General features: G+C 53.8%; 13 protein-coding genes and 1 long non-coding RNA gene across 29 annotated transcripts in view; 8 read left to right on the top strand and 6 right to left on the bottom strand.

Annotated features, from left to right (window-relative positions):
* LOC132652940 (uncharacterized) overlaps positions 1-5,528 on the bottom strand; it is a 7,975-nt gene extending 2,447 nt beyond the window's left edge. The window contains exons 1-2 of the long non-coding RNA XR_009590488.1: positions 5,365-5,528; positions 4,272-4,337 (exon numbers count right to left, since the gene is read on the bottom strand). This is a non-coding gene — a long non-coding RNA (uncharacterized LOC132652940). The remainder of the gene's footprint in view (positions 1-4,271; positions 4,338-5,364) is intronic.
* On the top strand, positions 83-4,384 carry Izumo1 (izumo sperm-oocyte fusion 1). Its single transcript, XM_021640395.2, has 9 exons — positions 83-374; positions 892-966; positions 1,682-1,768; positions 2,157-2,177; positions 2,455-2,535; positions 2,618-2,718; positions 3,050-3,203; positions 3,515-3,719; positions 4,201-4,384. The coding sequence occupies exons 1-9, from the start codon at positions 140-142 to the stop codon at positions 4,382-4,384; spliced, it is 1,143 nt and encodes a 380-aa protein (XP_021496070.1). The 5' UTR covers positions 83-139.
* Positions 4,619-16,513, top strand: Rasip1 (Ras interacting protein 1). The gene is made up of 12 exons (XM_021640394.2): positions 4,619-4,768; positions 4,922-5,062; positions 5,527-6,188; positions 7,493-7,848; positions 9,687-10,340; positions 12,048-12,085; positions 12,246-12,397; positions 12,492-12,607; positions 13,607-13,850; positions 13,989-14,161; positions 15,275-15,422; positions 16,107-16,513. Exons 2-12 carry the CDS (start codon positions 4,926-4,928, stop codon positions 16,304-16,306), a joined length of 2,880 nt encoding a protein of 959 aa, XP_021496069.1. The 5' UTR covers positions 4,619-4,768; positions 4,922-4,925; the 3' UTR covers positions 16,307-16,513.
* Positions 16,514-18,196: 1,683 nt separating this feature from the next.
* Positions 18,197-23,306, top strand: Mamstr (MEF2 activating motif and SAP domain containing transcriptional regulator). Of its 2 annotated transcripts, none has more exons than XM_021640403.2 (9): positions 18,197-18,254; positions 19,176-19,214; positions 19,668-19,807; positions 20,088-20,272; positions 20,584-20,671; positions 20,832-21,026; positions 21,906-22,154; positions 22,247-22,301; positions 22,430-23,306. In XM_021640403.2, exons 1-9 carry the CDS (start codon positions 18,197-18,199, stop codon positions 22,711-22,713), a joined length of 1,293 nt encoding a protein of 430 aa, XP_021496078.1. In that variant the 3' UTR covers positions 22,714-23,306. The 2 variants fall into 2 exon arrangements, with proteins under 2 accessions (XP_021496078.1, XP_060235038.1); XM_060379055.1 differs by having other exon boundaries at positions 20,832-21,039; positions 21,970-22,154.
* Positions 23,307-25,973: 2,667 nt separating this feature from the next.
* On the bottom strand, positions 25,974-41,870 carry LOC110550494 (galactoside alpha-(1,2)-fucosyltransferase 2). Of its 6 annotated transcripts, none has more exons than XR_009590477.1 (3): positions 41,750-41,870; positions 41,093-41,256; positions 39,756-40,326 (listed from the first exon to the last, which is right to left on the bottom strand). XR_009590477.1 is itself a non-coding variant. In XM_021640406.2 (2 exons), exon 2 carries the CDS (start codon positions 29,456-29,458, stop codon positions 28,433-28,435), a length of 1,026 nt encoding a protein of 341 aa, XP_021496081.1. In that variant the 5' UTR covers positions 29,459-29,460; positions 41,750-41,858; the 3' UTR covers positions 25,974-28,432. The 6 variants fall into 6 exon arrangements, 2 of the variants coding, with proteins under 2 accessions (XP_021496081.1, XP_060235049.1); XR_009590483.1 differs by having other exon boundaries at positions 39,756-40,273; XM_021640406.2 differs by lacking the exons at positions 39,756-40,326; positions 41,093-41,256 and adding an exon at positions 25,974-29,460 and having other exon boundaries at positions 41,750-41,858.
* A 9,594-nt stretch (positions 41,871-51,464) lies between these two features.
* LOC110550459 (galactoside 2-alpha-L-fucosyltransferase Sec1) lies at positions 51,465-53,661 on the bottom strand. Its single transcript, XM_060379039.1, has one exon. The coding sequence runs from the start codon at positions 53,496-53,498 to the stop codon at positions 52,659-52,661; it is 840 nt and encodes a 279-aa protein (XP_060235022.1). The 5' UTR covers positions 53,499-53,661; the 3' UTR covers positions 51,465-52,658.
* A 6,127-nt stretch (positions 53,662-59,788) lies between these two features.
* Positions 59,789-66,814, top strand: Ntn5 (netrin 5). Of its 2 annotated transcripts, XM_060388084.1 has the most exons (6): positions 59,789-60,441; positions 63,695-63,883; positions 64,059-64,208; positions 64,512-64,565; positions 64,911-64,991; positions 66,321-66,814. In XM_060388084.1, exons 1-6 carry the CDS (start codon positions 59,817-59,819, stop codon positions 66,719-66,721), a joined length of 1,500 nt encoding a protein of 499 aa, XP_060244067.1. In that variant the 5' UTR covers positions 59,789-59,816; the 3' UTR covers positions 66,722-66,814. The 2 variants fall into 2 exon arrangements, with proteins under 2 accessions (XP_060244067.1, XP_060244109.1); XM_060388126.1 differs by lacking the exon at positions 63,695-63,883.
* Positions 66,815-70,306: 3,492 nt separating this feature from the next.
* Ca11 (carbonic anhydrase 11) lies at positions 70,307-75,863 on the top strand. The gene is made up of 9 exons (XM_021640425.2): positions 70,307-70,834; positions 70,921-70,995; positions 71,730-71,872; positions 73,757-73,942; positions 74,139-74,234; positions 74,354-74,426; positions 74,732-74,886; positions 74,970-75,135; positions 75,743-75,863. The coding sequence occupies exons 1-9, from the start codon at positions 70,768-70,770 to the stop codon at positions 75,766-75,768; spliced, it is 987 nt and encodes a 328-aa protein (XP_021496100.1). The 5' UTR covers positions 70,307-70,767; the 3' UTR covers positions 75,769-75,863.
* Positions 75,864-76,481: 618 nt separating this feature from the next.
* On the top strand, positions 76,482-81,101 carry Dbp (D-box binding PAR bZIP transcription factor). 3 transcript variants are annotated; one of them, XM_021640416.2, is made up of 4 exons: positions 76,482-76,995; positions 77,752-78,162; positions 79,389-79,600; positions 80,731-81,101. In XM_021640416.2, the coding sequence occupies exons 1-4, from the start codon at positions 76,857-76,859 to the stop codon at positions 80,944-80,946; spliced, it is 978 nt and encodes a 325-aa protein (XP_021496091.1). In that variant the 5' UTR covers positions 76,482-76,856; the 3' UTR covers positions 80,947-81,101. The 3 variants fall into 3 exon arrangements, with proteins under 3 accessions (XP_021496091.1, XP_060235005.1, XP_060235008.1); XM_060379022.1 differs by lacking the exons at positions 76,482-76,995; positions 77,752-78,162 and adding an exon at positions 78,313-78,840; XM_060379025.1 differs by lacking the exons at positions 76,482-76,995; positions 77,752-78,162 and adding an exon at positions 78,879-79,074.
* A 237-nt stretch (positions 81,102-81,338) lies between these two features.
* On the bottom strand, positions 81,339-88,654 carry Sphk2 (sphingosine kinase 2). 6 transcript variants are annotated; one of them, XM_021640409.2, is made up of 7 exons: positions 88,412-88,654; positions 87,736-87,800; positions 84,313-84,778; positions 83,516-83,665; positions 83,318-83,412; positions 83,120-83,235; positions 81,339-82,848 (listed from the first exon to the last, which is right to left on the bottom strand). In XM_021640409.2, exons 3-7 carry the CDS (start codon positions 84,716-84,718, stop codon positions 81,762-81,764), a joined length of 1,854 nt encoding a protein of 617 aa, XP_021496084.1. In that variant the 5' UTR covers positions 84,719-84,778; positions 87,736-87,800; positions 88,412-88,654; the 3' UTR covers positions 81,339-81,761. The 6 variants fall into 6 exon arrangements, with proteins under 6 accessions (XP_021496084.1, XP_021496087.1, XP_060234987.1 ...); XM_021640412.2 differs by lacking the exon at positions 87,736-87,800; XM_060379004.1 differs by lacking the exon at positions 88,412-88,654 and having other exon boundaries at positions 87,736-87,824.
* A 44-nt stretch (positions 88,655-88,698) lies between these two features.
* On the top strand, positions 88,699-91,553 carry Rpl18 (ribosomal protein L18). The gene is made up of 7 exons (XM_021640419.2): positions 88,699-88,828; positions 89,934-90,020; positions 90,236-90,343; positions 90,582-90,680; positions 90,945-91,068; positions 91,160-91,229; positions 91,439-91,553. Exons 1-7 carry the CDS (start codon positions 88,826-88,828, stop codon positions 91,512-91,514), a joined length of 567 nt encoding a protein of 188 aa, XP_021496094.1. The 5' UTR covers positions 88,699-88,825; the 3' UTR covers positions 91,515-91,553.
* Positions 91,554-91,878: 325 nt separating this feature from the next.
* On the top strand, positions 91,879-99,438 carry Fam83e (family with sequence similarity 83 member E). The gene is made up of 5 exons (XM_021640371.2): positions 91,879-93,241; positions 93,926-94,093; positions 94,310-94,434; positions 97,062-97,506; positions 99,052-99,438. The coding sequence occupies exons 1-5, from the start codon at positions 92,771-92,773 to the stop codon at positions 99,280-99,282; spliced, it is 1,440 nt and encodes a 479-aa protein (XP_021496046.1). The 5' UTR covers positions 91,879-92,770; the 3' UTR covers positions 99,283-99,438.
* On the bottom strand, positions 95,532-96,239 carry Spaca4 (sperm acrosome associated 4). The gene has a single exon (XM_021640374.2). It carries the CDS (start codon positions 95,999-96,001, stop codon positions 95,618-95,620), a length of 384 nt encoding a protein of 127 aa, XP_021496049.1. The 5' UTR covers positions 96,002-96,239; the 3' UTR covers positions 95,532-95,617.
* Positions 99,439-100,103: 665 nt separating the features above from the next.
* On the bottom strand, positions 100,104-128,506 carry Sult2b1 (sulfotransferase family 2B member 1). 2 transcript variants are annotated; one of them, XM_021640373.2, is made up of 7 exons: positions 128,284-128,506; positions 111,190-111,332; positions 106,867-107,075; positions 105,699-105,825; positions 105,309-105,403; positions 101,349-101,529; positions 100,104-100,317 (listed from the first exon to the last, which is right to left on the bottom strand). In XM_021640373.2, exons 1-7 carry the CDS (start codon positions 128,343-128,345, stop codon positions 100,118-100,120), a joined length of 1,017 nt encoding a protein of 338 aa, XP_021496048.1. In that variant the 5' UTR covers positions 128,346-128,506; the 3' UTR covers positions 100,104-100,117. The 2 variants fall into 2 exon arrangements, with proteins under 2 accessions (XP_021496048.1, XP_060234958.1); XM_060378975.1 differs by lacking the exon at positions 128,284-128,506 and adding an exon at positions 111,765-111,936.
* Positions 128,507-132,683: the final 4,177 nt, after the last annotated feature.

The raw sequence follows: 132,683 nt of genomic DNA, 5'->3' as shown, positions 1-132,683 counted from the left end.
AATTTCTCAAAGACCCTCAGATTGAGCTTTGGAATCGTCTAAGACTGTTTTTGGCTTCTGTTTAGCGCCCTCCCACTGTCCTCGGTTTGGGGTGCGAGGAGCCTCTGGCGGTGCTGGCCAGCTGTGCGCTCTGGCCTCCATGGGGCCACGTTTTACACTCTTGCTGGCGGCTCTGGCCGACTGCCTGTGTCCAGCGAGGCCCTGCATCATATGTGACCCGTTTGTGGTAGCTGCGCTAAGGACATTGGAGCAGAGTTACCTGCCTAGCCACCTGGCACCCGAGCATCACGAAAACGTCATGAAGAGGGTAGAGGAGGCGGTGAAGGACTTCAAGGACCTGCCTTTGGATCAGGATAGCTATGTGGGGGCCGTGGGTAAGGAGGGCAAGCCAGGATTCAGACCTTGGGGACCTGGGAGAGGAAGGGCTGGGGCCAGAAGTCCCCGTCTAGGGGTGACAGGGGCTGCACGTAGGCACTCCTGAGTTTAAGAATAAAAAAGTGGCTGAGTGTGCTAGTCCATGCCCTCATTCCCAGCCCTCGAGAGGCAGAGACAGCCTGGTCTAGAGAGTTCCAGGAGAGCCAGAGATACATACCGAGTCTCTACAACAATAGTGACAACAACAATGCCAACACACACACACACACACACACACACACACACACACACACACACAGAGAATGAAAAAGTCTTAGGATTCAGAATCATGGAGTCCCTCCCCATAACTCACAAATATTGGTTCTAGCAAGTTTGTGTGATAAAACTACAAGTCCCAGTCTTCAACAGGTCTCTCTTTGCCTGGTCGCCTCATGGGTATTGTAGTTTCTCTGAGATGGCAAGTCAGTGAGCTAGAAAAGCTGAACTCTCAGGTCTGTACCTGCCCTCCACACACAGATGAGGACACACTGGAACAGGCGTCCTGGAGTTTTCTGAAGGATCTGAAACGTATCACGGACAGCGATGTAAAAGGTAAATGCACCCAAGGATGCCGACAGACCCTCAGAGAGCCCATGGCTGGTGATGCTTAGAGCAGATGTTCAGACTCTTGTCTGCGTGAGTGCCTTCTAGCTTGGCCACTTCTTAGCTTGGGGCCTGGGGCCTGGAAGCTTCCTCAGCCCCCGTGTCAAGATCATGATCGTCTTCCTTGCTCAGTGGCTATGAGGATTAAGTGAATTAACACATGTGCATTTTTTGCCCTGTGTTCAGTGCTTGACCTTCCCTGAAGGGCTAGAATGTGGAATGCCAGCCCAGACAGGTGGGGTAGGCCTGTGCTGAGGCTGAAACAGGAGAATTGCCTAACCTAGAGTTCCAGAACAATTTGGGCAACATAATGACATCCTGTCTAAGCAAATTAGCAAGGTGGAGCTGGTTGTGGCAGGCACGCCTTTAATCCTGGCACTTGGGGAGGCTGTCAGATCTCCGAGTTTGAGCCCAGCTTGGTCTACACAGCAAGTTCAAAGCCTGCCAAGACTTCATGGTGAGACTCAGGAGAGATGCAAAATTAGGGGTTGGGATGTTGGTGCATGCTTGAAGATGGAGGCAGAAGGATCAAGTGTTCAAGGTCACCCTCGGGTGCGTGGCGAATCTGAGGCCACTGGTAGTAGTACCTGTGGCCTTTGGAGTGCAAATCCTGGTGGCTCATGCCTGTTTGGGGAGCACCTTTCCTGGCTCTGCTTCCTCCTAGGAGAGCTCTTTGTGAAGGAATTATTCTGGATGCTTCGTCTGCAAAAGGACATCTTTGCCACCCTTGCTACACGTTTCCAAAAAGAAGGTCAGGGAAGTTGCAAGTCCAGGACCCCGGCCATTGGGTTCCTTAGCCCCTCCTCCAGTCATGCCTTCAAGAACACCTCCCCCGGACCCTTCCCTACCTGCCTAAAAACTCCTGAACCCCCTACCTCTCCGTTCAGCATTTGCTCTGGGGCTTGGTAGCAAAGCTTGTGATCCCAGCACTTGGGAGGCTGAGGCAGGAGGATTGCAACTCTGAGGTCACCTTGAGCTTAATGCTGAGATGCCTCGTAGTGATAGATTCCTGTAATCATAGGGCTTGATGGATGAAGGCAAGAGATAAAATGTTCAAGTGTATATGAGACTCCTTTCTAAAAGCAAAAATGACTCTGATTTTCTTTCTTTTCCTCCCTCCTTTCTCCCTTCGGAGGCAGTTTATTGTCCCAACCAATGTGGTGAGTCCAATATGCATAATGTATTCCTATGCCCCGGGAGCCTCCCTGCTGTGATGGGGGATTTCTACTCTCCTCCATCCGCTCTCTCCCTGGACCTGGAGCACGCTCTCCAGCTTGGACTTCTTAGGTGGTGGGTGGGGTTGCTGCACTCCTTCGGTGGGGGCACTAACACGGTAGACACTTGGAGCAAACTGCTTGCCCCAGCCCTTGACTTTGCCAGTCTCCTTCTAGCCCCACCTCTTAGTGGGAGAGTACAACTTTAACCTTCGCTCTTCAGGCACCATGCTGCAGACCCTGATCTGGTGTAACAAGTGCGAGAAGCAGATCCACATTTGTCGGAAATCCTTGGACTGCGGGGGTGAGCATGCCACAGGCTCGAGGGCCTCGTGTGAGGGGCTGGGGTAGGAAGGAGGCAGCTGCAGCCCCACCTCCTCTTGCAGAGCGCAGGATAGAGGTGCATCGCATGGAGGACATGCTCCTGGACTGTGGGCTCAGTTGGCATCACGCTTCTGAGGGACTTACGGACTACAGTTTTTACAGGGTGGGGACACCCAACTCCTGTGGCCCTTGACCCTAAGTCTGTTAGACCTGAGTGAGCCCCTGGGTCCCCTGTTCTAAAGCAGACCCCCATGGCCTGTTAGAGGTGACCTCTCCTGATCCCCAGAGGGATCCCATGACCTGACCAGGGACTGGCCGGTCCCAGCCAGGCCTCCTGGATGGTAGTGAGTCTATGATGCCTCCTGTCAGGATTAGGGAGGTCAGAAGCCCCAATTCCTGCTTCCCCTACACTGAGGCCCCATGACCTTCTCACCCTGTACTCCCCCAGCCCCCAAATACCCCAGGCCTCTGTGACCCCTTGAGCTTGGGTCTAGGTTTGGGGGAACAGTTCTGAGACCTTGCTGTCCAAGGGGAAAGAACCCTATCTGACCAAGACGATGGTGAGTGCAGAGGACGCCGGCAACTACCGCTGCGAACTGGGGACTGTCAGCTCGGGTCCTGCCACCATCATCCATTTTCGTGTCATAGGTCAGTCTGGGGTGTTGGAAAAGTGGCATTCGGGATGGGAGGAGCTTTGGAGGTGTGGCCTCATCCACAGAACCTGACTTTCTATGGGCATGACCTCTTTATTGTGTTAGTGGCTTTGGCTATTACCAGGGTCTGTGCTAAGGGGTATGGTTTCCCGTAGGAGGTGTGTTTTCTGGTATGGCTTCCTGATTGACCTTAGGCCCCAGCTGGATTTCCTGGGGTGCTCCTACCCCCTGGAGAGGGCCAGGGTGGTGGGGCAAGTTTGCCTTTCCCAGCTGCTGCCAGGACTGCCTTTGGCTCTCCTCTGTCAGTATTGCCCCCAAGGATATTCGAGGAAAAACCACCACCAAACATCATAACCCAGGAGGAGGATGTCCCTGGCCAGGTGAATGTAGAGGTCCCGGAGCCCGGGACTACGATCACCCATCAGCCGAAACCAGAGAGAAATCTGAAACACCGCCTCTTAATACTGTTGATCCTCGGCTTCGTAGTTCTGGTGGCCAGCATCATTGCCTCGTGAGCTATGCACTGGGAAGAAGCCTGGAGGGAGGGCAGGCTTGTATGGAGGGGGGAAGGGCTTGGACAAAGAGATGGGCTTTAGGAAGGAGCCTGGCTTGGATAGAGGAGGCAGGGGCCTGGGTAAAAGTGAGCCTTAGAGGGAGAGGCAGGGAGAGAGGCTTCATAGAGGGATGTGGTGTAGTCTTGGACACAGAAGAGATTTAATAGAAGGGTGTGGACGAGGGTTTGGATGGATGGATGGAGAGACGGATGGATGAGGCTTCAGAGAAAGGGCAGGGCCTTGAGGGGAGTGAATTGGAGGGGCGGGGCTTCCTATAGTCCCCGGGCTGGAATAGGAAAGGAAGTTACTGGGCACCTTCCTTTGGAGCTTACGTAGGAGGTCAAGGCTTACATAAACTGCTTATGGGGGTTCAGGGAAGCACACACTACATTCAACCCATGACCTGATGTGGTTCTGTGCACCTATGTCCTGTCCCAGGGTACTTCACTTCAGGAAGAAAGCAGCTACAGCTTCATCGAAGAGCTCAAGTTCAGGCGGCAAATACTCACCACGGGAGAAGGGACAGTCGGACCCCGTGGATTCTCCGCACTCTCATCCAGAGGCTCAGAGTGCCGCTGAGGAGGACGCAGAGGAAAAGGGCGGGGAAGAAGGAAGCCAATAAAGATTTGACCTGTTGTCTCAGTAGATGACTTACTCTTGGGGACTGCTGCTGACTTCTGGTTCTGAGAGAGGAGGTCTGGACCCCAGCCCCCTGTCTGAGGGGATTTAGCTGGAACATGGGACCTCCCTTTTCAGGGGGCCCATGAATGGTGGACCCAGAATCAAAGCACAGGCCAGGGCCAGCCCTGCCCCATCTCCTCCCCCAGGCCTGGTCTCCTCACAGGACGCCCCCTCCCCGCTCTTCCTGCCCGGCTTCCTCTTGCCTTTTCCTGTCCCCCACCCAGTGCTGGGAGCCGGGGCAGAGGAAAACACTTTACAGAGGGATTGGGACTTAACGGAGGCCAACGGCACCAGGGCCTCCGGGTGCTACGGGACCCGAAGCAGGGTAAGAACCAGAGCAATGGCCCATCCTGGGACCTAGGAGTTCATTGCTCTACCCTTGAACCTCCCCTGGGCGTCGGGAGCCTGAACTGATTCTCTTTTCCGTAGCCCCCGCCCCTGTAGCCTTAGGACTTGGGGCCTTACCCTTTTCTCTTAGGGCCATGCTATCTGGTGAACGAAAGGAGGGCGGAAGCCCCCGCTTTGGGAAGCTCCATCTCCCAGTAGGCCTGTGGATCAATTCCCCAAGGAAGCAGCTGGCCAAACTGGGGCGGCGCTGGCCCAGCGCTGCCTCTGTCAAGTAAGTGGTCAACTTCTGTGGCATGCCTACCATCTGTCCCTGTTTAGCAAAGTCATGCCAGGGATCCTACAGAGGTGAGCAGACAAGTGGGCTGGGGGTGTCCCTGAGGGGCAGGGAGAGAGTAGCTGGGCCGGATGAGCACTGGGATGGAACCCATTAGGCAAGGCACGGGGATTTGATTCACCTTCCTTCCTCCCTTCTCCGTTCACCTTACTTCCTACCTACGGTAATATCTTTTAATTACGTATCTCTTGCCTCCATTCTTCCCACCCCACCCCATCACCTCGGTTTTCTGTCCCCACCCCTGTCTGCGTCTCTCTTTGGGTCTTTGTCTCTGACTCTTGAGTGTTCTGTCCTTCCCCCTTTCTCGGTTACTCGGTGTCTCTCTGGGTGCCTCCCTGCGTCTGTGTCTCTGGGGCCTCTTCTCCCTTCTGCGTCCTCTCTGCCCACTTCTTCCTCCTCAGGTCCTCGTCCTCCGACACGGGGAGCCGCAGCAGTGAGCCCCTGCCGCCGCCGCCGCCGCACGTGGAGCTGCGGCGCGTGGGCGCGGTGAAGGCGGCGGGGGGCGCGTCCGGCAGCCGCGCTAAGCGCATCTCGCAGCTGTTTCGGGGCTCGGGGGCCGGCGGCGCCGGGGGTCCCGGCACGCCCGGGGGCGCGCAGCGCTGGGCCAGCGAGAAGAAGCTGCCTGAGCTGGCGGCGGGCGTCGCCCCCGAGCCCCCGCTGCCCACGCGCGCCGCGGTGCCCCCGGGCGTGCTCAAGATCTTCGCGGCCGGGCTGGCGTCGGGCGCCAACTACAAGAGCGTGCTGGCCACGGAGCGTTCCACGGCGCGCGAGCTGGTGGCGGAGGCGCTGGAGCGCTACGGGCTGGCGGCCGGCCGCGGGGCCGGGGACGGCGGCTGCGTCGACGCCTACGCGCTCTGCGACGCCCTGGGCCGGCCGGCGCCCGGGGTGGGCGGCGGCGAGTGGCGCGCCGAGCACCTGCGTGTGCTGGCCGACGCGGAGCGCCCCCTGCTGGTGCAGGACCTGTGGCGCGCGCGGCCCGGCTGGGCGCGGCGCTTTGAGCTGCGCGGCCGCGAGGAGGCGCGGCGGCTGGAGCAGGAGGCCTTCGGTGCTGCGGATGCAGACGGTTAGCCGGGGAAGGGCCCGGAGACGTGGGGCGGGACCCTGGAGAGAGCGGACCCAGGCCCGGGAAGAGGGACGGGACCTAGAGCAGAAGGTGCTGGGGGCGTGGCTTGCAGGAGAAGGAGGCGGGGCCTGTGGAATAAGGGCGGGGTCCTGGGTGAGCGGCGCTAGGGCGGGGCCTCTGGGAGGGGCTGGAGGCGGGTCCTACCGAGTGAAGGCTCTGGACTGGATGTGGCGAGCTGGGGCAGGCGGGGCCAATTGGTGGTGCTCCTCCGGGTCTGGAAGGGCAGAAGCTTGGTTGAGGGATCTTTCCTTACTTTACCTTCGGGGTATAGCTTATGTTATTTTTACCAAGATAAGGTCCTGCCTTGTAGCCCAGGATGCCCTTGAGTGCTGTCATTGTAGGTGCCTGTAATTAGAGTGGATGTCTAGTCCATCCATTCTGTAAGTTTCAATCCCAACGAAGTTCTAAGTGAATGAAATAGAAATTCTAGGTGAAGCCGGGCGGTGGTGGCCTGTGCCTTTATTCCCAGCACTCGGGAGGTAAAGGCAGATGGATCTCCGTGAGTCCAAGGCCAGCCTGGTCTATAGAGTGATTCCAGGACAGCCAGGGCTACACACAGAGAAACCCTGTCTCGAAAAACCAAAACCAGCCAAACAAAAAAACAAAAACAAAAAGTTGTAGGTAAAGGTTCAATGGAATAACGTCTATAAAGGTCGTGGCACATTCTTAATAAAGAACAGGGACGGCTGGAGAGATGGCTCAGCGGTTAAGAGCACTGGCTGCGCTTTCAGAGGACCCGAGTTCAGTTTCCAGCACCCACATGGCAGCTCACAACTGTCTGTAACTCTAGTTCCAGGCGATCTAGCATCCTCACATTGACATACATACAGGCAAAACACCAACGCACATGAAATAAAATTTAAAAAGAGAATAGGGAAATAAAAGAACAACCACCACCCGAAAGAATGGCAAATATTGTCATCTCTTCTTAAAAAAAAAAAAAAAAAAAAGAAGCCTTTACTGAGCACACAGTGGGAGCCACATGGACCCATGAAGTTCCCGCCTTCTCAGATGTGACAAACTTAGCGGAAAGCGTGTTTCTGCGTTAAGCTCCTATCAATGGGGGCCTTCTGGGTGCCTGCGGACTGCCAGGAGACGTGGTTAGCGAGCGCACTGTTTGACACACAGTGATTGCTCCCCAAATGCATGTGAAAAGAATGAATTTCTAAGCTGACGGCTCCGAGCTGGAGCCTGGCGAAACTGACGTCTGGCGTTAACAGCCCACGTTCTCCATTTCCTCTCAGGCACAAACGCCCCGTCCTGGCGTGCACAGAAGAATCGGTCTCGGGCAGCGTCGGGCGGGGCAGCTCTGGCCAGTCCTGGGCCAGGCTCAGGATCGGGGACCCCCTCTGGGTCCGGGGGCAAGGAGCGATCTGAAAACTTGTCCCTGCGCCGCAGCGTGTCTGAGCTGAGCCTGCAGGGGCGGAGGCGAAGGCAGCAGGAACGCAGGCAGCAGGCGCTAAGCATGGCCCCAGGGGCGGCTGACACACAGATGGTACCCACAGACCCTGGAGACTTCGATCAACTGACTCAGTGCCTCATTCAGGCGCCCAGCAACCGTCCCTACTTCCTTCTGCTTCAGGGTTACCAGGATGCTCAGGTCAGCACTGTCTCCCTAACTCACAGAGCCGCACCGCTGAAAACTACAACACCAACGCCTCGGGTTGACCCCCTCTGCTGGTACCCAAGTGAGACAGCATGGTGGGGGCTGAGGTGGAAGGCAGATACAAAGATTCCATTTGAGGGATATAGCGAATGCTTCCTTTCATTCAGAGGTGGAAGAAAACATGGTCTTGGTCAAAGGCCAGTTCATTGTCAGAAGGACATTCCTAGCAAACATCCGTTTCTTGGAGGAAAGTTTGTGTCCTAGGTCAGGCAAATCTTTGTTTGGTACCTTGCTCTGGAAAAGGCGGCTTTCTTGATGGGAGAGATAGACTAATTCATTTATAAAGGTTTGAACGGGAACCATCTGACCTCTTACGCACACTGAAACGTGTGCATTTTTATTTTTGCAGTTTTGAGGATTGAACCCAGTCCCTTGTACCTGCTAAGCAGATGCTCTACCCCTGAGCAAAGCCCCTAACCACCACTGGTGGGTTCTAGGTGGGCAGTGTACTTCTGAGTCATTCTGGCGTTTTTACTGTGGGACAGGCGCTCCATCAGTTACCCAGGCTGGTCTTGAACTCGTGACCTTCTGCTGTTTCAGCCTCCTATGTTGCGGGCACGACCTACCTGTGTCTTACATATTTGAGTGCCACGGCAACACAAACAGTACGTTTATTTTAGGAAGGGGTCAGATGGCACATCCATTTTTAAAGGTGGAGGTGAGAGGCCACTTTTAGATCAGGGTCTTCTGAAATTTGTCTTTTTGTTGAAAGAAGGGGGCCTCTCGGAAGCCTCCATAAGCGTTTCTAGAAGAGTCTGCTGTGTCGGTGGAGGTCCCTGGGGATGGACTGTTGAGAGCTTGCATTAATGGGCAGGGAGGCTCCTTGGACTCCATCCTGAGAAAGGGGCTGTGATGAGTTCCTTGTAGACACGTTTCCTTGGGAGTGAGTCCATCGTTGGGTGGACACGAATGAGGCTGTTGAAGAGAGGGGCTCTTCATGAGAGTGCGCCTTCAGTGGGTGGAGGTACCGGAACCCCCGTGGCTCACGGGGTGTTTCCATTAAGGCATCCCTGGCTTGCTTTGGACATTTCCAGAGAGTGTTACTAGAAAGGAAAATACACTCAGGAGCTGACAGGTGGGGCTCAGGGTGGGGAAAGTCTGCTCTTTGAGGGTGATGGGACTGCCCGTTTTAGGAGGGGGTGGGACGCCTGTGGAGGCCCCTGTTTGTGGGGCTGGGTGGTACAGAAGAGCACACTGTAGGGGCCGCACAGTGACCACTTCTGGGGAACTCTGTTTAGAAACCTCTGTTCCAGGAGAGGCCACCTGAAGGGCCTTTTTAAAAGGTTGGAGCCAGGGCGAGAGAGATGGCTCTGCAGGTAAAAGCCCCCACTGCTGGGAGTAAGGACGCAGGTTATAGCCAGCTGCGGTGGCGCACGCCTTTAATCCCAGCACTCAAGAGGCAGAGGCAGGCGAATCTCTGGGAATTCGAGGCCAGCCTGGTCTAAAAAGAGAGTCCAGGACAGCCAAGGTTATACAGAGAGACTCAGTATCGAAAGACACGAACTGGAACCCACACGGTGGAAGGAGAACGCCGATTCACAAGTTGTCCGTTGACCTCTACAAGAACGCTGTGGCACTCCTCCTCCCCTATAACCCCCCCCCCCCAAAAAAAAAGGATGAAGCCACAGACTGTCTTGAGGTTATTCATGGGCAAGGGATGCTCAAAAGCATTCTTTGAGAATCCAGGAGACCTCCCTGAGGTCTAGTGTGCGGGAGCAGGCCGTTGTCTGGACACGCCCATCCCCACAGCAGCATCTTCTGCTTTCCTCTAGGACTTCGTGGTGTATGTGATGACCAGAGAGCAGCACGTGTTCGGGCGGGGTGGGCCCTCGTCGTCCCGCGGCGGGTCCCCAGCCCCCTATGTGGACACCTTCCTCAACGCCCCAGACATCCTACCGCGACACTGCACGGTGCGCGCGGGCCCGGAGCCCCCGGCCACGGTGCGCCCATCCCGGGGCGCCCCGGTGACGCACAACGGCTGTCTTCTGCTGCGCGAGGCGGAGCTGCACCCCGGAGACCTGCTGGGCCTGGGAGAGCATTTCCTGTTCATGTATAAGGACCCCCGCGCCGGGGGATCTGGGCCCGCGCGGCCGCCCTGGCTGCCCGCGCGTCCAGGGGCCCCGCCGCCCGGACCGGGCTGGGCATTTTCCTGTCGCCTGTGTGGCCGTGGCCTCCAGGAGCGCGGTGAGGCGCTGGCCGCCTACCTAGACGGCCGCGAGCCGGTGCTGCGGTTCAGACCACGCGAAGAGGAGGCTCTGCTGGGCGAGATCGTGCGCGCTGCGGCCTCGGGCGCGGGGGACCTGCCCCCGCTCGGGCCCGCCACTCTGCTGGCGCTGTGTGTGCAGCACTCAGCGAGGGAGCTGGAGCTGGGCCACCTGCCGCGCCTGCTGGGCCGCCTGGCCCGGCTCATCAAGGAGGCCGTGTGGGTGAGTGCCCCTTCTATTGCTCCCTCTCTCCCGCAGCGGCCTCCCACCTGCTTCACAGGTCGTCCTGCGGTATCCCTGCCCCTCACCCCCTTAACTCTTCCACAGTATCTCCTTAACCCAACCAGCCAGCTCCCTGTGCAAGCCTCAGGCAAGAAGGAACTACTTTTCCCATGATGCTTTGAGATGGGCCGAGGTGCCGACACTTACAGGGTGCTTCAAGAAATAGCCATCTTTAGATTTCAGATTTGTTTACTAGTCCTGGGATGGAAGGAACCCCGGTCCCATAGCGTGCCGGGGAGGTGCTCCAGTGCCGAGCTGAGCCTTATCCTCAACCCCTCACTGAGGGGTTCTAGGCAGGCACTGCACTGCTGAGCCACATCCCCAGCCCTCCTTGTAGTTTTTCTGAGAAAACTTTCCTTAAGTTGCCCAGGCGGACCTTGAACTTGAGAGTTCATGCTTCTGCTTTGGCGCTGTGGAATCAGGAGGAAACCGTTCTGGGATGTGGGAGGAGGTGTCATTGGATGCGAAGCTAGTAGAGGTCCTCGTGGGAACTGCCTTGGTCAGCCCTTCCTGCAGGGAGCTTGGAACAGCAGTAACAACAAGCAAAAAAACCTAGGAGGACCCATCAGTGGGACCAACACTGTCGAAGTGGCAGTGCAACCTAGAATGAGGGGGGAAGCCTCATTCAGTGAGGGGCTAGAGGGGTCAGAGATTTTCTTGGGGGGTAAGGAGAAACTCCGTTTGGACAGACAGAAAATGAAGTAAACAGATTCCTAGTGACGGGAATTGGTTAGAGTGGGAGAAGCATGCCTGGTGGCACAGACCTGTCATCCTACCTACAAGAGAAGCTGAGGCAGGGGAATGGCTGCTCAGGTCTCAAGGTCTGGCTGAGTTACAGAGATTTTAAGACCAGTGCCTGGCTCAGAATAAAAACTCAGAAGGCACCGGGCGGTGGTGGCCTGTCCAGCACTTGGGAGGCACAAGCAAATGGATCTCTTTGAGTTCAAGGCCAGCCTGGTTTACAGAGCTAGCTCCAGGATGGGCAGGGCTATGCAGAGAAACCCTGTCTCCAAAAAAGAAAAAGCAAAAAACCCAAACAACCAAACAAAAAACTTAAAATCAAGAAGTTAAAAGGCCTGAAGCTGGAAGTGTCTGGCATTTTCTTCTAATTCCAGCGCTTGGAGGAGGCTAAGGCAGGAGGATTGCACTCAATTGGAAGCCAGTCAGTGCTAGACCTTGTTTTAACAACAACAGAAAGAGGGGTGGAGTGGAGATACATATGGAATCGGGAAGATGGCTCGGGTGGCTCAGTGGGTAAAGGGCAATTGTCTCATAAGCCTGAGGCCCAGCGCTCAGATCCGTAGACCCCATGTGAGAGCTGGTCAGACACGTGGCCACCTGTGATCCTGTGTCTCAGGAGGCAGAGACGCATTCCCTGGAGCAAGCTGGCTGCTAGCTAGACTAGCTGGGATTAGCAGGTTTCAGATTCAGGGAGTCCACTGCCTCAGTAAAGTGGAGAGTGATTGGGGAAGACAGCAGCAACTTCAGCCCCACCACACACACACACACACACACACACACACACCACGCTGATCATATGGGCGTGCACGTGTGCTCAAGGAAGGTGCTTTTAGGCAAACGAAGTTGTACAGTCCCGATCCCCTCGATCCAGCCCCTTACATTGATTCTTATCTTACTGTTCTACAGGAAAAAATTAAAGAAATTGGAGACCGGCAGCCAGAGAAGTAAGAGAAAGCTGGGGTGCACAGATCTGGAGAGTCGGGGGTGGAGACTAGCGCCTGGCTCTCCGCGAGGCCTTAGTAAAGTTCTGTGGCTCCTAGGGTGGAGGAAAACTCCAGCCTTGGAGTTTTGTCTTGGTGTTGAGGGTCCCTCCTCTCCCCTTAGCCACCCAGAGGGCGTTCCTGAGGTGCCTCTGACCCCCGAGGCCGTGTCTGTGGAGCTGCGACCACTCATACTGTGGATGGCCAACACCACAGAGCTGTTGAGCTTTGTTCAGGAGAAAGTTCTAGAGATGGAGAAAGAGGCTGACCAGGAGGGTGAGCTCAGCCCCAGGCCCACTTTGCTCCGGTCACACCCAGAACCTGGAGCCCTGGGCTCTAGCACCCGGCCTCTCTTCCCTCTCACCCCCAGGTCTGTCCTCGGACCCACAGCTCTGCAATGACTTGGAACTGTGTGACGAGGCCTTGGCCCTCCTGGATGAGGTCATCATGTGTACCTTCCAGCAATCTGTCTACTACCTCACCAAGGTGGGTCTTGCTCCCGCTTCCCTTTTGAAATACTCTCACTTTCTGTTTAACTGACATTATGTTGCTCTGATGTCACTTCCTTCTTGACCTAAGAGTTCTCTCTCCTTGGAGTCAATTCTCATTCACCCCAGTGCTTTACTTTTGTCACACTACTTCCTGTTTTGAGCTGACATCACTTCCTTTCTGGCTCATTTCCTGTCTTTGCTCCCCTTAAGTCTTATCTAGCTGAGTTCATTTCCTCTGTAGCAATCACTATTTTTTTTTCAAGTGTTCACTTTTGAAGTTTAATGTTAAGTTGTGTGGTATTTGCTGACATCACTTCCTGCATCCCTTTTTTCACTGGAGAATTCTTGGCGGGGGTTGATTTCCCCTCTCCCCCTTTGACCTAATATTGATGATTGGACTAGTTAGGGTTTTGGTTATGGTATACTGGATTCCCTACCTGTAAAATAAGGGATATCCCAAAATACACACTCTACAGGTTCCAGGAGTGGCCTTGATTATGAAGCCCTTTTCTCTGAGGGGTTTACTTCCTGTATGTTCTTGACAGGTAGACTCTTATTTCTTCTTTGTCATTTCCTGTCCCTGGTGTGATCACACTTTCCATTGGCTGGCTGCCAACTCCTCTTTCTGGACTCTCCATTCTTTAACTTCCTTTGGAAATTTTGGTAAAGTATTTCTTTGACTGAAGGGAGGCACTTTTTCTCCATTGTCCTGTCCTGCCTGAACTATCTCTGTGAGAACTGTGCATTATATAATGTGTGGGAAATGCTCTTAAAATATCTAATATGCTTCCTGAAGACATAGCTCAGGACACGATCTTCCAGGAAGCCTAATACCTGCTGGAAAACCATCAACAAAAATAGGGATTTGATCATGGAGCCCCCTGGGAATGGTGAAGGTAGAATGGACTACAGCTCCCAGAAGCGCTAGGTGGAAGTCGCCCTTGTCTTCGTTGACTGTCACTCTGAAGGTTTTGCCTGTGTGTTTCCTCCCTAGACTCTTTATTCAACACTGCCAGCTCTCTTGGACAGTAACCCTTTCACAGCTGGGGCAGAGCTGCCAGGGCTTGGTGCGGAGCTGTCGGCCATGCCTCCTGGGCTCAGGCCTACCCTGGGTGTGTTCCAGGCAGCTCTAGAACTGACCAGCCAGTGTGAGCTGCACCCCGACCTCGTGTCCCAGACTTTTGGCTACTTGTTCTTCTTCTCCAATGCATCCCTTCTCAACTCACTGATGGAGCGAGGTGAGGGTTGGACTGGGAGCAGCCGGGGGCTACCCAGACCCAATCCAGGCAGACGTAACCCAGGCTCAGGCTGCAGCTTCGGGCAGCTTGGTTTCCGGTCAGACTTTATCGCATTGCCTCTCATTCCTTCCTACACAGGTCAAGGCCGACCTTTCTATCAATGGTCTCGAGCCGTCCAAATCAGAACCAACTTGGATCTTGTTTTGGATTGGCTGCAGGGGGCAGGGCTGGGTGACATTGCCACTGAGTTCTTCCGGAAGCTCTCCATTGCTGTGAACCTGCTGTGTGTGCCCCGCACCTCCCTGCTCAAGGTGACTCCTGACTAACCTGACTTAGAAGTGTTATTCTTTAGCCCAGGCCATCCATCCTCTGTGTTCAGTCTCTGTGGGGCCCCAAGTCAGCTCCAGCCCTAGATTAGACACTGTGATGGACCTTTGGCAGCCACAGAAGTCAGTGTCAAGAATGACTGACCATGGATGTCTGAATGCTAGTGGAACTTGGTAGAAATAGTTCCTCATGTCCCTTTCTTAGACAAGTTGAGTCAGAAATTCTGGTTAAGCATTCATTGAGTGTAAACGGCATGCTGGTAACTGATACTAATGTCAGCAAACATCCCATTCAAAGTAGATTATCAATTGACAGGTTTTCAGATGAGAAAGCTGAATCAGGGAAATCATATACTTTTTTTTTTTTTTTTTTTTTTTTTTTTTTTTGAGATCTTGCTATGTAGCTCTGGTTGACCTGGAATCCACTAGGTTGGCCATGACCTCACAAACAATTCACCAGCCCCTGACTTCTCGGTTGCTGGGATTAAAGGTGTTCACAGCTGCACTGGCCTTCACTGTTTTTGAAGATTGATTTTCATATGTATATGTGCACCATGTCCAGGAAATGCAGAAGTGGGATGCAGAGCCCCTGGAACTGGACTGCAGCCCATGTGCGGACTAAGCCTGGGTCCCCGGCAAGCGTTAGCTGCTGAGCCTTTGCTCTAGCCCCTTAAGTTCACTTCTTTATATCTCTTTACAGTGCTGGGGATGGAACCTAGGGTGTTGAGCATGCTGGCCAAACTCTGCCACTGACCTGCATCCTCAGACCTCTTTTTAATCTTTCTTTCTCATTTCTTTTTTGTCTTGTCTTGTTTTTTCAAGACAGGGTTTCCCTGTGTAGCCTTGCCTGTCCTGGACTAACTTTGTAGACCAGGCTGGCCTCGAAATCATAGAAATCCACCTGCCTCTGCCTCCCAGAGTGCTGGGATTACAGTCGTGTGCCACCATGCCCAGCCTTTTGAGATAAGAGTTTTACTGTGTTTCCCAAACTGGCTTTGTACTTTGAATCCTCTTGCCTCAAGCTCCTGAGACACTGGGTGGCTGGCCCCCCTGCCAGGGCCAGCGGCGAGCACAGATGTCTAACTCGGTCTCCCCCAGGCTTCATGGAGCACCTTGCGGACTGACTACCCCACCTTGACCCCTGCCCAGCTCCACCATCTCCTCAGCCACTACCAGTTGGGTCCTGGCCGCGGACCACCACCAGCCTGGGACCCACCACCTGCAGAACGAGATGCTGTGGACACAGGTGTGCAAAAATGGGCTAACACACACTGAGATGTCTTCTTTCCTCGGGACCTAAGAGTCCATGTCCCCAGCCCGCCCCCCTTTCTCAGGATTCTGGAGGAGACTCCCTTTCATTTCCCCGGTGCCAGGTGCCCTCTCCACAAGACTGCGGCTACCATTGTAACAGTAGATGGGCTTACTTACTTTGGGGTCCCTTCTGGTACCCTAAGAAGAGCTCAAACATTTAATTATTTTTTAATTAGACTTAATTCCCGAGCCTCTTCTCTCCACAGCTCTAACCCTAACCCAATTTAGATAGGGCTCAGGCCCCTCTGTTCTCAGCAATCTCCTAAGATTTCCTACCTCATCCTCAAGGTCCCAGGGGTCTCTGTTTCCCTAGTAATTTTTTGTTTGTTTTGTTTTTCGAGATAGGGTTTCTCTGTGTAGCCTTGGCTTTCCTGGAACTCACTCTGTAGACCAGGCTGGCCTCGAACTCAAAGAGATCCACTTGCCTCTATCACCGGAGTGCTGCAATTAAAGGCACGTGCTGCCACGGGGCCATTTTTCTTAGTCTTAACTACAACTCCCATCACGCTCTGGGACAGAGACCGGCATTTGATAGTGGATTTGCAGTTTTTGTTCTAAAGGCACTAGACCACCTCACACCCACGGTTAGTCTCTAACTCGGTTTTCCTTGTGTTCACAGGGGATATCTTTGAAAGCTTCTCCTCGCACCCTCCTCTCATCCTGCCCCTGGGCAGCTCGCGCCTGTGTCTCACTGGCCCTGTGACGGACGACGCATTGCACCGAGAACTACGCAGGCTCCGTCGCCTCCTTTGGGATCTAGAGCAACAGGAGCTGCCAGCCAATCACCGTCACGGACCCCCAGTGGCTGCGACACCTTGAAAACCAATGAAAAAAGCACGCGCGAAGCTTGAAACTGCATCGGTTCTTACGGGTGCCAGCCTGAGCACAAGAGCATTCTGGGAGTTGTAGTTCTCCCTGCGTAGAACGCTGGGAGTTTGAGTTGTCGGGTTGGTAGATGATGGGACAGTGGGAAGATGGGCGTGGAATGTGAATGCCAAGAAGTAATAAAAGTATCTGTGGTGTTGACCTTGTTTGTAAAGACTTGGGGGCCTCAGCAAAGATGGTTTTAAGGTGCCAGGGACTGTGCTTGGAACGTTGCCTGCCTGCCGAGTTTGGGAAGATATTTCTAGCCATGGCCTCAGCTTGCCCTCTAGCACGAAATGTGACCCTGGAGCACTGAGTACTGCTGCACAACTCGGAACACAGCCCGGACCGTGCTCCACTGAGTATCAGACCCTGTGTACTGCCAGAGGCAATAAGCCACCATCTCCCTCCTACCCACAAAGTCCAAAATCTAGCCTTCTCCCCAGTCCTTCCGATGCTGTCTTCGTACTGTGCACACCGCTGGATTCCAACATCCAGCACCTCCTAAACTCAGAGACCCTCAGGTCTTCCATCGCATCCAAGAATGCAGCCCTCAGCCCTCCACCCTCTAGACCAGAGGCTAAAGCCTCAGTTTTCCTCCCTCAGACCAGGAGTCCTGACTTCTGTCCCTTCCGTTCTTAGAACTAGGGGTCTGGGCCTCATGTTTGAACTTTCCCCTCCTCCGAACTTGACTCCTACTGCTGCGTCAGGAAAAAAAGCAGCAACAGGTGGCACCTGCCGTCAGGGTCTGAACATGACCACCTGCCGCTGTTGCTCACCCGGGTCGCTCTTCCTGCACCTGCCCCTGTCCGTCACCTGTGTCCGTTCCACCCAACCCCACAGCCTAGGACGTCCCGGGGGGGTGGTGCCGAGAGGGAGCAGGGGGACCCTCGTTGTGAGGCGGGTCGAGCCTCCCCTCGTGTGCCCCGCCCCTTTCTCCGAGTCCTGGCAGGGTTTCTGATCCCAGGCGGGCTCCCCTGACTCCCGCTAGCCCCAGAAAAGGGAGTCGAAGGCGGCCCTAGGTGGCGGGGCGGAGCCTGAGGTCTAGAGCCTAGTCCGCGGGACTCCACCCGCTTCAAGGCACAGCTGAGTAGCTGCGAGGAGCCCACCTGGTGAGAAGCCCCTGGGGTGGAGAGGGGGATCCTCCTTATTACCCCTCATTCACCGTCCTGGCTCCCTTTCTCGTCCCGATTGTCTTTCCCACGGAGCCTGGTGCACGGCCCTCAGTCTATTCTGTTTCAGGTGCCTGCTGCAGGGACCCTTGTGTTTCCCAGGCACCTGTCAGCCTCTGATTCCCCGCTGACCCAGAGTCGCGGATTCTAGGCTCTTACAGCAGGGCGTTTAAGTCCGTAATCTCCTTCTCCTTCAGGATTCAGACTCGAGGCGCCTGCACTTTCAAAGACCCCGAGGTCCAAATCCAGTGTTCTACCCTTAGGATGTAGGAACATGTAACCTGGGGCCTTCCTCTGTCACCAAGGTGCAGGAATTACGACCTGCATGTTGCTTCAGACTCAGAACTCCAGGCCCCAAGCCTCCTTCAGACACTGTAGTCCACACCCAAGTACTCCTCCCTCAAGCCCAGAACCCCAGGCCTCAGCCTCTTCCTTCAGTCCTAGGGGTCCAGGCCCCAGCCCTGGTCTCACACCCTGGGGTCCAGGCCCCAGCCCTCCTTCCTCAGACCCAGAGGTCCAGAGCCCAGCTGACCCTGAAAAGATTTGGCCCAGTACTTCTGTCTTTAGTCTTTCATGGTCTCTCCCCAAATGGCAACCTCCTGTCATCCGCTTTGACCCTGCTCTCTGGTGGCTCTGGCTTCCTCTCTGTCCAGGTCTCCACCCCAGCCTGGCAATGACCCTGGCAGCCTCCTCCCAGCGCTCCCAAATCATCCGTTCCAAGTTCCGCTCTGGTGAGAGGGTACTTTCTCTGTGCATGTGGGGAGGGGTCCGGAATCCAGGGCCCCGGGACACTCCGGCATGGGTGGAGGAACCCATGAAGCTCACACACAAGGTCACTCGTGCTGTGGAGGGAAATGACACATGGGAGTGCACCTGGCACATGCCGTAGGTGGGGCCCCCGAGGCAGAGAACTTCAACTGACCTGTAGGCGAACCCAGAAGAGCAGAACGGGACCTGAGTGGCGTGGGCGTATGGCGGGGGGACCGTGAGCTCTCAAGCTTTGAAAGTGTCGTTAGTCATGACTTGTTCGGAGAGTTTTGGACACACAGAAAGGAGCAGAGCTGAGCACTGAAAAATCTTTACCCCCAAACTGAGGATCAAGTCTTTTGAGTGTGAATAGCCTTTGTGTGGGTGCATGCCAGCAAAGAGTAAGTTGGGGTGAAAGGTCATGTAAAAGCTATGAAAACACAAGAGCAGCATCTGTGCAAACTAGAGCCCAGAGAGATTTGGGCTGCAGTGGTAGGTTTGTAGGATGCTGGCTGTGGGGGATGCTGGGGGCCGCAGAGAAAGGGGTGTGTGGACAAAAGGAAGTGAGGTGTTGATGGTTCAGGCTGGCAAGATGGCGACTGTACCGGGGTGGACACAGACTCCTTAAGTGGCAGGTGGAGTCAGGAGTATGGCTGCCTCCTGGCTGCAGGCAGGCTGGCTTACAGTCTCAGGAGTGGCTCTGGCCCAAGATGCTTTGCTGGCAGGAGCAGGCAAGAGGCCCTGGGAAGGGAGAGGGAGCAGGCTGCCTGCCCACCCGTCCAGGGTGTGTGAAGGGGCTGGGCACGTGTGTCCGCCAACAACTGCAGCTCCCGCCCACCAGCCAAGTCCAGCTTTGGATACTCCCTTCCCGCCTTCCTTGTCCCACCTCCCTCTTCCTTCCACAGTCCTGCAGCTTCGGATCCACAGACGGAATCAAGACTGCAGTAAGTGTGGGCCCCCAAGGGGGTCTCAGTCCCCGAGGAGCATGCCTGCCCTCAGATAGTGAAGGCAACCTGTCAGTTTCAGAGGACACCCCACCCATTGAGCTCTCCCACCCGGGTACCCCAATCCTTCCTTGGTGGAGCCAGGTATCCGGTCTCTTCCACACTCAATGGCTTGTCCATTTTCATGGAGTCAGGGGCACAGACGCCACCTGGTGCTGTCCCAGGACTATGCTAGCTGTCTGTGTGTGATCCTGGGCAAACAACCCCTTGCTGCGTGAAGACAAAACTCTCTTCCTTTCTCAAAATTGTGAAAAGCTGGGTACCCAGGAGGCCAGCGGGACAACTCGGGTTATGCCCACTGCTCCTGGCCAGCCCTCCTTTCCTGCAGCCTCTCTCCACCCTAGCTAGCCTGCTGTCTGCCTGTCTATTCAGGTCCCTCCACTATCTCTTCAGCCTCTGATTCAGATCCGTGGATCTCAGCCTCAGGCCCAGCTCTGGCTACAGCCTTGCCTCCTGTTCCTGCGTCTTTCCTTGTCAACCCTGGCGTCTTGTCGCCTGAGCCAACATATTGTCCTTGGAGGTCCCCCAAGAAGGTGAGTTTTGACAGGAGTAGAGGGCAGGCGCCCAACACAGGCTAGCTCTGCTTCTCCTAGCCACTGCTCTGTCCTCTGGTGGTGTTAGGCTGATGCTACACAGTTCGTGGGCCAGGAAGGAGGTGGCCATGCTGAAGCATCACCCAGCTCTTTCTCTTTGTTTTTGAGACAAGTTCACTATATATGCCAAGACTTGAACTTCCCATCCTGCCCTGGCCTCCCTGGTGCTAGGGTAACAGGTATGATAGGCTACCAAGCTTAGCCTTGCTTGTTCTTTCAGGAATCTCCTAAGAACTCCCAACACTGGAAGGAGCCGAAGGTCAGGGGGAACTTGACTTATCACCTGTACACGCCTCCACAACGGAGACAAGGGCCAAGGGCAGATCTCCAAGCGGAGAGGTCAACCCTCGGTCCCCCAGAACCACCTCTGTGGGATGAGAAAAACTCACAGAGGCCTCACTCTCGGTAGGGCTCTCATTTCTATTCTTCAGGGGACCAGAAACTCAGGCCCCATGCTCTTCCCTCAAGCCCAGAAAGCAAGGGAGAAGAGCCTGCTCCTTCCCCAGAACCCCGGCTGTGCAGGCTCCCAGCCTCCCATCCGCTGAGAGGCCCCTGTTGCATGTCTTCCACACCCACAAACCCAACCCTGTGTTTGCTCCACCGGAGGTCCAGAATTCCTCATTTTCCCGGCATCCTCCGAAGCCCCTGTTTTTAAGGTCCCTATTCCTTTCTTCCTCTGTCCTAACTTCACCCTACACCCTCATGCCTGTTGCTAGGATGAAGCCGTCCTCCCCAGCAGTCTCCAGTCCCTCGCCCTCTTCACACAAACTGGAACTTCAGACCCTTAAACTGGAAGAGCTGACGGTGGGTTTAGTGCGCAGCGTCCCAAGGCTGGCCCCAGACCTCGTAAACCCTTGGCTTCTGTCTTAGGAAAGTCGGTCTGGACTGTGGTTCCACCTCTTGGTTTCCTGGTCATCCCTCCCCAGAGCTCGATCAGCACCTCCTCTCCCTGCCCCCAACTCAGGTCTCAGAGCTCCGGCAACAGCTGCGTCTGCGGGGACTCCCGGTGTCCGGGACCAAAGCGATGCTTCTGGAGCGCATGCGTGGTGGCGCCCCGTCCAGAGAGCGGCTGAAGCTCCGGCGCGAGGACAAAGAGGCGGGGGCTCCCTGGCCGCGTCTCAGGCCCAAGGCGCTGGGAACTACCCGGCGGCCCAGCACGGTGAGGGTGGGCTGTGTACACGTGGGCCGGTAAAGTTCTAGAAGAGGAATTGGGAGAGATCTTGGAAAAGAAATAGCCAATGAAATGTTGCCAAGGAGGGCAGGAGAGATCGTTCAGAGGTTAAGAGCACTGTCTGCTCTTTCAGAGGCCTGAGTTCAATTCCCAGCAACCTCATGGTGGCTCACAACCATCTATAATGAGATCTGATGCCCTTTGTCATGTAGGCACACCTGCAAATAGTGTTCATATAAATAAGTAAATAAAACAAATAGATAAATACTTAAAAATGTTGTGGAAAGGAGGCCGGGCAGTGGTGGCGCATGCCTTTAATCCAAGCACTCAAGATGCAGAGGCAGGTGGATCTCTGTGAGTTCGAGGCCAGCCTGATCTACAGAGTTCCAGGACAGCCAGGGCTACACGGAGAAATCCTGTCTAGAAAAAACAAACGGAAGGAAGGAAGGAAGGAAGGGAAGAAAAGGTTGGCAAGGAGTCGTGACTTGCACTTAGGGACTGGTCTTAACCAGAGGCCGCTAAGGCTTGGGGCGTGGCCAGTCTTGGTTGCCCTGGGAATGTAGTCGAGAGCACCCGAAGGGAGTGGTTTAAGGGAGAAAGAACCAATGACAGATAGGGACGGGCCGCGAGCTTATTTAGGCATTGCAGCGTTTACTGCCAGCCTGACTGCTTGCGGTCCCCAAGATCTGCGAGGTAGAGGACAAGAACCGACCCTGGAAGTGGTCCTCTGATGTACACACACGCGCGCACATACATAAAAACAGTAAATAAAGTGTTAAAAAATAAAAAGAATTGGGTGAAGCCAAGGGCGGGCAGGGGGCGGAGCCATGCCTGATTTGCCGGCTTAGTGACCTTTCCTGGTTCTAGGTGAAGGCGAGTGCTACAACTCCTCGGCTGAGGTTTTCTGGAGCTGTGGATCCCCTGGGACCAGCTCCCGTTCCCGCTCCACCTTTGGCTCCAGCTCCCGTTCCTGTTCCGGCTCGGGCTCCTGTTCCCGCTCCAGCTCTGGCTCCCGCTCCGGCTCCCTCTCCCGTTCCCGCTCCAGCTCCCTTGCCGACACCTCCAGCCAGCCTGACTCTGGAAGAGGAGCTGCAGGAAGCGATCCGAAGGGCGCAGGTGGAAGGGGATGCGTGGCTGGGGCGTGCTCGGGGACTGGCCTCTGGACCTAAGCCGGACCCCGGGGTCACGTGGCATGTGCTCATCCACAGCTGCTTCCGAACCGGGGCATCGAAGACATCCTGGAAGACCAAGTGGAGCCAGATGGTAGGAGCTGAGCTCCCGCATTTAGGGGAGGAGCAGAACTTGGAACTCCTGGGGTTCGAGGGAGGAGTGGGTTGGAAACAGCGCAGTGAACAGGACCCATCCCCCTAAAGCTCACACTCCTCCTGCAGAGCTGCTGCCTCCTATCCCCTTGGACTTCCCTGGCTCATTCGACGTGCTGTCTCCCTCCCCGGACTCAGAAGGCTTCTCTTCCGTCTTCTCTTCCTCGCTCCCGTCCCCCACAAGCTCCCAGTCCCCTTCTCCAAGGGCCCTCACGGATTCCTTGGACTGGCTGGAGGCCTTGAGCGGGGGTCCTCCGCTGGGCTCTGGGCCTCCAGGCCCCAGCATCTTCTCTGCGGACTTATCTGACCCCAGTGGCACTCGGCTCTGGGAACTGCTGCCAGATCCATGGTGACAGACCCTGCGGTTTCCAAGGAGAGGTCATCTGCACCCACAGGACCCTTCAACTACAGGATTCAAGATGCCCTCATCCCCTCCTGGCCCACTGCTGCTGACATGTCAAACGCCTAGACCTGCCTACCTGCCCTCTGCGTGATCCCCTGCCAGTCCCTGTAGTTGGGGTTAGGGTTTCATTTGCTACTAGCCAGTGCAAACAAGCTTACTGCCTCCCTCAGAGACCTTCCTCCAGACCCTGCATGGCTGCCCGTCATGTGGGGATCTGGAAGTTTGTGTTGATGGGGTTTAGGAAAGGACCACGTGAGAGTAGAAGCAAGGCACCCCTGAGTTCTAGTTAGAGGTGAGAGGACCAGAGGCTACTCATGGGGGGTGACAACAACCTCCCTGTGACCTTGAACCTCTGATCCCCTCCCCACTTCTACCCCCTCAGTGTCCCCTGAGTGCTGCGATTACAGATTGAGCCATCACACCCAGCTCTTCCAGGAGCCAGGAGGTGGGGAGATGGAGAATAGCGAAGAGGAGCTAGAATGTGGCCTCCACCTCATGCTGTGAGGGTACCTGCCTGGTGAATTAAACTGTGGATCTCCTGTGGCCTGAAGCTCAAGAGTCCAGACATTTGCACCTCCATTCCCGCTTATCAACAAACCCGCAGAACATGAGTTACACTGAGCATGAGTTACCTTCACATAGCCATGACCAGCGGGCTCGAGAGAGTTAAGGGAGGAAGGACTCAATTGTGGTTGCTCTGTTGCTTGGCCCCATGTACGTGTGTGGAACACCATGGTGACCAAATGTATGGAGGAGAGAAAGAGAGAGAGAAAGAGAGAGAGCTAGTATGACATTTCCAGACCTCTCCACACATGAGCCAGTGTGGGACAATGTATAGTCAAAGCATAACAGTAAGTAAGTGGCTATGGTTTATTCTGCAGCTCCATGAGATATTGGAGGGCCCGCGTGGGTGAGCACATCCAATATGGCGCATTCAAGTAGGTTGGTGCAGTGGTGGAGGGGAGGTGGAGAGAGGGCTGGCTCCAGCTGACTCCGGCTGGGCCTTTCTCCTCCACATCTTCTGTCTCTGCTGGGCTCACTGGACTTCTTGTATAGTAGCCCAGGACTTTCAAGAATGAAAGTTCAGCTTGAAGTGGTAGCACACACAGCCCTCAGGGCAATAGGCAGGAAGAGCTGAAGCAGGAGGATCAGAAGTTCACCTTCAGCTATATAGAGAGTTCAAGACCTACCCGGGCTACATCAGACCCTGGGGCACAAAAGAAAGAGAGGATATGAGGGCCTGGCGGGAAATTTTGTCTAATTTTCCTTTTCTGTTGAAGTAAGATTATCAGAAAAGGAGGGACTAGTGTTAAAGGGGGAGGGAGTATTATGAGGGGTGACAATCAGATGTATCATTGCATAACCTGGGCCCTCAGGACTGAGAAAACCAAGAGCCTGAGTTTGCACTCTAATAAAGCTCAGCAATCACAGTCCCAGTTCGGACTGACAGTTCTGTGGCTGTTCTGTGGGATCATGGAGCAATGGCAGATCAGGGTTACTGGAAAAGGACAGAAACGCTGGGGAGCGGAACAGAGGTCTGAGAAAGAGCTGAGCCTCCAAGGGTTAGGGGCCTCCAAGGGTTAGGAGGGTAGAGAGCCTTCTGGAAGATGGAAAGGGAGCATGAGAAGACCTTGATGTGGGGAGGAAGCTAGCTCCCAGGGAAGCTGATGAGGTTGAGCGCACTGAACGGGACAGCAGACAGGCGGTGACCCGCCTGGGCCAGAGGTGGACAGAGCTGGCCTGCAGCACCCTCTGACAGCTGACAGAGGGGTTCCCAGGCCTGGAGGATCACCAGGGCCTAGTGGACTTCCTCTTCTGCCTCTAGGTACTTTCCTTCTGATTTCTTGCATTTTAAAATTAATTTGTGTGTGTGTGTGTACGGGTGTGTACCGGCCCACCACATATGTACTCAAGCCCTTGGAAACCAGAAGAACCTGTAACTCAGCTGAAGCTGGGCTTGTCAGCTGCCTGACATGGGTGCCAAGAACTACAAAAGTGCCTATAAGAGCTGCTGTTCTCCAGCCCCCTTGTTTTCCATGTCAGTCTCGCGCTATCCCTGGCCTCTGAGGTCCTTTTCTGTGGCCTCCAGTTAGCCTCCACCCTCCTCTGCCATCTCTGATTCATCCTCTGGCTGCTTCCCTCTCCCAGTCTTTCCCAGCCACAGCTGCCTCTATTTCCTTGTCCTGTAGTCTTGGGCCCCTGGACACTAATCTCTCACCAAGCCTCACTCACATCTCCTGCCCATTGTCACCATCTACCCTCAGCCAGAGGGCACCCTCTACCTCAGCCTTGTATAGAGAGTATTGTGGGGCCCTGCACAAGTCTGGGAGAGGTAGGGCTGGGTGGCCAAGGAGTTCTTTGGAAGGTGGAGCTTTGGAAGGCTGGTGTAAGTTTGGTGTGGGTGCTGGCTGGAGCAGAGTGCTCCCCACCACTGCTACCCAAACTGTCCGTACTCTCGTCCCTCTCCGGCCTCCGGGTGCACATGCCAGCCTTGATCTTCAGTCAGTAAGGTGTGTCTTTTCCTTCCATTCCCTTCTTCCTTCTCTCTTCCTTCCTCCCTCCCCTCCCATAAGACAAGTCTCCCCTATGTAGCCCAGGCTGTCCTCAAACTGGACATTGCTAGTCTTCAGCTTCTAGAGGGCTCAGATTAGATGTATGGACTACTACACATAATCCTTCTTTATCTTAAATGTGATTCTGGCTATGTATGACTGTCAAAAATCAGTGGATGGGTCCAGCGGTGGCACACATCTGTAATCCCAGCACTGGGGAAGGCAGAGGCAGGTGGATCTCTGTGAGTTCAAGGCCAGCCTGGTCTACAGAGTGAGTCCAGAACAGCCAGGACTACACAGAGAAACCCTGTCTTGAAAAACAAAACAAAACAAAAATATTTTCAGTGGACACAGAGCTGGTCTATGTTGACAGCATTTGGAGAGAGAATTCACATTCCACATGATCCACCCACTGATAGGTAAAAATTCTTTGTTTTCCATACACTCAGTTCATCTACCACTGTGGTCAATTTTAATTCATTTTTTGTTGTTTGGTTTTCTCTTTTGAGTTTTTGAAACAGGGTCTCTCCAGAGCCCTGGCTCTCCTGGAACTCACCATGAAGACCAGGCTGTGGTGATCCCCTGCAAGCTTTACAGCAGGCAGAGAAAACAAACAACCAAACAACCAAACAAACAAACAATCAGGGTGAGGTCAGAATGAAAGTTGGCTCAGGCAAATTTAATCGTAACCGGTGCTGGACCAGGACGTCTAGAGTCTGCCCAGGTCACTTTCCTTTAGCCATATTCAAGCACAGCACAATGTAGGAAAAAGTGTTCAGACAGCTACTAACTCAGCCCCAAGGGCATAGCAATTTAAGACCTACATTAACATTCTTTACACAGTTCACATGGCTTCTTTCACAAGAACTAGTACTGTTGGCTCAAAAACTGCCCAAGATTTAGATCTAAGGAGCATGACTGAGGTAAACAGCACTTGTGGGTGTCAGGATTGTCCTGGCCCCAAGATAATATAGACGTCTAGGCTGTAATAAAACATAAGTTTCATCACACATAAGGATGGGTTCATGGTCTGAAAGCAATGCCCAAGATTCCCTGGGCTACATAGGGAGGAAAGGGTCTGGGATAAGTACATTCTAGAGATACTGACAAAGCCTATCTCACCAGGCAGCAAAGAATCACCAGACTGTAAAACTACTTCATTCCGCTGGATGTGGTACACCTGTAATCCCAGCAGGTGGATCTCTATTGAGTTCGAGGTCAGCCTGCTCTACAGAGTGAGTCTAGGAGAGCCAAGGCTACCCAGAGAAACCCTGCCTCAAAAAACCAAAAACAACCAAAAAAAAAAAAACAAAAAAACAAAAAGAAAAACAAAAAACAAAAACAAAAAAAACCCCAAAACCAAACTCCATCATTCCTGGCATTCTAGGAAGAGCATCTGCACCTCACTCCATTGAAGAGGCAAGCTGTGTCTTTAATGTTTCTGGCTTCTCCAGTGCTTATCTGTGTACACAAGGCATTTTTGTCCTCTACCAGGTTAGTCTAGAACTCACAAAGATCCACTTGCCTGCTTCTGCCTCTGGAGTGCTGGGATTAAATGTGTGATGGAGGAATGGCTCAAACTCAGTTTTATCACTCTCAAGAATGTAAATTTGGGCTGGGTGTGATTGGCACAGGCCTTTGAGCCTATCACCCTGGAGGCCAGCCTGGTCTACATTGTGAATTTCAGGACAGCAAGGGCTATGTAAAGACCTTGTCTCAAAAGACAAGAAAGAAAGAAAGAAAATGAAATTGTGGAGAGGCATATTTGTTTGTTTTGTTTTTCCGAGACAGGGTTTCTCTGTGTAGTCCTGGCTGTTCTGGACTGGCTTTGTAGACCAGGCTGGCTTTAAACTCAGAGATCCGCCTGCCTCTGCCTCCTGAGTGTTGGGATTAAAAGTGTGTGCCACCACTGCCCAGCCTGGATTTTGCCATGTTCTTTCTGTTTCTGAGATGGAATCTCATGCAGCTCAGACTGGCTCTTGGGACTGGAGATGTCCCACGGGTCTCCAGGAGGCCAGGACAGCAGGGTTGGATGTGTGGCTGCTCTGAGCTCCACCCACAGAGTTCTCCTCAGACGGACTGAATAAGACGAAGGAGCCCTTGGTGGACAGAGTCCCAGCGAGGAGCAACTCGGTGGGGGGGCGGCACTGTGGGCTCACTGTAGCGCCCACCTCCCTTTTGATCAGGTAACTGCACAGTGAACAAGGACTCCTTTGGATCACAGGCGAAACCAATCCAGCACCTCCTCCTCGACCCTTTGCTGCCTAGTGGGGCAGTCTTGTCAAGGGGACAAGGGAGCCAGCTGGAGTGCTTGCAGCGGTGTGGCTTTCATCGGACTTGAAAAGGGTCCTCAGCGTGGTGATGGTGAGGCCTTTGAGAGGCATAGCCAAGGAGACTAGAGACACAGCTCAGCAGTTAAGAAAGGATTCCTGGCTGCCGTTGGCTCCAGCTCCAGGAAGCCAACGCCTCTGAGGTACTTGCCTTCACACACTCACACATACGATCCATAATTTAAAAACTAAAATCCTAACAGACTATGAGACATTCCTAGGTCATCAAAGGCACAGCCTTCAGAGGGGCTAACAGTTCTCAGCAGGCTCCAGTCAGTTCAGGAAGGTCGGCGGCTACAGAAAGAGCCAGCCCCGTCCTCTTTGCTCAGGCTTCCTAGGACTGATGCCTGTCACACGCTGCCCCACCCTGGCAATGCCATCACAGGGAGGCGCTCACTGGACCTTTGTGAAGTACCCAGTGTCAGGTACTTCATGATGATGCCACTAAGTGGGCAAGCGTGGCTTCTTCTCACCCCTGAAAGGGAAAGAAAGCCATGAGCCTTTTCTTGCCGCCTTGGCAGCGGCTGTCTGCCTGTGGGGCCTTCTGGCACCAGGAGACAGCTGTGCTACAGAACGGCGTTGGCACTGCTGGTTGTTATCCAGAACTGGGGTCACCAGTGATGGGTTGGAGCTGCTGGTGCCCAGTGTGTGGCTACGTTTTCCGGAGATGTTTCTGCTTCTCTTGTTTGCAGCCCAAGGGACACTTCTTACAAGAAGGCTCTGCCCTTGAATGTTACAGTGGCTCCTCCTGCCTTGACCTGGAAGGGGGACGGAGGACAGGCTGGCGTTAGTGCTTAAGGAGTGGCGACAGGTCTGCCGGGATGCCCACCCACTCAGGTAGGAAGGCTGCCTCGGGCTTAAAGATTTTGAGGAAGGGAGAATTGGGAAGGGTGTAGTTGGCCAGGTAGATGGTGTCACCCCCTGCCAGGTAGGCAGCCCAGATCCCGAAGGTTCCAATAGTCATGATGGTGTGGTTGCACTGGGTGAGCAGTGCGAAGTCCTTGGCCGGCGAACCCTCAACACCATTGCCCGCGAACACCACATCTCCGCGGGAGGCGTCGATGTTCTCTCGGCACCAGGCCATACCGTTGCTCGTGACCACGAAGACTGGAGCCGAATAGCGAGCCCGGAACCTGTCCAGGGCCTTCTCCAGGTAGCCCCGGTCAGCCACCACACCCTTCCACACATTGGGCATGACATGCACGTAGTCTCCCCGGCGCACGTGGACACCCACGAAGGTGCTGGGCTGGCTCCCATTCACCCGCAGGCGGCGCAGGAAGGCCTGGGCCTCCTCGCGCACGTGGTCGTGCAGGGTGAACTCCTGCAGGATCTCGGGGCGCAGGTGGTGGTAGAAGGTCCAGGAGCACGGGTAGCCGGTGAGGCGCACGTAGCGCCCCGGGATGTGGCGGTACCGCTCCTCCATCCAGTCGTTGAGGTGGTAGTTCTGCCAGGGGATCCTCCCGGCGGTGTCGCCGTGCAGCACGGGGAGGCTGATCCTGAAGATGGGCGCCAGCGCGCTGTGCATGGAGGCGGGGATGAACGCGGGCTTCCCGTTCATCCTGGCCAGGGCGAACAGCGTGGCGTACTCGCCCATCTGGTTCCCCAGGCGGCCAATGGAATTGATGGTGAACATGCCCTGCCTCTCTGCGCTTGCCGGGTCTCCGGAGGGCACTGGGAGCGTGTGGATTTCAATCTCTGACAGGGGTCGGAGCTTCACTATTCGCTGCTGGAGGTGGATGATGGTGGATATCACGAAGACAAAGATGACAAAGTGGGTCAGAGGAAAGGAGAAAGGAACCGTGGCGCTGGCCATGGCTGCCAGGAAAGAAAGCACGGCAGGTTAGGTGTGTGCTGATAGCCACGTGTGTGTAAATACTGGTGCCCTTTTGGCTAATCGTCTGGACCGTGGCTCTGGCTGTGTTTTGCTTCCTTTTGGGTTTGTTTGAGACAGGATTTCCCTCGGTAGCTCAGTCTAGCCAGGAACTGCGTGGCCCAATCTTCCTGCTTCGGGGTTGGAATGACAGAGTGAGCCAATATGGCTTGTTTGATGTCCAATTTGTGCTTCAAGTGTTCAAATGAGGAAGAAGGAAAAAAAAAAAAGCAAGAGAATCAGGGACATTATGGGGGACATGGGAAGGGGAAGGGGCCTTTCATTCAGCACAATTAGCAACATTTGCTGAGGTTGCCCACGGTTAGCAAATGTAGACATTTTAGGCTAAGTTATAGCACACCAGGCTGAAGGCCTGAATGTACATGGCCGTGGTAGGGCCTCATTCCCTGTGGCCTCAGAATCTCCCAGAGCATCTTCTACTTTGTCATGAATTTCTCTTCTTTTCTCCACTGGTTGATAGAGATAGTAATTCCAGCTTGGCATGTGGTAAAAGCCTGTCGTCTGAGCTACAGGCCAAAGGGGGAGGACTGTAAGTTCAAGGCCAGCCTGGGCAATTTAGCGATGTCTTAATCTGGAAAAGTGAAGAGAGGACTGAGGGTGTGGCTCCAGAGTGGAGCACGTGTCTAGAACCCACCAATCAGGCCTGAGGGTGTGGCTCAGCAGGAGAGAGAGCAGTTGTGAATTGGGCCTCTGTGGAACAAGTCAAAGGCTACAAAGGATGAGCCTATGCACAAGTGAACCAAAGGGGGATGTGGGGTTGCACCAGGATGCTTCAGTGGGTAAAGGTCATTGCTGCCCAGCCTGGTGACCTGAACTGGGTCCCTAGGACACACGTGGCAGGAGGAGGGAACAGAGTACAGCTGTCCTCAGACCTCCACACACCCCCCACCTCCCTCAAAACACAAATTAAAAAATGTAATAAAAAATTAGAAAGCCAGGCCTGGTGGTACACCCTTTAATTCCAGCACTGCAGTAACAGCGGCCAGCCTGGTCTACAAAGTGAGTTCCAGGATAGCCAGGGCTACACAGAGAAACTGTCTTAACAAACAAACAAAGACAAAACAAAAGAAACAGGGGTTGGGGAGGTGCCTAAAAGCGCTTGCGGCTCTTTGGGATGCGGAGTTTCCAGCACCCATATTGCGGAGCTCACAGCACCCTATCTGTGACTCCAGCTCAAGGAGGTCAGTGTTCTCTACGGGCCTTTGCAGGCACTGCACAAACACACATGTACACACACACACAAGTCTTAAGACAGCCGAGCTGTATACTGTGGCACGGCTTCAACCTGAGCACTCTGGAGGAAAGCCGATCTGCATGAGTTTGAGGCCAGCCTCGTCTACGTAATAAGAACCTGTCTCAGAACAAAACACCGAAAACAAACAAAACGCTCTAAGACAAACCAAGAAACTAAGTGGGACTTGACTGGACTCCGACACTGTCAGGCACCTCCATCCCAGGGTTCAGGGGCATCTGTCCACCGAAGGCGCTGTCCAGTCCGGCGGCTCTCGGCCTCCCCAGTGCTGCGATTCTTTAATACTGCTCCTGTTGTGGGGACTGCCAACCATAGAATCATCTTTGAGGCTACTTCATAACTAATTTTTCTATTATGAATTCTATTGTAAATATCTGTGTTTTTGGTCGTCTTAGGAGACCCCATGAATGGGTCGTTCTACCGCAAAGGGGTTGACACCCACAGGCTGAGAACTATTGGTCCAGAGGCTGATGAACTTTGACATCTGCAGCCAGGGTGTAACCAGCTTACACACTAAGCTTTAGTTAGGCAAAGTCCAGATGTGACCAGTAACTAAAGACAATCCAGACCTGAGTGCCAGGAAAGAGAAGCCTGGAGGCCTTCAGGGTCCCCAGGTTCTTTAGAAGCCTCACCACCCTGTGGTCAGGTGGTCAGGAGCACAGAGTATGCTCCGCAATGAGAGCCCTCAAAGGAGGCTTTGTGTAGCTCCAGGAAAGGTTTCTGGCTGCCTTGGCCCGAGGCCCACAGTCCTGACCACAGGCTTAGGCCTGATGACTCTGAGTCAAGAGGATATTGGCATTAAATCAAGCTACTTGTAAACTGATCAAAGCTTACAGGCTGCAGCGTCACACAGGTATAGTTACTGAGTCAACTCAGATCTGTTAGCATAGCACTGCAGGCCGAAACACTCTTCAGGCAGGGCGTGAAGGCGCTTCTCCACCATCTCACGGCTCAGGGGGCTGAAGGCAGTACCATTGCTTGAGTTTGAAGCTAGCCTGAGCTGTGTGAGCTTCCTCAAAATAAAGAATTCGGGACAGGGCAGATGACTCAGTGGCTAAAGCACTCGGGAGCAGGCACTGGAATCTCGGGCACTCACACAGCAGCTTGGTAGCACACGTGTCTGTGACCACAGTGCAACCTGTTTCTGTACCCCAGCAGCTGATGCGGGACAGGAAGATACTGGGGGACTTCTGGCCAGTCTAGACTATGCAATGAGCTATAGGCTCAGTGAGAGAGCCCTGTCTCAAAAAAAAAAAAAGGTAGAGCTGGTTCAGTGGTGCAGAGCTCTGGCTGCTCTTGCAAAGGTCTCAGCAACCACATCAGGTGGCTCATGAACACCTGTAACTCTAGTTTCAGAAATCTGACACCCTCTGTCTGCCATGGGCACCTACACGAATGTGGCACTGTAAGAACTTAAGCAGGCACAGACTTGTGCACATAAATAAAAATAAGTAAAAATAAGACCGGAGCAAACGGCTCAGTGGGGAAAGCACCTGGGCCAAAACCTGAGGCCCTCAGCCCCAGCACCATGCAGAAGCCCGGCATTGGGAGTCTGTAACAGGAGCACTGGACTCTGGGTCAAAACAGAGCACAGCCCACCAGCCAGCCATCGAGACCCAGTTCCCGAACTTTGGATTTAGTAAAAGACACCTGACATTGAAGACAGTCATTCTGACCTCTGACCTCCACAGATAAGTGCATGTACAGGCATTTGTGCATGCATAAGCACGCACACGCACAGATCACATCACAGACAATTTCAGGCCTGTTGACTCAGTGCCTGGGTATGAACTGCATGAGTCTGGAGTGTGGGGCCACTGGGTCATCTCCAATTGGGTAAGCCTCTCAAGTCCCCTCTGACTTTACTGGAAGGCGTTGCTCGGCTCTGTCAACTTCCCAGCTCAGCTATACACAAGAGGTTATTTATTTCTTTATTTTTGCTTTTATCAGACAGGGTCTGTAATCCTAGCACTTGGAAAGCTGAGGCAGGAGGATCACACAAGCTACACACAAGCCTGGGCCACAGTGTGAATCTTTGTCTCAATAAAACACACACAGGCAAGAAAGAGGCTGATCAGAGACAAGTCACAGAAGGTAAGGACAGAGCAGGGGTGGAGGGGACATGGAGCGATGGCTTCACCCTACCTACTCCCTCTCCTTGCAGGTTTGTTTTTTCTTTTTCCTTTTTTTCTTCCACAGTGCTGAAGCTAGAACTCAGGGCTCCCAGTTTCACTGCTGAGCCACTCCCCACCCTCACCGGAGCCCTCCAGCCAGAGCCCTGCCAGAGCCTTCTTTGTTGTTTTAACTTTGGGATGGTCTGAATTGCCTGGGCTGACCCTGAATTCCTGCTACAGCCCAGACTAGTTTGCTGTAGAACTAGTTCCCAAGTGCTGGGATTACAGGCTGGCGACAACAGACTGAATCCACACTTCCGGTCCAATTACTTCTGCCTTTTGTCCATTCCCCCAAATTCTGGTGCCCCCTTTTCCCTCTACCAAAGGAGCCGTTCCTGACCAACGTCGGAAGGGACAGATGGCTACGCATGGTGTGCAAACCCAAGCACATCCTGGCTCCAGACTCACACAGGACCTGTGCCTCTTCTCAGCCCTTCTCACTCAGCCCCCTCACCCTAAACTCCTCAGGCTCCCGGGCTTGCCTTCCCCCAGCTTCTCTTTTCTAGATGACCCTGCAGCCATGGCTCGCTTCATCCTTGTGAGCAAGAAGGTAGTTAGGATAATAAAAGTTATTGCTTTAGTATATTGACATTCGCAATCTAAGCACCTTGGCCAGAAGTCCAGCTCCAGCCTCTCAGGCATAAGGATGGATCCTGAGGGAGACTCTCAAGCTCCACGGCAGGTCAAGATGGCGTCTCCCTGGAGCCTCCAGCAGTCCTGAGGATGTGAGGAGCCATGCATTGCTTTTGGTCTCCAGGCTTGTCAAGTGCACACCATAGTGTTTGCTACTTAGTGGTTGTGTGTGTCTGTGTGTGTTTCTCTGTGTCTGTGTGTGGCTATAAGCAGTATCCCTGGTGTTATGTCTCAAAGAAGCCCAGGACAAATGCCTTACTGAGGTCCCTTTTCTTTTCTATATATTTTTTTTAAATTAGTGTATTTATTAACTGAGGTCCTTTTTAACATATCAAAGTGCGTCGGCAGGCTCTCAGCACTGCAGGGACCTATTCCAGAGTCACCCTGGCTGCCACACCTACCCTAACCCTCAACCCCTCTAACCCCTACATCCAGCCTCTCTTGGTTCTTGGCTCCACTCCTGGACCTCTCTTCCTCCATTTGACCTCTCTTCTCTTCCCTTCCTCTCTACTGCCTCTCAGCTCTCTCCCTCCCCTCCTCTCATGGCCCAGTTCAGACTGCTGGTCTGGTTCAGTCTGGACCCCCCACCCCCAGAGGCCTCTGGCTGTTCTCTCCCTCAGCGGTACCTGTGGCCATCACAGCCTCATGTTTTGTTCATGTGGTGCTGAAACCAAACTGGGGAGCAGCATTCATGACTTCCTTTCCAAGGGACTCCAGCTCTCCAAACCCAGCCTCCGACTTGACTCCCCTAAGGCATGTGCGGGTCCTTTGTTTCTGCTGGCTCCTGCCGGCCCACCACGTTTGGCTCCAAATTCTAGAGTCCGGCTCTCCAGCGGCTTCTTCCTCCCGCTCTAAGCATTTGCCTCTCCTGTCTACTCCACAGTGTCTCTCAGGCCTCTCAGGCTCCTGCAGCCTGCGATGCCTCCTCGTGCATCTCTCCGCCTCTCTGGGCCTCGGAGCCTACTCTGCCCTCCAGATGCTGTCTGGACATTTCTTTGACCTGTTACACCCACGAGGGCATCTCCTACTAAAGACATTTACCACCCTTTTCCCAAGGCCTCTCCCAGTCTGCCTCTCCATCCGCCCTCCTGGAACTCCCCTACCTCCCTCTGGGAGCGGCCTGCTAAGACCTGCAGCTCCCTTAAGCCGGCCTTTCTCTTTCTTCCCCAGACTCTGAGAGGTTAGTAAAGCCTCGCTATCTTACTGTAAACGGGTTGGCCTCAGTCCAGTTCAAGAGCCAAAAAGACACACTTGATTTCTAAATTCTCTTAGTAACAACCTCTGCCACTGCGCAAACAAGTGATCCCTCTACTGACTGGTTCTGTGCATTGTCTTGACACAGCTAGAGTCTTGAGAGAGGAAGGAACCTCAGTTGAGATCCAGCTGTAAGGCATTTTCTCGATTAGTGATCAAGCCAGCCACGTGAAGCAAGCCAGTCAGCAGCCCCCTTCCACGGCCTCTGCATCAGCTCCTGCCTCCAGGTCCCTGCCCTGTTTGAGTTCCTGTCCTGACTTCCTTCAGAGATGAGCAGCAACCTACAAGTGTAAGCCCAGTAAACATTTTTCTTCCTGACTTGCTTTTGGTTATGGTGTTTTGTTGGGGCCAAAGAGCCCCTAACTAAGACAATCCCCAAATCTCTTTTATCTAATTTTTCCAAAGGTCTCTTATCTCTAAGCTTTTTCTACTTTCTACTTAAAAAAAAAAAACCAAAAAAACAAACTTTCACCTAGCTGGGTGGTGGTGAGGCACACCCTTAATCCCAGTACTTGGGGGGCAGAAGCAGGTGATCTCTGAGTGCCAGGCCAGCCTGGTTTACAGAGTGAGTCCCAGCCAAGGCTGCACAGAGAACCCTGTCACAACACAATGAAACAAAACAAAAATCTCTTAATTGTAACTTATCTCAAAATTGTGCGTTCATTGGGCATGGTAAATGCTGGGATAAATGGTATCACCACTACCATCTGGCTCTTTAACTTAAAATCTAAGGCTCAAAACTGGAGAGATGGCTCAGCAGTTAGGAGCACTGACTGCTCTTCCAGAGGACCTGGGTTCAATTCCCAGCAACCCACATGGCAGCTCTATGTCTGTAACTCCAGTTCCAGTGGTTCTGACATCCTCACACAGACATACATTCAGGCAAAACACCAGTGCACATAAAATAAAAAGAAATAAATCATAAAAAAAATAAATAAGCTGGGTGGTGGTGGTACACACCTTTAATCCCAGCACTTGGGAGGCAGAGGCAGGTGGATCTCTGTACGTTCCAGACCAGCTTGGTCTACAAAGAGAGTGCAGAGCTATACAGAGAAACCATGTCTTGAAAACCTAATTAATTGATTAATTAACTAATTAAAAAATTAAGGCTAAATTTTAACAGGAATAAAGCTATAAAATCCTAATCTTATAAAAGCTACTAATTTGTTCTAAACTCTTAATGATAATTAAGACGTGCAAGCTAATGCTCAGCCACCTTCTACAGGGTCAGGTTTGTTAATGTGCTCAGAACTATGCTTGTCGGCATGCTACAAATGTAGCTCATTCACAGGGACGAGCTTTAGTTAGCCTCCTGTATATGTTTTTTAAGGTTAAATCGAAAGCAAGTAACTGAACACAAAGTTTGTTTAATTCAGCTAATCTTAATAGATAGTCCTCAAACTCTCCAGAGATCTGCTGAAAATGGCATTTAATATGTTTAGTGAAAAAGCTTCCCATTGGCTGGAGAGATGGCTCAGAGGTTAAGAGCACTAGCTGTTCTTCAAGAGGTCATGAGTTCAGTTCCCAGCACCCACATGATGGCTCACAACTATCTATACTGAAATCAGGTGCCCTCTTCTGGCATGCAGACAGAACATTGTATACATATCTATCTATCTATCTATCTGTCTATCTATCTATCTATCTATCTATCTATCTATCTATCTATCTATTTTAAAAGCTTCCTAGGATAGACAGGCCGCTGAGGCTCTGTCCAAACTATGGACACTGTTGGGTTGAAACCCCCCTCCCCCCCTGCCCCCGCCACCTGCCTTCTAACTAGGTCAGTTTTCCCAGGTTCCTCCTCCACAGGAAAGTCTCCCAGACCTTCTGGCAGCCCAAGGCCGATGCTGTCCTACAGGACAACTGAAGACGTAACGACCTGAGTGGCAGCTGGAAACTGACTACTTCTGCCCCAAACAAAACCATCCATTCCATGGGAGTCTCTGTCTTTCTGACTGATACAGAGGCCATTTGCATTGTACTTCTTGCTATAATTCGTCCCTCTCAGATCTCTGAGGGTACTGACCAACCAACAGCACCTTTTTGTTGACAGCAAGCAGCCGGCATACCAGCTCCAGCAAGGCTACAGCTGCCTGGTCAGCTCGTTTAATTCCGAACAATCAGGTCTCAGTTTTCTAGGGCTCCTAGGTCTCCTGCTGAGAAAGACTGGACACAGATTCACTTTACCTTGTTAACAGATTTCACACTGAGAGAGAAAGATAAACTTACTTTTCAATACAACTTTTTTTTTTTATAACTATTCTTTTATTTAAAGGAACTTGCTTTGCAAAAGACTGTTCTTGTTAATCAACCACTTGTGTCTCATGGTAAATTATTGGATAGAAAAAAAAGTTTAAAGCTTAAATAAGTTGTGAGGTTCTAAGAAAGTGTCTTAAGACGTATAAATGCAAGTTGTAAAGGGCTTAGAAAGTGATTCAAGGTGTGCAAAGAAATAAAAAATGTTTCAGATTTCTTTCCTTCCCTCACTGTGCCACTGTCATTCCAAGACTTCAAAAGTTCATTCATCAATGAAGATCTGATAAGCTCTTATCTAGTCTGATAAACTGATAAAGTAGTGCTACTATTATAAGCATAAGCTCAAAAATTTGAATTTCCCTTCGTTGTCTTCTAAGTATAGATGTAATAGTACTTCTCAATCATGCTGACATCTCTGTCAATCTATCTATCCACTCCTCTGGACAGAGGGAAGACTGTTCATGCTTTTAACTCAGAATCACGGTTTGGGCCTCCAAGCTTTCACTATGACTCAAGGCACGAGACAACTGCCTTTGCTCCAACGCGGGCTTCAGTACACATGACAAAATTTGGTCATGCTGATACTTCTAAAACTTTTATGTCTTTCTGTAAACGTAAATTATTGCAAGCTCCGGGAAGCCGCGACTTGTATCCACCGGCCCCAGGTCAAATGGACTCCAGATAAGTACTCCAACATTTCCCCACCGCCTCCCCTGAGTGTGGACTTCCCCTTTCCTTGGTCTCAGGCCTCTGCCACCCAAGTACAAGGACCACAGGCCTGGAAGTTTCAAATGGACACCACCCAAGATAAAAAATTTCTCACAATCTCCTTAGCTTTAACGTCTGTCTCTTGTCTATGTCAGTCCCAGCAGGTTTCCAGTCAACTAAAGACTATTCCACACATGCCGATCACAGACGCTTCTGGTGGAATTTCCCACCGGCCTGAGCCCCCACATCAAGCACCCCAGACCGCTGGAAAGCAAAAGTGGCCTGCGAGGCCCGGGTTGGTCCCACAGACCCTGGACATTGAGCAGAGCGGATATCCCCCTGTCCCCACTCCTCTCTCCCTTCTTGTCCTTTATCATTCCAGCCTTCCTGGGCCCCAACAATAATAATGGCAATTCCCCAGTTTCAGCAGAAAGTAGTTATGGAGGAGGTTAAGTAGCCCTGTAACATCAACAAAAGGCTGGAATGTTAAGTATCGAAGGAGCTCAGGATAAATGGCTGAGGTGTCTGTCTGACATATCAAAGTGGACCCTGGCTCTCAGTGTTGTATGTACCTGCTACAGAGTCATCCTGGTGAGCACACCCCACCCCTACCCCTACCCTTACCTCTCTACCCCCTAAGCTTCCCTTCCCTCCTCCCAGTTTCTCTGGTTTCTGTATAGCCCAGCCATTTTATCTGCACATCCTCTTGGCTCTTGCCTCTGCACATGGATGAAAAGGAAAGCAGAGAGAGACAGAAGGGAACCAATATAGTGAAGAGCCTCTGGGAGAGGAGAAGCCCCACCCTGGGCTGGAAAGTTTAGAGTAGAGGGTAGGGTATGCCTGCCAGCCACACCTGCCTGGAGGCTTTGGTTAGAAAGGCCCCTCAGCTCTGGTCTGAAGCTCAGCAGTCCCTTTGCCCTTTCTTTTCCCATTTCTTTTCTGTATCTCTGTGCACACCCTCTCCCCTGCCCCCATCCTGACCAGGTTCATTCTGTACCCTTTCAAATGCTTGTGGCTGTTTTACCCCTCATTTCCCTTCTCGGTCATACCTTGAGGTAGCCGTGCACTTCTTCTCGCTCAGCTGGGTCTGCTTCCTAGATGCAGCCTGAGGGGGGGTCCCACATAGGCCACTTTTTGTCTAAATGCCTCCCCCGCTTATCACAGTCCTCTTTTGTCTTCCTATCTTGGTCTTCTTGATGTTCACTCTCCGTCTCCCTCTCTCTCCTCCAGCCCTCTCCTCTCATGGCCAAGGCCACTGCTCCCTGTCTTCCTTTCGCTGGTCTGAACTCTTGCAGACACCTGCGGGACAGCTAAGCCTCTCTCTCATACCCACAGTAAAAACCTGCTTAACCTCACCTTGGAGCCGTCATGTCCTCACTGTAGGCGCTAGTTTTTTAAACTCTACTCTGTTTGGGGTTCCTTAAGCTTCTACCTCCCTTTCAACCCCCCAGGAAAGAAAGGAGGTGAGAAGGGAAAGGGGACAGAGAGCTCTTTAGACTTAGTTCCGGCTGGTTAGGGTCGTCTGGTCTTTGGGAAAATACCTATCTCAGTCGTCAGGATATCTAGCAATCTAGCAGCAGCAGAACGAACAGCCTTCTTTCTCCTCCGTCCGTTTCCTCAGAGCCCTTGCCTTCCCTCACTGGCTCTCACACCCTCTCAAGAGTCCTCAGAATTCCACTCTGCAACCGACCAAAGACCGCACCCCTCTCTGTGTGGCACGAGGCCATTACCAGTTGACAAAGACCACACCCCGGAGGAGGCAATTATCAGCTATGGACAAACTAAGGCCGAACAAGGCCGTTGCCAGTTGGCAAAGACCACACCCCGAAGGAGGCAATTATCAGCTATGGACAAAGTAAGGCCGTTCCATATCCCTCACTTGGGATTAAAACCAAAACCTGATTATATAACATAACGGAGTTTATAAAGACACCAAAACTTCCACTATACCTCACTTTATTCACTTTTGAGACAAAGTCTTACAACGTTTCCCAGGCTGAATTCATTCTGATACCTAGTCTGGCCTTGAACTTTTTGCCCTTCCTTTTTTGGCCTCCACAGTATCTGGAACGTCAGGCCTGCTCCACTAGTTTCATCTTGGCGTCAGTTCTATTGATGGGAAAATACTGAAAAAACACACTTTGCAATCAAACCTGTTAGCTCTGGGCTTTTAATCTGAGGGCTCTGAATCTCCGACTGCAAACAGAAGTACAATCAGGCTGCTTGTGAGAGAAAATGGAAAGTTGGATGTTTTGGAATAATGTTTTCAGGCTGCCTGGAGGTTTGGTTCCCATTCCTCAGGAAGAGACGTGATGGTGTAGAGGCTGCAGGTCAGAAAAGGCCTGGCATCTGCTGGGAGATCTCACAGCCAGCTTCCGGGCCCAGAGTGGAGGCACACGCTTGTAATCCCAGCACTCAGGAGGCAGCGGCAGGTGGATCTCTGAGCTCCTGGCTAGCCTGGTCCACAGAGTGAGTTCCAGGTCAGCCAGGGCTACACAGAGAAACCCAGTCTAGAGAACAAACAAGCGAACAAAACTGTGGGTTGTGGCCAGAGTTGTGTGGCCTTGACCTCTCTGCTTGAGTCTGCAGCACTGTGGGAGCACTGTGCGGACTGGAACCAGCTATAGCTGCTCAGGTTTCTCAGACTCGTGTTCATGCAGTCCTGCGCAGCTACCTCAGGGTGACGTCAAACTAGATTATAGGAAAGGGAGCTGAGACTCTCAGAAGCCATGAACCAAGAGCTCAGTGAGGAGCTTGAGTGAGTTTGGGAAGATTAAGGCCGCAGGAGACTGAAGAGTAGCAGTTTGGAGGCTGCAGCTGGCAAGGGGAGGAGCCTAGACTCTCCCTTCATTCTCTGTGGTCAGAAAGATCACCACAGACCCAGCCTTGGTTTCTATGGCTGTTTCAACACCTGGGATGTGTGTGTGGGGGTGGGGGCAGTGTTTAAAGAAAAAAAAAAAAAAAAAAAAGCAACGAAGCAAGTTCAGGTTTGTTCCTTCCTCTATCTGGGTCTCCTACAATCTTCCCTTGGAGGGGTGATATGCCAGAAGAAGGAACCCTTTCCAGCTCTCTAGAAACAAGGGGAGGACCTCTCCTTCCTTCCCTCTCTCCCTCTTTCTACCTTCTCTCCTTTGGCTCAGCCTCCTCCATTTGCCTCTTCCATCCAGAGAGTGTCCTAGCCCCAGCAGCCGTTACATATCAGCCCACAGACAGGAGCCAGCCTTGTGCCTGGCCCCACCCCATCAGTACCCTTCCTGTCATTGGCGCTGCCTTCACCTCTTTTGTTCCTGTGCCGAGAAATATTGGCATTATGACTCTCAGGGTAGCTGCCACAATGAAATCTCAAACAGAGGGAGGGAGCATGCTGCGATGGCCTGATCTGGGGTCCACACCTCCATCAGGGCAGGGGCAACTGCAGGTTTCTGAGGCTGATGTGGAAGCTACGGGAACAGTAACAGGAAAATCCGGTTACACTCAGCCCAACTCTGCCTTGCATCTACTTCTGCTGGAATCAGCAGGAAGGAGAGGGCTAAGGATCTGAGGGGGAAAAGGGCGATGGGGGCTAAGACCGCAAGCAGCGGGGTAGGATGGCAGGTGGGGTGCAGGAAGTCAGGCTATGGGGGTTCTGGGGGAACACAGGGCTGTGAACCTGGAGCTGGGGCACCCCACTCAGGAATAACCCAGGTCTGAAAACTGGAGGACTCAGGGGCTGAAGGAACCAGGGGGGCTTGAGGCTGGGACACAGGATGGGAAGCCAGGTCTGCGGTAGCCAGGGTCTGGGGTAGCCAGGGTCTGGGTCCTACTTGCCAGCAATGGCATCTCCTCCCAGAGAGCCCTGGGGTGGGATCAGAGACCAATGTGTCTAAGTTTCTGGATCCCTAGAGTTTGTTGAGGGCACAGGAGACCTGCCCCAACCCCCTCACCTGTGCTCACCTCATTTGGCTGTGGAGCAGAGAAATGGATGACAAGGTGGCTCTGAAGGCAGGTGGTTCAATGTTCCTTCCAGCCTGGCTCCTCACTCAGGGCAGAGGAAGCCTCCTGAGCCTAATCACAGCCCTGGATATAAACTCCGCCCAGGGTGTACCTGCTGACATCCTAGAACCAGTGTGGCTGCTCTTGAGGGAGGCATGACAAAGGTTGGCTTCTTCTCAGGTGCCCGCCAGGAGGAGCAGTCTGAGTTGGCAGCGTCCAGCTGTGCCGTCGTCCCCTGAAATGCCCCTAATTCCTAAGACCCTCGGCTGCCGACCTCACTCAACGTAGACACGTCATGGTTGTGTGTGTGTGTGTGCGTGTGTGCGCGTGTGTGTGCATGTGTGTGTGCGTGTGTGTGTGTGTGAGTGTGTGTGTGTGTGTGTGCGTGTATGCAGATGGCTAACGACCCTGTTAGCAGAAGGTGATTTTGAACTTAAAAAGGAAATAAAGTATTTGTGTGTATGAGAGCGAGAACAGGTACACACGTGGAGTTCTGAGGACTGCTTTTAGAAGCCCTTCTCACGTTTGGTCAGGGTCTCCCCTGTTCCTGCCATGCTGGTCCAGGCTTGAGAGCGTTTGCATGGTTCTGCTCTCTGCCTCCCTTCTCAGGGTAGGAGTGCTGGTGTTACAGATCTACACATCAGGCGTGTCTGTGTCGGACTTTTTCTGTGAGGTTTTGGAATCCCACTCGGGTCGTCTGGCAACTTGAGCAGTAAGTTCTTCACCATCTCTTGGGCATGTGCGGGGGACTGAACTCAGGGCCTCACAATTGCAGCATCTCTTGCTTTTCCCACTGTGCCAACTCTCTAGTCCTTCAGTTTTGATGCTTAAAAAAAAAAAAAAAGAAAGATTTTATTTTTATTTATGTGTGTTTTCTTGTGTGTATGTGCTTATGCGTTCAGTTTCCACGGAGGCCAGAAGTGGGTGTCAGAGCTCCTGAAGCTGCAGTCACAGATGGTCGGGAGCTGTCCAGTGGGGGTTCTGCCCACAAGGGCAAGTGATCTTGGCTGCTGAGCCATCTCTCCAGCCCCCGGTTTGAATGTTTGTTTGTTTTAAGTTTGTGAAATAAGGTTTTCCTTGTAGTGCTGGCTAGCCTGGAACTCACTGTAGACCAGGCTGGCCTTGAACCTGATACATCTTCCTGCCTCTGACGCCTGTGTCCTGGGATATAGGTATGTGCCACCATGTCCTGCTATCCCGTTTTTTGAGATGCTGATAGGCACCTCCCGCCTCTCCATTCCTGCACTGGATTACAAGTGTGTGTCGCCACAGCTAACGCTCTCACGTGGTTTCTGGGAATCAAGCCTGGTCCTCACCCTCGTGTGGCAAGTTCATTGTGGACTGAGGCATCCCCTACCCCCACCCCTGGATTTTACTTGGGTTTTGGGATTAAACACTGGTCCTTGAGCTTTCTCAGCAAGGGCTTCACCAAATGAACCATCCTGAGAGCCAAGAGTATACAAAAATTCTTTTTTTCCTTCTCTTTTTGATGTGGGGGAGATTGAACCAAGGAAGGCCTGGCGCACCACACACTTGGCCCCTACAGCTGACACTCTGGTTTTAAAACAGGAGGTTACTATGTAGCCCTGGTTTGCCTGGAACTTAGGTAACCCTGGCTGGCTTCAAACTCAAAAATCTGCCTGTTTCTGCCTCTCGAGTGCTAAGATGAAAGGTGTGCACCGCCACCCCTTATAGTATGCACTCTTAATAGCTCTCTGTGCACAGGGGAGACCAAGCACAGAGAGGGAAAGCAACTTGCCTAGAGCCACACAGCCATGTGGGGCCAGGCAAGCTGGGGCTTGGAAAATGCTACGCAAACAGCAGCGTTTCTCACTTCCATTTATTGTTATTATTTGTTTTGTTTGTTTGTTTTGAGACACTGTCTTTCTTCATTGTCCTGGCTGTGCTGGACATTATGTCTGTAGACCAGGCTAGCCTCAAACTCACAGAGATCCTTCTGCCTCTGCCTTCTGAATGCTGGCATTCAAGGCGTGTCAAGGCGTGTCACCATTAAGATCAGATGGAGAAAGGGCACCTGTGGATGATCTGGGGCCAAGGTATACTGATAAGAGATTACACCAGGCAACCGATCCAGTGCAGGGCAGGGAGGGAAGGGTGAAAGGCCAACTCAGTGGGGACATGAGAGGGAGATAGTGACAGAGAGGACACAAGAGAGAGCTTTTACAGGGGGAGGGAGTTGCTATGCACTTAGGGCACCACACCGGGATGCGCTGCACCCGACTGCCGTGGGCGGCGGCACAAGCGCTGCCAGCCAGTCACCAAAAGCCAGGCTGGCAAGACGCCAAATTCACAACAATGTGTGTTATTACTTGTAATTGTATTATTGGCTAGAAGGGTTTGACTCTGGCACCATTCCTGTGGTCAGTTGTTTTACTGTGGAGTTACAGCCCCCCAGCTGGTGCTTCCTTTCTTTACTTATTTTTAAATTTTCTGTCTACCAAGGCATAATGAGCGCTTCATGCCTGTGAGCACAGACTCAGGAGCAGCCAGACACCCCAAGAGTTTGCTGCACACACATGGAGAGCAGAGCTCAGTCCTCAGCATCCACATAAAAAACGGGCATGGTAGTATGTGCCTGTGGTCCTATGCTGGGGAGGCAGAAAGAGGAAGATTCTCACTGGCCAGCCAGCTTAGCCTAACCACCAGATAACCCCAGGACCCAGTGAGAGACCATATCTCAAAAAAAAAAAAAAAAAAAAAAGGACAGTGTGTTGTAAGCGGTGATTAATATTTACTATTGGTTTATCTTCTAGTAATGCTGCAATGCTGCTGTTAATCTTAAACAGCTGTATAACCAAATCACCACACAGAGACTGGGTTTTTAGTTAACCTAGAACACAATGCTGGGCAATATTTACCCCCTCCTAAACCTCTAAGCCCTCAGTTTAGATTTAAGTTTTAGATTTTAGTTTAGTTTAGTTTAGATTTTCATTTAGATTTCCCACATTATATTTGCTTTTTGTGAAATCTTAGGTCTGGTTCATGCTCCACATCCTCCAAGATCTCTCCCTCCAGCTCAGCTCTCCTAGCTCTCCTCTCTCCCCTCCTCCTCCTTCTCCTCCCACTCCTCTCCAGCCTTCTGGCTCCTCCCCTTTTTCCTGTCCTCTGGCTCCTCCCTGATCAACATTGTGTCTAGTTGCTTTATTTTGTCCTGTTTACACAAGAGTTGACACAGGATGCTTAGAATGAGTATCACAATGCAATATCCGGATTAAAACCAGAGAGTTGGGATGGGGTGGGGGAGAAAATCAGTATTTGAATGAACAAGGGTAAGGTGTATACATTAAAAAAACAAACAAACAAAAAACAAAAACAGCAAAACATTATACCAACAACAGTGTCTTAGTTACAGTTTCTATTACTGTGAAAACACCATGGTCAAAAGCAACACCCTTCCCTCTGGGAGGGAAGAGTGTATTTCACCTTTCTGCTTATATCCACCATCCAGGGAAGTCTTGGCAGGAACCCGGAGGCAGGACCGGAGGCAGCAGCCATGGAGGCGTGTTGCTTAGCATCTGGCTGCCTGTGGCTTGCTCAGCTTGCTTTCTTCTACCACCCAGGACCAACCGCCAACACGCGTCACCATCCCCGGGATCTGGGCTGCCTTACATCAATCTCAACTAAGAAAACGCACTACAGGCGGGGCCAGTCCGGTGGGATGCTCTCTCGGCAGGGGTCCTGTCTTCCCAAAGAACTCTGAACCTGTTCCAGCTTGACAAGACCCTAAGCAGCTCAGTCAGCAACTGAAGAAGACACCGAATGGTAAGTGCTCTGGCCTCCACACGTGCCTGTGCACATGCAAACAGGAACATGACGCAAGCATTCACAGACGCTAAAACAAACAAACAAACACACAATAGTAAGAAGTGAAAGGCAGGGCAGCAGGCGTGGCTCGGTGGCAAAGCGCCTGCCTAGCATGCCAGAGGTCTTGGGTTCCATCCACCATGGCACAGACAGATAGAGTGCCAATGGAAAAGTCCCCACCAGAGCCACTTCTCCTTTCTGACTCCTCAGTTTGGGACAGCAGGAGAATCAAGTTGCAGTGACATCTGCCAAGCCCAGAATGTGGGGCAATTGAACTTCAAAAGGCCATTTTCTCTAACCCATTCATGCAGTGGAGAAAAGAAACAGGTGCTTGCGGAGACCGAGAGGGAGATGCCGGAGGCTGACCACTCCAGTTAAATTCCTATGACTCGAACTCCCCTGTTCCTGGCCTTGGGTAATTGTCTAACAAATGGCCTTCAAGATAAATTGTCTCCTTGGAGAGAGACAGGCTGGAACTTCCCGAGAGAAACTGCAAGATGCTCCTTTTCCAGGCCTGCTGAGGCTGACTCCCCCCACCCTGCTTGCCTGCTTCCTGATAAGACTGCCTTAAAAAGAAGTAGCTTTCTTTCAATAAATGAGAACTTGACAGACTTAGCTTGGTCTCGCTCTTCTTTCTTGCCCGTTTTGCCTTTCAGGTGAAAGCCTTCTGGAATCCCACCCAATAACTAAAGTCCCACAGGTCGGAGCAGGTGCTTAGCAAGCGTGCAGAACCGATTCTGGGCTCAAGTTCAGTTTGCGCTCCTCTGATATGCCACTGTTCAAAAGCCACAGGAATAGCCGGGGATGGTGGTTTATGTCTGCAGTCCCAGCCACGAGCCTGAATCAGGACTGCTGTGAGTTCAAGGCCAGCCTGGTCTACAGAGAGAGTTCCAGGACAGCCAGGGCTACACAGAAAAACTCTGTCTCAAAAAAAAAACCAAAGGAACAAATAAACAAAAAGAGCCAGAGGACAGTGCCATCAGCACCCCAGAGTGCCTTGTGTGCGAGGGACAATCACCAGGCTGCAGAATACTGGCCAGGATAAGGGGCACCGCCCAAAGCATCCTTGGTTTGGGATATAATAATATATTCATCTGTAAATGAGCTTTTAGGGCATCCAGGCTGACCTTAGACTTGGAGTCCTCCTGTCTCTGTCTCCCAAATGCTGGGAACACAAATGGGTTTTGGCAGCATTTTACTGAGATCTTGGTTGTGCTTAGATCACAGCTTCGGACATCGCAATGCTGAGCCCCAGGCACAGCTCCAGGAAGTGGGGACAGCTCTACCACTGTCCTTGCCCACAGCTACCTCAACCTCTGCTTCCCTGAGAGCCCCCCTCTGTTCTCTAAGCCTTCAGTTAAGCTCTCAGCTCCCTCCACAGCCTTTACTCTGTGCTGGGTGTGGTGGGAGCAGAGCGGGGGACCTCTGAGTTAGGAAACAAACAGCACCCAGCAGGCAGAAAGCAATGGTTAAGAAGTGAGCTTGACAATTCGGCAATGCAGGTTGCAACACTGTAGCAACTCTATCATATGTGTTAGGAAACAAGTGTAGACAGTACTGTGGCTTTGCACAGGACCACCTGACACTTTGTGATGCAAGGCCTGAACCACTGACATGGACTACTGTGTGACCAACCTTAGAAACTGGGTCTGGCAGGGCGGTGGTGGCCACGCCTGTAATCCCAGCACTTGGGAGGCAGAAGCACGAGGATTTATTTCTATGAGTTTGAAGCCAAGCTGCTCTACAGAGTGAGTTCCAGGACAGCCAAGGCTACACAAAGAAACCCGGTCTTGGAAAACTAAACAAACAAAAATAGGGTCTGGGGCAAAAATGATGCTATTGTTTGATTCTACTGAAGCAGAAATCCAAGGCAGGCCAGCCCACAGAGAGGAACGGAGGTGAGGTCAGCACTGGGCTTCTTTCGGGAGGCCCTGCAATTCTGTTCCTGGTCTGCCCCAGAACTGGTCAGTACCTATGCTGTACCTTGAATAAATAAGAAAAAACACTAATAAAATGCATAGTGACCGGAGGGCGGCATCAACTGCCACACCCCAACTCACCCCAAATGCAGAGCTGGCATTAGATAGGGAAGGAAGCTGAGGTCGAAAGATTACCTGCCTAAAGTCAATAGACAGCAGAGGTAGGATTCAAACTCTGAACCCAGGCTGTATTTTTCTGACTGTTGCAAATCTTAGCTGTTTTTCCTTTTCTTGAAGCAGCCTTGCTTCTTTTCATGTGTGTGTGCAGGGGTGGGGGGTGGCATCCTATGTATGAGCAGAGGCCAGAGGAGAGAGACCCAGTTCTCCCCTGCTGTCACACGGGTCCTGGGGAATTAAGCTGTCAAGCTTAGTGCCAAGCACCTTTTCCACCGAGCCACCTCACCGGCCCAGGGTCTCACTTTTTCCTTCCTTCCTTCCTTTCTTTTTTGCTTTCTTTCTTCCTTTTTTTGGGGGGTGGGTGGGAGGTGGTTTCAAGACAGGGTTTCTCTGTGTGTAGCCCTGGCACTCTGTGTAGACCAGGCAGGCCTTGAACTCACTGAGATCCACCACCTCTGCCTCCCAAATGCTAGGATTAAAGGCGTGAGCCACCACTGCCCGGCGGGTCTCACTTTTCAGTCCTTGAACTCTCAGCAATCCTCCTGCTTTCTTGACCAACTGCTGAGCGTGCAGGCATGTTCCACCAGGTCTGGTTCTCTGGGTCATTTTTTAAATGTGCAGTTCCCTAGGGGTGGGGTTCCACTGTGGTCCAACTGCTTTGTCTTGTTAAAAACCAAAACCTTGTGGCCATGAACTAGCTCCTCCCTGACCTGTTCTCAGCCCCTGTATGCACAGACCTTTCTGTCTCCATGAATCTGCTTTACTGGCTGTTTGTCTAATTTGTGTCTCTTTGCCTGGGTCGTTTTCCCAGAAGCACATAGCTAACAAAGGTGCAGTCGGACACAACAGCTGGTATTCGAGCCTGTGCACAGCACAGCATAACTCAGGAACATGTGGCCTATCAGGGTCAGACCCCATAGCCTCTGCTCTTCCGCCTGGGATGAGGGGGTGGAGAGAGCTGTTCAGCCTTGAGCCTAGTTCCCTTTGAGCTCAAAACTTGGACTGAGCCAATAGGTAGGTCCCACCTGGATGAGGCTCAGCTCAGATCCAGTGACAGGTGGACAGTAGCTTCTTCCGGAAAGCTCATAATCCTGACCTCCATGAACTCCAAAAGTTGAGTTCACTTACACATAAGCAAAAGTTCTTGGGTCCTTCGTGGAAGAACCTGACATGCTCTGACAGCTTCCTGGTGTAGCTAGGTTCATACCCTGTTGATTCATCCTAATACTCCCTTCGTATCATTTGATTTCGCACAATGATTCAAAGACAGGCTTCGGCCAAGGTCAACAGGAAGTTAACTTTTGGGGTGTGGGGGGGGTGAGACGCCTGTGTGTTGCTGAGAATTGAAGCCAAAGTCTCTGAGAGCTAAGTACACAGCAGAGACTACCCTGCCTGTCAGCTGGAGCACAAGAGGTTTTTGTTTGGTGTGCACTCAGCCCTGCTTTTCCTCAGGGCCTGTGTGATGGGATGGGGTAAGGCAAAAGGACACTTAGGGCTGCAGAGCAGTGTTTATTACAAGTTGGTCTCTACTCTGCCACTATGTAGCACCAGTTCTAGTGGGTTAAGGACCAGTTTCAGCGGCAGTGGCCCTCTTTCCAAGAAAGGATGTCATCATTGGACTCTAAGGAGCACACACTGTGAGCTAGGCCACCTTTAGCCTAGGCAGCGTCTGCTCATTTCCTCTCCTCTGCTGAAGCACTGGGGCGTCTTCAACCCACTTAAGGGCCAGGTAAATATTTGCTGGATGAATGCATCATTTATTGTCATTGGCAGATTCCCAGTCCCCGCTTGGGCTTTTGTAAAGTAAAAGCTGTTTATATCTTTGTTCAAGCAAGGCCAAGCAAACACAGAGCTGGGCAGGGCGCCCTTCATCACATGGCTGCCATTGCCATCTGCCTCCACCTCTGCCCCCCAGCTTGCCTGATGAAAAGAGCCGAGCAGGGAACAGTAAGCAGGTGCCTCGCCAGAGGCTGAGATGGTTCGGAGCCTTTGCTCTCTAGGCAAGTGTGCTGGGAACGTCCTTCCACACGCCCTGAACTGGCAAGGAAGTGAGGGCAATGTCATCCAGGGAATTAATTTCTCCTCCCCTTCCCTCCCTCCGTGTCTCCTCCGTTTCTTTTACTTTTTCTGTTTGAGACAGTCTCACTCTGAGGAACATGAGTGATTTTCCCGGGACAGCTAGCTAGCCTGTGGAAAACTAGCTGCAGCTAACAGCTGCACTGCCCCTGGCAAGGTACACTCTCTGCAGCTCTAAACTGGACCCCATCAACTCAACCCAACAGGAAGCCGTAGGCTGCGGAAACAGAGAAAACTAGAGAGGTTGGGGGTCGAAGGGCTCAAAGCTTAAATTCCCCACGAGCCTTCCTGCAACCTGCCCGAGTCTCTCACGGAAGACCCTGGGGACAAGGAGCGGAAAGGGCAGAGCAGACAGCAGGATAAGCAAGCCGATTGGGGGAGGCTGGCCACAAGGCCCCTCGGAGCCAGCATCAGACACTGATGGGTCTCCACTCCACACAGACGTGCAGATGCAATTCAAAGTGAGGTCAGAGTGGTGTGCTGGGTGGGCATGTCCTTCTGACCGGCAGGGCTAGAGTCTCCACAAGAGGGAACGCAGGAAGAAGGCATGTTGGCTCTTCACTGCAATCTTGGCCCTCGGAAGGCTGAGGCAGGAGGATTACCTTGAGTTCAAGACCAGCCTGTGTCTCAGAGTAAGACCCTCACCCTGGAGGCTGAAGCAATCAGATGTCTGAGTTCAAGGCCAGCCTGGTCTGCTTGGAAAACAAACAACAACAACAAAGGTGGGAGGAGAGAAAGGAATCAGCAGACAGGGGTGAAGAAGGCCACGTGCGGCTGGGACACAGGCCCTCTCTCACAGCCACTGGAGGTAGTCGGCCCACCCTGATCTCAGTGCTCCAGGACGGAGGCCAGTGCGTTCTGGTGGCGTTAGAGGAGCTACTGCCACACTGTGAGGTCCTGGGTCCATTTCTGTCCTCTAGACTGTCCAGCCTACAGTAGTAGGTCTGGCACTGCCCCACCAGCTCGTTCCAAAAGCCTCTGTCAGAGTGCTCTGATAGACGAGATGTGGCTGGAGGAAAAGCGCACTCCCGAGGCCAGGTGATTTAAAAAAGGCCAATTCTTGAGTCTGGATGAACCAAGCTACCATTTTCCCTAGCGGTGGCCACCAGCCTTGGCGACAGAGAACCCTGGAGCGGTCCACCCAGGCTCAACACACTTCCCTACCAGGGGAGCCGTACCAAGAACTTCGGGAAGGCAAGGACAGGCACATCCCTGTGGCTGTAAAGGAGGTGTCAGCCTTAGGAGTGAGCCAGGGAATGGGGGTTCAAGTGCGTAAGGTCTTGTGGGGTGGGATCAAGATGTGTTCTGCCCACTACACAGAATCTGGGGCGGAAGGGGCTCACGCCAGCCGGGGCTTCACTGGCACACCTGTCACACAAACAAAATAAACTAAGGGGGATGAGAGCTGTCTCAGGGGTGAAAGGCCCTGGCTGCTCTTCCAGGGGACATGGGCTCAGTTGCAAACACCAACGTGGCAGCTCACAGTCATCTGGAACTCCAACTCCAGGTGACTTGATGCCCTCTTCTGGCCTCTGTGGACACCAGACATGCACAAGGTACACGTGTAGCCAGGACACTTACAGAAAATAGTAATTACAAAAATATAAGATAAGTAGTGTCAGAGGTAGCAATGCTAAGTGAATGTAAAGGACTATATTATACTTTTTAAAAATCTCGGCAAAGAATTACACAGATAAAGGTTCTCGTACCTCGTTTTCAAGTGCACCAAACCCAGGGACACCAATGCCTGACAGAGGGGGAAGGCTGGGTGTTGACTGGAAACAAGTTATAGGTTTGGGTTGGGAGGATGTAGTAGGGAGGGTAGGGAGCGGCTTTGCAGGGATCCGGGGCTGAACTGCTGCCTCACACCTCACCTGGTGTCCCAGCTTGAGGCAGATACTGGTGGGACTCTGGTGACCGCGGCAGAGAGACCAAGGCCAGGCAGCTCCAACAGAGCTTCACTGAGAAGCCGAGGCCCCCAGGCTCCAGCAGGGCCTGGGCAGAAGGTCATTTGTCAGACAGTACCGTATGGGCCAGTCTTTATACCCAAGGAGTTAGGCTTCCTGGAGAGCTGTGCCCTGGAGCACCTGCTGCCTGATAGTGGGTCCTGCTGATAAAAGTTCACTTCCAGACTCCCTCCCAGCCACTACCCAGGTTTGTCTACCATGAGACCTGTCCCTACCCTGAGAAGGTCGCTGCCTAAACTCCCAGTGAGAGATGCCATGTCCCCATAACACCAGGGCAGGAGCAGCTCCGTCACCTAACACCTCCCAGGGCCCTACAGGAAGGAAGGCAGAAAGCCGGCTGTACTGGGCTAGTTTTATGTCAACCTGACACAAGCTAGAGTCTTTCTGGAAGAGTGAATCTAAACTGAAAAAAAAAATGGCCCCACCAGACTGGCCTGTCCGTTTTCTGGATGGGTGTGGGAAGGCCCGGCTCACCCTGAGTGACTTCCTGGGCAGACAGTCCGGGGCAGTATAAGGCAGCAGGTGCGCTATAAGGCGAGAGGAGCAAGCCCGTAGGCAGCACCCCATCATACTCCAGAATCGGCTCCTGTCTTCGGGTTCGTGCCCTGACGCCCCTCAGTGATAGACGGCAGTGGGGAAGTGTGAGCTGGACCCCGAGTGGTTCACTGTCACGGTGTTTGTCACAGCATAATGAAGACACTGCCCGCTGTGGAAAACACTCCAGGTTAGGCCTGCGGCGGTTAGTACTCTGGGTAGAAAGCAAGTCAGGCCACCTTGCAATCGCTGCTGAGGTAAGCCCAGAGGGTGCTCACATTTCCAGGGCACTCAAGCTCCATGCGCTACAGCAAGAGCCCCACCTCCAAATGCCTCTTGGGCGCCCAGGCGGAGGCATGGCTCGAGGTTCCTCTATTGGGCCTGTCCTAGGTCAGCAGCGATGCCTACCCACTCGGGCAGGTAGGCTGCTTCTGGCTTGAAAATCAAGTGGAAGGGGGAGCTGGACTGGGTGAAGTTGGCCAGGTAGACAGTGTCCCCACCTGTGAGGTAGGCAGCCCAGATCCCAAAGGTCCCCACAGTGATGACGGTGTGGTTGCACTGCATGAGCAGTGCGATGTCCCTGGCAGGTGACCCCTGAAGGCCATTGCCCGCAAACACCACGTCCCCCAGGGAGGAACTGATGCTCTTCCGGCACCAGGCCATGTCGTCACTGCTGACCACGAAGACTGGAGCCGAATAGCGAGCCCGGAACCTGTCCAGGGCCTTCTCCAGGTAGCCCCGGTCAGCCACCACACCCTTCCACACATTGGGCATGACACGCACGTAGTCTCCCCGGCGCACGTGGACACCCACGAAGGTGCTGGGCTGGCTCCCATTCACCCGCAGGCGGCGCAGGAAGGCCTGGGCCTCCTCGCGCACGTGGTCGTGCAGGGTGAACTCCTGCAGGATCTCGGGGCGCAGGTGGTGGTAGAAGGTCCAGGAGCATGGGTAGCCGGTGAGGCGCACGTAGCGCCCCGGGATGTGGCGGTACCGCTCCTCCATCCAGTCGTTGAGGTGGTAGTTCTGCCAGGGGATCCTCCCGGCGGTGTCGCCGTGCAGCACGGGGAGGCTGATCCTGAAGATGGGCGCCAGCGCGCTGTGCATGGAGGCGGGGATGAACGCGGGCTTCCCGTTCATCCTGGCCAGGGCGAACAGCGTGGCGTACTCGCCCATCTGGTTCCCCAGGCGGCCTTTGACATTGATGGTGAACATGCCCTCTGGGGGCAGGTGTCTTGGGGATAAGACCACAAGGGCTGAAGAGGCCCAGGGCGCAGGCACCAGAGCCAGGCGCTGGTGGCAGTGGAAGATAGTAGACAACACAAAGATCACAAAAAGCAGGTAGAAGGCGGAGAGGGGAGGGCAAACGACCTTGAGCCTTTGGAGAGCTGTAAGAGAAGACAGGAGTCAGGAGGGAAGGCCAGCGGTCAGACTCTTACCCATCACTCTGCACTCGGCAGGAGGTGGGGGCCTCAGAGCTCGCCATTCAGGACTGTTTCTGTCTGGCTCTGGGATGGGCCTTACTGTAACTCTCTGAATCTTTCTGTCACCTGTTCAATGAGTATGACTAGCTGTAACCTTTGAACACAGTTGGCCATATCTTACCTGATTGCAGGCATTTCTATAGTCCTAACAGCTACTTCAGGGAATTTGTGAAAAATCAATGTAAGATGGGTGTGGTGGTGCACACCTGTAATCCCAGCACTCAGGGAGGCAGAGGCAGGTGGATCTCTGTGAGTTTGAGGCCAGCCTGCTCTACAGATGGAGTCTAGGACAGCCAGGGCTACACAGAGAAACCCTGTCTCAAAAAAACAAAAAGAGAAAATTCAATGTGCTACAGAAGCTCTTCCTTATTAACAGTGTGACCTTCTAGGGTTTCACTTACTCAGGGTTAAGTGTGGCTTGAAAATATTAAATGGAAAATTCCAGAAATAATCTATAAGCTCTAAATCTTTTTCCGAGCATGATAAAATCTTTTAACACCCCACCTCAGCCCCACCCCCAGCTCTGGTGAGTCACCATTGGTCCAGGGTATCCAGCTGTACGTCCTGCGTGTTTGGTCACTTCGCTGTCATCCGGCCCGTTGTCAGAACTACAGTGCTCAGGGCAGCAAGGTGACTCAGTCAGCAGCACGTACAGGCAGGTCTGGTGTTCAATACCTGGATGCCATAAAGTGGCCGGAGAGAATTAACTCCTCAAAGTCGACTTTCCTCTGAAGAGAGCTGCAGTGCCATAATCAATAACCTTTACCTCACTTTATAACAGCTCCAGAGGGCAAGAATAAAGTTCATGGAGATTTGGTATGCCAGAGTGGCTCTATAAAAGGCTCCTTCAAATAGAAAAACAAGTAGGGCTGGGCAGTGGCCCACGCCTTTAAGCCCAGCATTACAGAGGCAGAGGCAAGTAGGTTTCTGTGAGTTTGAGAACAGTTGGAGCCAGTTCCAGGACAGCCAGAGCTACACAGAGAAACTCTGTCTTTAAAAAGGCAAAAACAAAACCAGGAAAACTACAGGGTATGCAAAGTGCAGGGAGATCACATCCATCTGTGCAGCCTTCATCACAGAGCGGCACAGTTGCTTTGCTTGCGCTGTTTCTTCCTGCGCCTGACTTATAAGTGCTACGGGAATTGCTGGAAATGGGAAGGTGTACAGGGCCATGGTTTCTGACAGCACTGGGATCCTGGACCGTATGCTCACCACAGGTATCCTCTCATCATGCCCAGCCCCCAAGGAATGACTGCTTCTACTACATGCCAGCTGCTAAGAAGGCATGGGGGGGGGAGTGAGGAGTGGGGGGTACTAGTGCCCTGCCGAGGCTGCGGCTGTGCTGTGCTTAGGCGGGTCAGGTTTGCCATTCGCGGCTTTCTGTGGCTGTGCTTGGGTTCATGGTTCAGCTGTGTCTCCGTTTGCCTTTCTGTAAGACGAGACTGGCCACAGTACCCATGAGCACTGTGTTCTTTGTGTTATCACAGATCCAAACTTCTCAGAATTCCTGCCTCTGAAGACCAGAGTGGACCTGCACCTGTCGACCAGTCAAATGCGGCACCGGGAGCAATTTGCATACCTAAGAATCCACCCACGTAGGCATTCAACGAGGCTTCTGCTATTAGCCAAGCTGGCTAATACCGGCTTCATCTCAAAGGCGGTGCACCCGGCTCATCCGGCACCCTGCGACCCTATTCAGCTAAGCTGGTTTCGTCTCTGTGACCTGCTGAGCCACAGAGGGCATCTGGCCTGGCAACTCCCTCCCATGCTCAGCCTCTCACCACAGGAGACTTGTGTGAGAAAGGCCTTCTCAGGACTTTCCTGAGCCCCTGTGTGAACCGTTTTCTCTGAATCTGCACATAGGCAAAGAGCTACACCACCCTGTGCTCCAGGACATCTCCCATGGGATCTGTAGGCTGGTCCCTACCCCGGGGAGCCATTATGCGCCTGTGACACAGCAGGACAGCCCCCTTGAGCCCAACTCTGCATGTGAGCGAGTTTCTTGCTGGGTAATTTCAGGTCCCACCTTCTGGCTCTTTAACGCCATGAAGTGCCATGCTGTGAGTTTTCAGAGTTCCCTGGGGTAGGCAGAAGCTAGCCCCTGCCCATTTGGGCCTACAGACTTCCTCCCTCAGTGGCAGGCCCCACAGTCAGCCTTGCCCATTTTTCTTGGCAACTTGATGCACGTAGAGTTGCCTGGGGCCTCCTCAATTGAGAAAACGCCTCTATCAGATGGCCTGTGGGCAAGTTTGTGATTACCCGTTATGGGAGGTCCCACACCTCTGTGGGCAGTGCCGCCTCTGGGCAGGTGGTCCTGACCGAAGAGAGCAGGCCGAGCAACCGCGATAGCAAGTCAGTGAACAGCACTGCTCCAGTCTCTGCTTCAGTCCCAGCCTCCCAACCTCCTGTCTTGAATCCCTGTCCTGACTTCCATGTATGACAAACTGTAAACTTCAGGCTGAAATAAGACCCTTCCTCCCCAAGTTGTTTTTGGTCATGGTTGTTCATCACAGCAGCAGAAAACAAACTAGTACACAGCTTTCTCAGCGGCCCTCAAAGTCTTCAGGTGGATCCCACCATAGTATGACCTGCCGCCTCCTGCTTATTCCTGGTGCAAGCCTCAGGGTTAGGCAGGCTCTCAGCTCCCTTACTCCTGTGCCCCAGGGCCGCCCACTTTCTTATTAACCTAGCCACTTCTGGACGTGTCAACACTCCTGGCTCTCCACTCAACTCCTGGCCCATCCAGAGCACCACGGAGCAGAGCAGGGACAGAGAACCTGGCTAGGGAGAAGAAGAGAAAAGGCTCTAGACAAGTGGGCAGCCTCGGGAGAGGGTGTGGCCTCCGGAGCCCTTCACGGAAAAGGCAGCTGTTTTGGGAAGTGTTCTGCTGCTCCTGTCTGGAGGCCAGGCCCCGCCTCCTTCCTGCTATGTCAACAGTGCCATCTTGAGGCTGTTTCACGGAGCGGACGCTGTGCTGCCCTGCTTCTTTTCTCAAGGCTGTTGACAGACCAATCACTGTGGAGAGCAAGCAGGTCTGAGCTCGCCAGCAGCCAGGTCCTGTAGGGGTTAAGGTCTCAGTTCTCGGGGACCAGCCACTTCTGGTTAGTTGTGGCTCTCCCTCTTGCTGCTTCAACCTGCTGCTTGCCCCATTCATCCCACAGTGGATGCCTTCTCGGTAGTGATCACCCAGCCAGCCCAGGGTACTTGGCACAAAGCGAGGAAGAAAGGTCCCTCTGGGGACAACTGAGGGACTCCATGCTAGGCAGACAGGGTCCCACAGCAGACCCAAACCTTCCTGAAGGTCCGGACAGCCAGGGCAAGGCTCTCCTTGTATCCTCGGAAGCCACAGCACATCCCTGCTCCACAGCAAACACTACCTGACGTCTGTAGAACAGACCAGCTTCCTGTCCTTCTGTCTAGAAGGGGGCCTGACCTGGCCAAGGCTGGGCAGACCTGGAAGAGCTTGCTGGAGGGACCAGGTCCATGTGTCGCCCTCCCACTCACAGCCCTAGCTGGGAACACGGCTCTCTAATGAGGGGTCTGTTGGCCCCAGCCTTCTCTGACAGTGCGTACCTCCAGTTTTCACGGGCCTTGTAGCTCTCGTTTATCGCTGTCCTTGCTCCTCCGAGATCCCAGCCCCCAGGGTCACCTGGAACTAGTATAGGGTGTCTCTTTCTCCAAGGCAACAGGTCCCCGAGCCTTGCCCCGGCCAGTTCTGCACAGTGGCAAGATAGTGGTGAACGGGATGCGTACTCAGGACAAAGCGCACAGACCCTTGCTTTGCTCAGAAGAAAGCCACACACTCGGGTGCTCAGAGCACAGCAGTTTGTAAGTACTTCAGCTAAAATCCCTGGAGCCTTAGACACCAGTTGCTGGAGGAGCTGCCTTTGACTTCTCCTACTCTCTTTTGCTCCCCAAATCCAGCCCGGCTGAGGTACTCTCCACTGCTCTCCCTGCAGACAGCCCTGGCCTCTGGTCTCTCCTGTGGCTGGACTGAGGCCTCCTTGGGGGATTTCAGAGCTTGAAAGCAGATCTTAACATCGAGTTGACACACGTGGCAGGGGTTGCAGGACTGGGAGGGGCTGGCAAACTAAACTCCTGAGGTAAGAAGGGTGGGGCAAGTAAGAACAGGCCAGGACCCCAACCCCGGGCCCCCCTGCTGCAGCTATATTCCTACCTGCCTGGATCCTTCTAGGCCAGTTTGCTCCAGGGCACCAGGCAGCAAGCCTGCTGGGGGCGACAGTGCCCCTGTCCCACGCAGTCTCGGGTGGCATGGCTGGCAGGGGTCCCTGTGGGAAAGCGTGGCTGCTGTTGGCTAGAGTTTGGGGTGGGCGGTGGTGTTGGATTCTGCGGGCTCTGCTTTGAGCTCCCGCCCAGAACCCCCACTAGCCTGGGCCTGAGAACAGCCACTCTCATTCCTCCTGAGAGCCCACCATGTGCTGCTCCTACAGAAGAATGTGGGGACGACTGACCACAGGACACTTCTCTCCAGGCAGGTTTGACCAATGGCTGGGCCCTAATAGTCAGGTAGGAGATGCATGCCAAAGCCCAGTGGCCCAGCAAGGCTGACTGTGGGGCCTGCCACTGAGGGAGGAAGTCTGTAGGCCCAAATGGGCAGGGGCTAGCTTCTGCCTACCCCAGGGAACTCTGAAAACTCACAGCATGGCACTTCATGGCGTTAAAGAGCCAGAAGGTGGGACCTGAAATTACCCAGCAAGAAACACGCTCACATGAGGAGTTGGGCTCAAGGGGGCTGTCCTGCTGTGTTACGGGTGCATAAAGGCTTCAGGCTCCCCGGGGTAGGGACCAGCCTACAGATCCCATGGGAGATGACCTGGAGCACAGGGTGGTGTAGCTCTTTGCAGATTCAGAGAAAACGGTTCACACAGGGGGCTCAGGAAAGTCCCAAGATGTCCAGTCCCACCAGGGGGAAGTTGAGAGCCTCAGTCCTCTGGCTCTGAACATTTCCTGGGCTCTGGATTTCTTGTTTCTAAGTGTCCTGGCATCTGGCAGACTTTATGCCCCCTCCTCCTTTTTGTCCTTCCTCCTATATTATATATTCCCCAACATCAGCTCCCTGATCTGCTCCAAGGGCCTGAGCACTGTGGTTAAGTATGAGATTAGGGGTAGCAGGTAGAGCCATCGCCCAGGTAGTCCTAGAAATGTACTGGGGGGTCCCACACCCAGGTCCTAGAGGAAGGCCAGGCTCTGCCTTCCCAGCTCCCCATGTGTCTCTTCAACAACAAGGTGGTGCTGGTTTCCAGCTCCCATTCGCCACCCCTCCCTCAGTGCCGTTCTCTGGCTATATACCTGGAAGGGAAAGGGTTAAGGGTGGAGGGCTGGGGTAGGTAGCAGAGAGGCCAGGGCTGTTTAGCAATAATCCCCCCTCCGTGCCCAGGGTGTGGAGAACAAGGTTAGAACCTCATGTGGGAAAGGCTTCCACTCTGATCTACATGGGCCAAGCCCTCGGCCTCCACTCTGACTTCCTGCCAGGCGGCGCCAGCTCTTCCTTCCCTCTTGAGCTTCTCACTGTCCTCAGGCTTTCATGCACATCTCTGAGCAGACCTGCCCTTCCCTGCCAGCCCCAGAACCTCCTGCTTCATTCCGGGTGTCCCATCCTCTGCCCTTCTGCCGTGCCGTCTCTCCCTCTGGCTTTCCCTGAGGTCTGTGTTGGTTTCTGCTCCTCTTGTCTATTTCCTCCCTCAGCCATGCGTCTCCATCTCTTCCTTGACTCACTGTTCCAGGTTTTCATGTCTGTTGGTCCTGCTGCTTCCTCGTCACCCTCTCCCCAGGGCCTCAACCCCTTGACACTGATGGGTAACTTTAGGGTGTTAAGCTCTGGATTAGTTCAGGCGAAATTCTCAATTTTGCTTGCGTTCTTTCCCTCCGGGTTATGTAAACAGTAATTCTCCCCAGATGGAACTATTTTCCTTGCTTCAAGGCAGCTGGGGAGGGGGCTCAGGCAGGGCTGGGAGGAATTCTCAGCAGGGTGGCGGCTGACTGGCCCCCTCGACCACCTCTGTCTCCAGGTGCCGGCTCTGCTGTGGCCATGCCCATTGCCCTCGGCCTCCTGCTTCTCCTTAGCCAGGCCACTTCAGACCCATGCTATGACCCTGGAGGGCGCCCTCGCTTTTGCCTCCCACCAGTGACCCAGCTGATTGGCAAGGCAGCAGCCCCCTGCCCCCAGACCTGCAGTCTTCCTGCAGCCAGCCCTGGCCCCGCCTGCAATGGTAGTCTGACCCTGGACCTGGACGGCTTCTTTCTCTTGACGTCTGTCACCCTGCGTTTCTGTACCCCAGGGCCTCCAGCCCTGGTTCTTTCTGCTGCCTGGGCCACTGGAGGTCCTTGGAGACCACTATGGCGCAGGCCTGCCTGGCCTGGGGCTCTGGGGGGGCCCGAGAAGGTGACCTTTCACTCCCCACCGGGCCCCAAGGCCAGGATAGTGGCCAGCCACCTCCGTGTGGAGTTTGGGGGAAAAGCGGGGCTCATGACCACTGGAGTAAGAGGCCGCTGCCAGTGCCATGGTCACGCTGCCCGCTGCGCTGCTCGGGCACGGCCCCCACGCTGCCGCTGCCGCCACCACACCACTGGCCCAGGGTGTGAAAGCTGCCGCCCATCCCATCAAGACTGGCCCTGGCGGCCTGCCACACCCCAGCATCCTCACCCGTGCTTGCGTAAGTCATGGGTCCTGCCCCCAATCCTTGCCACCACTTGGCTCCCTGGACAACATGCTTTGGGCCCCTTGTCCCAAAGCATGCAGAATGTCCTCTTCCCCTCAAAACTGCTTTTCCTTGCTCGTCCTCACATTGTGCTGGGACCTGGTTTCCTTTCCATGTTTGTCAAGCATGTCAGACAGACAGACAGACAGACACACACACACACACACACACACACGGAGCCGTCTATCAGGGACTCCACTCACCAGATGTAACCACGTGACGACAGTGACAGTCCTGAGCAGAACATACCCCAGGTCTGGTGTGGAAGTGGGTTTGGGCAAAGATCTGGGCAGACACACTTCCTGACTCCTAGGAGACATGGAACTGGGAATATTTAACCATAAAACATTCTGATGGCCCACCAGCTGCCAGCCCACTGTCTGGATGAGGAGACTAGCCGTAATTCACTTACACAGTCACACTGGTATGACCTGGGATGAGCATGAATCCTGTCCTGCCCAGCTCCCACTGGGTGCTGTCATACTAAGTGCCCCTGGACACAATTAGGAGCAGTGTTAGCAGATGGCCTGCCCAATTTCAGCTCTTCGACTCTCAGTAATGTGGTCTCAGGCATGGATCTGACCTCTCTGTGTCTGTTTTCTTACCCTATAAAGGGGTGGGGGGCAGTGACAGCTCTATCCTTATGGCTGCAGAGAAGACAGTGAGGCCGGGGAGGAGCTCTGTCCCTCTGCCACTTCTGAGCCCCCGCCATGATACCATTCCCAGGTAGAAAGAAGATCCTGGCGGGAACACAGAGCCATGATGATTCTTAGGGAGGTGTCTTCCTCGACGCTGTCATCTCCAGAACATGCTCTAGCCTCTCTTCCTTCAGCCACAAAGTCAGCTCCACCTGTCTGTGACCTTGGAAGAAGGTCTAAATACCTTCAGGCCCATGGACAACTAATGCAGACAGACACACACAACTAATGTAGATAGACAGACAGACAGACAGACACAGGCAGATACACACCCATCAGCTCTCTGCCCTCCAACACCCCAGGGAGTGCCAGGGGAGACTCACGTGTCCTGATGCTGGGACAGGCTTCATCGGGCTTGGGTGCTAGGGAGCTTGTAATCCCTGAGGATGACCACAGCTACCCACATTAAGTGCAACCCTGGGGACCTGGATGAGGGGCACATCCCTGTGGCTTTACAGATAAGGTAGCTTGACTGTCCCCTTCCTGTCAAGTTGTCGGAAAGGGAATGAGGCAAAGCCGTTACTCTGGGTCAGAAAGCAACCAATGCGAGCCTCTGCAGCAGCACTACCACTGGGAACCACCTGAGCCCTTGCAGCCAGCAGAAAGCCTCACTGCACAGCAGGGACCAGAGGCTCCCGGGATGGACCGGCATTTTACAGCTGCCTCTTCCCTCACCACACTGGGATTCCTCTGCTCTGCTCCCGGGAGCTGCCTGCTCAAGCCTCCAGGTCCAGGACTTTCCATAGAGTGACCAGGCATTCTGGGTCAACATCTCTCTGAAATTCCTGCGAGACACAGAACCCTAGGCTTGGGGGTGCTGAAGGAGCCACTGATTTATGTGGATGGGGTTTTCGTGGTTTTAGGTTTGGGTTTTTTTTTTTTTTTTTTTTTGACAGTGTCCCACTATTGTAGCCTTGGCTTCCTCGACCCAACCATGTGGAACAGGCTAGCCTTGAACTCATAGAGAGCCACCTACCTTTACCTTCTGGGTGCTGGGATTAAACATGTGCCCACCATGCCCGACAGTTTATGCAGTTTTAAAGAATTAGCCAGGTGTAGCAAGACTCTCCTGCCCATCAGTACTCAGGAGACAGAAGCAGGAAGATCCTAAGTTTTAGGCCAGTCTTGACTGCATGAGCCGACCAAACAAACGTATGAAGTTTCCTAGTGTTTCTGATCAGCAGGAGGCACAAGGCCCTTGTGCTCACAGAGAAGCATGAGGGAACCAGGAACGTTATAAACACAGAGTTGTCTCTTCCAAGGGAGGGATGTGTAACCTGTTTTCTACCCAGAAGGCTGGGAGTGGACACATCCCGTTGACCCTTGTGCTATCTGTGTGGCTGAGACCACACTGGATCCTCTCCCAGACACTTACTGTGAGCTTGCTCTCCCAGTGACTCTATAGAACCCACCTTTATGGAAGATGTCTCCTGTACTTTACAAGGAGTGTCAGTGTCTTTTTAAAAATATCTATTATTTATGTTTGTGTGTCTTCTGCCTGCATGTGTCTATGCTCATGTGTACCTGGTGCCCACAGAGGCCAGAAGAGGGCAGAAGAGGGCATCAGATCCCTGGAACTGGAGTTACAGACAGTTGTGTGCTCCCATGTGGATGCTGGGAATTGAACCCGGGTCCTCTGGAAGAGCAGACAGTGCTCTTCACCACTGAGCCATCTCGCCAGCCCCAAGTTTCAATTTCTTAAGCTTTGTTTTGCACACAGGATTAATTGTCACCAAGAAACTTCACCAAATTGTGCTGTTAATTAACTTAATTAGCTTAATTAACTATGCCTAAAATAAACAACTGGGGCAGACTCTGAGTTTGAACCAACATCAGCTACTGCATGGTGTTGAATGGAACTCCCATCTTGCCTCTGGAGGATTGTCACTGCAGGCCACGGTGGTCAGAGAGACCCCTGCAGTGGGGTTAGACAGGCACTGCCTTCAAGAATCTGAGAACGCTCCCAGGAAAATGCAGGTGCTCCGCATGCCTTTGGGCTTTAGTGGAAGCTGCTGCCACAGCCCAGACTGTGCTTCGGGCTCCCTCCTTGGGCAGGTGACTTCACTGTCTTGTTCCCCACCTATGGATGGGAATGGTGATGACTAGAAAGACACACGTTTGGTTCATGGTGCCAAACGTGGGAGTCCTAGAGGCCTAGCGCATACTCTGGGTTAAACACAGCTAATGCCATCCTGTGGTCAGTGGGGCTGAGCTACAGGATAGAGCAGTCCCCTTCAGGCAGAGGCTGGGGCTGCCCCACCCAGCCCATTCTTTCCCACTGCGTCCTCGTCCTCCCGGGAGGGCTGCAGGCTGACTGCTGACCCACTATGCCACACCTGGCTGCAGTGTAGATCGAGTTAAGCTATCCTGGGGATGAGTCGAAGGCAGTCTCTAAACCACAGCCCTCCAGCCCTCCACGAGAGCAGGACGGCAGGGAAAAGCTGGGGATTGGAGACAGATCTGAACCTAATATGCCTGTGTGACAGTTTCTGACCTCATCTTGTCCCCAGCCTGCTCCTGCAATCAGCATGCCCGACGCTGCCGATTCAACTCCGAGCTATTCAGGTTGTCAGGTGGCCGTAGTGGGGGTGTGTGTGAGCGGTGCCGCCACCACACGGCGGGGCGGCACTGTCACTACTGCCAGCCAGGGTTCTGGAGGGACCCAAGCCAGCCCATCACTAGTCACAAGGCATGCAGGGGTGAGTGTGGCCTGAAGCCAAGCCAAAGGGGAAAGGACACAGAGCTAGGATTCTGTATTGGCAGGTACAGAGGTGGGTGTGAGGGAGGAGTCTAGACTCTCAGGTTTGGGGAATGGGACATGAGTTTTGCAGGGCGCCTACTGGTCCCAAGTATCTCATTCCTTTTGTCATGAAGCCTGCCAGTGCCACCCGATTGGAGCTACAGGAGGGATGTGCAACCAGACCAGTGGCCAGTGCTCCTGCAAGTTAGGGGTCACAGGCCTGACATGCAACCGCTGTGCTCCTGGGTACCAGCAGAGCCGCTCACCCAAGATGCCCTGCCAGCGTGAGTCCCAAACACATGAAGCTAAAAGCCTGAACTGGGATGGGAGGTGACGGGCCAGGTTTCAGTGGACAACCGCAGCCTGTGGCGCTGGCTTTTGGGTGGCCGTGGGTGAGTCTGATTCTTCAGGGAATCGGGTCTGAAACGACAGACTCTTCAACCTTGGAAAAAAGGGCTGAGGTTTGGACACCTTGGGCTTAGGAGGGAAGGGGTGGTCCTGGAGAGGGCAAAGGATGGTTGTGCCCTTGAGAGCTGGCTTGCCTGGATTCCTAGAGTTGAAGCTGAATTTTTCCTCTGAGCTGCCAGGAATTCCAGAGGCAACAACCACTCTTGCCGCCACCTCTGCTGCATCTCGATCTGGTAAGAGGCTGGAACAGCAGCAAAGGGATCTGAAACGGGATGACTGGGCTCCTTTTCTGTTGTTGCTGTTTTGTTTTTTCGTTGTTTTGATTTGGTTTTAGCCAGGGTTTCTCTCGGCAGCCCTGGTAGAACTCGCCCTGTAGACCAGGCTGGTCTCGAACTCAGAGAAATCTGCCTGTCTCTGTCTCCCAAGTGCTGGGATTAAAGGGGTGCACCACCATGCCTGGCCTCCAGCCCTTCTTGAGGGTGCCAACAGTCCAGCTGTCTATAGAAATGGGTGGGGAGGTAGGATGGGCTGTGACCCAGGCCGTGGGAGCCCACTGCAGAGAGCCTGGCCCTCTCCAGACCCACAGTGTCAGAACTACTGCACCGTCTCGGCCACCAGCGTGCACATGAGCCTTCAGAGGTACTGCCAGCAGGATTATAGTAAGTGATGGAGACAAGGGGCCTGCCTTCCTCTGACCTTCCACTTTCTTATTTTAAATGGGAAAGGATTTAGGTCCTAACAGACTGTCATCTGCCAGGATGTGACAGAACAGGAGACAACGGTGGGAGATAGTGGGGGGAATGCCCTTACCTTACCTTCCTGTGTCTTCTGGTCCCCCACACTCTTGCACTTGCAGTTTCGTCCTGTCCTTCAGCCCAACATCTCTGAGCGCTGCAAGGAGGAGAGGGATCTAGATGATAGGCCCCTGTCCTATCCTGTTTTCCTTCAGTCTCAGGTACTCAGGGCCTAGCCAAAGAACAAAGCTACTTCCCTCTGTACAGGACCGTGGGCCCCTTGGATTTCAGGACCATCAACTGTCTTCAGGGTCACAAGTCTTGGAGCTGGAGTTTCTCCCACCCTCTCCTCAGGGGTACTGATCCCACAGATCTGCCTTGCTAGCCAGAGCCTAGCCCCACCACAGCACTGACTCACACTAGCATGATCTGAAGCAAATCTCAGGCCTTAGCCCTCTTCATCCTTTGGAGGCCCCAATTCACCCCAGAGCCTTTCTAGCAAGACCACCCTTTCCTGAGGCCTCCACTCCTGGGGACCTCCTCACTCTGTTACATTAATACTCAGGACAAAGCTAAGCATAGGGGTGCAGGCTCAAAATCTCCAGTTCCCGGGGCTGAGGCAGAAGGAGTAAAGTGAGTTCTGGGTCAGTTTAGGCTACAGAATAAGTTCTAGACCAGCCTCAACATTTTAGTGAGACCTTGTTGTCAAAACAGTAGCCCTGGAATCCCGAGGCTACTGTTAATAGTAACATGACCTCCAGAGCCTCAGCCAGCACTGTCTGAGGCTCTCAGGATGCTCTCCCTGCCTGATCTCTGGTGAACATCACCCTGAACCCCGTTTCACACGCTCTTCCCAATTCCATTTTTGGGCACGCTCACCCCAGCAACTCACATGGTCCTTACAACCATAATCCTGACTGTCTCCCTTCCCCCACTTCACTAGCATCCAGCACACATCAAGACCAGTGGTTGCAACCTCCCTGATGCTGTGGTGAACCCCCTGCAACCGTAACATTATTTTCGCTGCTACTTCACAACTGTAATTTCACTGTTAGGAATCATAATGTTTTCTGATGGTCTCAGGCAACCACTGTGAGTTGTTGGATGCCCCCAAGGGCTTGTGAGTGACCCACAAGTTGAGAGCCACGGATCTAGACCCTGCCTACCCCATCCCACCGCCACATGGCAGTGTCAGGCCCGGCCTCACTCCTCAGGGCCAGCCTGCCGCTTGCCTGACTTGGTGTCTTCCCGCAGTCCTGCACGCTCAGGTTGCGGAGTCCGCACAGGTTTCGGTATCGGAGGCCCACTCGTTGGGCCCTGAGTGGTGGCGGCTATCCGTGCACGTGCTGGCCGTGTTCAAGCAGCGCGCGTGGCCCGTGCGCCGTGGAGGCCAGGAGGCCTGGGTGCCCCGCGCCGACCTAGCCTGCGGCTGCCTGCGCCTGCGCCCGGGCGCCCACTACCTCCTGCTGGGCAGTGCTGCGGAGGGCCCCGACCCCGCACGCCTTGTCCTGAACCGCCACGGCCTCGCGCTGCCCTGGAGGCCACGTTGGGCCCGGCCGCTGCGGCGGCTGCAACAGAAGGAGCGCAGTGGCGCCTGCCGCGGCCTGCGCCCGCCCACGCCGAGCCCTGGGCCCCGGGAGCAACGTGTGAGTTAGCAGAGCCTTCGGCCTCGACTGCTAAGGAGCCAATCAGAAGCCACAGCGCTCGTGACGTCACGCTGCAATGCTGCTGCCACGTGGGCGCAAAAGGCGGGAAGCCGCAAGTGGCCAGAAGTTACTGCTTTGGCCCTTGAGCCTAAAGGCTATTTGTCACAATAAAGTCTCTTGTCTTGTGAAGTTGTGTCTGATCCATGTTGTGGGAGTATTTAGGGGGCAAGTGAAGAAGGCCTTGGGTAGATTTGCCCAGCAGAAGTTCTAAGGAAGTTATCTGGGACAAAGTGGCCCATGTGCTTGGAGTGAAAAGACTCCAGCAGAGTCACTGGTTCTAGTTAGATTTGTCTTGCTTGATAACGCCAAAAGACAATAGACTAGGTATGGCCAGGAAAGGCAAGAAATTTGACAAAGGTGCCTAGTAGTATCATACGTCCAAAAAGTTTGGCATTTAGATACTTTATTATTCCAAGGGATCTCAAGATAGCCAGGGGTGGGGGACTTTGAATATCGCCTGATCTTAGAATATAGTCTAGAGGCATGGTGGCACACTTCTCAGCACTTAGGAGGTGGAGCGCAAGGAGGCCAAGGATTATCTAACAAGTACAGTTTGAAGACAAAAGCGATTGATCTACATGAAGGGTGTGGAACAGGCTGGCCCACAGTAAGCGCTATGAGTTAGTTCACTTGCACACCCAGAGGCCTTCCTCCCTCTGTGAGCACTCGGATGAATCGGTCCTTGCTGGGATCCCGAGGTAGTGGGCTTCCAGGGCAGGGAGAGGGGGTTAAGGAAGGTCACAGGGGTTGTGGGAACACTGGTGCTCTGGCTTTGCCACTCCCACCAAGAGCCTGGGCGTAGGAGATGAAAGCACAGAGCAGGGTGAGCCTTCTGTGTTCCTGTGACGCCAGCTTTGTCTCTAGCAGCCGAAGCAAATTGGTGTGAAATCTGCATCTGTACCACTTGCCGACCGGGCCCTTCCCAGCCGGGCCTCCAAGCGTCAGCCTGCCTATCTGTGCACAGTAAAGGAGGTGGCACAGGTGGCCACCAGACCTCAGAGGAGGCCCCTGTCCACCTCCCCAGCATAGCCAAATGACTTTACTGTTTTGAAATTTATATTTGTTATGGTAGGAATTTGCCTAGAAGAAAAGGGAGAGAGGGGAATCCAGATGGAGTGAAAATTTTTTGGAAAGATCCAGAAATGGGCTCAAATCACAGACTTCTTGCCTAGCATGCATGAGGCCCTGGGTCTGGTCTCCCACCACCCACTGTAAACCAGGTGTAAACCTACCAGCACTGAAGAGTTACAAAGCACGAGGATCACAAGTTCATTCTCAGCCACCTAACGAATTAGAGGCCAGCCTGGGCTACATGAGACCCTGTCTCAAAAATGACGGCAAAATTCTAGAGGTTAAAGACCTGGCGTAGAAGAGAGATTCCAAAACAGGTATGGTATATACCTGTAATCTCAGCACTTGGAGTTCAAAGTCAGCCTGAGCTATACAGAGATTTTAGATTTTAGATTAAAAAAAAAACAACAAAACTACCCCCCCACACTGTTCTACAAGGCATAAGAAAACAGGCACTTGTCCCACATTCATAGTTTATTTTTTGTTTTGTTGTTGCTGGGTTTTGGTTTTTGGTTTTTCTCTGTGTAGCCCTGGCTATCCCAGAACTTGCTCTGTAGACCACCAGGCTGGCCCCTTAACTTAGAGATTCTCCTATCTCTGCCTCCAGAGTTCTGCCACTAAACTCTGTGATTACAGCTCACATTCTAGAGTTTAAAACTGAAAGTCAGGGTGTTGGCAGGGCCACACTAAGCTGATAGAGGGTCATCCCTGCCTCTTCCAGGCTCAGGGGCTACCTTTAACCTTTGGCTTGTGGCCATTTCATTCTTATCTCTGCTTCTATCTTGACTCTCCCTGTCTTGGCTATTAAGGGAACTCGTTCTTTGATGTAGGTCATCCCAGCTACATGGAACACTGAGGCAGGAGAATGGAAAGTTCAAGGTCTCCCTGAACTAGAATGAGAAACTGTCTTAAAAGAAAAAGTTACAAAAGGGCTAGAGATGGCCCCAGTCAGGTTAAACTGACTGGTTTACCGTAGAGCTGCCTGGTTAAACGTAGAGCACTGCCTAAAATTCCCCAGCAGAGGGCCTGGGGGTGTGGCTCAGAAATAGAGCGCTTGCCTAGCATACATAAAGCCTCGGGTTCGATCCTCAGTAGTGGGGGCAACAACACCTTATCCCACAAGCTCAGACCCCCTTGTCACATGAGGCCATTCCTAGGTTCCTGTTTCAGCAGCAGTGTGAACACTAGTCAGTTGGCCACAGTGTGACTCCTCACGCTGTCTGTGGACTAGGCCGACGTGAGCCCACACCAGCAGTTTCTGGCTGGGAGAAGCCCATACAGCTGGATCTCCCGGCCAGCGTCCTCACTTCTAGTGTGTCCTCTTTTCTTCTCTGCTTGCTTTCTGCTCCCTGGTCCACTTCCCTTGTGTTGCTCTGCTTTTTGAGACATGGCCAGGCGGTCTCCAGCTTTTCCAGCTGACCACATCCATTGCCTACCTCCCTCTGCCCTAGGCGCTCTCTTCACACCATTTGGTCGGTGACAGGGCTCTGTCCTCTGCCCGTGGATCTGTCCCTTGGTTTTGCTCTGTGAATGAGTGACTCTGTATGGGTCCCTGGTGTGTGACTCCAGCTCTGCCTCCATTTCTCTCTCCTTTTACACTTGGTGTCTCCATTATCTTTGGACTTCCGTCTACCCTCCATTTCCTGCCTGAGTGGCCCTTCCCTCTCTATCCTGTCTTAAATGTCTGTTTCACCATGTGTCTCTGCATCTCTTTCTCTGCATCCATCTGACTCTCTGCCCTTCTTGCCGGCCCACCCAGCTCCTCTAAGCCCTCGGGTGGGGCTCTCTGCTTCTGTCTCTAACCTATTTCTTGGTGCCTGCCTCTCGCCACCTCTCTTTCCTTCTGTGACTCATTCATTCTTGTTTTCCGTGGGCTGTTAGCTGTTTTCTTTAGACAAGCTCTTACTATGTAGCCTAGGATGGCTTCAAATCCTCAGCCTCGAGTGTGCACCACCATTGGTCTGTGTGTTTAGACATCATTGTCTCCTGACACCATGCTTTTCAATCTCTCTGTCTCTCTCTCCTTTCTGTACCTCTCTCTTTGTGTCTCTCTTCCTGCCTGATTCTGACCTCCCTGTGTCTCTCCATTTCTGTCTTTCCCTGTTACCTGACAGCTTGCGACAAACTGCCGCCCCCCCCCCCTTTCTGAGCACCCTGTCCCTCCTTCCTAACCTCAGCTCACCTCCAGCCTTCTTCTCACCCTCCAGTCCCCCAAGCCTCTGCCTCCCCCTCCCGGCCAGCAGCTTCTCTGCACGCCGCCGGGCCCCCAGCGCCCAGTCCATTCTGGCCTTGGCACCTGGAGCTGGGGGCCTCGGGCTCTGTCGGCTGCACTGCACCTCCCTTTCCAGGGCTGGGCCCAGGGGTGCGGCCCTTTCTACTGCGGAGGCCCCCAGCCAAACATCAAACCAGTGGGAGCAAGCGGGTGGGGGAGAGGAAAGCAGGACCAGAGGTGATGGGGGAGGGGGAGAGAGGAGGAGATGGAAAAAGGGAGAGGCAGCGCAGGGCGAGGGAGGAGGTGAGATAGAAGGAAGAAGGGAAGGCAGAGTCGAATAGGGAGGAGGAGGACGGAGGAAAGAAGAGAAAGCAGGGTGAGGGAGGAGGCGGAGGGAGGGGAGCGCACGCGGCGAGTGCGCGGCCGGGTTCGCTGGATGAGAACGAAGAGGGGGTGTGCATTGGTACCGAGAGGGACCCTGGGCCGGCGAGGGTGATCGTGGCTCCGGGAGGTAGATAGGAGCACAGGGCGAGGGCCCAGGGCAGCGGAGGAGTGCGCTGCAAACGGGCTCTGGGGTGCAAGGTTCCAGTCCCTGCCTCCCGGGAGCTAGGGCTCCCGTGCTGGGGGACAGCCAGGCTGGAAGTACCAGGAGGAGGGGAGGAAAGAGCTAGGGGGCCGGGCGCTGGGAAAGGGTCGCTCCAAGGCCTCTTGGATGGGGGGTGCGGCTCGCCTGAGCGCCCCTCAAGCGCTGGTACTCTGGGCCGCACTGGGAGCCGCAGGTAAGACCTAGGGGTCCCGGCAGAAGCTCCTGAGGGAGGAGCAGGGTGGGCTGCCTCGGAGAGGGATGCAGCTGCTCTCTTCCCAGCTCACATCGGACCCGCACCTGATCCCGAGGACTGGTGGAGCTACAAGGAGAATCTCCAGGGAAACTTCGTGCCAGGTGCAAACAGGGTGCAGACCCGGAGCCCGACCCCACATCCCTGGGCGCCGTTTTCCGCAGATTCGAGAGTCTGGGTCCTCGATCCTCTCATCTTCCATAAGACCAATGTTCCCAGCCCCTGCTTCTTCCCTCAGGAGTGGGGCCGAGCCTCTGAACCTCAGCGGCTCACCATGGGACATTATACATGCGCATTTCAAGTAGTGAGTGGGAGTGAGTGCAAGGAAAGAAAAGTGTGGGGGTGGAGAGCTGTGTGTGTTTGCAACCATAGGCAGGTCCTATTCCTACTGGAAGACACAGACTCGGTAGCTCAGGTCCCTGCCCCGCCCCCTCGCCCGGGCCTTCGGAGCCCTCTTTTATAACTCTTCTCCCCCTAACACTCTCATCCAGCTGTGGGACCTGGGAGAGTAAAAGAACTACAACTCCCATCGGGCTATGGGGCAGACAGGAGATTGATGAGTTGGTTTCACCTCTGAGACCTCATGGGAGTTGTAGTTCTGTTTTTACACCGATGGTTTAAGATGGGAACAATACAGGGAGGGAAGGCTTGGAGGTGTTATGAGCTTCTATGAAAGGATTGAAAAATTCTTCTAGGAATCAGGATGATGGCTCTTAAGTCCCTTCTCTCTTAGACCCAAAGCTCCAGATTTCCTCCCTCTTCCTTCAGCAAGGGTTACCCGGGCCTCAATCCACACAGCAGGTCCTGCCTGGAATCCAGCCTATTTCTGTTCCTACAGGACCTCCCTTCTGGGGCCTGGTGAATGCTGCCTGGAGCCTGTGCGCTGTGGGGAAGCGGCAGAGCCCAGTGGATGTGGAGCTGAAGCGGGTTCTTTATGACCCTTTTCTGCCCCCGCTTAGGCTCAGCACAGGGGGAGAGAAGGTAAGGAGCCTTGCAGTGGGGGTGGGTATGAGCAGAGGCAGCTTGTGCTGAGGTGGGTGGTGAGCCACGGGGTATAAAAGGTACTCGCAGCGTGGAGAGAAGGCTTCTTACTCTCTGAAGATCGCCCGTTCTTCCCTTTCTCTCGGGTTTCCTCAACCTCCCATGTTTACCCAAGCAGTGAAAACAGAATACAACTCGCTTTCAAATGCCAAGCATTAAGCACACGCCTGCGATCTCAGCACTCTGGGAGGCAGAGGCAGGCAGATCTCTGTGAGTTCGAGGCCAGCCTGGTCTACAAAGTGAGTCCAGGACAGGCAAGTCTACACAGAGAAACCCTGTCTCAAAAAACAAAACAAACGAACGAACAAATGCCAAGCATTTGGAGAGGCTTAGCAAACCCACTAATCTTCACGATAGCCTACAAAATGGGTGCTATCTTGTTATCCTTATTTTATGAACAGGAAGTGAGGTACAGAAAGATGAAGTTTCTTGCCCAGGATCGCACAGCCATCAGACTAAGTGTCTCTCCCGGGGAAACTCTCTGCAGTACCGTTTCTGTAGAAGAGCTGGCACTATGAGCCGAAAGCCTCAGAGTCATCTCCTAGTCTGTACCTCACTCCCTGAGCTCTGCTTTCTCCCTGGGCTCTCGGAGAGTATCATCCTTGTCGTTTTCACTTCTTGTCCCTTCGCTCTCCACCATTGAGCAGTCCTTCTGCTGGCCTTCAGCTCTCTATCCTGCCGTCCATCAAACTAAAGCCCCCCCCCCCCGCCCTTGTGCTGTATATCAACGCCCCAGCTACCCTGGAGGCTGAGGCAGGGGAGGGACATGCCAGCCTGTCTCAAGGAGTCCAACGAAACATAAACTACAGCAAATCTCCATAATTGCCGGCAAGGCCTTGCATCAGGCCCCAGGACCACTTTGCTTTGCTCACTAGACTCCGTCCAGTTCCATAGGTCAGCTAAAGGCCTTTCCACCCGCCATCCTCTCTTCCTGGAATACCTTTCCCCTGTTTATTCCTCTCTCTACCCTGATCTCTCAGTCTGAGCTGGTTCCCGCATTGTGCTATGGCACCAGCTCTGAGCCTCCTGGTTGAGCTCGGGAGCCATTAATCAACTAGCTTTGTAGTTTGCTGTTCCCACCTCTCCTGTCTGTTTACCCATGGCTCTATTTTTAGTGTTTACTGCAGATAGTAGCAGCTCAACAAATATTTTGTTCCACTTAAAAAACCTCAAGATGCTATTGTGTGTGATATGGAGGTATGGGGTGGGAGTATATGAGGTCAAAGGATAATTTTGTGGTGTGTTTTCTCTTTCTGCCTTTATGTGGGTTCCAGGTGTTGAGTTCAGGACATTAGGGCTTTCACACCAAGCATTTTATTCACTGAGCCATATCACTGGCCTTTCTGTGTTTTTCTTCTTTTGTTTTTTGAAAGACTCACTCTATAGAACAGTTTGGACATGAACTCATGGTAATCCTCCTGCCTCAGCTTCCTTGGGGCTAGGATTACAAATCTAAAACAGCATTCCTGGTTCAGTACTTGTTTTGTTTCTGTTTTTGTTTTTTTGTTATTGGTTGGTTGGCTGGTTTTTGGTTTTTTGGAGATACGGTTTCTCTGTGCTACAAGCTCTGGCTATCCTGGATTTGCTTTGTAGACTAGGCTAGCCTCAAACTCCCGGGGTTCAGATCTCCTGCCTCTGCCTCCTGGAGTTCAGTACTTGTTATCTGAATAAGCTCATTAACGCTGAGCACCTGCAGAAGACATGGTCTGAGCCTGGGGCATGCTGATGCCTAAAGCAAATAATTGTTGGGCACAGGGAGTGGGGCAAGTGGAAGGCAGGAGGGAGTCATCCTGTGCCCTCCAAAAGCTGATACCTCTCCTGCAGCTCCGGGGAACCCTGTACAACACTGGCCGCCATGTCTCCTTCCTGCCTGCATCCCGGCCTGTGGTCAACGTGTCTGGGGGTCCCCTTCTCTATAGTCACCGACTCAGTGAACTGCGGCTGCTCTTTGGCGCTCGAGATGGAGCCGGCTCTGAACACCAGATCAACCACCAAGGCTTCTCTGCTGAGGTGGTGACCTCTAACCTATGACCCTCCACCCTAGGTCACCCTGGTTTCTTAGCTTCATGCTCCACCCCATCATTCTACTCAGGGCTGCCTCTCCCCACCCTAAGTACTGATCCCGATGCAGTTGTGGACACCAGACGCCCGAGAGCGGAAAGCATTCATTCTCTCTTCCCTGTCTCTGTGGTCTCCTTACTGCCAGGTGCAGCTAATCCACTTCAACCAAGAACTCTACGGGAATCTCAGTGCTGCCTCCAGAGGCCCCAATGGCCTGGCCATTCTCAGCCTCTTCGTCAATGTGAGGGAGGCAAGATGGGCAGGGTGTGAGGGACAAGGGAGGCTGGGAGGTTAGGCTCGGGTGGTGGGCCTTTGGGGAGCCCTGGGCTGCTGTCTCCTGGCCTCATGCCCCCTGCATAGGTGGCTGGCAGCTCCAACCCATTCCTCAGTCGCCTCCTCAACCGGGACACCATCACCCGTATCTCCTACAAAAGTAAGTCGCCAAGCTGGGGTGGAGTCCCAGCTACGAGGGAGGCTGAGGAAGGAGGGTGATAAGACCAGCCTGGGCTACAGAGTGAGGTCAAGGCCAGTCTGGACTACCTAGCAAGATCCAGCATCAAAACAAAAAGTGAAGAGTGGCTTTGGTGATAGCCTGTGGTCCTGGTTCAGTGATACTTGCCTAGCATGTCCGAGCCCTGGGTTCAGTCTCCATCCCACAACAAAAATAACTATGTATTGGTTGTACATGTGGGTTCCTGAGGGCCGACACCCTTTCACATTGGCTTGCTGTCCACACAGATGATGCCTACTTTCTTCAAGACCTGAGCCTGGAGCTCCTGTTCCCAGACTCCTTCGGCTTCATCACCTATCAGGGTTCTCTCAGCACTCCGCCCTGCTCCGAGACTGTCACCTGGATCCTCATCGACAGGGCTCTCAATATCACCTCTCTCCAGGTGCCTGACCTCCACGTGTGCATGCTGCCCCTATCCTGGGTACCGCCTTCTCTTCCGCTCACCCCTGGTTTCTCTTGGGGCAGATGCACTCCCTGAGACTCCTGAGCCAGAACACCCCCTCCCAGATTTTCCAGAGCCTCAGCGGTAACGGCCGGCCTCTACAGCCCCTGGCCCACCGGGCCCTGAGGGGCAACAGGGACCCCCGGCACCCAGAGAGGCGCTGCCGAGGCCCCAACTACCGCCTGCATGGTATGCTTAATGTGTACCCTCCCTCTCCAGGCCTTGATCGTCTGCACTTGCTCCCAGGGGTGTCTCAGTGTGGCACATCCCTCAGTCCTTTCCCCCTCTCCATACGGAACGGCATGGGGACAAGGAAGCCCCTCTTTGCAGCTTAGTGTAAGACCTGATACCCTCTATTTGCCTTGTGGTACAATTACATGCTGGTCCGTGCCTTCCGCCTACTGGGGTCCAAGATGGTACGGTCCAAGTCACCTGTTCACAAATGGTATGACCCTACTTAGGGCTGTAGTCTTGACAGCTATCCCCCTTCTGAAAATCAACATGGTACAACCCCTCTGTTCTTACTGCCACCCCAAGGCTCTACCCCCCGGGAAATCCAGTGGCCTCAAATCTGGTTTCCTAACATGGTACAGTCCGGATGCCCGTTTCCCTTTCGTGTACTACCTTCTGCAAACCAGCCTGCACGTCCCATCTGACCTTCCCTTCCTTTATGGTCTGGTCCAGGAGCTGACCATTTTCCACAACTTGGTACAATCCAGTCCCCTTAGCAGCCTGCTTGTGGTAGCGCCCTGTGCGGTCCGCTCCACACCCCACAAGCCGGTGCCTTCCTTTGCAGTGGACGGGGGTCCTCACGATCGCTGAGACTCCCCAACGAGGATCGCGCCCGCCTGTCCTGAGCTTCCTCACGAGGGGAGGGGACTCACCCCAAAACAAAGCTATTAAAGGGACTAAATGTTTCCGGTTTCTCGGTGGTTTGATTATGGTCGCGACTGGAAAACTACTACAAAGTAATCCTTCTCGAAGCCCACTTCTCGCTGCCTTAACCTGCTCTAATTGGTGTGCTGCTTTTTTCCTCAAACAATGAGCCCGTGAGCACGCGGCTCCTTTAAGAGGCATCCTCCTGCCCCACACCCGCATCCGGCAGCACGCGCAGAGCCATGTGCTTCCTCCTTCTTCCTGCCTCATTGGCTCGAAGTGGGTCACGGTCCCGCCCCCAGCGCCTCCTCCCATTGGCTAAATGTAGGTCAGTGTCCCGCCTTCTTCCAAGAGGCGAGGCAACTTCACAAGTTCAGCCCCTCACGCGCCTCCGGGGCCTTGGCGGACCTCGTCACCTCATTGGCTGAGAGTCCCAAGGGCTCGAGACGCGATTGGCCCGTGCTGGCAGCCGGAGGGAGGCACGCGGCTGGGGTGCATGGCCCAAGAGGAGGGGGGCCCCGGAGGAGGGGCGCGCGCTCTGGCGCCCGGTGTTTTGGTTTGGATTTTTTTTTTTTTCCGCGAAAGAAGTTTGCTTTGGCCACGCCTCAAGGCTGCCGCCTCCTCCTGCCCCCTCCTCCGCCCCTGGGCGCACACCTCTGGGTGCAGACTGCAAAGCTCCTTTCTTTGCGAGAAGTGCAAAATTTGCTGGAGCCAGAGGCTCGCCCACCTGGTGGAGAAGCAGCGCGCGCCTGTGTCCCCCGGGGACCCACAGTCGCAGAGAGACAGCTGCTCGATGGGGTCGCCTACTGGCCCTGGCGAGAGGATCCTCCCGGGACACTGAGTTGCACCCTTCTGCAGACGGGTCGACCCCGCAGCGCTCGAAGGATTTGCAGCGTTCTGACCCGGGAGTCTTGCACGCCTCGCTCGACCGACCCCGGGACACCCTCGCCCGGAGCACAGGAGTGTGCGGGTGACTGACATAGCATCTCTTCGACTCTCTATGAGCTCATGAGCCTGGGAGCAGGTGCCCGGCGATGGCGCGGCCTCTGAGCGACAGGACCCCGGGGCCCCTGCTGCTGGGTGGCCCGGCCGGGGCCCCCCCTGGTGGGGGAGCGCTGCTCGGGCTGAGGAGCCTTCTGCAAGGAACCAGCAAGCCCAAAGAACCGGCCAGCTGTGAGTTCTAGTCCCACCGTCTCAGGGACAAATTGGGGTGGTGGTCCACGGCACCTATGTGTTTGGTGTCCCAGCTTTGCTAGTCCTCATTCGGTCACTCAGGTTTCTCAGTACCTCAGCGCACAGGACTAATCTGACGTGTGGAGGGCCCAAGGGTCAAGCCCCAGCGTCTTCCTCTGAGAGGACAGAGTTTAGGTGCCAGACCCCCTTTTCTGCTCTTGGCCTCGGAGTCTGGACCCCTGGAGTCCTAGGGAAGGGAGGGGGTGTGTCGGACGCTCACACGGTGCTGACACGGGCTTGGGCGGGGCCTCACAGGGTCACGTGGAAACTAGGGACCAGGAATGTGCCTAAGCAGTGGCGCCCCTTCCTGCCCCGCAGATGTGGGGGAGGGGGATGAGGGTGCCAGAGTTGGGGGAATTACTGAGCTGTCACTTTTTCTCTCTCACCTGCCCAACCTTTCGCCCACCCTGTCCCTAAACTTCCATCCTCCTTCTCTGGGTCTCTTTCTTGTGTCTCTATGCCTATCCTTCTGTATACTTTCCACCACCACCCCTTTTTGGGTCCTTGTTCTTTTCTCTCTGGGTCTCCTCTTTCTGGGTTCCTGTCTCCCTGCTTGTGCCCACCTCTCTGGGTCTGACCTGCGGCTCCTGCCTCCTCACGTCCCTATATCCCCACTATGCGGGTCTCTATACCTCCTCTCTGCCCTGGGGTCCTCCTGTGTCCCTGCACCCCATCTGATCTCTTCCTGGCCCACAGGTCTCCTGAAGGAAAAGGAGCGCAAGACAACTGTGCCCTCAGCCCCCGTCCCGGGGCCGGGCCTGGAAACAGCGGGCCCAGCCGATGCCCCGACGGGGGCGGTTGGCGGCGGTGGGTCCCCGCGGGGACGCTCAGGGCCAGTGGCTGGCCCGAGCCTTTTTGCGCCGCTGCTGTGGGAACGCTCTTTGCCTTTCGGCGACGTGGAATACGTGGACCTGGACGCCTTCTTGCTGGAGCACGGGTTACCGCCGAGCCCGCCGCCCCCGGGAGGCCTGTCGCGGGCACCCTCTCCAGCGCGCACGCCCGTGCCCTCACCCGGGCCCGGCTCTTGCGGCTCCTCGTCCCCTCGCTCCTCTCCCGGGCACGCCCCCGCGCGGGCCACTCTGGGAGCCGCCGGCGGCCACCGCGCAGGTGCGGCGAAGGGGCGGGCCTGGCGGGCGGGGAGGGACCTCGCGACGCTTTTGGAAGTCTGCCCAATGAGATGCTGCGATCCGTTAAGGGGTACTGTGGTCCCCAAATGCGAGAGGATTATCCAGTGAGAGGCTGTATTTCTCGCTAGGACAAAGTTTCCCCGTGCTCCTGAAGCCAAAGAGTAGAAACTCAGAACACCTTAGTTAACTGGGGCGAGGACTGACTCGGGAGTCTGGGTCCAGATTTTTGGGGAACGAGATGGGACTGGACTGCAAGGACCTATAAAAATGGGAGCAGGCCAGAGAAGGGCACTGGGTTCCCGGTCGTCCCCCGCCTCCTCGGCACAGGGTGTTGAATCCTGGCTCCCGGAGTCTTGCGGCAGAGAATGTCGGGATCTCGATTCTGGGTTCTCCAGAGGAGCTCCCCATATTCCTGCGACGGGGTCCTAGGCTCTCAGAACTGTGGGAGTCCCGATGGCAAAGCGCTTGGCAGGCCCGTTCTCCCACGGTCCCTCATAAGCGCGGCGTGGGTGGGTAGGATCCTTGGAGATGTTGGAGCTGAGACCAAAAGGAACAAGAGGGGAGGCGACCCCTATCAAGTCTGGATGTGGGACGCCTGGGTACACCTGTCCCTGATCCGACCTCCACGCAAAACCAGTGCTGCACATTTCCTCGCCACGTGAGTCCTCCATCCCTGCGGTGCGCACGCGCTCTCACGCGCAAGGAGGCGGGGCCCGGGAACGTGAGGGTGCGTGGTGTGGGGGGAGGGGAAAGAGGAAGCAGTAGGCCACACGTGACGCGGCCCCAAACCGGTGTCCTCGGCTGGCCCCGGCTTCTTCGTTCTTAAAGATACAGGCTTCATCGTTTTTCAGTCAACCTTGGAGCAGCTTCCACTTCTCCATCACTCTTAGGAGTGAGTCTAACAGGTTTAAGCTCTGAGGGAAGTTTTAGTAAGTAGGACTCGGACTGGGAACAAAATGAAACCGAGTCTGAAGCTTTGAGGTTTTAGACGCTCTTAGCAGACTCAGGATATTTAAGGCCAGTCTTTTGTGCCTTACTCATAATGGTAGAATTGCTTCCATGGTGGCTAAGCATCTTTGTCACAGGGTTGATGTCTGACACAGGGCTACAGAGAAGACTGCCCTGTGGTGGATAAGATAGAGGGCCGGGGGTCTCTGAGAATGCACCCCCCAAACTGAATACTCATGCGTTCAAGTGTTTGTCCAGGCTTGACATCTAGGGACACACCCAGTCCCGTGGACCCAGACACCGTGGAGGTGCTAATGACCTTTGAACCTGATCCAGCTGATCTCGCCCTGTCAAGCATTCCAGGCCATGAGACTTTTGACCCTCGGAGACACCGATTCTCAGAGGAGGAACTGAAGCCTCAGCCAATCATGAAGAAGGCAAGGAAAGTCCAGGTGCCCGAGGAACAGAAGGTGAGCGTGGCCAGGCGTAGGGCTGGGCTTTGGGAAGCGTCGTGGCCTATACATAGGCAGCTCTCGAGGCTCCTGGGACACACTGTCCTGAGCGTAACGAAGATGGTGTCACTGTGGATCCAGTCACCCAGAAGCCCCTGTGGAGCAGAGCTCAGCTTCCAAGAAGCCCTGTGGCCAGTTGCAGCTTTCTGTAATACCGCATCAGCCCTCTGAGCAGCTGGCCCGGCTTTGGCTTTCACATTGAAACATCCAGCCTGGGGTGCGGACATTGCCATCCTGGGGCCCAGAAGTCTTTCCTTACCAGTCATGTTCTGATCTGTGGGCATGTTAGCAGCTAGCGGATTTTTCTAGCGTTCTGGTATAGCTGTTCCTGGGGTCTCTGTTTCTTTGCCATAGCTCTGTATGCACCCATAGTCGTTCCAGTGTCTAGCTCTAGATGAGAAATCTAGTCCGTGCAGTGGTTTTCCTGCTCAGAGCTAGGGAATGGCTGTGTCCTGGCAAGCTGGAACCTTTAGGAGGAAGGTGAGGGAGGCACCTTCCCAGTTGGGCAAAGGACCATGGTATAATGCTCAGGGGAAGCTTCAGCCCCCAGTTCTTTCGTCAGTCAGGTACTGGAGGGAGGTGAGGCAGACAGCTCTCTAACCTCCGGAAGGAAGGGGACTAGGTCTGCTTAAAGCTTGTGTTTGTTTTCTGAGATGAGGTTGCCTTGGCAACCACGACACCAAACCTTATCACTAGGGACCTATCCAAGCTTTCCTTAGCAACCAGGATCTGGAAAGGTGATGTCTAGGGCACTGTGCTCTTCAGTGGGATAAACCCTCAGACCCTGAAGGCTTTGTTGCTAGGTAACATCCATAGCAACCAGCTAAGTAGGTCCCTGTTAAGTACACAGGCCTGCTCTGCACAGTGGAGAATTTTTTTCTCCACTGTTTTCATATGTGTACCTGGAGTCAGTCTCTTGCTTTAGCTTTCTTTTAGGGAGCTGTTCTTAGCAAAGGTTGGGTACCCATCCCAGCAAAGACCGGTAGCCTTAGGCTTTACTGCTGTGCAGATGCAGGTACATGAGTGTTTCCAAACCTGCCACTTGTCCTTTGCTGGCTCTCAGTGCCCTTCCATCCCTCCATCCCCAGGATGAGAAGTACTGGAGCCGGAGGTACAAGAACAATGAGGCAGCCAAGAGGTCTCGAGACGCGCGAAGACTCAAGGAGAACCAGATATCCGTGCGAGCAGCCTTCCTGGAGAAGGAGAACGCCCTGTTACGGCAGGAGGTTGTGGCTGTGCGGCAGGAGCTGTCCCACTACCGCGCTGTGCTGTCACGTTACCAGGCCCAGCACGGGACACTGTGAGGCCACTTCTACCCTGCTAGGGCAGACTCCTGTTTCTTGCTCAGACTTGTATCTGACACCTCCCTCCCTCCTCATCCCATGGCCAATGGTCTGGCCAGCTAGGTGCCCCAGGGACGTCATGATGCAGACAAATACATTTATATTTTTAAGAAAAAGCTAGCCTCCCCCCACCTCCCTCATAGGGGTGGGGAGGGTACTGTGTGCGCTCTTAGCAGGTCTGGGAACCCATCCACCCACCGCCTCCGTCAACACAATCCTGAATAAACCTTGAGAACCCAGGAGCCAGCTGTTGTGGCGGACAAAGCAGCTACTGGCTCCGACTCAGCTGCAGACCAAGCGGGTCGCTGCTACTGGGTAACTGAAAGTGCGTTTAGATGGAAGGGGCAAAGGTCTAGAGGAAAGCGATGCCTTTATTGCATAGACCTTTTCAATTGCTTTTTAGACTAGGGACGCATGAGACACAGAACATGGAAAGTGAATCTCCCCACCGGCAAGGGGAGGAACATTAGTGCAAATCTGGGGACCGCCTTGGGGAACCTGCCCCTCGAGGGCTGATTGACCAGTCAAGCTGAGGCACCGGAGTAGGCAAGATGTGACCCTGGCTGGCCAATGAGCCGAAGCCTTGCTAAGGTCATACATTCCAGGGCCATCATTGGGCATCAAGGAAGGCAGGCCCCACCCTCAAGTCGCTAAGTCTTCTGGGAATTGGACCGGGACCAATCTCCACCCTTACGGTTCTGAGTCAGTCGGAGCCCCGCCCTACATATACAGGATAGACTCTAGCCTATCACCACCTCCGCGTGCTTCACGCTCCTTCAGGTTCGCCGCTTTTGGCCCGCAGGCCCCGTGAGCAGCGTGGCGAGACTGGGGTGCACCTGCGCCTGCACTGGCCCATACTCCACTAACTCCCCGTCCACGGTGAGCACGCCGCGAGGCGTGAGTGGCTCGAGGCGGAAGGCACGAGCTGCAGCATAGCCCAGGTGTGGGCAGCCCAGGCTGAAATGGTTTCCGTGCTCCATGGCCAGCAAAATACGTAGCAGTGCTGCCCTGGAGATGCCGCTGCGCACCCAGCACAGGTGCACCACGCCGTCATCAAAGCGCGCGTGTGGGGCTGCCACCAGATCCGCGCACAGGTGGCTCGGCAGGATGGCCAGCATGAGAACAAACTCCCCCTCTATCGTCACCCAGTCTTGGGGCAGTGGAGAGCCCAGGGGAGGGAGCAGGTGGTCAACTGGGCCCCAGGTAGAAGCTTGTGGAGCACTGAGTGGTGGAGGCGGGAGTCCCGAGGATGCTGGCATTTCAGGGGACCCTTCAGCAATGGGTGACAGCTGAGCGGTTTTGGGAGAGTTGGGGGAGGAGGGCATCAGTAGGTCTGGGGACAGAGGTGCATCTCCAGCTCCCCCCCAGTCTCCAGTCAGCTCTGGACCACCACCATTGAGGGACAGCCCAGGTAGGGGCTCAGGGGAGCCAGGGGAGGCCAAAGGAGGCTGGGGCAGGGGCAGGGGCAGGTCGGACACAGAACGATGTAGAGGCGAGTGGGTGGCAGCTGGGGCTGGGGCTGGGGCCAAGGCTAGTTCTGACTTGGCTCGGGGCAGGCTGTGGCCTGGGATGGGCAAGGCTGGTTCTGTGGTAGCGGGAAGGTAGGAAAGGCGCCCACGGTAGGTATGCAACGTGGCCAGGCCCAGCACTGCGCCCACTGTGAATCGAGCGCTGCCCAGGGCCCTGAAGCGCTCGCTGTGAATGTCCACATCTGACAGGAACCCCCAGGCCACCGACAGGAAGGAGAAACAGCGGGATCCTGAGGCTAGTGTCACGGAGAGCAGGTCCAGAGGCTGGCTGCCACCCCGGCAGAGAAGAAGCGAGCAGTTGAGCAACAGGTCGACACCGACAGCTGGTTCAAACCTTCACAGCCAGAGATGGTTGTTACAGTGGAAAGAGCAATAGGGAATAAGACACAGAAGGAGATAAGGATGGTGTGAGCAGGACTGCCACCAGGGAGCATGTGTCTCACCCCCAGCCCTCCACAGGCACCCCTGACTGAAGGTGTTCTGTGAGCCAGGTGCAGATCGAGCTAGCAGGCAAGGAGAAGGGGCGAAGCATGGAAAAGATATGGGACCCTAAGACTCATCCCTCTATTTAGCAGGTACCCCTTGCTGTCTCACCAGCCACGTACCCGCCATGACGGTTAACTGCCCCAGCTAGTGCATTGCCAGAACCACAAGGGAGAACCCCAATGGGCATCCGCACAGCATCTTCCCAATCTGGGCGATCAAGGAGTCCGTTCAGCACCTGCAGTAGGGAGAGGAGTGCCTGGGTCCTGGCCCATTCCTCAGTTCCCCCCCAGGAAGTGTCAGGGTGTCTGTGGCTCTACCTCATAAAGCAGCCCGTCTCCAGAGACAGTGACAATGCCTTCCCACTCTCTCAGGTCCAACCCCTGCACCAGCTCACGGGCATGGTTCTGTCGTTCTAAGGGGACAAATCAAAAGATTAAGCAGGAAGCCTACTCATCCTATCACAGCCTCCAGAAGATCCAGGAGTCTCCCTCCCACCGCTACCCAGCAGCCCCTACCTGTCTGTATGAGGTTGAAGGACAGCCCAGCTTCGGAGATTATGGGCACCACATGTTCCATACAGCGCTGCCAGGCCAGGCCCCGCCCCCCAAAAGGATTGACCAATATGAGCAGCCTGGGCTTTCGGGGCAGCAGTTCAGGGGTGATTTCTGAAGGGCACGTGGGGAGGAGAGAAAGAGAAAGGAAGGGCTGAGTCTTGGAGAAGAATATCTGTAAACGGGCCCCATGGAGACTTGATAGATTAAAGGGCAGGTACCCAAGGCCCGCTGGGAGTTTCTATTTTCCTGCTGTCACCTGGCCAGTGAAGTCAAACCAGTTTTTTTCTCACAGGTGCTGAGACAAAGGGTTGGTAATAAACAAGCACCCTTTGAACCTGTGTGTGGCAGGTGGAAAGAAGCCAGGATCCTGAACACTTATTAAGCAGCCTCAGGCTCCTGTACTCTCCCTGCCCCTAAGCAGTGAGGCTCACACAGAAGGTGGGGCCCTGGGGGAGACACACTCTGCTGGAAATCCTCCTCTCAGTGTTGAGTGAGGTCCTGAAGGTCCTGGAGACCTGGGTGGCCCCTCTCCCATTCTCAGCCTCCTGCTGTCACACCAGTAGGAGAGTAGGAGTCTGTTACTCATCTGTTGTCCTGATCCTGTTGCCCACGGAGGGGCAGACAGTGTAGCCAAGGGTAGAGTCACTCACTTGGTTTCTTTCTGCCTGTGCCTCACTCTTCTGAGACGGACCCAGAGGACAAAAAGTACAAACACACAGAAAAAGAAACAGCCAGGTGACTCTGGCCCAGCGTCTCACCCTGGTCCCCAGACAGAGGCACTCCTCGGAGGAGACACGTGAGGGCAGTTGCCCAACGCTGGGCCTCTGCACGATTCTCCTCATAAGTGGCTGCCCCATCAACCCGGAAGGTGCGAGTGGCTCTGCGCCGGCCTCCACGGCGACCCCTTGGGTAGGTGTAGACACAAAAGTAGGCTGCAGTGTCTGAGGGGCTTCGGCTCTGCAGAGTGCCACAGCCTGAGACCTCATCCAGAGGAACGAGGCCATCTCGGGGCCGGGCTTCTGGTTTTGGACGCAGCCGCTGGATGTGCAGAGCCTGCGTCGTGAGGGTGAGGGCAAACCGTGGGCCATGGGGCGGGTAGGAACCAAACTCGCCATGCAGGATTGGAGTACTGGCAGCCGTTGGCAGTGGTGGTGGCGGAGCCATGACCCTGGTCCAGTCCCCAGCACTCCTAGACCCTGGGCTTGTCAGCTCCTGCTCCAGACCCTGTGGGGAGGGAGGAAGCCGGCAGTGAGAATCCAGGATCCCCATGGTGGGGGTGGAGGGGGCCTGTGAAAAGACGACAGACTGTGGAAAGAATACCATAGAGTCAGAAAAGCATGGAGACCCCAGGAAAGCCAGTGTCTAGGCATCATTTATTTATTTAACTCAGATAATTATTCAGGACTCTGTGCGCAACAATTAATTAAAACTCCCTGACAGCCAGACACAGCAGTGCATTCAAGAGAGCACTAGGGAGTCAGAAACAGAAGTTCTAGGCCAGCCATGGATACCTTGTTTCATAAAACAGCCCCACCCACTAAGAAACAACAACGAAACCCAGGCCAAAAGACAAGAAAAGAAACACAAAGCAGCCAAAGGGTATACTTAGATACATAGTATGCTAGGTGATGGTAAAGGCTTGAGGGAGAAGAGGACAAGACCCAAGAGGGAAATCGGATGGTAGAGGCAGGAGAAAATGGGCTGAGAGAGAAAGACACTACCAGGTGGAGAGGGGAAAACACGTAGACACACAGGCACAAAGCAAAAAGAGGCAGCACTGATAAGTAGAGATACACTGCGAAGAGACAGCAGCTTCTGAGGCACAGGCTGAGGAAACACTTAAAGTGGCCAGGCAGTGGTGTCACACGCCTTCAGTGCATGTAGGGAAGCAGAGGCGGGTGGATCTCTGTGAGTTCCAGACCAGCCTGGTCTACAGAGTGAATTCCTGGACAGCCAGGGCTACAGAGAAACCCTGTCTCAAAAACAAAAAAGCAAGACAAGATCACCCCCAAAAGCCCTAAAAGTTCCTCACCCCAATGAAGAACGCCTGTTGCTCTCCTGCCTGTTACAGGAGAGAAAGAATATGACACACAGAGAAGTCAGAGGTGAGCCCTCAAGGGAGCGGCCACCACCAAGTCTGTCTGAAGCACTAACCTGGAGTCTGGCCGCCTTCTCTCCAAGCAGGTGTGAACCAGGACTGAGCCCCTTCTCCCGCTCTGCAGAAGGCTCCAGCCTGCTAAATGCTCACCTTGGGCAGTCCAGCCCAGGTGCCTGGCTGGCCAGTCACCTTTCCCCGGCCCTCAGCAGCCTAGGACACGCCCCGTGAATACTGTCCCTCAGGATCTAGGTCTGAAGTGCCCTGGGCCACTCCCTTAATGCTAGGTGACTGCCCCACCCTCAAACCTGCAGAGGGCCCTGCGGGGCCCACAAATCAGACAGCAGCGCAGAGCACTATAAACGAGGCCCCGGAATGGGTCTCGGTCTCCCGGGACTCCAGATCTGGGCCTCCATCTACAGGCTCCCGGCCGACCGCTCAGTTTGTTCCAAGCATCCCCGGCTTGCACTCCTACTCCAGGGCCGCGACACAGCCTCAGGTGTGGGTCTCCATCCCAGGAGTGGACCTCGTTTCCGTGTCCAGATCCCACCAAGTGTTCCGCACCAGGCCTGAGTGTCTGGCCCTCTGGGGTCACCCCGAACCCTGCAACCAGAGACGGCGTCCTCCCAGCCCCTCCAGAGCCTACACTACCATCAGATCTAGGGGTGGGGGGAAGGGTGTGCGTCCGTCCAGCCAATGCCAGCACGGAGTCCGAGCCGCACCAATGAGAGGGCGGCGGGGGGCGGGGCCAACGTCTTCATAACTACGCGCCAGGGCCTGACCCAGAAACCGGGCGGGGCTTCGGCAGTGCCAGGCGGCCCCCATCACAAGTGAGGGCACACAGGCAGCAGAGGAAAGGACCTGGTCCAAGGCAAGGCTTAGCTCGCCATCTTTGTTGCGGTCAAAACAGGCCCATCCCAACGGAGTCTATAAAAAGAAAAGGGGTGTGGGGGAGGAGTTCCTCAACCGCAGAGACCAGTTTTCTTGGTGATAGAGCAAAGCAGAGATAGAAACAAGAAATGAGGCGGTATCCGGTAATCCTAAAGTTTGGGAGGCTGAGACAGAAGCATCAGGAAATGCAAGGTAGCCAGTTGTGTCAAATAAACAGACCCCCAAAAATGACCAACACAGGTGGAGACCATTCAGGAATGATAACCAGAACCCGGAAGCTCGTTAATTTACAAGTTTTTTGCCTGGGACTATAGCCATAGAAAAGGAAGAGTGACGTCTACTCAGGAAACCACCACGTGACAAGACAGCTCCAGAAAGAAACATAGGGAAGGAAAAGCATAGAGCAGACCTGAGCCCAGGAAAATAAAGATGTTGACAGAGACAGACAAGACAGGGTGAAATGAAACCAAACAGCAAGGCCAGTGGGCGGCAGGAAACTTTCTGAACGGAGAGACAACGCTTCCTATCCTATAAAGATAAGTGAACAGGGTGTTCTGCTTATTGCCAAACAAAAGCACTTTGCACAGCAGCAATAGCCCCAGGTAACATACCAAAGAACGATAAGAGGACATGCTCAGTGAAATGGAGGATCTGGGCACATTGAGCTCCGAGAAAGGCAGACACCCGGCCAACGGGGCTGAGACCTCAGCAGGGAGAAGGGAACAAGAAAAGGAAGTTGCCTCACCCTGGGTAGCATCAGCTGCCTGAGTGAGAGGCCATGGCAGATATCCTCACCCATGAGACGTGACCACCTCAGACTCCAGGCCGGCGGCTCTCAACCTTCCTAATGCTGCAACCCTTTACCTGGTCCACTGCCTCGTGGATCCACGATGCCCAGTGGGCAGCCCAGCCTCTGCTGTGTCCCAGCAGGCCCTGAGCCCAGCACTGGAGGCCATATAGGGGTGTTCTGGGTAAAAAGTCCTGCTTGCTCAAGTGTGCAGTCCCAGGCTGGGGCTCTGAAGAGGAGGGGCACAGTACAGAGCAGCTCTCCCGTCCAACTGGCCTGTCTACCTAGCACTCTGTACCGACTGCTGACTGAACATGTTCACAGACCTAGACAATCATGGAAGACCCCCTGTGAGACTTTTATCACTTTCTTGTTCCAAACAAGGCAGAAAACACAGAAGTGACTTACCCAAGGTCACAATTTTAAATAGCAGGGCCAGGCCGGCTGTTGGAAGACTCCAGCTACTTTGGAGGCTGAGGGAGGAAGATTGAATCAAAGGCAGGCTCGGCAACTTTGTGAAACCTTGACTTAAAAACAAATAAATAAACGGGCAGAGCTGGCACCCAAACTAGCTTACACTCTGGCTAGGTGCCAACTGTCCAACTTTCTATCTATGTCTCTCCTTCTGCCGGGAGCTTCCTCACCGTCTTTCCTTCTCTCCTCCCCAGCCCCGTCATGGTCTCTATCTCATTCTCTCGCGCCCTATCCACTCTCCAACCCAGATCCAGGCCGAGGACTCTGCGTGCCTTCTCTGCACATTAACATGCACAATGAAAATGTTGGGCCAGTTCAACCTGTCTGAACTGGGGGGAAGGGGAAGCCGTTTTCTGAAGACTAAGGAGAGATCCGGGAAGAGGCTATCTAGGGGTAGGGAAAAAAGCTGAACCCAAAATGCTGAAAAACTAAGGAACTATGGGTTGAATTGCAGCAAGAAAGTCTCAGGTGAGAGATCTAATAGAACTTCCTGAGCTTCTAGTAAGTTGAGCATATGGAAAACGCAACCGTGAATTTAAGGAAATGCCGGAAGTATGAGATTAGCGTTTGTTCAGGCCCAGACAAGCCTAACCTCCAATACCCAACCCACCGGGTCCTCCGGGAGCCACCGAGAAGCGGTCGACGTGCGGCCAGAGAGTCACCGCGCGATCCCTCCAGCTAACTCCAAGCATGTCTGTCGCTCTCAGGTCCCCGGATCCCTGAACAGGGACTGGGAAAAGCTAAAGAGGCTCCCTGCGTGCCGGGCCTTTCCTCTGGCGTCGCTTTCGCTTCTCTTTGGTCGGTCGGGGGGAGCTCTCCGTTTAGTCAGGCCCCCAGCCATAGAGAAACACAAATTGAGGTAGAGCGCCGCGTCGCGCCCATATGGCGTCACCAGGCACCACAGAGACACGCGGCAGGATAGAGCGTCCTGCGCAACGTCACGAGCGCGTCGCGTACAGACCTTTCCCCGCCCATTCCGGCGCGCTTCTGTCTTTCTGGACCTGGCCGAGCTGGAGGCGCCATCATGGTGAGCGCGCGTAGCGACGTCCTCGGCTGGCCCATCCGCTGCCATCCTCAGCGGGGCCGGGTCGCAGCGCGGCGGAGGGGTGCGGGCGGCCGCGGCTGATGCCAGGGGAGACTCGGGGATAGCTGGGGACCTGTGGCCGGGACGGGTCGCAGCCGACGGCCGGCCCTAGGCGCTTCCGGACTCTTTTCTTTACCAAGTTTCGCCCCTTAACCCAGGCTGATTCTAACTCACGGTGAATCTAGTCTGGCCTCGAACCCACGTCAGTAGCCATGCCTCAGCCTTCCCAGTGTTAGGATTCCAGGCGCCGCCACTACGCCCGGCGTCCGTGGTTCTTGAGTTTGGGAAGTTGAGTCCTTCGGGGAGTGGAGCTCCCAGGTTGCCGGGTTTGGGCCAGGTGGGCTTCAGTTTCCTCCGTGCTTTCATGGACTGTGCCCAGTGTACCTTGGACGGAAGGATGTCCGGTAACCCCGTCCGTGCCGTGTGAGTAGGGAGGACTCGTGAAGATGCTCAGTACGGAGTCTTGACGTAGGTGCAGGTTAAATGATGTATTTCAGTGCCCACCTTTGGATGTTAACAGGAAATTGAGAGGGGATAGAATAAACACAAGTTCTTGGCATTCCCAGGATTCTTTTGAAGTAGATAGTATAAGAGTCTCACTTTGTTGTAAAGATATTTCCGTGTCTAGGATCCTCTGTTGGCTTTTTTTGGGCACTTAAAAGCCTTGGTGCCTGTGTTGAGAGTTAACATTCTTGCAAGTATCTGGAGCTAGAACCCAGGGCCTTCACACCCTAAACAAGTGCTGTAAGGTAGACTAACTGGGTGACACAGGGTTTCACAGGATTTCTGGAGTATGAGAGGAGCACAGTGCCTGGCCCAGACAAAAATCTTAGCATGCGTGCTGCACAGATTTGTCATAGGTGGGCCAGGTCCCCTAGGAGCGTGTATGCCCCCTCAATTTTAATACTCTGGGTTCTTTTTGGATCTGAGTTGTTGACTAAGTAGGCTGAAGGATAAGTAAGATTTTGTGTATATAAGTCATCAAAGATATGGGGCACTTGTCCACATTAGGAACTGGCTTTCCAGTGTTTATCGTCTCCTCCCACAGGGTGTTGACATTCGCCACAACAAGGACCGGAAGGTTCGGCGCAAGGAGCCCAAGAGCCAGGACATATACCTTCGGCTGCTAGTCAAGGTAAGCCCAGCCTGGGCCACTGCACCTTTTAACAACCTCTAGGGTGGTAAGGTGGCAAAAGGAGGGATCTGGATGCCTGTGCGGTGTAGAACGTTCACCAGGGGTTGAACAGGATGAGAGAGCTGTGGAAGCTTCCTAGCTTTCGGGGGCAGGGCGAGGCTTCTCTGAGGTTTGGAGGGGTCCTGTCACATGCTCACTTTTTCTCTCCCTGACAGCTGTACAGGTTTCTGGCCAGACGAACAAACTCCACCTTCAATCAGGTTGTGCTGAAGAGGTTATTTATGAGCCGCACTAACCGGCCACCTCTGTCCCTGTCACGCATGGTTAGTAGCTGGGCAGGGGTAGAGCTCTGCTTTTCCCTGCTGGGGTTGGAGGAGGGTAGTTTCATGTCTTTGCCTGCATTTCAGAGCAGGGTGCAGGTAGAGAATCATGGGCCTGGGGGAGGGTTGTCACTGTTTGGGGAGGAGGAGGTTGGCCTCAGCCTTTGGAAGTCTTGGCTTATTTGGTCTTCTGGGTGACAGGTGTGAACACAGAATGACTTAACCTGTTTGTTCCTCTCAGATCCGAAAGATGAAGCTTCCTGGCCGGGAGAACAAAACAGCTGTGGTTGTGGGGACGGTCACAGATGATGTGAGGATTCTAGAAGTGCCCAAGCTGAAGGTGTGTGACCAGCATGGATCCAGGGGGCATCCCTCGAGGCCCTGCTGTGAGCTGTTGACAGCACTGGCTCCTGGGATGCACAGCCTTTGGTGGTTTTGTCTATCTCGATTTCCTCACCATTGTGTAATGGTGTTTTGGGTTCCATTTGGACCAGAAATGTTGAGGGTACTTAGCTTCCACTGGAGAGATTTTGGTGCCAGTTTGTCAGAGAGCTACCGGAGGGCGTGTAACAGCCTCCGTAGCTTCTGGTGTCTGCCTTCTCAGGTGTGTGCACTGCGAGTGAGCAGCCGGGCCCGAAGTCGAATCCTCAAGGCTGGGGGTAAGATCCTTACCTTTGACCAGCTGGCCCTGGAGTCTCCCAAGGGCCGAGGCACCGTGCTCCTGTCTGGTAAGTGAAGGCTGCTTTTAATCTCCTGGGTTTGGGGAGCTTTCTGTGGTCAGTTCCTGGTCTCAGTGCTAACTTCTTCCTCCCTGGCCAGGTCCCCGGAAGGGCCGAGAGGTGTACCGGCATTTTGGCAAGGCCCCAGGGACCCCACACAGCCACACCAAGTGAGTATCAGGCTGAGGGACCTTGTTCCCTGGCAGCTGTTAGCCACAGTGACCTAGGGTGTTGTGCTTGCGGGGTTGGGAGTGGATACAGCTGTGGGCTAACCAGAGCCTGCTCACTTCTGAGGAGCGGTTCCTGTGAGTGCTGTCAGAGCCCAGGAGAGGATCCCTGTGGCCAACCACTGAGCTTTTTTACCCTCCTTTCCCCACAGACCCTATGTCCGCTCCAAGGGCCGGAAGTTCGAGCGTGCCAGAGGCCGAAGAGCCAGCCGAGGCTACAAGAACTAACCTTGGATCTTACTGTTATTAAAAAGCTTTGGATGTTCATGGTCCTGTGTGTTGATGAAGTTGGGGTGGGGCAGGATGGGATGAGGGCCACCAGTGAGGCAGACTATCAGATACCCAGTCTGTACACGGTGCCTGCAGTGTGGGCTCCCTGCACCTGCGCAGCCCTCTGCCGCTGACTGGAGCTCCGCCTCTGCTGGTGTCAGGTGTTCACTGCTTCCTCCTAGGATTAGTTTTCCCCAAGATCTTGTTGCAGGGGTGGGGCAAGGCGTGGGAACGGTGAGGCCCTGCCCATGGCCAGTCACTGAGCGAGGTGCCCAGTGGGCCCACCCCCTCTGTTTGCACAAGGGGCTGTGTCGAGCAGCCCAATCCCCAGTCGGGGAGAGCTGCTCAGGTAGAAGCTTCTGAGCTGGTCCTCTGACCTGTGGGGTCAGGGGTCCGTGGATAGGGGAGGCCTGGCTTTACTCCGCTTCTTTCTCTGGGCTCTGTGGTGCCCATTGCCTAGGAAAACCTCCAGGCTCAGCAGGTACATGGGGTGGGGAAGGGTGGCTCCTGTCCAGGAAGTAGGGTGCAGCCTGGAGACGGGTAGGTACAGAGGCTAGGTTCTGGGTCAGGACAAAAAGAGTTAAGTCTCAGACTGGTTTTGAGGGTCATAGCTGAGGTACACCTTGCCTCCTCAACCCGTGAAGGGCTTCATTGAAGCAGACTGGCAAGCGCCTGGGGGAAGGGCCATAGATTGCTTCTGACCCACGTTAGGCCTAACTGGGAGGTTATCGGTTGGCCTGAGGGAGCTAGTGAGTAGGTTTAGAAACTGACTGCTGGCCATCAGGTGCTAAAATCCACCATGCAGCCATGACGGAAACAGGAGAGAGTGGGTCAGGTACCACAGATAGGCCAAAGCCATTGGTTGCGAGCAGTAGGGTGACCTGGGACAAGCAAGTGGCCATTTACCTGGAAATGGTTTGGCAGGTAGCCAGAACTGTCAGGACAGGCAGGTTATCCTGACCGGCCTGGGGCAGCAGAGGGCCGCCTAAGGCTTCTGTGGCTCCAAGTGGGAGGTGGGCCTGCCTGTGATTTGCAGAGGCAACTACTACAGTGGGAGATGGTGAAAGGCGGATAGTCTGTAGGGATTGGGAGTCAGGGGCAGCTTCAGGGAGCTGTATAGATGTTTACAGGGCTATCCTGACCCCAGATGGTCAGTCCCCAAAGGCCATCCAGACCCTCCAGGACCTGGCCTCTTGAGGCCTTGTGTGGCTCCAATGGCAGCCTCCCAGCTGGCCGCGCTGGAAGGAGAGGAGTTGGGGGCTGGCGAGTCAGCCCTGAGCAAGGCCGAGCCTGGCTTCCTGTACTCTGAGGGCCAGCGGCTAGCTCTCGAGGCTCTGCTGAGCAGCGGGGAGGAGGCCTTCCGCGCTTGTGTGCTGCAGGAAAGGTTGCCTCCCTTTCTGAGTGCAGACGAAGCCCAGGCTCTGGCTGCAGCTGCTGAAGACTGGACAGTCCCGAGCCAGGAGCCTGGTGGAGCAGGAACGGGCTGCATCGCTGATAGGGAGATTGGCAGTCTGACCTACTGGCCTAGGCAGTCTGAGGAGCCAGCGCCCCTGCTGCGGCTGGGCTGGCCCGAGGACACGGCCTGGAAGGGCATCACCAGGGCACAGCTCTACACCCAGCCTCCAGGCGAGGGCCAGCCACCTATTAAAGAGCTGATACACCAGGAGATCCAGGCTGCCCGCAAGGTGGGTGCCACCCCATGACCAATACCTAGGCTTTTCCCCATACCCTCCTGGAACTTGCAAGGCTACACCCACGATCCTCTGGAGCCCAGGGTTTATCCTTTTGCCCTTCAGATCTGGAGGTCTCAACTCCCTGAGACCTGGTGTCCACGCTTCTGGAGCCGAGTTGTGACCACTTGTGTCAGCCCCCTTTCACACTAAACCAGACTCCTAGCTTCCTCCAGGAAAACCCCAGGTTTCCTGCCCTGCCACCCCTTGGAGTCCCATTCCTTAGGAGCCGGGGATTCTCCGGCTTCTATGCCAAGTGTTCCACATGGGTTAATATGAACAGTCTTCCAAGAGTCGAGAGCATAGCGAAACAGGCGTGATGCAGCTGAAGCTCATTGTTCTGAGAAACCATAATCCTGACTGCCTGCAAGGCACACCCTAGTGGCCCAGCCTTCCTGGCCACCAGCACCTGGCCCTAACCTGCAGCTGTAGACCTTTGGCATTCTAAAGGACAATCTGTCGACCAGGGATGGAAGAGGAGTTTTCAGCAGCTGGAAACTGGGGCTCACATTCAGGGCAGGGGCGACTCGGGTGGGTGTCTCCCTGCAGTCCTTCAAGCCAGGCCTTGAAGCTGTCTCCAGAGCCTGCACCCGTAGTGCCACGGTCCCCTGCCTTACGTCTACCCTGTTCCCGCCCTAGCTGGTGGCTGTGGTAATGGATATGTTCACCGACCCTGACCTGCTCACAGACATGGTGGACGCTGCCACGCGCCGCTGGGTACCTGTCTATTTACTGCTTGACCACCAGCATCTGCCTGCCTTCCTGGCACTAGCCCAGCAGCTAGGGGTGAACCCCTGGACCACTGAGGTAGGAGCCAGAAGTATCTAAATGTCCCTCTTCCTCAGGGGAAGACTTCCACGGGTCTCTGGGCCACTGGGGTTCCCTGAGATCTGAAACCCGTGTCACTGGGTGAGTGGGCCTATCCGAAAGAGATTCTTGAGCCAGAGCTAGCTGAGATTTGGTGTTGGCAGCCTGGGGATGCTGGGACAGTACCCATGGGTCAGAGAGTATACCTTTCCCCAGAACCTGGACATCCGGACCGTGCGAGGCCACACCTTCCAGAGCCGCAGGCGACGGCAGGTGAGCGGCCATATGCGGGAGAAGTTTCTGCTGCTGGACGGTGACAGGGTCATCTCGGGATCCTACAGGTGTGTCCCCTCATGACACCCTGTGCCCAGCCCTCCCTGGACTTGCTCAGATGGTGGGGGGGGATATTCTTTCTGTGCTCTGTGCTCCATACTCATCTCTAAAGTGGGTCCACATGCTTGTCCTGGAGAGGAGTTCTGCCACACAGGACATTTGGGGCTCTCTCTGCTGTTGGCCAGTTGAGTGCCTTGTGAATCCTGGGAAACGGAGGCATGGACTTGGACTTAGGTGCCAGCGGGTCTGGGTTCAGATCCTAACCCTGCCAGCTACTAGCTATGTGACTTCAGGCAACTTACTTCCCTTTTCTGTGCTCAGTTCCTGCCCTTCAGAATGAGGTGCCTATTAGACTATTGTAGCCTCAATGTGCATATTGTGCCTCATTGCTGCCTCCATCCAGCAGATGTCAGTGGCGTCCCTTACCCACACACAACAACATGACAATCCCAGAATCCTCCAGTCATAGCCAAGTGCCCCAGGGTAAAGGCGCTGGCCAGGAACCACTATTCTTGAAGGGTAAGGATATACAACAGGCTTGCCGACACACAGCTCACCGGGCCAGTGGTGGGGACGTACATTTCCGGCAAGTTCCCATTTGGTGCTGACGCTGGTGGTCCTGTTCAATTTTTGAGACCCTCCAGCCCCGAGACCATGATGCTTTGGAGTGTCACTATCATCCTGGCTTTGCCAGAGGACAGAGCGCTGACCAATATATGGCATAAGTGCTTTGTGGCTGAATGTGCTGGTCCACAACTCAAAGAAGGAAGATCGCAGAGCTCAAGGCCATCCTCAGCTATGTAGAGAACTCAAGGCCATCCTGGGATACAGGACACGCGGCCTCATAAAGCAACCCTGCCCGCAAAAAAAAGGTGCTCTGAAACCCCATCTGGTATTACTGTTTTTTACCATATTTCATGAACTCTAAGGTGATGCCAACACAACGAAGCACCTAAGCAAACTTGATTAGATGTGCCTCTTAGGACCAATGGGCACAGCAGAGCAGTGAGAGTCGCAGGCTGCAGCCTGCACGATGGCACGCCAGCAGCTTTGCCAGCCTGGCTCCCATGGGCCCTGGAACGGAGGAAGCCAGGGCCACAGGAGGTAGACTGCACCTCTGGCCATTTAATGGGGGAAAGGGGTGGACGTGGGGGCATGGGGCACAGCCCCAGGCTCTGCAGTTCCTGCGGGTCACAGCCAGTATCGAAGCAGCAACAACAGGCCCAGGAGCAGCTGCAGACCCAGTGGCAGGCTGAGAGCCCCTGTGGCAGGGCCAGTACCCCGATTGCAAAGGTGGCCGGCACAGCAGGTGGTGGTGAGGCTGTAGGTGAGCCCCATGTAGCTGACGGGCTCCTCGCGGCCACAGCTGGTGGAGTGCACGCAGCCTTTGTTGATGATGGGCCCCACGCCCTGGGCTATTCCGCGGCCCGTGAAGCAGTCCTCGTCATCCCCACAGCGCATGTATATGCCCGGGCACTGAGTGGAGTCGGTCAGCTCACAGAAGACGCAGTCCTTGATGCCTGTCGCACCTGGGCAAAGAACCAACACCAGAAGCAGCAGCCAGCCAAGGACCATGGTGGCCTGGCGGTGTGGAGTGCGCCCGAGCCAGGCCGGGGTCTTCCTTGACCTGGATGGCTGAGTGTGACCTCCTGGAACACCTCCTGCCCCTCGTCCTGGCCTCGGGGGTCAGTACTTGGAGTGTGGCTGGTTCCCCACACAATGTGACCTTCTCAGAAGCTCTTGAGTCCTTGGGTTGAAGATGGGCCGGTACCCCTGCTCCACAAGCCTTTGGGCCATGGAACTCGGTGACCTCACAGACCCTCAGGGTTCCCTGACTGCTGTGGGTGGGGGAGGGGTCGTGGCCTGGCCCACCACAGGCTGAAGGTACCAGGACCATCACCTGCCAAGGTAAGGACACTTGAAGGACACTCACGTCATGCGAACCACTTCCGCAGTTATGAGCTTTGCCTGCCCATGGCACTGTCACTTTACGGCCCACTGAGGCCGTAGAGTGGTGCTTGCTGCATGCAGGGACCCTGAGACAAGTAAGAGGCGCCTCTAGTGTGGTGTGTGGAGGTGATAAAGCCACAGCCAGGTGGCGATGAGGGTGGTGTGGGTGTCACCCTCTGCAGCCCGAAGGCCCCGTGCAGGGCTTTTGCTCTCTGTGGTGGGCTTGGATCCTGGTGTGCAGTGCTCAGGCCTGGGAAATGTGGCCTTCCTGGTGAGCCTGTGGAGCTTCAACCCCACCTTCTGACAGAGAAACTGAGGCACTGAGATGCCCTCAGTGGAACGGGTTCAGGCTCATCTGACTTCAGGTAGTCAGTAGGAGGTTTTCCATCTCATGTAGCCCAGGCTTTTCTGGAACTGTGTGGTAGAGAGGCTGGGTTCAAACTCCTGATCCTCCTGCCTCATCCTTCTGAGTGGTGGGATTGTCGGCTTCTATGACCAGACACAGCTTGATGATATAAGTATCTTCTCTCACGTTGGCCCCATGTTGGTTGTGGCAAGCAGCAGGGTAGATACTTATTACCCTATTCACCAGGGGAGTTTAGGCCTGTGACGTCGTAACTTAAGACCTGAGAGCCTGGGAGGGTGCCACCCTGCACAGATCCTGACTGCCACTCTCCATCCCTAGCTTCACATGGAGCGACTCGCGCCTACATCGGGGCCTGGTGACCTTGCTCACGGGGGAAATCGCAGATGCCTTCAGCCAGGAGTTCCGGGTCCTGTATGCGGCCTCTAGGCCGCTCCCACCACCACCAGCTCGAAGCCCCTTGTCCAGCCCTCCTGAGGGCCAACAGCCACCTCGAAGCCCACACCGCGTGGCCCTGCGCTGTCCTGTGGCCCCCGTGGCCCCATTGCTGTCTGACGGACCTTTGGCTCACCGCCTGGCTACCTGTCACATCCTTGAGGGGGACAGACGGGAGACCCTCTCCCCTGCAGGGCCAGCTCTCAGTGACATCTTGAGGAGTGTACAGCGCACCAGGACGGCCAGTGGTCCCCCAACCCGGCCCAGCCGCTCCCTTTGGGATCTTAGCCGATTGTCCCAGCTCTCTGGCTCCAGTGATGGTGACAATGAGGTGAGACCCCCTGATAAGGACTGAGGCAGAGAAGCCATGAGATAGGGAGGCTCTGCTTGGGCACCAAAAGCAGGAAGCAGGTTCTTGTTTTGAAGGAGAGTCTTTTAAGTCTTGAACTGGGTCCATTTTCAAATGTGGGTGGATGGCAGGTAGCAACTACCACATCTGATAAGTAGGTTACCCATCTCACAGATGGGGAAACTGAGGCACCTGAGAGGGCTTGGAACTCAGCTCTGACTGCCTCCCAGTGGGACATGTTGACTTCCTAGATTTGACTGTCCCTGGGGTGTTGGGGAAATGGAGGGGTTCAGAGAAACTGAATCCCTTTGGAGCTCATGGCTGAGTCCACTCCAGCTGTTTGGATAGCCCTGGGCTGGACATGGTTTCCTCTATGAGCCTCAGTTCCTCTCACTGTGAGACAGAATGTTGTAAGAGAAGAAGCAGAAATGTGGGGGAGACAAGCAGCCTCACACAGGATGCAGGCAGATGGAATTATGTCCCTCAGTGAGCTAACCCCTGCTGGCCTCAGTTTCCCAATCTGCTCCCTACTAACTGGAGCGTGCTCACTTTTGTCAGTTTTCTCAGTGAAGCTAGACCTGGAGGAGAAAGGGCGTGGGGCTAGATCAAGGTCCTTGCCTGGCCTCCACCTGGGGCTCTCCTCCCTTGGCAAATATTTGCTCCCCTAGACCGCCACAGCTACTTCCTGTTCTTCTCCAGCTACAAGGCAAGCAGGGAGGCATCCCTAGGGTTCCATGCCTCCTACTTATCGCCCCCATGCCAGCTCTGGAAGCTCTGGGGCTCTTCTCATCTTTCTCATTTCCTCTACTGGCAACTGTCCCTTTTCCCTCTGTCCCCTCCTCTCTTGCCTCTTTCCTCCCCTCTCCTCCATCTCCTCCCCTCTCCTCCACAGCCTCCCTCCTCCATCTCTAACTCCCATGACTCCATCTCCAAATCCCCTCCTCCCCCTCCCGTCTTCCTCTCCCTTAGTTCCTCCACCTCTCACCTTTCCTCCCTTCTCCCTTGGCTCTGGGCCCCAAGATCTCCGCCCCACCGCCTCCTCCTCTTCTGTATGTATATATGTGTGTGTGAGTCGCTGTGTATGCCGCAGTGTGCCCGCTGAGGCCAGATGGAGCTCTGCCACCTTGTTTTTTAAGACTATGCATCTCCTTGTACCTGGAGCTGGCTGTTGCAGATAGACTGGCTGCCAGGGAGCCTCAGGGTTCACTTGTCTCTGTCTTATGGCATTAAGGTTACAGGTTCCCACTGATGGGCCTGGCTTTGGGGGACCCAAACACAGGGCCTCATGACTGCACAGCAAGCGTTGAGCCATCTATCAGCCTCTTGCCTCTTAATTTTGAGATGGGGTTTGATGTGGTCCAGGCTGGTCTTGAACTTCTGATCCTCCTGCCTCCACCTCCTGAGTGCTGCAACTAAGGCGTGCTCATGAGGCCTGGTTTGTATGGTGCTAAGGAGGAAACCCAGAGCTAGCACCCCCCCCCCATCTGAGCCTCAGCAACCATTCACCTTATTTTTTCCCCTTCACAGCTCAAGAAGTCCTGGGGCTCCAAGGACACTCCAGCCAGGGCCCTGATGAGGCAGCGGGGCACTGGAGGCGGGCCCAGGGGTGAGATGGATTCCTGGTCACAGCCCTGGAGTGGTCCCCTACCCGGAATTCCAGCCCGCCGCCTGCGTTACCAATCCCCAGCCCAAAGGAGGCTGGGAGACAGTGCCGCATTGGACTGGGCCTCTGGCTTGGGCCCTGGGAGGCGACGCTGATGGGAGCCCTGGCCAGATGTGGCTGGCCAGCCGTGGGACAGCTCAGAGCCCTTACCAGACACTGGCTGTGTCTGAGGCCTCTGGACTCAGATCTGGGCAGTGGAAGGGGTGGGTCTAGATTGCTCTTAGGGCTCAGTGTCACCATCTGGGACATGGGTGCATGGTACAGCAGGTTTTCCCCAGACAGGGGTGCTGCAGTGACAGCCCCAGCTGCCCCACCGCTATATAAAGAGACAGTGGGGTGACTCCAGGACAGGGGAGAAGCCCACATACCCGTGGAGGGGGCTGGGAGAGGAGAGTTAATGATGGGGGGAGGGGGGAGGGGATGAGCAAATCTGAAAAACAAAGTCCTGGAAAGTTCTAGGGACACTGAGAAGCTGGAATGTGTCTGGAGTTTTCTGTGGGGACTGAGGGAGGGCCTCGCGGTGCTTCCCTCTATTTCCACTCAGATTGAACTTTTGACGCCACAGACTCTGTGTCCCCTCCTCCAGACCCCAGCACCCTGCCCACTCTCCTCAGACCCAGGGTTTCCCCCAACTCTCCTCCCTCAGGTCCAGGGGTCCAGGCCCTAGGGTGGCGTCCTGTTGAGCCCCTGCTCAATGCTGGCCTGCCTGCCCGCTTGCGTTTTGCTTTGTTATTAGTGTGATGTGGTCCCTGGGTGGCCCAGGCTGGAGGCGCGTCTGCACTCCTTCTGCCACTACCTCCCGTTGTGCGCGGGTGATAAGTGAGTCTGCTGCCCTCTGCAGCTGCCTCTGCGGTGCTCAGCTGGGCCCTCTGCTTGCCCCGCATCCCCTGAAAACCCAGCACAGAGGAAGGCGGGGTTGGAGTGACAAGTTTATTTTGAGGATCCTGGGCTCAGGTCATTAGAGGCTGGGCTGGGGCTGGGCTCGGGGTCAGGCTCGTCATCAGAGCCGGCGTCCTCTGTGGACTTGTCCCAGGGGAAGCTTGGCTGGCCCCGCATTTGCTCCCGGTAGACGTGGTCGAAAGCCTCACTCTGCGCCACGGTGAAGTGGTTCTTCCAGTCACCACTGATGCCTGGAAGGGACAGAGGGAGAGACCGCTGGAGAGCTGCTGGGGTGTCCTCTTCCTCTCCTCAGCCTTGTGAAGATGCACCTTCAGTCTCCCTCCTCATGACTGGCCCACTCTGTCAGCGGGCCAGAGCCCCCATGCTTACGGCCTCTTTCCCTTACACCTAGGTGGCCCCATGCTAGCCCTGTTCTTTGACCTCTAACCTCCCAGATATTTTCACAGGACTCGCCCCCCCCCCCAGCACCCAAAGACCCCTTTGCACCTCTGGGAGCTGCCTCTGACAGCACAGGGCTCTCTCTCCCTTGTATCCCTCAGACATGCAACATGGCCTCCAGCATTCTTGTGACTTGATGCCAGAGCAGCCCAGCCAGGCAGCCTGGAGGCTGTGCATGAATGGACCAGCTTGAGGTCCCCACAGCCACTGAGCTGTCTCAGCAAGGTATCCCACAAGCATGCAATCAATGGCTGGTCCCTCATGTCACTGTGACTGCTAGAGGCCCACCCCTGGCCTGTGTGGAGAGGGCTCTTTCGAATAGCTGTTGGATTTTAGCTTTGTGTCCTGTCACCTCTGATGAGGTCAGGAGGCTCCCAGAAGGGGGTCAACACACCTAGGTAACCCCGTTCCCAACATGTGGAATTTAGAACATGAAATCCCATGGTGGACGGGTACAGACAGCCTGGGATTCCTGGTTTGTCGTAGCTGTCCAGCTTTCTTTACAAAAGAGTCTGTAGCAGCCCAGGCTGACCCCGGCTCCAGCTGGTTGGATAGGCAAGCCTCACCGCCCACCAGCCCCACCACACAGAGTTATTCTGCACTGGGACTTCAGCCTCATGTTGTTGGAGCCCAGCTTTGGCCAACTCAGGATGAGAGAGAAAGAGACCCAGATGGAAGCAGGCCAGCAGGCAGTCACCTGGAGTGCCAGACCTCCTGCTCACAGTGAAGACAAGTCTAGGTGTCCCCAAACACTCCATGTGGTCTCTGGGAAAATGGAGGCCCAGAGGAGCCATGAGACCCCGCTGGAGACACACAGCGGTACCTTTGCGCAGGAACGTCCCCTGGCGGTGGTCCAGCAGGCTGTCTGGCAGCAGAGTGAAGTTAGACATGGCGTTGGCCTTCATGGCACCAAAAGTTGAATGAGCCACTACAGAATTCAGGGCCTCTTCGCCCAGTGGCCGGCCCAGGAACTCACAGAGGCGTTTCACGGAGCCTCGCATGTCCTGGGGTGGGAGGAGGAGCGAGCAGTCAGTGGAGGGGGAACTGCTTTGCGTGGCCTGGAGGGGTTCCTGACTTTTTGGTTTTTTGAGACAGGGTTTCTCTGTGTAGCCTTGGCTGTCCTGGACTTTGTAGACCAGGCTGGCCTCGAACTCATGAGGGGATCCGCCCACCTCTGCCTCCTTGAGTGCAGGGCCTGTGCCATGCATCCGGCAGTTCCTGACTCTTTGCCTCAGTTTTTCCTCCTCCAAGCCAAAGTGTTGGACCTCCCTGTCTCCAGGGTTCTAGAGGGTTCTGCAGGAGGGGGAGAGTGTAGGTTGGCGGATGTCAGCTCAGCAACTTACAGAGAACCCCACTGTATGTCAGAGGCACAGGCTCTGAGTGGGGCTGCTCTGCTCTCCCCTGAACCCCCCAGCAGTGATCTCAGAGCCTAGCCTTCCCAGTCTGCCTCAGCCCAGCTACCTGTCATCATCCTGTCCTTCCTGTCCTCAGCTCTGTGTCCTCGACGCCCTATCCTAGCCTGCATCTTAACCCCTCTCTTGCAGACCGACCCTCACATCTGCAGCCCGTTTCCCAGCCTGCCTGCCTTCAGCCTCCTCCCCTCTCAACTCTGCCAGCCCTTCCCTGGCTCCCTCGATGCAGTGGTTCCCCAGGACACACGGCAGGTCTAGGCAGAGTTTCCTAGCTTTAAGAGTGGGTTGGTGAGCTGGAGAGATGGCTCAGCAGCTAAGAGCGCCGACTGCTCTTCTGGAGGACCGGAGTTTAATTCCCAGCACCCACATGGCAGCTCACAACTGTCTGTAACTCCAAGATCTGACACCCACAGATATACATGTAGGCAAAGCACAAATGCACGTGAAATTAAAAAAAAAAAAAAAAAAAAAAAGAGTAGTTTGGTGTGAACCTCTCCTCACACCATGCTTTCCTCCCTCCAGGTCTTGGCACAAGATTTCTTGACATGCCCTTTGCCACTGATAAATTCAGTTGCCACCTTCCTCATGATACTTGGCTCAAGTCCCTGGAGTTCCAAGCTGTGATCCAAGCCCTCATTCACATTTGTGCGGATCCTGCCGCCAGCTTTGCAAGAATCGTCACACCCTAGCTGGCAAACAGAGGTGGAGAGATAAGCTACTTGTTGAGAGGAGCACAGCTGGGAAGCCCAGGCTCAGGCCCCCCCTTCTCCCGAGCCGCTGGGGTGCCGTCAACCTCACAGCTGGCTATGGCAGACAGCACCCTGCAGAGCTGGTCAGTGCGTAGCCTCACAGCCTGTTTTTCCAGGTCATTCCTGGTTTCATAACTTTTTATTCTCGGAGCCACCGGCCTGCCCCAGAAACACGCATACGGGCGGTGCCGCACACCCCAGGAGTGGCTCGGAAGCTGTGCTTGGCTCCATGACCCAGTTTTCGGTTTGGAGAATAAAACCTGCTGGGGTGTAGAGAGGGAGACAAGGTATCAAAACCTTTTCCAGACCTTTCTATCAGAGGAAATCCATATGGGGGCTGCAGGGGTTGCTATAGGCCTTAGCAAGTGACCAACAGTGGTCACTTTAGCACTAGAGTGCTAAAGCTCCCGTTCTCTCCTCTAAACAAGGAGAACCTAAAAAGTTGTGATTTTCACAGCTCAACATGGGTGAGCTATTGCTCTTTTAAATGACTATGTATAAGATGCTTTTAGATGCTTTATTACATTCGTGCGTGGGTGTGCTCTGTTTATGTGTGAATGTGGAGGTCAGAGGACAACTGGCAGGAGCGAGCTCTCCCCTTCCACACTGGGGACTGACCTCAGATTGTCAGGCTTGCTAGCAAGCGACTTTACCCTTCTGAGTCAATTTGCCAACTCTTTTAAACTTTTTTTTAAAAAATTATGTGTAAGAGCATTTTACCTGCAGGTATGTATGTACCATTGTGGCCCACAGAGGCCAGGGGAGGCCATGAAATCCCTTAGAACTGGAGTTACAGCCAACTGTGAGCTGCCATGTGGGTGCTAGGAAACAAATCCAGTCCTCTGTCACAGTAGCCAGTGCTCTAACTACTGAGCCATCTCTCCAGCCTTCCTATTTATTATTACTATTACTATATTATTATCATTAATGTTTTTGAGGCAAGGTCTCACTATGCAGCTCGGGCTGTCCTGGAACGCCCTCTGTAGACTAGACTGGCCGAGATCCGCCCACCTCTGCCTCCCCTGTGTGGCCCTCCCCTGGAACAGCTGCAGCAGGCTCTCACTAGGGCTGGCAGCAGGTGGCAGGCATTGGCTCTCCTTGTCAGGAGTCTGATAAGCTCTTTCTCAACCCTAGCTAGTCATTCCCACTCCACACACGGAGACAAGGCTGTCTGGCAGTGGGCACAGTGCACCAGGGCCAGGCACATTCCCCAGCTGTGCTCAGGGATCTTCATGGGTTCGGGGTGTGTGGGGGGGGTGGGTCCCTGTGCGCTGCGTGGACTAGCTTGTAATTCAAAGACTACAGAAAGCATCTCCAAAGTGCACCACCCTAACCTGGTGACACAAGCCTGTTACCACAGTCATTCTGGAGACTGAAGAAGTGAAAGTTCTCTGCCAGCTAGGAAACTTAGTGAGACCCTATCTTTTTTTTTTTTTTAACTAATTTTTATTATGTATACAATGTTCTATCTGTATTGTGTCTGCAAGCCAGGAGAGGGCACCAGATGTCATCATAGGTGGTTGTGAGCCACCATGAGGTTGCTGGGAATTGAACTCAGGACCTCTGGAAGAGCAGACAATGCTCTCAACCTCTGAGCCATCTCTCCAGCCCCTGTGAGACCCTATCTTAAAAAAAAAAAAAAAAAAAAAAAAAAAAAGGAAGCCGGGAGAGGTGGCACACACCTGTAATCCCAGCACTCAGGGAGGCAGAGGCAGTGAGTTCAAGGCCAGCCTGGTTTACAAAGCAAGCCCAGAACAGCCAAGGCTACACAGAGAAACCCTGTCTTAGAAAAAAAAAAAAAAAGTAGGCAAGCATGGTGGTGCAGGCCTTTAATCCCAGCACTCTGTAGGCAAAGGCAGGTGGATTTCTGTGAGTTCAAGGCCAGCCTCAGTGAGTCTAGGACAGCCAAAGCTATACAGAAAAATCCTGTCTCAAAAACAACAAACAAACAATAACAGAAAACCAAACAAGTAACAAACAAAATGAAGGCCACAGAACTCTTGCCTGGACTCTCCCAGTGAGGACCTGGTGTTGGGGCTCATTTGTAGAGCACTTGCCTAATGTGCACAAGGCTGTGGGTTCAGGTCCCCAAACCTGCAATGGCTGACAGCTGTGGAATGTGCCTATAATAGTAGCACTTGGAGAAGCTGTGTCAGGAAGATCTGGAGATGGGGCCGGGAACACACTGCACTGCACAGAGAGCTGGCTTAGCATGCACAAAGGCCTGGGTTTGATCCCAAGCTCTGCATAAACCAGTGGCGGGCAAACTCCTTTAATCTCAGGAGTCAGAAACAGGAGAATTAGAAGTTCAAGGTCACCCTCAGGTACTTGGGGTACATGAGACTTAGAGAAAGTGATGGTGGAGAGGAGAGAGGGAGGAGGTGGGAAAAGAGGGGAGGAAGAGAAGGAAGAGGAAGAAGAGGAGGAGGGGGAGGAGGAAGCTCTTTCCCAGGGCCTTTGCCCTGACTGCTTGCTTTTCCTCTAGTGTCTGTGGGGCCATCCCGTCTAATCTTGACTGGTCACCCACTTCCCACCCCCAGGCCTCCATAAGCTTTGTTTCCCCAGTACGTGAACTGGTAGGAAGCTGGCAGGAGGAGGGCCACGGGAAGACACCGCACCGACCTGCTGCAGTTCCTCGTAGGTGATGAACAGGAAGTTCTCTCGCTTCCGCATCCGGATCCAGCCTTTGATGTGGTCAAACCAGGAGCCAAACTGCACTGCATGCAGTGGAAGGTGTGTGAGGGGCGCATGGTGCTCAGGACCAGCGTGCAGAAGCCACCCTGTGCTGGCTGGCTGGCACCTTCTGCCAGCGCCAGCGACCCTCCCCACCCTAGCCAGCTCCTGCCTGTGTGGTCCACTCTCTGCCACGATCCATCCCTCTGGCAAGCAGAGAAGGGACCATATCTCTGCTCTCTGCCTCTCTGTCTGCCTGTCTCTCTCTCCTGGTTGCTGTGTCTGTCTCTGCTAGCCTCTCTCTCTCCCCATCTCTGTCTCTCCTCTTCCGGGCCTCACCTTCTCCTTTGAGGAAATCCTGAAGGAACTGGTCAGGTGTACCAGGGTCTTTCAATTGCCCTGCAATCTTAGAGTAGTGATAGAGGGAGACCACGATGTCCCGGGGGTTACGGCCCAAGTAAATGACCTGTGGACAGTGGGGAGGGAAGAAGGTGTCAGGTACAGTAGGATCCAGCCCCCCAGGCGGTCTGCCTTGCTCCGCGAAAGCCCTCCCGTCAGGAGGCTCCACAGCTCTCCACTTGTCGCTGTCTCTGACCTTGTGCCGACCCCTCTTCCCTTGGCTCACGGGGCTCCAGCCACAAGGATCTCCTTTGCACCACAGATTCACCTTACTCACCCCAGGGCCTTTGCATCTCTCTCCCCTCTACCTAGCTGCTGATAACTCTTCCTGAGATCTGCTTGGACCACCCTGCTTTTGTTTTGTTTCCAGGCTGGTCTTGAACTTGCTGTTTAGCCAAGGATGGTCTTCCCTGCTTCTACTTCCTGAGTGCTCTGATTACAAGTATTTAGTCAGCTGGGCTGACCTCAGCACTTGGGAGGCAGAGGCAGGAGGATCTCTGTGATTTCTAGGCTAGCCTGGTCTACAGATCGAGTTCCAGGATAGCCAGGGCTAAACAAGACAAAACAAGTGTGTATTACCATGCCTAGTTTGTGTGGCGCTGGGGACGTAGCGCTGGGGACGTAGCCCTGGCTTTGAGTGCCAGGCTACTACTATGCCTTCCTACCTGCTTGCTTCCTGAGCGCCTCTGTCAGGTTTGATTTTGTTTTGTTTTGCTTTTTTGTGTTTTGAGAAGGGAGGATTTCTCTGTGTAGCCCTTCTGTCCCGGAACTCACTCTGTAGACCAGGCTGGCCTCTAGACCTGTCTGCCTCTGCCTCCCCCGACCAAGCTCTGGGATTAAAGGCGTGCACCACCATTGCCTGGCCTTTTGTGTTGGCTTGCTTAGTTTTTTGTTGTTTTGTTTTTGTTTTTTGACAGGGTCTTATTCTGTAGCTTAGGATGACCTGGAAATCCCAACACTCTCCCTTGTCAGCTCTGCAGTACTGGAATGACAGCCACACATGAGCACAAGCAGCCTAGAGACCCTCCCCTTCAAAGAGCCACAAGTTCAAGCGTGCATTCACCACGCAGCTACTTAGTCAGAATTACACCTGGCCCAGCCGGCTCACCTTGGCATTGGAGCGGAAGAAGGCCTTCGTGAAGAGCTGGACAGGGAGGTGTGAGCTCATGAGACGGGGGTTGGGCCGCTCCGGCAGGCTGAAGGCGCTGATGACCGTCTCGCACCAGGGCGCACGTTGCCAGATGGGCTCAGAGCGGATCCATGAGGGATCCCCATCTTTCAGGATTAAGCAGAGGATCTCAATCATCCAGTTGGTACCTACCAGGAGAACAGGAAGGTGAGCTGGGAGTTGAGGTGAGTCCCAGAGCTGAGCTTCGAGGGCCCAAGGGCCCAAGCTAGGCCCACAGGTGCTCTGTCTCCCTGCCGCCCGAGGGCCGGCAGGCAGGACTCTCAGCTGCCAAAGCTGCCACCACCATGCTCCCTGCTACGAGGATAGCAGACTAAACCCCATTTGATGCTTTCTCTTCATGGTGTCTCCTCACAGCAACAGAACAGTGGCAGAGATATGGGGGCTGGAAAGATGGCTCAGTGCATGGCTGCTCATGTAGAGGACCCAGGTTCAGTTCCCTGCATGGCAACTCAACCACCTGTAACTCCATTTCAGGGGAGGCGAAGCCCTTTTCTGGTCTCTGTGAGAAAATGCATGTACACGGTACACAGACAAAAATGCATATGAAACACCCATTGATACACAGACAAAATGCATGTGAAACATCCATCCACATAAAATTTTTAAAATTATATTTTAAAATATTTCTATTTTAATTATATATTCCTATTTTTCTGTATGTAGATCCGTGCACATGCATGAGGGAGTCTGCCAAGGCCACCGAGAGTAGGGGATCCCCTGGAGCTGGAGTTACAGGTGATGTGAGCTGCTGCCAGCACCATGTGGGTGCTGGGGACGGGAACTGGGTCCTCTGGAAGAGCAAAATGTGCTTGTAACCACTGAACCATCTCTTCATCCCCTTAAGTCAATATTTATAAAACGAAGAAAAGGCCAGCTTCCACCAAGTTGTCCTCTGACCTCCACCTCTGCTGTGGCACACACACACAAGCTGTGACAAGGGGTTGTGTTCAGGCTCTTTTCTGGCCATATAATGCACAGACACATGTGAGTGAAACACACATGCATAAGATGAAAGTAGCCACCTGTAACTCCAGCCCTAGGAGAGCTATGGCTCCGCCCTAGTGCTGGCTGCTCGTGGAGACCCTGGGTGTGTTGGGCATGGACAGGGCGGTATCCACTGTGTACAATCCCTTCTGCTTCCTCTGCATGACAGACTGCAGCTCAAGAACAAGGCGGTAGGCCCTCACCCAGTCACAGAGCCCCTCATCCAGTCACAGAACCCCTCACCCAGTCACAGGGCCCCTCATCCACTCACAGAACCCCTCATCCAGTCACAGAGCCCCTCATCCAGTCACAGGGCCCCTCACCCAGTCACAGAGCCCCTCATCCAGTCACAGAGCCCCTCATCCAGTCACAGGGCCCCTCACCCAGTCACAGGGCCCCTCATCCAGTCACAGAACCCCTCACCCAGTCACAGGGCCCCTCACCCAGTCACAGAACCCCTCATCCAGTCACAGAGCCCCTCACCCAGTCACAGGGCCCCTCATCCACTCACAGAGCCCCTCATCCAGTCACAGAACCCCTCATCCAGTCACAGAACCCCTCATCCAGTCACAGAGCCCCTCACCCAGTCACAGGGCCCCTCATCTAGTCACAGAGCCCCTCATCCAGTCACAGAACCCCTCATCCAGTCACAGAGCCCCAGAGAGGACAAGGCAGGAGCCCCTCATCCAGTCACAAGGCCCCAGAAAGCACTGTAGTGCAGCTGCATGCAGATGGCTGCCTTTGGTTGTTTTTTCGTTTCTTGAGAGGTTTCTCTGTGTAGCCTTGGCTGTCCTGGACTCACTGGCTTCAAACTCAGAGATTGGCCCGCCTCTCCGCCCAAGTGCTGGGATTACAGGCATGTGGGTTCTCACATTCAAGTTGTCATCCCTGACCGCAAGTGCATTTACCTGCTGAGACACTTTATCGCCCTTAATTGATGAATTGTTTTTGTTGTTGTTGTTTTTGAGACAGGGTCTTACTACATAGTTCGGCTGTTCTGGGATTCACTGTGCAAACTGAGCTGGCCCCAAATTCACAGATGTCTACCTGCCTCTGCCTCCTGGGTGCTGGATTAAAGCCACTACACCTGGCCAAATATTTTTGTGCTTTTTTTTGTTTGTTTTGTTTTGTCTTTTGTTTGTTTTCCTGTTTGTTTGTCTGTGGTAAGAGGGATTGAGGTGGGGATTTCAGAAATGCTAGGCAGGGGCTCGATGACTGAGCCACACCCCAGCCCCTCACTGGGGGCTTCTAGGCAGGGGCTCTACTGCTGAGCTATAGCTTGTTTCTTTTTATGTTTTGTCATGAAACACATTAAGATCACATTAAACTGTCCACAATAGCCCTGGTGTTCTCCTTCCTGACTCTGGCCTAGCAAAGACAGCAGGCCTCTGCCACCAGGCCCAGCTCATCTCTTATGTGAATGCCATGTTTGAGCAAGGAGTCCGAGCCCTGAGCAGGAGTCTAAGGCTGCCCTGTGGCTCCTGGGCAGAAGGTTCTCCCTAGCTAGCGTTCTCAGGTCTCACCCACCAACAGAGGGCGCCAGAGGAGCACACTTGTCTGGAGCGTATCATCCCAGCATGAGCTTGGCAGGGAACACACAAAGGCCAAGAATCCTGCACCAGGACGTCTCACCACTTCTGGGGCACCTGAACCTGTAGAAGGGAGCGGAGAAGTCCCACTCCCCAATTCACGGCTGCCTGGCGTTCGTTCATTTCCCTGCAGAGGGTGGGGTTACTCCTGCACCAGAAGCCCTTTCCCGGTGAGTTTGCCCTCTCTGTTTGTGCAGTGCAGACCTCACCTGCCTAACCGTTTTGAGTTCTATTTGGCAACATTAAATTGCGACAGTCATCAACCCCCAATGCTTGTTCTTTCTCCAAACAAACTGTAATTATTAAACAAATGCCCTCATCTCTCACTTAATGCAGTCTGTCATGGATTTTATTTTCCTTCTTTCCTTCCTGGAATTTGCTACATAGACCAGGCTGACCTCAAACTCACATGCCCTGCCTCCTTAGTGCTTAGTTTAAAGGCATATGCCACCACAGGCATATTTTTTTTAAAATAATTTTCTTTATTCATTATGTATGCAATGTTCTGTCTGCATGTACACCTGGATGCCAGAAGAGGGCACCAGATCTCATTATAGATGGCTGTGAGCCACCATGTGGTTGCTGGGAATTGAGTTCAGGACCTCTAGAAGAGCATCCAGTGCTCTTACCCTCTGAGCCATCTCTCCAGCCCCCACAGGCATATTCTTGATTGCTATAGAAGGGCCCAGCATGCTGCACTGAACAGGAGGTTAGGGTTTTTGTTTTTTGGGTTTTGTTTGTTTGAAGATTTATTTTATGTATTACTTGTGCAATATTTTGCTTGTACACCTGCACGCCAGAAGAGGGCACAAGATCTCACTATAGATGGTTGTGAGCCACCATGTGGTTGCTGGGAACTGAACTCAGGACCTTTGGAAGAATAGCCAGTGCTCTTACCCTCTGAGCCATCTCTTCAATCCTGGATCTGGGTTTTATAAAGAGTTAGCTGAGAAAGCCATGGGGAGCAAGCCAGTCAGCAGCGTCCTGTCTGATTTCTGCTTCAATTCCCGGCCAGACTTCCCTGCATGGTGGATGGTGGCCTGGGAGTGTAAGCCACACAGGCCCTTTCTTCCCAGGTTGCTGTTGGTCTGGGTGTTTTTTCACAGCAAGGAAAAGAATGGCAGAACATGCTTTCCTTGTCTGTGCCAGCTGAGCCACATTGTGCATGTGAGTCCAGATGCAATGGAGAGGAGAAACTTCCTCCACGAACAGCAGCAGGCAGGGGTCTGGGCTCAGAGAATACAGCACTGGCCAAGGCAGACAAAGCTCTCAGGGAAAACCCAGAGAAGCCTTCCAGCGAGGGAGCAGAGATTTAGTCAGTGGTGCTGTGCCTGGTGGCACACACCTGCCATCCCAGAACCTGAGGCACTGAGGCAGGAGGGCTGGGGCTTCAAAGCCAGCTCGAGCTACATGGAAAGAGAGTAACCACCAAATCACACAGTGGCTGGTGCCACTGAAGGCTGCCAGGCGGAAGGGACAGGGGAGGTTTGCGGACACTGGCAGCTGTGGCCGGGGCAGGGGGAGCGGAATGCTAGCCAGGCTTCCCGAGTCTACCTGGAGCAGGGACTTAGGGGACCGTTCAAAGGAAGGTGCGAGTTTCAGATGCTCTGGGCAGGCTCCCCCTTCCCTCGCCTGTCCTCCCCTGAGCCCAGGCTGGCACCACACATACCTGATTTGGGGTAGGTGACAATGAAGATGTCCTCATCCCGCACGTTGTCAGTGTTCTCGGCCAGGCTGAGGCTCTCGGGTGAGTACATGCCGACTGGGAAGGGAATGCCTTTGTACCTGAAGTATTCACCCGACAGCTTCCGGCTGTAAGGGGGGGGAACCCATGTAAGGAAGAGCAAGGAGGTGGCAGCGAGTATCAGGGCTCTTCTGCTGGCACCCTGCTGAGGCGTGTCCTTCTGTGTGTGTCCGTCTGAAAAGTGGGTCGGCTTCAGCGTCGCCACAACAATCCCATGATGTCATGTTTATTATCGTCATATTCTGGGTATAGGAAGCTGGGCACAGAGGGCGGGAGTGACTGCCCAGAGCCACGCAGCTGGCAGCAGGCAGGGTACTTCATGGCTGCAGAGTGAAGCTCAAGTACCCTCCCTACTGGGATGTTCATTCCCCATCCCAACCCTGGAGGGCGACACCGCATCACCAGGCCGTTTTGCGAAAGAGGAACTCAAGCCAAAGGTGGCAGGTGCCCCGCCCACGCCGCACGCTGCAGAGCCCACGTGAAAACCCGCAGTGACTCACCGAGAAGCTAAAACGATCCGGCTGCTTTTCCTAAAGCCATGACGCGCTTACGCAGCCACGAAACCGGGTTTCCAAAGAGAAGACTGAACCTAGGGCTTCCAGAACGGTTCGGGAACTGTCCTGCCAGCCCCGCGCAGGGGGATTCTAGGCAGGCGCTCTACCACAGAGCCACGCCCACAAACCTCTTTTAGCGTGTTAAGACAGGGTCTCGCTTAGTTCTTCCGGCTGGTTTTGATTCTTGTGTCTCAGCCTCCTAAGAACTAGGATGACAGATCTGGGACACCAGGCTCATCTAGGACAGATGTTTTGTGTAAAAATTTTTTAGTGAGGTTGAGCCTTGGTGCTGGCACATTAGCCCATTGTCCTGCCACCGAGCTACGATCCTTGGATTCATGTTTCGAGGGAAAAAAGAAACCACAGCATACTGCCTCACTTTGAAGAACAAGCTCCCACTAACCGCTCCTAAGAGCAGCTACATCTGCTGTTCTGGCAGCGACATCCGCGCCGCATCTTCGGCTGGCGGGACTGAGCATCCTCAGACATGGATACAGTGTCCTGGCTTCTGTCCCCGGATGCATGTCGCCTTTTCTCAGGAAGCAAGCCCCACACTCCACCACTGTGTAGTAACTGAATGCCATCAGTGACCCACTAAAGCCCTCTGCATGTGGCCCTTGCTGATCCACTCCCCCATCTCTGTCCTTCTCAGTATGGAAGGAACAGGAGACCCAGGGAGGCTGGGGTGGGCAGAACTGTGGATGTCACCAACTATTCTTAGAACACCTCACTTTGAGGGAGACCAGTGGACCAAGCCATTCCCAAGGAGGTAGAGGCAGGAGGACTGAAATCTAAAGGCCAAGTTCAAAAGTACACAGAGACCCAGGCTCAAAGAGAAAGGAGACGCCGGGAGATGGCAACATGCACCTTTAATCCCAGCACTCAGGAGGCAGAGGCAGGTAGCTCTCTGAGTTTGAGACCAGCCTGGTTGGCCTACAGAGAGAGTTCCAGGACAGTCAGGGCCACACAGAGAAACCCTGTCTCAACTCCCACCCCCAAAGAACAGGGGCTGGAGAGATGGCTCAGTTATTTTAGAGGACCCAAGTTCGGATCTAGGACCTAGATGACGTAGCTCACAAATGCCTTCAGTTTCAGGGCATCTGGTGCTCTCTACTAGTGTTTATGAGCACCCATACATACATACAGACACACACACACACATACACACACACACCAATAAAATATATCTCAAAAAGAAAGAAAGTAGGAACTTTGAAATGTAAAATCCCCTGGTGAGGGGCTGGGGTTATGGTTGCCTAGAATCTACCAGCGAGGGGAGGGGAGGGCATGGCTGTTGCATGTCACTAGGCCCTGGGCTCCATCCCTAGAACAACAGCAGCAACAATGATGGTGTTGATGATGAGAGTCTGGTTCTGAACATGCAGGTGAAACTCAGAAACACGGAGGATAAAGCATGCGTGAATCACCCTATGGGCAGCTCTCTGTGCCTGGGGTGTCTGACTTACACATGGGCTTCCCCCTCGTCACACTTAGGACTCTGTCTAATGTGAACGTGTCATATCGAAGTTGGTTAAATTTTCACGAGGAAGGACTGCAGGAGGACTGTAAGGGGTAAGCGTGGGGCCTGGTTTGGAGCTCACATCCCATCACCTTGAGCTAGCTAAAAAAATAACCATTTCACACAGCAGGGGACCAGCACTCTGGTGCAACGTGCCCTCAGTAAGTTGACAGTTACTGGGCAGATTAGCTGATGGCAAAGCCTAACCTGCCTTGCCTATTTGAGCCTCAGTTTCCTCAGGTGTCACAAACACACAGCAGGAGGCACTGCTTCAAGCCTTCAGTCTTATTGAGGATTATAAGGGTTTATGAATCTTAAGTACTGGGCTCTTGAGAGATACTCAGTAGCCTCAGGTATGATTTACTCTTTGATCTCAGCAGCTCCTGGAGAGCTATTTCTTTCCCATTACAGGAGAGGGAAACTGAGTCACCTTCCAGGGAAGGATATCGTGCCCTTAGGCACCCTGAAATGGTCCGTAGATGAGTAGGTAAATGAATGTGGGCACCAGGCCTATGGAGGAATGTGAACTCAGAACGTGGCTGCTCTGGCAAAAGATCACATCCAAAGACCTTCTAGATCTGTAGGATCAGGCTGGAATACAGACACGCCTTTAGTCCAGGAGACAGATACAAGCAGATCTTTAAATTCAAGACCAGCCTGCTATAGAGCAAGTTTTAGGTAAAAAAAAAAAAGCTTAGATCCAGGCATGGTGGCACACGGCTTTACTCCCAGCACTCAGGAGACGGAGACATGCAGATCTCTGAGTTCTATTCAGTCAGTTCGTTGACTCAGGGCATCGACAGGCAGTGCAGTGGAGCTGAGGTCATGGTAGTTCAGTTTGTGGAATTCAGAAGCAGATTTTATCAGGAGAGTTTTACAGAGAGAGGTTGAAGAGAGAACAAGCTAGACACAGGTGAAGACAGAATGAGCTGGAGGAGGAGAAGAAGCCAGAAGATTAGAACAGATTGCGAGAATTAGTTTGAAGCTGAGCAGAGCTATGCAGTGAGAAACTGGGAGAAGTCAGATTAAATTGGTCAGCTTGGAGAGGAGTTTGAGCTAGAACAGCTGGGTTGAACCAGCCAGCCAGAGTTCAGAAAGAACGAGAAAGAGTGGGGTTATTCAGCAGTAAGTCTCAGAGGCTAAAAACATTCTAGGCCTAGATAAGATTGTATGGAGGCTGGAAGGTTCCAGAACTAGGCACTAGGCCTAGGTTAGCAGATGGAGGCAGTTAGCCTTGGAGACAACAATTAAATCAGGCAAGTAAAAGTTAACATTACATGGGCCCCTGCTCCACCAGTAAAAAGAAAAAAAAAATCTCTGAATGCAGCTCACGTCCTGAGAGGCCAAGCAGCAAGGGCTCAGGGCTGCTGGCACTCAAGTCACAAGTGAGCAAATGAACGAGTGAGAGAGAAAATGGGTGATAAATGAATGAAGGAGAGTGGAAGGCCGAATATATGAATGAGAGGATGAAAGAATGAATGGGTGAGAAAATGAATCAAAGCAGAAATAAATATGAGAATGAATGGAAGAATGAGTGAATGAATAATCAAATGAACAAAAGAAAGAATGACTAAATGAAGGACAGACAGAATGAAAGTCCCAGAGTGCTTGCATCCCCTCCCTTGCCTGTGCCTCAGCCCTGGGTACACCAGGACTTCACCAGCCAGGGTGTGGAACTCTGAGACTCCAAGAGCCCTCTGACCCTCCTGTGGGCCCCTAGCCAGCCCTCCCACTCCCTCCTCATCCCCACCTTAAGCCAGCCTGGCCTCCATCTGGCCTCTCCCCTCTGCGGTATCTCTCTGACACCTGTGTCCCTAGGGTCACACAGCCTCTTTGGGTTTTATATCTTGTGGTTTCCCCATTCCATGTGGCATTAGCCACAGATGTGTCTCCATATTAGAACTGCTAGTGATGAGGGCTCGTCTGCTGACAGCAGCCAGCTCAGCCCCTGCAGTGGAGAAGGAAGAAGAGCTGAAGTCGGACAGGTTGGGAGACAGATGGAAGAAAGAAAAGCCACCGTCACCTGTACCGTAGCCTGCCACAGCCATCGTGTTTATAATCCCGCCCCCACCAAGGGCCCCTACAGTGGTTCTTCCCAGCCGGCGAGGACCCACCTAGGACCAGGCGCTTCTGCCCTTCCCACGCTCGGACCCGAGGCACTGTCCTACTGACAGCAGCAGCCACAGCCTTGTGAGAACCCATGAGGCACCCCCATCTGCCCTGTCCCTCTGGGCCTCTGTTGGCTCACACGCTGGCCTGGCTCGCCCTCCCACACTGATCAGTCCTGCTCCAGGGCTTCACACAGGCTGTGCCCTTATCGCCAATTCCTCCACAGGCTCTTGCCCTCCTTGTGTGGAACATACCATGATGTCACTGAACCTCCTCCAGCCAGCTGCCCCACTCCCAACAGGCACACTGGTTCCCTTCTGGGTTGTTCTGTTCACACAGCTCTGGCTGCATACAGTCTCATCTCACTCAAGATGTGGGGCTCTGAGAGAGCCCCATGAGGCATGTGTGTTTTGGAACAGCTGCACGCACACATTGGATGCCTTGGGAAACGAGCAGAGTCTAAATTCCGGTTTACAGAAGCTTCCCACACTCCTTTCACAGCCCCAAAGACATTCCACACAGCGTTTTCAGTCCTCCATGTTTGGTCTGACTGGCTCTATGAGGTCAGGCACACAGCCTTCTCCTAGCGCTGCTACGCTGGCACTAAAACAGTTTGGATTTTGGGGTGCTTAGGGCCCCAGATTTCCTAAGTGGAAGTGAACAAGTCATATATTCTGGCTACATTCCTTGTCCAGGGGCTTTCAACAGTGAAATATTTTCTTTAGGTTAACTTATTCAATGTATGGATGTTCTTGCTTTCATGTGTGTCTGTGCATCACATGCAGTGCCTGAAGAGGCCAGAAGAGGGTGCTAGACACCCCTCACCCCGAACAGGGCTTACAGACAGGTTGTGCGCTGCCATGTGGGTGCTGAGAATTGAACCCAGGTCCTCTGCAAGAGCAGCCAGCGCTCCCAACTGCTGAGCCATCTCTCCAGCCTCAACAACTGTTTGGTTTTGGTCTGTCTTTTTTGTTAATGTCTCCAAAATATTCCCAGCACTGCCTGCAATGGGGAGAGAGCTTCATCAGTATCCGATGAAGGAAAGGGATTTTTGCCACACAGGCCCCACTCCCCAACCTTGTGAATTCACTCAGCAACACCTTGCTGACCCCTGGCTTACTGACCTGGCTGACATTACACAGCCATGGAGGGCAGAGTGATCTGAACCCAACAAGTTAGGAAGACACAAAATTGACCCATGCTGCTCAGAGATGCCCTAGCTGTAGGGCACCCAATCCACTACAAGCTGATCAGTGTTAACACACCTGGATGAGGTATAATGCACCCAAAGCTCCTAAAACAGGATTGCTTCCTCTTGCTATAACATATGTTCAAGAGAAACAAAACGTTTGGCAAATTGCTTGCCACACAAGCATGTGGAGTTGTTTTGATGACCAGCAGAGACATAAAGCCCTGGGTGGGACTGTTGCCATATGTGCCTGGGATCCCAGCACTAGGCACTGGGTCCTAGAGGTCCCTAGAGGTCAATCCCTGGAGTTCACTGCCAAACAGCCTACGTGAATCAACAGTCTTTTGGTTCAGTGAGAAAACCTGTCTCAAAAGAAGGCAGAGATAGCTGGCAAGATGGCTCAGCAGGGAAAGCCACTTCCTGCCAGGCCTAATGACTTGAGTCCAATCCCCAGAGCCTGCAGGGAGAGAACTGAGCCCTGTGAGTCCTCTGACCTGTGAGCACACGCCACTGCATTAAATAGTAAGTTCTGAGTGTGACACACACACACACACACGCGCACACGCGCACACACATACACACACACACACACACACACACACACACACACACACACACGCTCCCAAAGAAGCAGCAGTGCACAGCAGGAGATGAAAACTTTCTTCTAAACTGGGTGGCACATTCCTGTAATCCCAGCACGTGGAAGACACAGGCAGATGGACCTCCATGAGTTCCAGGCCAGCCTGCTCTACAGATTGAGTCCAGGACAGCCGGGGCTACACAGAGAAACCCTGTCTCCAAAACCAAACCAAGCCAAGCCAAACAAAAACTGAAAAAAGAATTCCTAGCCATCCTTCTCCTGTAGGCTCCTTAGTGCAGGGATTTCAGAGTGCACCAGGTCTAAGTGGTGCTGTTCAGTGTTGAACTTGGGGCCTCACGAATGCCAGGCAACTAAGCTAAACCTCGAGCCCATGCTGGTGTCTGTTAAGGAGACTCATTCAGATAAACCCTTCACGCCCATTACTCCAGTGATGGCTGGCACCTCTCTCGCTCCCTCAGGATATTTGAGAAGGTCACACCAGGCCACTACCCTACTGCCGGGGAGCTTGTGACACGCCCAAACACATGGTCAGGCTCCTTCACCGGAGGGTGGCCAGTCTGTCATTCACCCACTGATGTTTCAAGAGCCCTGGCCAAAGGCCAGGGGCCCTAAAAGCACTGAGGATCTCGATAGCAGCTTCTGTCCTTGGGATTGATCCAGCCAGTTCCAAATGATGCCATTATAAATATCAGGAAGTGATGCTATGTGAGTCTGAGACAGGAGGATTTTGCAAGTTTAAGACCAGCCTGAGCTACACATCCTGATCATGTCTTATAGAAAGTTGAAAAGAAGAAGGAAGAAGATGAGAAAGAGGAGAGGGAGGAGGTGGAGAGAGAAGGGGAAGAGGGAGGGGGGAGGAAATGGGCTTGATCTCTGACAGGGAGGTCTGGACCGGGACATTTCCATTTGGTCACAGGAGATCAGAGGCACCCTCTGAAGAGGTGATGTGAGGAAACTCCTTAAGGAGCAAGGAAGTGGCTGTGGGGTCTCAGAAGGAGACTGTGTGGACTCTGGCGTCTGGGCAGACTGTAGCCCTAGCTCAACCAGCCCCCACTGTCACAGCTGCCAGGCTCTTCTGCTGATTCACGCTGGGGTCAGCTCACAACCCCAAGCCAGCTTCGGTTACACCATGGCCAGTGTGTACAGCAAGGCCCAGCCAGCTAGGCTTTGCCTGCCAGGATGCCCTTCCTCACTCCCTGCTCCCCTCCGAGCTTGCCTCTACGTGGAGGGCATCTGCGCCAGCGTCCCCAACCATACTCAGCAGGATGACTCACGCTTTAGCCAGAGCCAGGGAAAATCTACAGGCTTAACCTCACTGGAGAGTCATTCCCAGCGTGTCTGTGAGGCATGGCCGGCTCCCGCCCAGGCAGCACCACCACCCAGTTTCCCACCTTGTTTATGGTTTTGCCACCACTTACTACTTAGTGACTATTTTCTTTCTGCACTTCCTCATTCACGGCTTCTTCCCCTACAGCAAGGGAACTGGGATTGAGTTCTACCTTTGAGAAGCAGGGGGAGTAGGGTGAGGGGCAACATTCATCATATTGCTGAGATGAACAAGCAAGCATGTCCCCACCCCTGAGATGTGGGAATACACAGATGACCTTGAGAAAGCACCCAGGGAAGGACACAGGGTCTTGACTGTGGCACTGAAGAACCAGAGAGGGAGGAATTGAGTCCTCAGCAAAACGCTCACGCCATCCCATCACAAAAACATGTTTCATTGGCGGGGGGAGGGGGTTGTTGTTTGTTTGTTTGAGACAGGGTTTCTATGTGTAGCCCTTGCTGTCCTGGAACTTGATGGTAGTCCAGACTGGCCTGGAACTCAGAATGCCAAGATGAAAGGCGTGTCCCTATGCTTGGGGTGTTTCCATCTTGACTGCACCCTCGGTGCCTTCCTTCATATTTCTCAAGTTTACTGTATACAAGCAGCTGCCATAAAGAAGCTGGAAACAAAGTGAGCTCCATCAGCCTGGAATGTGTGGGGTCAGAAGCTGTGCTGTGTGCGTGTGCCTCAGGTTAAAATGCGTGAAGCTGGTGGGACAGGCCTGTCATCCCAGCACCTGAGCGGTCAGCCCGGGAGATTCAGTGAGACCCCATGGTCTCACTGAAAACAAAAAGAGGAGCCTGGCATGGTGGCAGAGACTGGTGTATCTCTGTGAGTTCAAGGCCAGTCTGGTCTACATAGACAGACCTTGCCTCAAAAAACAATATAAAACACAAACAGCTGGCCATGGAGGTGCACGCCTTTAATCCCAGCACTTGGGAGGCCGAGGTAGTCTGTGAGTTCGAGGCCAGCCTGATCTACAAAGTGAGTCCAGGACAGCCAGGGCTACACAGAGAAACCCTGTGACCAAAACCAAAACAAAACAAACAAAAATCTAAACAAACAAAAACAAATTACGACAACAAAGGAAAACAAAAAGTAAAAGGAGGGACAGCACGTGCTGCTGGTAGAGCGTTGGTCCGGCAAAAAGTCCTGGGTTAGCTTCCCAGTGCTACTCCAGACAAGTGTATTCAGGCTGTAAACGTGTCTAGCGTGAGTCACACCCCCCCGAAACCATGTCATGTATTCAAGAGTGACCAACTGTGAAGGTCATCTTTGTTTGGGCTTCAGGAAAGGGATGTGTGTCCGTGCATTTCTGATGTGCCTGTGTGTGCATTTGTACCTGTGTGCATACCATCCTAACTATATACCAGTGATGACGAGATAGAATTCGGGAAGGAACCTGACTAGGCTGCCATACTCCTAGCATACAAGGGGCCTTCGCCATGGTGTAAGCCTGTTTATTGTATCAGAGTGCCCTGCGCAGGCTTTTTCTGAGCTTTCCAGCCTTGTTCCTGCACATGACTTAGGGGGTTGCCGGCTGCCTACAGGAATTACACCGTTAAACACACTGGAATCACCTTTACCAAACACAGCAGGAGTCTCAAGTACGTGAGCCCATCGCAGCCGAACAGAAGGAAAACAAAGTCCTGTAAATGACGGCCTACGAATCACAGTCATGCCTGGACTTTATTTTACTATTCTTCAAGTCTTAGAATATTCTGAAACATCATTTTCTATTTCAGATGCATGCTTGTGTGTGTATATATGTTGGTGAATTGGACATAGTACGTGTGTGCATGTGTGCGTACATACGTGTGTGTGTGTGCTGTGTGTACGCTGTGTGTGTGTGTATGCTGTGTGTGTGTACGCTGTGTGTGTGTATGCTGTGTATGTGTGTGCTGTGTATGTGTGTTTGCGGTGTGCTCACCCTCCAGTTGCTTCACTCTGGCCCTGGGACTCCCCTTGCTCTCACTCCCAGCAACTCTCAAACCTCACACCCTCCATCTTGTCTACTGCCTGGTGAGTATATCATGAAGACTTTTAGGTCCATCTACACCATCTCAACCCCCTTCCCCTTGGCAACAGTAGAATTGAATTCAGGGCCTGGTTCCTGTGAAGCCAGAGCTCTGCCACGGAGCCGCACCCCAGGGCCTCACTGGGGGACTCCAGGCAAGCGCTCCGCCACTGAGTGATGTAAAGAAAACCCCACTCACTCCTGTCATTTTCTCATTTTTAAATGAAAAGATTTCTTCCAGGGTAGAGAAACAGCTCAGGGGTTAGGAGCGCTGGCTGTTCTTCCAGGGGACCCAGGTTCAAGTCCCAGTGCCCACACGGTGGCTCACAACCTCCTGCAACTCCAGTTCCATGGGATCTGACACCCTCCGTAGGAACCAGGCACACACAGCTGTGACAGTGGGGGCTGGTTGAACTGAGGTATGTATCAGTGCTGAGGTGTGTATCAGTGCACAGACATGCAAAACACCCATACACATGAAATAAAAACAACACACACACACACACACACATACTTGCATACGTACATACTAAATTTTCCATTCCTGTTCTTTAAAAAGCATTTTCATTCTGAATCATGACATCCTGTGGATTTTGACAAGCGGAGGCCCTGTGCCAGCCTTGCTCAGGAGGCAGGACCCCCAGCTGTGCAGTGCCCTGCCCACCAGCCCCGACAGCCTGCTGTGTGACAGGCCCCTCCCAGACTGAATGAGACTGGCCTTGGGCTTTCTAGAATGTCACCCTCGAAGCTGTTCCCTGGTATCTGTCTGGTTTTGCTCAGGGAAAGGCAGTTTGCCTCATCCTCAGTTTGTGAAAGAAGCCGTGTGGAAGGGATCAGTACAAACTCCAGAATGTAAGGTGCGTCATTTCTAACACAATGTGGAGCAGCATGAGTCTGGTCACACAGGAGACTAAGGCAGGAGGCCAGCCTGTGCCGCAGACCCTGACTCAGAATAAAACAAAGCAAAACAAAATTTTAAACGGTGTCTTAACCTCTAGCCGATTGGCCACACAGGACACCTCCGTTAGACTTCCAGGTACAACCTCACGCTGTTGGCCTGTTTGAGAAGTGAGGGCAGAGGCTGGGAGGTGTGGAGAAGTCCCCTGGCTCCTCGTCCAGGCCATCAGTCCCCCTGAAGGGCCTGCGAGGCCTACCCGCCTGCCCGCGTCAGGCTCAGTCTGTCCCTGACTGTTTCACGCTCTGCCACACCAGGTCTCTGGGTGGCCTCTTGCCTGCAGCTCTTCCCACTTGCCTCTGACATACTTCCCCATCTACTAAACCCTTCCTGAGTGCCTCTGCTGGCCTGAACCTCACAGGGACGAAGTACACTGGCCAATGCCGCAGCCGCCAGCCACGGGTGGCTCCCGGGTATTTGAAAGGTGACCGCAGGGACAGGGGAGAAGCTTTGAGTCTTTCCCATCTGCTACTGACTTAATGTCAGTCCTGGCGGTGAGAAGCTCAGGGAGCAGGCTGGGAACAGCCAGGGCCTTTGAGCCCTGTGAGCTGTGAGCACCGCGAAGTCACATGCAAATGGAATCCCTCCCCGGGCAGGGCAGCTGCCCGACTGGTCACCGGACACAGTTCAGGCCTACAGTGGGAAAGAAGCAACTGTAGTTTATATTTTAGGGTTTTGTTTTCTTTGAGACAGGGTCTCTTTTTTAACCCAGGCCACCCTCAGGCTTGCAGCAATCCTCCTGCCTCCACTTCCTCTATGCCAAGAAAGCTGTAAGCCCTCTTCTCCTCATTTTAGTTGTGGCCTCAAGGAGACATTTATCTGGGGGCTTCATGCTGTGTCTAAATAAGTGAGGAGTTGATAGAGGCACTGACCGGAATTTCCCAGTGATGGACTGCAGGCAGGGCCCAGTGGCAAGGCCCTTGCCTAGAATCCCTCAGTAGGGGTGGGGTGTGGCTCAGCGGTGTGACAGGCAAGAAGCCCTGGGCTCCCTCCCACCCACTGCAGCAAGAGAGTGAAGAGGGTTAGAGCTGAGGAGATGGTCCAGAGGCCAAAACACTTTCTGTGCCAGCCTGAGTACCTGAGATTGGACCTCGGCCCCCACTCAGGTATGTGTCTATACACTGCTGAGGTGTGTGTCTGTGTCAGTGCTGAGGTGTGTGTCAGTGCTGAGGTATGTATCAGTGCTGAGGTGTGTGTGTGTGTCAGTGCTGAGGTGTGTATCAGTGCTGAGGTGTGTGTGTGTGTGTCAGTGCTGAGGTGTGTGTGTGTGTCAGTGCTGAGGTGTGTATCAGTGCTGAGGTGTGTATCAGTGCTGAGGTGTGTGTCAGTGCTGAGGTGTGTGTGTGTCAGTGCTGAGGTGTGTGTGTGTGTGTCAGTGCTGAGGTGTGTGTCAGTGCTGAGGTGTGTGTGTCAGTGCTGAGGTGTGTGTGTGTCAGTGCTGAGGTGTGTGTCAGTGCTGAGGTGTGTGTCAGTGCTGAGGTGTGTGTGTGTGTGTGAGTGCTGAGGTGTGTGTGTGTGTGTGTGTCAGTGCTGAGGTGTGTGTGTGTGTGTGTCAGTGCTGAGGTGTGTGTGTGTGTGTGTCAGTGCTGAGGTGTGTGTCAGTGCTGAGGTGTGTGTGTGTCAGTGCTGAGGTGTGTGTGTCAGTGCTCTGGAGGGTAGAGAAGCAGATCCCGGACTCTGACTGACCCACGCGCTATAAACGCAGAGCTCCGGTTCCTGTGTGAGACTGTCTCAGAAAAATAAGGTAGAGGAGCTCGACAGACATTGAGCAGTGCAAAGCTCTTGGCGCTCCTGCAAAGGACACAGTTCGGATCCGAGAACCTCTGTCAGGTCAGACTCCCTGTGACTCCTCTACAGGGCATCTGGTGCCCCCTTCTGGCATCCTACAGCACTTGTACAAACATGGCACTTGTACACACAGGCGCACACACACACCTCACTTAAATAAAAAATGTCAAACATGCCGGGCATGGTGGCAAGTGCCTATAGCTCCAGCACTCAGGGAGGCAGAGGCAGGCAGACCTCTGTGAGTTTGAGGCCAGCCTGGTCTACAGAGTGAGTACAGGACAGCCAGGGCTACACAGAGAAACCCTGTCTTGAAAAAAAAAAAATGAAAAAAGTCTGATAAAAAACACATGAAAGATGCCAACCTCAGTCTTCACATACACACACAGGGGAGTGCACCAGCACACAGTACCTACATCACATCCTGAAATACACACAGAAGACCAAAGAGAGAAAAACAGAGGCAAGGAAGGGCCAGTGGGTGTCCCGCACAGGAGCGAGCCGTCCACAGGAGCGGGCCGTCCACAGGAGCGAGCCGTCCAGGGTGTGTGCACAGCACTGGACCAGGCCTGCCTGGGCTGTGTTCTCAGCAGCTCCTACTGTCTCTTTCTCCACCTGTCCTCCACTTCCTGGCTCAAGAGAGCTCAATGGCATACGGAGAAGGAAGTAGGAAAAATGAAATAGAACCCCCAAACTAGCTAAGAATGGTAACTCACGGATGTTATTTCCCAGCACTTGAGAGGCCGAGGCAGGAAAATTGCTGTAAGTTCAAGACCAACCTGGGCTCCAGAATAAGACCCTGTCTCAGAAGCCAAGAACCAGGGCTGGAGAATGGTTCAGTGTTTGAAAGTGCACACTGGGGCTAGAGAGATAGCTCAGTGGTTAAGAGCACTGTCTGCTCTTCTGAAGGACCGGGTTCAATTCCCAGCACCTACATGGCAGCTCATAACTGTCTATAACTCCGGTTCAGGGGATCGGACATGCAAACAAAATATCAATGTACATAAAGTAAATATAATTTTTTAAAAAAGGATCTCTGCTCCCCCCAAAAAAAATAAATGTTTAAAGAGAGAGAGAGAGAGAGAGAGAGAGAGAGAGAGAGAGAAAGTGCACACTGCTTGTCCAGAGGATTCGAGCTTAGCTGGAGAGCCACCTGGGGCAGCATACAACTGCCTATGGCTACAGACAAGGGATCTGATTCTCCTGGCCTCTGGGCACCCACATTCTTGTGCACGCGCACACGCGCGCGCACACACACACACACACACACACACACACAGAAACACATGAATAAATCAGTGTTTGAAGAAAACACATAGCCCCTCTCAGTCCCCCTGAGAAATGACAGCTGTCTTCCGGATGGGGATGGGGCGGAAGGACCCAGGTGTCACCCCCTTTTCAGATGCCGCAGCTCCATTTTGAGCTCGGGGTGCCTGGCCCCGCCTCCTGGCCCCTGCGCTCTCCCTGCTACCTGCTACAGTGTTGGCTCAGTGCTGAAGTCACTCTGTGTTGGATCCCAGTTTCCTCCCAAGTGAGCCGTGTGTGAGAGCTTGCCAATGCCGAGCTGAAAACTGGAGACTAGAAACTGCCTGGAAGGCTTGACGGGCCAACTGTTCAAGAGGCAGGGGCAAGAGAATCCCATGTTCAAGGCCAGCCTGGATAACTTAGCAAGATTATGCCCCCAGATAAAAAGCAAAGAGATGGTGGGAGTGGCTGTGTGGATTTGCTGCGAAGTCTGATGACTTGAACTCCATCCTCAGGACAACATGATGCAAGGAGCGAACTAACTCCATAGTTACCCTCTGACCTTCAAAGTGTGTGACATTCACAAGCCCATGCAAGTGCACATACAGAGAAACAACAAACAGTAAGAATTTTGTAAAGAGAAGGCTGGGGGCGTGGCTCAGCAGTAGGTTCCCCCCCCAGAGGCTGGGGGCGTGGCTCAGCAGCAGGTCCCCCCCAGAGGCTGGGGGCGTGGCTCAGCAGTAGGTTCCCCCCCCAGAGGCTGGGGGCGTGGCTCAGCAGTAGGTCCCCCCCAGAGGCTGGGGGCGTGGCTCAGCAGTAGGTTCCCCCCCAGAGGCTGGGGGCGTGGCTCAGCAGTAGGTTCCCCCCTCAGAGGCTGGGGGCGCTCAGCAGTAGGGCACTTGGTGTAGGGTGTGTGAGGCCCAGGGTTCACCATCCAGCACCAGGGGAAAATGGAGCACCTGATTGCTGGGTGGGAAGCATTCTCTGCCTAGGTGCACTTCTGCCTTACACCTTCCCATAGGATGTGTGGAACTCCCTGGGGAGTGCTCACTGAGCCTCCTGGCTAGGGAGGACTACGTCCTTCCAGCTCCGTTTCTTCCCACCTTGCTCATACCCAAATCCAGGGCAGGAGACCTTTTGCTTTCTGAGGTTAATTGCATGTGGATGACTTTAGGCAACCCTCTTAACCTCTCTCTCTCTCTCTTCTCTCATTCACTCGTTGGTTTTTCAAGGCAGGGTTTCTTTGTGTATGCCTGGCTCTCCTGGAGCTCACTTTGTAGACCAGGCTGCCCTTGAACTCACAGAGATCTGCCTGCCTCTGTCTCCTGAGTGCTGGGACTAAAGGCTTCTGACTCCATAGCCCAGCCACCTTTTTTTGTTTTTTGCTTTTTAAAGACAAGGTCCTCATGTAGCCCAGTCTGGCCTTGAGCTCACTATGTAGCCAAGGATGATCTTGACCTCTTCATCCTCTCACCCCATCTCCAGAGCACCGGGATCCCTGGTTGCTGTGGTGCAAGGGTTCACGCTAGGCAAGCACTTAGGCTAAACCATGCCTCCAGGCCTATTCTGTCCTTCACAGTCCTCCAGATCCACGTGAGGCTGTGAGAAATGCATTCACAAAGAGACACTCACAGCCAACCCCACTATTTAGAGCCTTGCAAGGGCTGCCCCTTGCTGATTGTCCTAAAGCGTTAAATTAAATACCGGACAAATTAAATCCTGGACAGTTTGTGTTGTCACATGACCCATAATCTAGAAAAGCTATTGGCTCACCTGCTCATGTTTTGGAGGATTAAAAATGGAATCATTTGTTGCGCCTCTGGGGCGTGGTGGGATGAGGTGCTGCCCTTTGCCCAATGGGATTGTGTGGATGCCCTCTGCCCCCAACGCCTGGCCCCTCCTGCAGGCCTGACTCACTCCAAGATCAAAGGTTTCCTAATCTCACTTCAATTCATTCATTCTTGGCCCTTGTTCTGATCTCCTGACAGGCCCAGGACAGGATAGAGCTGAAGATGAACCATAGCAATCTGCATTCTATGGATCTGTCACTCCCAGTCCCCTCCAGGAGCCCCAAACAGCCGAGGTTTGAAATTCACAATTACATCTCTAACCCCAAGAAACATTTGGTCAGTAAAAGAGAGAGCAGAGGTGGCCAGGAGAGAGGGCAAGCAAAGCACACAGGCCCAGAGGTGGGCTGTGGCCACCGGTGAAGGAAGAAGCGAAGGGAGCTCACATGATCGGAGAAAGAGGGGCACCGGGGTGTGGGGAGCAGATGACAGGGCCAGACCGGCTTCCACCTCAGACCAGATCCGTCCTTTCCTAGCTATGGAAATTCTTTGTGAACAAAACGATTCTAAACCTTAAAACATCTTTGGAGGCCATTGCCCTAGGCCCTGGGAAGCCACAGAAGATGCTAAAGCAGGGGACAGCGGTGGACATGGGATTTAGAAATGAACTTTTCTGGAGTCGCTACAAAAGAAAAAAACTGGATGTGCAAAGGTACTGTGGCAGAGAAGAGTGAGGTGTGACCAGGGAACCCGAAGTCGTGGGTGAATGGAATGCCATGGAGGAGGAGAGTGGTGGAGGTAGGGGTGGGGCCAGGAGGGGCCTGGATGTTGGAGTCACAGTGTGGCTGTCAGGACTGGTGAGGCAGCTCTGGACCTCTGGGGTTGGGGAGGCTGGGATGGCTCTAGAGGGGATGATGAGCCAGGTGCGCTGCAGGGACTGACAGGCCTCGGAGACCCCAGGGGAAGTGGAGAGCAGGGCTGTGAGGACCACAGGAGGACAATACAGAGGTGCTGAGAGAGCAAGTGATGTCACTTTCAGAGAACAGTCATTCCAGAGACTTGGTGGCACAGTTGGGCAGGAGCTCAGAGAAAGGTGCCAGGTCGGGGGAGGGTTGAAGAGAGGCCAGAGAAGAGAATGTTCAACCAGGGATGCTGGGAAGCTTGTCCAGCTCACACAGCAAGCAGGACTCAAGCACCTGGTCCCCAGAGCCTGGGTTCCTCTATGCCTCTCCACACCCTGCTTCTTGGCGGAGGCAGGGGAAGGGAGGACTTGGAACAGTACCATATTGGAGTGAAGCAACCGGGGAGGGGACAGGGCTTAGCTGTCCCCCTCCTTACAGCGCAGGGTACCAGAGGGTCGTGGGAGGGCAGGGGAGGAGGTAAGACACCAGGGTTGATGGTGAGGCCAGAAGCTCGGGAATTCGGTTTACTCAGATGAGACGTGAAGCCAAAGGGAGCGGTGTGGAAAGGCTCCCAAAGGCTTGGGGGTTCTGTAATCAGGACACTTTCCTGCCCAACCTCAGTTTCTCCATCTGGTAAGTGGGTGCTCCGAGTGCCTGACTCCTCTTCAGGGACAGAGGAACTATGCACACTGCCTTCACGAGGATAGAGGTCGGCCCTAATCTCTCTCAGCCCTCTTGGCGTTCCAGACCCCCTTTCCCCTCTGTGAGCATCACGCGCTCTGTGATGTCTCCCAAATGGAGTTGGCACAGACGAGATTCAGCTGATCCTGCAACCTTAATCTTTTGCAGCTTCTGGGGACCAGGCTTCCGGTTCCCCTTACCCAATTTAGGTTACCAGAGGCCCTGCCCCCCGCCCCAAGACAGAACAACCGGAGCGCGAGAGAGGCATCCCGTGACTGAATCCAGTGAGGGTCCCTCCCTGGCCATCGCCAGTCCCCTCCTTCCCCAGGCCCTGGCAAGCCGCCTCACCTCATTTCGGAGAGAGTGTCCTCAAATGAGCCCCACAGGGCCAGGGGCCGTGGCCCGTCCATGGCGGGCAGGGCAGGAGCGAGCCGGGCGTCGGGGCCAGGTGCGCAGCGTCTGCCGCGCCCGCTAGTGCCAGGTGCCTACCAGGCCGGCCCAGGGGAGGGGCACAGCCGGTTCTCCCAGCTGCTGCCCACGCCTCCTGCCGGCGGCAGGGAGGGAGAGGCTGGTGCCCTCCCAGGGCGAGGGTGGAGGCTCCACAGGACCAGAGTCCAGGGCCAGCCGTGGGGAGTTCCGGCCCCGAGCGGCCACTGCAGCCCAGCCTGGCTCCGGCCAGCGGCTCACACGGCTTCGCTTCACTTGGAAACTTTTGCCGAGCGCCTCCTGCCCCTGAGCCGCCGCGCTGAGCACTGGGCAGGCAGAGGGAGAGCAGGATTCACCTCGCGGGCTGGTTTTGTAAGAGGGAGAGACAAGAGACACAGGGATGCAGCCAGGGCGGGACAAAGGGATTGCGGTCGGAAATAAGGAAAGAGAGAGCGCGCGCGTCAGAGACCGAAAGAGACAGGGATGCAGAGATACACAGAGAGTCAGGAACACACAGAGACAGCGAGAGACTGGAATATAGAGATGCAAAGACAATGAGAGAGACACAGGGAGAGGCACAGAAGAACAGACTGAGGGAGACCCAGAGGCAGACACACTCTTCCTATATACTCTTTTTATCATCTACCTCACAAGGACAGTTCCTGTGTATCAGCTATAGCTTCCCAGGGAAGTGCTTGGGGTGTCCTATGTCCGTCGCTTACTGCCAGAGACGCAGGAGCAGAGCAAGTGGAGGAGCGCCTCAGGCCGTGGCAGAGGAAGGGCCTCAGGCCACCTGGGGTGGGTGGAGGAGCAGACCCCCCGCCGAGCACCCCCCCAGCCCACCACCTGCTTTGGTGTGAATACAATTTCTTCTCTGGAAGGGTTCAAGCCGCAAAGTCTTTTGTTGCTGGTATTACGAGGAAACTTAATCCAGCCATGACGTGCAGAGGTGGGGCTTTGGGAAGGGACTAGGTCACCAAGGTGGAGGGCTCCCCCCAGCATCCAGGTGGCTTTAGGAGAGGAAGCCGATCACAGGACAAAGAACTCTGCACTCACACCCGCAGTGAGAGATGCTGGCATGAAACCACATGCATAAGTCTATGTTTAGACCTGGTCCTTCCAGATCTGGGAGCCCAAACCAACTTTTTCTTTATAAAACACCCTGCCTCCAGGATTTTCTTACGTTAATGAAAGCTGATTAATACACCTCCACCTAAGCGTTCACCCATCCATTCACAAATCACCCACCCACACACACACTCATCCTCCCACTCGTCTATCCACCCTCCTCCTCTCCATCCATTCATTCATCATTCACAAATCACCCACCCACACACACACTCATCCTCCCACTCGTCTATCCACCCTCTTACCTCTCCATCCATTCATTCATCATTCACACTCCAATATATCCAGTCCTGTTCATTAATCTATCTGTGCATCTACCCACTCACCCACCCACTCACCCACTCCTCTACCATCTGTCCATCCATCAATGTGTGCACCTCACATCCACACGACATCCACCCACCCATCCATTCATTCCTCTACCAAGCCATCCATGTACCCATCCATCCATATTGATTCACTCATTCACGTATCTACCGACTTATTCATTCATTCATCTGCACTCTGCTCATCTACCCTCCACCCCTCCATCTATCCACCCGCCCATCCAGCTCCTACCCATCCAATCAGAGATCTACTAACACTTCAGTCTATCTACTCATCCATCCATCCATCCATGAATCTACTCACCCATCTACACAGCCACCTACTCGCTCACCATTCATTCATACCTCCATGGATACACCCGTCTACTCATATACCCATTTTATCAGTCCATCTGTGACTCTACCAATCCACCCACACACCCTTCACCCACACTGATTCCACCATCCATCCATTCACCATCCATCTACCCATTATCCCTTTCATATATCCAACCGTTCACCTAGCCATCCAGCCGTCTACCTAGCCACCATCCATCCATCCATCCATCCGTCCATCCATCCACCCATTCACTTGTCCATCCATGCACTCACTGATCCATATGTGCAGCCACCCACCAATGCATCCATTTCTTCACCCATCCATCTACCTGCCCTTGGTGCATCTCTCTACCCATGTACCCATTCATCTATCCACCTATATCCCCACCAAGCCCTTTTACCCGTTCATCCGTTCATCCACTCAACCACCTGTCAATAAATCAATCCATCTACTCACTGACTTATCCACCCATCTATCCTCCCACTCACCCATCCATCTAATCACCTACTAACCAAGGAACCCACCAACCAATCCAATCATCCATTCGTCCACTAACCGATTCATCTGATACCACAAATTCTCATCCGACCATATTCCCATCATGTGTCTACTTACCCAGACATACATACACCCACCAACCAGTCTGACCACCTCTGCTCACACACCCACCCCCACACACACCCTCCACTTCCTTCACCCATCCACTCCAACACACCATATCGTCCATCCATCCTCCATCTTTCCACCCATTTATCCATCCATTCACATTCCCACTCTCCCACCGTCCATCCACCTGACCATCTTTGCACTCACCCATCTGGTCACAGACCCAAGCATGGATCTGCCACCATTCATTTAGATATTGATATTTTTTCAATTTTATTTCATGTGCATGACTGTTTTGTCTGCATGTCTGTCTGTGCATCCCATCTATGCCTGGTACCCAAGGAAGCCAGAAGAAAGGATCAGATTCCTGGAGACTGGAGCTGTAGGTGCTTGGAAGCCATCGGGTGTGCTGGGAATTGAAGCTGGGTCCTCTGGGTGCTCTTTCCTGATGAGCCATGTTTCTCTTCCTAGAGAGCCATCTTTCAGTTTATCAACCTGCCCCCCCCACAGCCAGCCATCTATCCATCAGCTCATCCCATCCACACATTCACCCACCTCTCTACCCCAATTGGTCTGTCCATCATTCGTCCACCTGCCCTCCTGTTCAGCTAGTCTTTGGAGAGGCCTGTAGCAACTCAGGTAAGTAAACATGGCTTTGAGCCAATCTCGATGTTTAGACCTAGAAATGAAATTCATGTGCCTAAGAAAGTAAAAATGTTCAATTTGAATTCCTTTCAATTAAATTTTTTTTTTTTTTTTTTTTTTTTGGTGCAGGGTTTCTCTGTGTAGCCTTAGCTGTCCTGAACTTACTTTATCAACCAGTCTGGCCTCAAACTCACAGAGATCTGCTTGCCTCTGCCTCCCTGAGTGCTGGGATTACAGGCATGCACCACTGCGACCAGCTCCTTTCAATTAATTTAAATAGCAGAATGCTTTGGTGAAATTACATGCCAATTAAACCATTGAAAATTGGGCACTGGAATTGAAAATACAAGACTTGTAAAATATCTCAACAAATTTGGTATGAATTGCATGATTAAATGAAATAAATTACATTTTCAAGATTAATTTTACCCATCTTATTTTCAATCTTTAAAAATAATCCTAAAAGATTTTTATTTTTTAAGTTATATATGTATGTGTATGTCTGTGTTCTGTAGGTGTACGAGAGCACAGGAAGAACCCAAGGATGCTAAAAGAGGGCACTGGATCCCCTAGAACTGCTGTTGGGTGCTGGTGCAGGGGACTGACCGCCAGTGGTCTGCAGGAGCAGGGTCAACTCTTTACTGCTGAGTTTTTCTCCATCCATTTTCACTTCTTTAAAAAATACAACAAGATGGTGCTGCTGAGATGGCTCAGTGGTTAAGAGCACACGTTTAATCCAGTGTGCAAAAGGCAGAGTCAGAGGACTGGGAGTTTGAGCTTAGCCTGTCTCCCTTCTGCATAGCCAGTTCCAGGACTACACACAGAAACTCTGTATAAAAAAAAAAAAAAAAGGAGGGAAGGGGGGGGAAGGCGGGCACTCATTGGTCTTGCAGAGGACATGAGTTCTAGTCTCAGCACCTGTCAGGTGATTCACAACCACCTTTAACTCCGACATCCCAGGGGTGAGCACTCATGAACACAACTAACTAAACCTAAAGATAAAATATGTTTAAAGGAATTAGAAACATGGTGGGGGAATGCCCATCCGTGAGCTCACGCTGCAGAGGCTGGAGCAGGGGCTTCAGGGTTTGAAGTCAGTCTTGCTATACAGAGTGAAGCCCTGTCTCAAATGTGATCACAAAGCCTTCAAAGGTGTGTGATGGGAGCAGAAGGAAATCTGCCTCAGCGGGTAAAAGCACTAGCTGCTCTTAAAGTAGGACCCAGGTTCAGTTCCCAGCACTGACATGAAAGTTCACAACCTCCCGCAATTGTAGTTCCAGGGAATCGCATGCCCTCTT

This window comes from Meriones unguiculatus, chromosome 1 (assembly GCF_030254825.1).
Source record: "Meriones unguiculatus strain TT.TT164.6M chromosome 1, Bangor_MerUng_6.1, whole genome shotgun sequence".
NCBI lineage: Eukaryota > Metazoa > Chordata > Mammalia > Rodentia > Muridae > Meriones > Meriones unguiculatus.
This window is presented reverse-complemented; position numbering and strand designations above follow the sequence as displayed.

Bases quoted from the DNA above. Each gene is read 5' to 3' on its own strand.
- Izumo1 (XM_021640395.2), top strand. From the start codon at position 140: ATGGGGCCACGTTTTACACTCTTGCTGGCGGCTCTGGCCGACTGCCTG. The intron at 375-891 runs GTAAGGAGGGCA...CTCCACACACAG, and splicing joins TAGCTATGTGGGGGCCGTGG to ATGAGGACACACTGGAACAG. The intron at 2,178-2,454 runs GTGAGTCCAATA...TTCGCTCTTCAG, and splicing joins TTATTGTCCCAACCAATGTG to GCACCATGCTGCAGACCCTG.
- Rasip1 (XM_021640394.2), top strand. From the start codon at position 4,926: ATGCTATCTGGTGAACGAAAGGAGGGCGGAAGCCCCCGCTTTGGGAAG. The intron at 12,398-12,491 runs GTGAGCTCAGCC...TCTCACCCCCAG, and splicing joins GAAAGAGGCTGACCAGGAGG to GTCTGTCCTCGGACCCACAG. The intron at 13,851-13,988 runs GTGAGGGTTGGA...CTTCCTACACAG, and splicing joins CAACTCACTGATGGAGCGAG to GTCAAGGCCGACCTTTCTAT.
- Mamstr (XM_021640403.2), top strand. From the start codon at position 18,197: ATGACCCTGGCAGCCTCCTCCCAGCGCTCCCAAATCATCCGTTCCAAG. The intron at 18,255-19,175 runs GTGAGAGGGTAC...TTCCTTCCACAG, and splicing joins CCGTTCCAAGTTCCGCTCTG to TCCTGCAGCTTCGGATCCAC. The intron at 20,273-20,583 runs GTAGGGCTCTCA...GCCTGTTGCTAG, and splicing joins TCACAGAGGCCTCACTCTCG to GATGAAGCCGTCCTCCCCAG.
- LOC110550494 (XM_021640406.2), bottom strand. From the start codon at position 29,458: ATGGCCAGCGCCACGGTTCCTTTCTCCTTTCCTCTGACCCACTTTGTC.
- LOC110550459 (XM_060379039.1), bottom strand. From the start codon at position 53,498: ATGTTCACCATCAATGTCAAAGGCCGCCTGGGGAACCAGATGGGCGAG.
- Ntn5 (XM_060388084.1), top strand. From the start codon at position 59,817: ATGCCCATTGCCCTCGGCCTCCTGCTTCTCCTTAGCCAGGCCACTTCA. The intron at 63,884-64,058 runs GTGAGTGTGGCC...TTTGTCATGAAG, and splicing joins TAGTCACAAGGCATGCAGGG to CCTGCCAGTGCCACCCGATT. The intron at 64,566-64,910 runs GTAAGAGGCTGG...GGCCCTCTCCAG, and splicing joins CTCTGCTGCATCTCGATCTG to ACCCACAGTGTCAGAACTAC.
- Ca11 (XM_021640425.2), top strand. From the start codon at position 70,768: ATGGGGGGTGCGGCTCGCCTGAGCGCCCCTCAAGCGCTGGTACTCTGG. The intron at 73,943-74,138 runs GTGGTGACCTCT...CCTTACTGCCAG, and splicing joins ACCAAGGCTTCTCTGCTGAG to GTGCAGCTAATCCACTTCAA. The intron at 74,235-74,353 runs GTGAGGGAGGCA...CCCCCTGCATAG, and splicing joins TTCTCAGCCTCTTCGTCAAT to GTGGCTGGCAGCTCCAACCC.
- Dbp (XM_021640416.2), top strand. From the start codon at position 76,857: ATGGCGCGGCCTCTGAGCGACAGGACCCCGGGGCCCCTGCTGCTGGGT. The intron at 78,163-79,388 runs GTGCGGCGAAGG...GTGTTTGTCCAG, and splicing joins CGCCGGCGGCCACCGCGCAG to GCTTGACATCTAGGGACACA. The intron at 79,601-80,730 runs GTGAGCGTGGCC...CTCCATCCCCAG, and splicing joins AGGTGCCCGAGGAACAGAAG to GATGAGAAGTACTGGAGCCG.
- Sphk2 (XM_021640407.2), bottom strand. From the start codon at position 87,339: ATGGGTGAGGATATCTGCCATGGCCTCTCACTCAGGCAGCTGATGCTA. The intron at 84,779-87,285 runs GTGAGGCAACTT...CCCTCCCCACAG, and splicing joins GGCAGCTGATGCTACCCAGG to GGTCTGGAGCAGGAGCTGAC. The intron at 83,236-83,317 runs GTAGAGCCACAG...TCCCTACTGCAG, and splicing joins GAGACGGGCTGCTTTATGAG to GTGCTGAACGGACTCCTTGA.
- Rpl18 (XM_021640419.2), top strand. The intron at 90,681-90,944 runs GTGTGTGACCAG...CTGCCTTCTCAG, and splicing joins TAGAAGTGCCCAAGCTGAAG to GTGTGTGCACTGCGAGTGAG. The intron at 91,069-91,159 runs GTAAGTGAAGGC...CTCCCTGGCCAG, and splicing joins AGGCACCGTGCTCCTGTCTG to GTCCCCGGAAGGGCCGAGAG.
- Fam83e (XM_021640371.2), top strand. From the start codon at position 92,771: ATGGCAGCCTCCCAGCTGGCCGCGCTGGAAGGAGAGGAGTTGGGGGCT. The intron at 93,242-93,925 runs GTGGGTGCCACC...TTCCCGCCCTAG, and splicing joins AGATCCAGGCTGCCCGCAAG to CTGGTGGCTGTGGTAATGGA. The intron at 94,094-94,309 runs GTAGGAGCCAGA...ACCTTTCCCCAG, and splicing joins TGAACCCCTGGACCACTGAG to AACCTGGACATCCGGACCGT.
- Spaca4 (XM_021640374.2), bottom strand. From the start codon at position 96,001: ATGGTCCTTGGCTGGCTGCTGCTTCTGGTGTTGGTTCTTTGCCCAGGT.
- Sult2b1 (XM_021640373.2), bottom strand. From the start codon at position 128,345: ATGGACGGGCCACGGCCCCTGGCCCTGTGGGGCTCATTTGAGGACACT. The intron at 111,333-128,283 runs GTGAGGCGGCTT...CCCCCCTTACAG, and splicing joins GACACTCTCTCCGAAATGAG to CCGGAAGCTGTCGGGTGAAT. The intron at 107,076-111,189 runs GTATGTGTGGTG...TTCTCCTGGTAG, and splicing joins TGTCACCTACCCCAAATCAG to GTACCAACTGGATGATTGAG.